At 36.6% G+C, this 144,179-nt stretch overlaps 5 protein-coding genes across 9 annotated transcripts; 3 read left to right on the top strand and 2 right to left on the bottom strand.

Annotated features, from left to right (window-relative positions):
• Positions 1 to 25,658: 25,658 nt before the first annotated feature.
• Positions 25,659 to 31,300, top strand: LOC115439279 (zinc finger protein 271-like). Of its 4 annotated transcripts, none has more exons than XM_030163102.1 (3): positions 25,659 to 25,760; positions 27,415 to 27,695; positions 30,133 to 31,300. In XM_030163102.1, exons 2-3 carry the CDS (start codon positions 27,527 to 27,529, stop codon positions 31,110 to 31,112), a joined length of 1,149 nt encoding a protein of 382 aa, XP_030018962.1. In that variant the 5' UTR covers positions 25,659 to 25,760; positions 27,415 to 27,526; the 3' UTR covers positions 31,113 to 31,300. The 4 variants fall into 4 exon arrangements, with proteins under 4 accessions (XP_030018962.1, XP_030018960.1, XP_030018958.1 ...); XM_030163100.1 differs by having other exon boundaries at positions 25,665 to 25,944; XM_030163098.1 differs by having other exon boundaries at positions 25,665 to 25,936.
• A 14,514-nt stretch (positions 31,301 to 45,814) lies between these two features.
• LOC115439287 (uncharacterized) lies at positions 45,815 to 52,632 on the bottom strand. The gene is made up of 6 exons (XM_030163113.1): positions 52,472 to 52,632; positions 52,270 to 52,358; positions 49,483 to 49,652; positions 48,062 to 48,209; positions 46,021 to 46,093; positions 45,815 to 45,943 (listed from the first exon to the last, which is right to left on the bottom strand). The coding sequence occupies exons 1-6, from the start codon at positions 52,535 to 52,537 to the stop codon at positions 45,827 to 45,829; spliced, it is 663 nt and encodes a 220-aa protein (XP_030018973.1). The 5' UTR covers positions 52,538 to 52,632; the 3' UTR covers positions 45,815 to 45,826.
• A 3,215-nt stretch (positions 52,633 to 55,847) lies between these two features.
• LOC115439281 (transmembrane protein 26-like) lies at positions 55,848 to 63,791 on the top strand. 2 transcript variants are annotated; one of them, XM_030163106.1, is made up of 7 exons: positions 55,848 to 56,169; positions 57,410 to 57,506; positions 57,613 to 57,696; positions 59,074 to 59,109; positions 61,556 to 61,761; positions 61,980 to 62,059; positions 63,249 to 63,791. In XM_030163106.1, the coding sequence occupies exons 1-7, from the start codon at positions 55,982 to 55,984 to the stop codon at positions 63,506 to 63,508; spliced, it is 951 nt and encodes a 316-aa protein (XP_030018966.1). In that variant the 5' UTR covers positions 55,848 to 55,981; the 3' UTR covers positions 63,509 to 63,791. The 2 variants fall into 2 exon arrangements, with proteins under 2 accessions (XP_030018966.1, XP_030018965.1); XM_030163105.1 differs by lacking the exon at positions 59,074 to 59,109 and having other exon boundaries at positions 55,864 to 56,169.
• A 2,050-nt stretch (positions 63,792 to 65,841) lies between these two features.
• LOC115439276 (adhesion G protein-coupled receptor A1-like) lies at positions 65,842 to 93,042 on the top strand. Its single transcript, XM_030163095.1, has 8 exons — positions 65,842 to 65,893; positions 66,156 to 66,448; positions 80,843 to 80,970; positions 81,743 to 81,866; positions 85,858 to 86,009; positions 89,217 to 89,312; positions 90,489 to 92,142; positions 92,565 to 93,042. Exons 2-7 carry the CDS (start codon positions 66,446 to 66,448, stop codon positions 91,930 to 91,932), a joined length of 1,947 nt encoding a protein of 648 aa, XP_030018955.1. The 5' UTR covers positions 65,842 to 65,893; positions 66,156 to 66,445; the 3' UTR covers positions 91,933 to 92,142; positions 92,565 to 93,042.
• Positions 93,043 to 115,825: 22,783 nt separating this feature from the next.
• LOC115439271 (zinc finger protein 518A-like) lies at positions 115,826 to 141,466 on the bottom strand. The gene is made up of 3 exons (XM_030163090.1): positions 141,204 to 141,466; positions 133,940 to 134,020; positions 115,826 to 122,386 (listed from the first exon to the last, which is right to left on the bottom strand). Exon 3 carries the CDS (start codon positions 122,364 to 122,366, stop codon positions 118,407 to 118,409), a length of 3,960 nt encoding a protein of 1,319 aa, XP_030018950.1. The 5' UTR covers positions 122,367 to 122,386; positions 133,940 to 134,020; positions 141,204 to 141,466; the 3' UTR covers positions 115,826 to 118,406.
• Between the last annotated feature and the right edge of the window lie 2,713 nt (positions 141,467 to 144,179).

A 144,179-nucleotide genomic window follows, 5' to 3' on the forward strand; every position in this document is an offset into this window, starting at 1 on the left:
AATTGTGGACAGGTGGATAAACAGTTGCATAAATCTGTGTTTATCTCACAAAGATAATTTACACAACTTTCAAATGCAAACTATGAGATCACAAAAATAATTAGCGCAAAAAATATGACAGAGCACACAATTCTGTTTTCATTCACAAATTTGGATGTGTCTGCCTCATGGCACTACAATTGCCCATGTGGACTAAGGACTAAACTGAGCATGTGCAGAGTGAATTAGGTGAGTCCTAAGTTGTTCCTGATTGGAGCAATAGGAATAGTTACAACTGACCCATGTTACAACTGTCCCCGGTCTCCCCTACACTATTAACACCCAGGTGTGCCTGCAGAATGAAACTGTGAGGGAGACAGGAAGTGCACGAACATGAGTGTGTGTGTGTGGGGGGGTGAATACTTCATAAGACGGGGGGGTCCGTGATTTTCGGAGGAGGGTTAGCGGTCCATCCTTGTTAGAGTGCGCGGTAGCAGTGGATGATTTTCGCCAGTAGGGGTTAGGGGGGTCGGTCGGAGTGGGGGGCATTAGCAGTCCATCCTTGTCAGAGCACATGTTGGGGGGGGGGGGGGGGGGGTTTGCTCCGTGATTATGTGATTGTGTGTGTGTGTGTGTGGGGGGTGATAGCATCATTATCTGAGTAGGAGTGAAAGTGAAACTAACTCGCTTTACTTTTCGTCTGACTCTCCAAACAGCACACACACACACACACACACAGGAGCAGCGAGCAACAGAATCTCCGCGCAGCAAAAAAGTTTATACATCGGCCACATATTGGCTGATGTTGATTAATCGGTGAAACGCTATAATCGGGCTCTGGTTGAAATGCACTTCAACTGGATAAACGAGTGAATGAACAGGCAGAAGTAAAGCTTCACCTCATATTTACTCTACAGCAGGGCTGGTAAACATACGGTCCGTGGTCCAAAACTGACCGTCAAAGAGTCCACTCAGGCCCACGGGAGGAATTACTCAAATACAAAAATTCCACTTAATATATTAATAATCATTCATTTTCTGAACCTGCTTTATCCTCACTAGGGTCACGGGGGTCGCTTGGAGCCTATCCCAGCTACTTACGGGCGAGGCGGGGTTCACCCTGGACATGTCACCAGTTCATCGCAGACTGAACATATGGAGACAAACAATCACACTCACATTCACACCTATGGGTAATTTAGATGAACCAGTTAACCTATCAGAGTTTGTGTTTGGATGGTGGGAGGAGCCAGAGTACCTGGAGAGAACCCACACAGACACGGAGAGAACATGTAAACTCCACACAGAAAGGTCCCACCCCCATGGACTAAAGGTCCCACCCCCATGGACTAAAGGTCCCACCCCCATGGACTAAAGGTCCCACCCCCATGGACTAAAGGTCCCACCCCCATGGACTGGTGTTGGAATCGAACCCAGGACCTTCTGTCTGTGCGGCACCAGTGCTTTCCAAAGTGGGTCAGACCAGTAAAATACTGTTATGATTAGGGCTGTGTATCAGCAAGAATCTGGTGATATGATACAAATCACAATACTAGGATCACGATACGATATATCGCGATATATCACAATACTGTTAAAAAGGCAATTTTTTTTGGTTTCTTTTTTTAAAATGATTATTTCCTTGAAGAATTGAATTACACCAGAAATATGCGCAAATACTAAAGACATTTTTATTTGATCAGAACAGGATATAATACTGTATCACAAAACTTTCCTGTGTTCGAACTTAAATTCTGTTTTACAGACATTACAGATTCAGATCCTGTTCAAATGTTCATATTCTATTAGTTCAGAACTAACATCAGAACATCATATTTGTGCGATCCCAACAAAGGAACTAACATTATTTAATAAAACAGTTTTAAATAATAATAAATAAAATATAAACAAAAAAGAAAAATGAAACTCTGCCATATGTGCATTTGAAGAAACACCTAAAAATACAGATACAGTACTTTTTAATATCGATACAGTGTTGTGAAATGAAATATTGGGCTATATTGCAGAACCGATATTTTCTTACAGCCCTAATTATGATAATCTCGAACAACTTCCTTCCTTCATTCATAATCTTGTAAAGACCCCATAGGTCATTTCCCATATTTATGATGCTGTTTGAATATGTGTCACATTAAGACCTCCAGCAGGGGTGAAATAACTTATTGGACAAACCTTTTATATGAACAACTTGGTCACTGGGGTAATTTACCATTTGTTGTACAGTCTACTCTCGTTAAACCGCCCGCCGTTATACCGCCATTTCCGCTTATCGCCATCCACCAGCCCAGTTCCATGCACAAATAACACTTATACCATTGATTTCCCGACCGTTATACCGCCAGCGTCGCGTCGCGGCACCTCTGAGGTGCGCCGCCGTGGCACCTCCGAGGTGCGGCTCCCAGTGTTGTCTTTTCCATGGAAACCGGGTCGAAATGGCTCTTTGAGTGTTAAAGGTTGCCGATCCCTGCCTTACAACATAACAGAATCAAGATTTATTTAGAAACGCAATTAGAACGGGTTAACGGAGGAAGCATAGACATCATATAGTAAAGACATGCACATTATGGACGCAACCCGTTGTAACGCCATTTTCGCTATACCGCCAATTTGGCCGTGAACGGAAGTTGGCGGTATAACGAGAGTAGACTGTATTTTCTAAAAGATTCAATAAAATGTTATGCACGCTGACAATCTAAAAAGGGGTGGATATGACGCGTGTGTGCGGACGCTCGGAGGAGTGGGACATCAGAAGCTGCATTGGAAACGTGCCAGTGCTGGAAAGTGCGGGGCTAAATTTGGTGGAATTCATTCTCTTTTTTTTTGGATGAAACTTTTTCCCTTTACACATGGATTATTGACTTTTGTCTTTATCTTATTTTCTCCTGCTGATGGTTAATCCACCCGTGTCCTTAAAATGCGTTGTAGCAGGGTCGCTTTGGAAAATGAGTGAACTGTTACAATCTGAACCCGCTTTATCCTCACTAGGGTCGCTGGAGCCTATCCCAGCTACCTATGGGTCATCACAGGACTGACATATAGAAACAAAGAACCAATCACTCTCACATTGACACCGATGGGCAGTTTAGATAAACCTGTTAACCTGTCAGTGCATGTTGGGAGGAGAGAACACGCAAACTCCACACAGAAAGGTCTGGTGTTGGAATCTAACCCAGGATGTTCTTACTACGAGAAACGAGTGCTATCCACTTCACCACCCATCTAAAAATAATGACAACTACAAATTTTTCTGTTTGTTTTATTGTAAAAAAGTTAAATTAAATGAACATGTTTACATCTACAAATTATTCTTTTAAAAAAATGCAAACAACATGAACAACCTGAAAATTCTCAAGAAAAATAAGTGCATTTGTACCAAAATTCTGCCAGTCATTAAATGTTTTGTGAATCTTTGTAGATCCACTGTGATCTGTAAGTTGTAATGAACATGTATAAATGATAAACTGAAGCAGAATATTGTTAAAATTGCACTTATTTTTCTTAAGAATTTTCAGGTTTTTCATGTTATTTGCATTTTTTTTAAAGGAAAGTTTGTGGACATAAATATTTTCATCATGTAATTTTCCTTTTTTCACTCTAAAACATGAAAAGTTTGGAGTTGTCATTATTTACAGGTTATTTTGTTATTTATATTATTTTATGTGACCCATTTGAGATCATATTGTGGCTGAATGGGAAATCTGAGCTACAGTCTGTGTGGAAATACCAACACAATTCCACCTGGAACTCAAAATACTATTAAGTCTGAATGAATTCTCCTAATTCCTCTGACCTCAACAAAGTCATGAGAAGTTCAAAGAAACATCCGATCAAGGCGATGGAACATGATGAGAATGATGTAAACACAACACATTAAGACAAAACTATTTAACAATGATGATGATGATGATGATCTAATGCTTAATATTTGTAAGAGTAGAGGATAAAAAACACACATACAACTCCAAACTCAAAGTTCTGAATCTGTCCCTGAACTGGTTCCATTTTTGTCCCAGTCATAAAATAAAACATCCACTTCTTTATATCTTCAGGATCTGTCATTGTCATTGTCAAAGAAAAACATCCAATGCAGTGAAAGTTCTGGAAATGTTCGGCCGCAGTAATAAAATGTTGACAGAGGACAGGAAACAGGAAGTGCACAGACATGTCCTGTGTCCGTCCGTCTGTCCACACCAACATGAGGATTTGTGGATGTGATCCTGTTGTCATTTCACAGATCTGTGGTGGTGTGTTCTGTATGATCACTGTATCAGGAAGGTCGTATGAAAGCAAACACCTGAATAAATGACCTCCAGCTCAGAGAAGAACCAGGTCATTGCAAAGACAAATGGATCCCCTCTTTATTTTCCATGGGTCAAAGGTCAACATTTGATTCTTTTCTGAGGTTCAAACTTCCCAAACCTACAGCCGAGTGGACGGAGATCATTTAAGTTGGACTCTGTGTTGTACTGGTAGCTGGTTGTTTGTCAACGTTAGCTAACTTCATTACCACGTTAACCCTTTGAAGACGATTGTGTCTCTGGTGACACAATTTTTATTTTGGCATTTTAATGACCGTTACCGTATAGACAAAATTCAAACGAAAACTGAGAATCAGAGCTTTCTATTGGTCTGTAAAACATTAGGGTAGAGACCTGCATTGGCTGAGGGGGAGGGGAGGAAGTGGGCGGAGCATAGAGCAGCAGAGTGCAGTCGGTGAGAGAGACATGGAAATTTTTTATTACTTATAGCAGCAGCAGTGACATTTTGGAGTGTTCTACCAGTGTGATTTTTTTATTGAATGTCACTGTTTCTTTTGCCTACTGGTAGCTGGTTGTTTGTAAACGATAGCTAACTCCATTTCCAAGTTAACCCTTTGAAGACCATTGTGTCTCCGGTGACACATTTTGCATTTTATAGCATTTAAATGACCTTAACTTCTGAACAGTATTGACAAAATTCAAACGAAAACTGAGAATCGGCGCTTTCTATTGGTCTGTAACACATTAGGGTAGAGGCCTGCATTGGCTGAGGGGGAGGGGTGGAAGTGGGCGGAGCATAGAGCAGCAGAGTGCAGTCGGTGAGAGAGAGATGGAAGATTTTTATTACTTTCAGCAGCGTTTTAGCGAGGTTTTAGCTGTGAATTCTTGTAAATAATTGTATATATTAGTGATAGTGATGTTTTGGAGTGTTCTACTAGAGTGTTTTGTGTGTTTTTCATGAATGTCACTGGGGTTTTTTTGCCCTTTTTCACTGTTTTTCAGTTTGTATAGTTCATTGATAGTTATTAGTTCTGCCAAGGAGGTTATGTTTTTGTCGGCGTTGGTTTTTCTGTTTGTCTGTGTGCAAAATAACTCAAAAAGTTATGGACGGATTTGGATGAAAATTTCAGGAAATGTTGATACTGGCCCAAGGAACAAATGATTAAATTTTGGTGGTGATCGGGGGTGGGGGTGGGGCCACTGACCTGCCTTGGCGGAGGTCTGCACTCTACAAGTGCTTCTAGTATTTTAGCTGTAAATACTATATAAATGTATGTTACCTTCACTCATATGCATTATATTAATTTAAGTAGGACTCTGTGCTGTACTGGTAGCTGGTTGTTTGTTAACGTTAGCTAACTTCATTACCAAGTTAACCCTTGGAAGACGATTGTGTCTCCGGTGACACATTTTATGGCATTTAAATGACCACAATATAGCTCTTCAGAAACTGGGGGAAAGTCATGAAAAAGGTGTGAATGATGGACTTTTTTTTTCTGCAAAGCTGATTTTCTGTAATAATCCAAAAAGGTTTTGACAAAAAAAAAAAAAAAAAAAAAAAAACAGAAGATGCTAATATCTTATGAGTGGTGGTCATCCCCAGAGGACACAGACACATAGACCGGTGTGTGTTGGTGTGTTTTAGTGTGTGTTGGTGTGTTTTAGTGTGTGTTGGTGTGTGTGTTGGTGTGTGTTAGTGTGTTTTAGTGTGTGTTGGTGTGTTTTAGTGTGTGTTGGTGTGTGTTGGTGTGTTTTAGTGTGTGTTGGTGTGTGTCTGTCTTGGTGTTTCTTCCTTTCGGGCATCAAGTCTTGTACATAAACGCTGAGTATGTAAATCTAAACCCAGCTCACATCACAATATCACAAGTTTTTATTTGTTATAACACAGTAAACATGGAGCACTGCCACCAGATCCACCGTCCCTGTGATCATATTTGATCTTTTATCCTCAACCGAGTCCAGACGGTGGATGTTTGGGTCTTTAAGGGTTAAATCCCCATGGAAGATAAAGGGCTGTGGTCAGAGCTGTGGAAATGAAGGGAAATAAAAGGAGACGTTGTAGAGAGGCTTCAGAACCGAGGACATGTCAGATCAGTCCCAGTCACTGTGAAGATCGAGTACGTCGACCACGTCTCAAAGGCCGTTGTGTCGGTTCAGGTTGAACACAGGAAGTGTATTTTTAACCCTGAACGCTCAGACTCAAGGCTAAAACTGAGGTTTATGCACAGTGATGAAAAACACAAGTACATTAACCCTTAAAGACCCACAACTATGTCTGTGATCTGTTCAAATCCAGTTTGCGTCACATTTAACCTTTTCTAAGTGATTTATCAGCATTTATACCAATATTATCCCCTGAATTTTGCATATTTCAGTGAAACTCAAGTATTTTCCTATATTTAATTTGATGACCATGTAGATGTTCATAAAAGTTCAGAGTAAATTCAAAGGTTATTAAATAAAAACAGAGAAACCTATTGTTGTACAAAAGTAGGATGGCCATGAAAAGCACTGATTTTTTCATAAACTACTCCTCTGTTTTGTATTAAACTGGATAGTCTATTTTTATATAAAGATATTCATGCAACAAAGATTCACAAATGACCTGTGTGTTATTTTTTTGTTTTGTTTTGTGTCTTTTTTTCTCTTTCTTTTGTTGTGTGAGTAATACTGAAACCCTTCTTTGCTTTTTCAAAAAAAAAAAAAAGAGAAGTGTACTTTGCACCAATGATGTCCTGTGCAATATGTCGTGAGACTGTTTTGAATAAAAATTTGACTTAAAAAAACAAACAAAAAAAAAAGCAGAGAAACCTGAGGAAAAAGTGACTTTTTCAGCAAAACATATCATTAACTGAACATAAACCAAGTGTCAACAAACACTGTCATTGATTCAACTCCATGGGTTTTACTGATGAATCAATGCTGCAGAATGAGGAAAATTACATAAAAAAATTAAAAGAATATTAGAAAAATTATGTAAAAAGAGGAACAAGACAAATGCACAAGATGGAAATGATTCTGAAGATCGAACATGATGCAAAAAAATACATGAAGACCCAAAAAGAGGATTTTATCTTGAAAATCAATTTATTTTTCCTATATTTAATATACTTAAGTTAAGAGTAAACACAAAGGTTATTAAATCAAAACAGAGAAAACTGAAGAAAAAGTGACTTTTTCAGCAAAATTTATCATTGACTGAAATCCACTCTTCCCAGTTGAAAATTGGATTTGGAAATTGTATGATTTTCCTCAAATGATCCCAAAAGAACTATTAAAATGTGGTCTGTGGTCTCTTTTATCACTGTGTGTATTGTAACTATTGCTTTATGCATATTTATGGTACTTGATTAACCTGTTTCTATCTTATAATTTAATCATGCTTTTAGATGTAAAGCACTTTGGGCTTCTTTATGTTGTTGTAAAGTGCTATATAAATAAACTTTGATTTGATTTGGATTTAAAATATTTTTAAAATCTACACTTTTGTACCGTTGCTGTAAACGTTAGACCACTGAGGCTGTTCTGGTCCAAATGGTTTTTGTGAACATTGAATTCGTCTTTAAATAAACCATTTCCAGAATATAATACGTCTCTTTTTCTTCAGACATTTCAGGTTGTTCATGTCATTCATATTTTTTAAAGGATAGTTTGCAGATGTAAATATTTTCATGATGTAATTCTACTTTTTTTCCACTGTCATCCTTTTACTGTTCTGACCGTTTGAGCTCATATTATTCTGAATGTGGAAACTGAACTAAAATAACTTTGGCTACGTTCACACTTCAGCCAAATGTGGCCCATATCCGATTTTTTTGCCCGTACGTGACCTGTATCTGACCTGTTAAAGACAGTTTGAACAGCACTAATCCGACCCAGTCCACTTTCATATGTTGATCCTAAATCCGATACGTATCTGATATTTTGCAAAGCGACTTCAGTCTGAACGGCCTGGTCGCATTTATCCGACCTTCACGTCTTTGTCAGGACCTCTTGTGCATGAGGGTCTCTTCAGGGTCGCATTCAGTTCATACTCAAAACTGATAGAAGTCGCATTTAATGTATAATATAAGCAAGTCCACAAAAAAAAAAAAAAAACATCACCAAAAAATCCGAATTGTGCATTACGACCTGCTGTCTGAACGTAGCCTTAGACACCCCTGGTTTAACGGCTAAACGGCTAACCTGTTAGCTACATGTGCTAACAAGTTTACCTTTGATCTTGGCCTTGTTTCTTCTGCCTCCAACAGGTTCTAAAGTGCGAACTAAACCTGTCAGCGAGTGTTTGTTTGCTAACATTAGCTTCACACGTCTTCATTACGACCTGTTGTGTTTACAGTTTGTTTGACCCTGATATTAGAGTTTCTTCTCATGCGTTTCTACTGCTGTTTGTTCCAGCAAATGTGTTCGTCTGTCCACAAGAGCGAGAGCAGGATATCCTGATGTTTACACACACACACACACACACAAACACACCCACACACTTCTGGCAAAAACACTGTGAGGACACACACTGACATAATGCATTTCCCTCGACTCCCTCGACTCGAATAGACTTGTTGTTTTGGTATAAGTCAGCAACAACCAGCAGCTTTGAGCAAATGTATGTTTCTGTAGCAGCTAACAGCTAATAGCTACATTTAGCAACTAGTTAATAAAGGCAGTAAATAGTTTAACATCTAAATAGACAGATGTTTTATCAGGAGCCAACCCAAGCTAACATGGAGCTAAAACTAGAGTAACGATTGGATTAAGTTGAAAATGCTAACATTGCATCTTACTACAAATTGCTAAGTAAGCTAACAAAGGTAATATTCATTCAGATTTTTATTCAACTGTTTCCTAAAAGAACCTCAGATCAAAGTAGCAACAAACTCATAATAAACCGACTAATAACATACGTACATGCAGCTCACTAATACTCAAACACTTAATTTCAACCCTCCGGTATCCAGGTGAGCATATTATGCACACTTTGCACTTCATGTTATAAATAGTCATATTATTTTTCACAATTCTTTTTAGATCAGAATTCAAAAGTTGTTTATTTTTGCATGAATTTTTAAAAATTCTGATCTATCCACTAAAATCAACACAATGTAAACAATGTAGGGATGTAACGATATGAAAATTTAATATCTCGGTTATTGTGACCAAAATTATCACGGTTATCGTTATTATCGCGGTATTGTTGGAATTGTGCTCAAAATGTTCAAAAAGTACTAATACACACACTGAAATAATTTAACCAAGTTGTATTTTGAAAAAAACAAACAAAAACAATAACAAAAAAAAAAACAAAAACAAATAAAATAATAGGTACAATGTACCTTCTGAGCCTATTTTGTCCATTTTTCAGTACTTTTGATTTTGCGTTTATATACTATATAAAGAAATGTTTACTATACTCATGTTTGGGATTTTTTTTTCAGCACAACTTCATTTATATCAACTGCCTATAATGTTTCACTTTAACCTACTATATCAACACAAAAGGACAAAAAACACAAAAAAAACCCCATAAAATCCAATTTGAAAAATGTATATAATTTATTGCATAAATAACACACGGATGCTTAACCAACCTTTTCAAAGACTTTAAAAGTGAATATTGGTTCCAAATATTAGGTATATACAATTAAATTGTAAAAAAATTAAAACTATACTCAAATATTTGACATAAAAGCAGATCTTTACATAGGCGTTTTTCCCCCTTAAAGTGTGTTAATCAAACACGGTTATCATGATACTTAGAATTTAAACTAATACTAACTGTCTACAATTTTACCGTGCTTTATCGTTATACCAGTAATCGTTAAATCCCTAAAACAATGTTAAATTCCTACACTCGACTCTCACTGTTCGCATCTGAAAACTTCTAATTCTAAAACCAAGTCGTATTCCGGACCCAGCTTTTTTGTCAGTTTTAAGTCTCTGACACACACACACACACACACACACAAATACACAACCTCCAAACCCACAATGCACCTTTCACAAACGCGTAACTGTGACTTATTCTGCCTCAGATCCACTCGGTACCAGCTCCATCTCAACCGTCCACTGTCCTCTAAACCCAGACCATATAAAGACCTCAGAGACCCCCCCCCCCCCCCCCCATTCTATTCACTATGAAAAGCCCACAGACCCGGCGTCCACACGTGCACACATTCAGAACATGGACTGAATAAACAGCATCACTTGAGCCGATTGGCTAAAAATACACAACCTTCCTTTCTCTGTGAGATGCCCTCGCCCTCATAGAGACAAGACGAAAATACCCCCCCACCCCCACCCCCCCATTCCACTGTTTTGTCACTGAAAGCCCTGAAATAAACCCACTCTCAGCACATTAAGTCTGCTCTACTGTCTTTACTACCACACAACAACAACAACAAACACACACGACAAGAAAAAAACACACATTTTAGTACAAAACATGAGATAAATTTAACCTGTTATGCCCTACAGTCGCAATACTGCAACTGAAACAGACCATAATAGCTCCAGATAGTTACCAAATCTTGTTACTACCTCCCACCAATAGATGGTGCAACATGTGCTCCTTCAATCCTAACACAATTTCAGGGCATGTTTCTATTCAAAGTGAAGAAGAAAATCCAGTTTAAAGGTGTGGTCTTGAGCTGGTTTAGTAAGGAAGTAAAGTTGATTTAGTTTCAGTTTAGATATATAAGGACAGATTTGGCTAAAAAGACACTAAAACTTACAGCATTTTACTTTCTACTAATGTTTAAGTTCATTTATTTTAAGGATAAGATGAAAAAAAAAAGAAAACAGAGAAAACGTCCATGTAAATACGCAAAAAGTTAAATTGTACTAAAAGCTACAGAATCCAATATGGCCGCCACCCTGTGACATCACAATATGCAAATTTGATAAGTACATTCATCTACAGTACACTCATAAACTTTGGGTCATATCCAACATTTTTCTCATTTACAGTATGACTTTATCGCTAACCACTTCCAAGATACAGCTTTTTGAAATCTTCATATCAAAATTTAATATTTTTAGAAAAAAATATTCCTAAATCCTAAAGGGTTAATAAGCGCTACCAAACCTTCCCCGTCCTTGTCCGACTGAAAACATTTGTACACAACTGTTTCATAAAAGAACCTAAAAGAGCAGCAAATGATAATAATTTGCTTAATCCACCATATGCTATACTTCTACTGCAGCTAAATGACCAAAATTAGCATTAGCTCAAAAGCTAGAGAGGTTAAACCAGACAAAAAGGAGCTAAAACCAAGTTAAGAGACTTAACGGCATTACGCTTAACTTTGACAAACACATCTGTTTTTAATGAAAAATAATCTGATTAAACTGACATTTCTGCAGCAGCAAATAGACAAATGAAATAACTAGAGGAAGAACCCATTTAACGGCTAAAAACAGACAAATATGACAAATATGAAAGGTTTTCTCTTTAATTATAAGGTTAATTTGACTATTTTGGATACGTGGAGAGCATCAAAACTGATTTATAATGTGGTTCTGATTTATTTTACACATATATGAGAATAAAAATGATTGAAATAACAGTAAATTCAGATTTTTTGTTGAAGAAAAATGCGATAATTTCTAAAGCAAAGACCAACTGCTCAAACATATATGAATGTTTCATAAACATTGGGAAAAGCTAAAACCACAACAACACCTAAACCTTCTGAAAACCAAGAAAAACCACTAAATATAAAGCAAAAGCAGATGGATTATTGGAATATATCTTTTTACTGACAGAAATAGAATGTCAAATAAATGAAGTCTGCAAAACATAATCAGCTAAACCCAGCATATGCTCCATTTCCATAACAGCGAACAGGTAAATCTAGCTAATAAATATCATACAAGTGATAAAACAGCTAAGAAAACACACACATATTTTTTTAGAAGTCTAGGTATAGTTTCAGTAATCTTGCTTCAAGCAGCTATTAACAAAAATAATTAGCTAAACCCAACATACACAACAATGCCATGTCAGCTAACCGCTAACAGACACCTTTAGCAAATAGCTCATGAATATATCGAATGTTTAACATCTAAATAGACAGTTGTGTTTTGTTTATTCAGGCGTCAACACAAGCTAAAACAGAGATACAACTACATTAAATTTTGGATTATGGTGAAAACAGGTTCTCAAATAAATACTACAAACACCTTCTGCTAAAAAATAAACAGCTAAACCCAACACATGCTATATTTCTATAATAGCTAATGTACTACTTTAGCTGAAAAGCATAATAAAGCATTCAACAGCTAAACAGATATTTTTAGAACTGACACTGACAAAAATGAGGCTAAGAGTGACTTTGTTATTTTGGTATAAGTCAGCAACAACCAGCAGCTTTAAGCAAATGTATGTTTCTGTAGCAGCTAACAGCTTGGCTAACAGCCACATTTAGCAGATAGTTAACAAAGGTAGTAAATCATTTAACATCTAAATAGACAGATGTTTTATCAGGAGTCAACACAAGCTAACATGGAGATAAAACTAGAGTAACTATCAGGTTAAATTGAAAATGCTAATATTGCTTCTTGCTACACTTTGCTAACAAGCGAACAAAGGTAATATTCATAATTAAAATAAAGCCTGTCAAAAAAAGATGCAACTTTGCCCAAATATCACAGCTCTATCGTGATTTTGACTAAATCTAAGTAGATAAAAATGAAGTTGCGATGTTATTCCAAACAAAATGTTAGTTTACCAAAGAAGTTAAACCTTTGTTTTGCCTGTTAGTGTAAAAAATCTCTCTGTAAAATGAATAAAATTTGTCCACATACTGAACCAAATAAAGGCTTTAGCAGATTTTTATTCAAGTCTCTCCTAAAAGAACCAACAAACCCATAATAACCCGACTAATAACATACGGACAACACTTGATTTCAACAGTGAAGCTAACCTTCTGGTATCCAGGTGAGCATATTATGCACATTTTGCACTTCATGTTATAAATGTCATGTTATATTGTATGTACAGAATTCAAAAGTTGTTCATTTTTGCGTGATTTTTTAAAATTCTGATTCATCCACTAAAATCGACAAATGTAAACAATGTTAAATTCCTACATTTACACCAATCTGCCAAATGAGTCAAATATGTGCACTGACACATTTTAGCATTTAACATTTGACCTAGAATTAAAAAAAAAAAAATGCAAATTAACCTATGTTGTTGGTGTTAATCATTGACATATGCCAGGATGAAAAAATAAAAAAAATAAGTAATCGATTTTTATTTAGTTTATTGAAAAAAAAAGTTTTTTGTGTTTTTTATAAGTCAAAATATAGTTTGTTTACATTACAAACATGGTGTTTAAAGGGTTAAGTTATTGAGTATTTGGCATTTTTGTTTATGGCTCAAGTTGATAAAATACAAAAAAATGTAAAAAAAAAAAAACAAAACAAAACAAAACAAAACAAACAAAAAAAAAAGCTCAAAATAAACTCTGAAAATGAAAATTGACATCACTACAGTGCTGTGCATATTTCGTGCTGTGTGTGTTCAGAAGGACCTCTATGGGCAGACACCAGAGGGTTAATATTTCATATCAAACTGACGAACTAAACACTCTCTATCCCAAATATTCATCCAGATAATGAGAGCTGAGGTTTGTTCGTATCCTGACCCTGCCGCTGCCTCTTTCACTGCTCCGATAATCCTGCTTTTCATCCCGATGTTAAATATTACGTAAGTCCTGGGTAACGACGTACGTCAAACTGTGCAGAATTCCAACATTCATCCCAAAGTGTCATGAAGTTAAAGCGGTCATTATGAGCGTGGTCGCACTAATAACAGGGCGGCGTCGACTCCGACCCACTGCTCTGAAGAAGACAACAACTGGAAATGTGCTTTTAAGAGTGTGTGTGTGTGTGTGTGTGTGTGTGTGTGTGTGAAATCTATAACACACACCAAACTTATACAACATTAAAATCAGCAACACAATAACAGAGGAGAAAAAACAAAAAACAACAGGAGGATGTTGGTAAAGTAAACCCATAAAGTGTGTGTTTGTATTTTTGTGTGTTTTCTGTGTGAATATAAGGCTGGATAATAATAATGTTTGGTGTCATATCAAAGAACATGGTAATACCTAAGGAATAGATCCCATCATAAGCATTTTTATTTAAATGATATGAACAGAAAAGTTCCAAATGGTGGTAAATAGACGCATTTTTATGTTATGAAAATGTTTAAGTGTATAAAAATACAAACAAACTGAAAACTATATATTTATATAAATTTGTGTCATTTTCTCTTTGTTAAATTGGGAAATTAATATAAAAAAGTATTGTTTACAAACCATTATTGATGTCTATTTTCATTATTGTCATATTTATGATCATGAAAATTGGTGTAATATAGGTTTTTCTTTTTCTTGCTTTTTTCTTTTATCATATAATAATTTAATATCATTAGATTTGTTACATGTTAGTAACAGTTAAAAACCTCAAATCATTCGCCTTCGTTGTGTTCAATAAATATTCAGATTGCTGTCATTTTCTATATTAATAAAAAATGAACAAAACAAGCATTAATTCTAAATAATCTTAGTCTCATTATGTCATTTGTCTTCATATTTCTGCATCTTTTTTTCACTGTTTTAATCTTGTTATGTTCTCATTTTGTTAAAGACCTAAATTAAAACCACAAATGGACTCATTAACTTTCACCAGGACTAAAAATCTACTACAAAAAAACTGTAAGAAAATATTGTTCTGACATTTATCGTGACATCTATTGCAGATCTTTTATCATAACTATTGTAATATCGTGATTACTGATCAGTATTTACACGTTTCCACAGGAACGTGTGAAAAACAAAGTCTTTAATCAAAATGAATGAAACAAGCATTAATTCTAAATAATTTTAGTCTCGTTACATCATTTGTCTTCATATTTTTTGCATCTTTTCTACAGTTTTTATCTTGTTCTGTTTTCATTTTGTTAAAGAAATAAATTAAAACCACAAATGGACTCATTAACTTTCACCAGGACTAAAAATCTACTATAAAAAAACTGTAACGAAATATTGTTTGGACATTTATCGTGACATCTATTGCAGATCTTTTATCATAACTATTATAATTTCGTGATTACTGATCAGTATTTACACGTTTCCACAGGAACGTGTGAAAAACAGTCAAAGTCTTTAATTTTTGGTTTGAAGTGTCGGTGAGAGTCTGGACGTAAACACGTGGAAACCCCTCCTGACTGCATCTGTATCCGTGCGTGTGCATCTCCTCACCTGGGCCATGGTGTTCAGCAGGACTCGGTCCAGATCCTGGTCCAGGTCCAGGTCCAGATCATGGCTTGTGAAACCTGAGGTGTAGTGTTGATTTGGCAGTGGTGGCGGTGGCGGCGGCGTCCTGGTTGTCGACGGCAACGGGTCGGAGGTGATCCTGATTTGACACCTGGAGGACCTCGGCTGCGAACCCACGCGTCCTCTGACGGACCCTCCTGGATTTACCGTCCCCCCCGTTCCCCCCCCTGATCCTCCTCCTTCTGTCCGATGGCGTCACGTCCTTTATCTCCTCTGTGACTGAGGTGGAACGGTTGTGTTTTCGGCGTCGTCCGTGTTGTCTGTTCTCCGGTTCGAGGCTGGTTGTAATCTCACGCCGATCACTGCCTCCTTTTCCTCCTCCTCTTGCTCTGTTCTCTCTCTCTCTCTCTCTCTCAGCTGCTCCCCCTCTTCCTCCCCCTCCTCCCCCTCCTCCTCTAAAACCCTCCCGCTCTTTCCCTCGCCGTAGCATTAGCGTTGGGGAGGGGATCAGAGGGATAGAGCATGTATGTGACCATGTGACCTGACGCTGTAGTAGGATTCCCCACCAGCTGTCGCTCTCATTCCTCCGTCGGCTTCACCCACACCTTCGTACGTCCATTGACGGGTGGTGTTGGTGAACTGTCAATGAATCCGGCAGCAGCTAAAGCACAGACAGGAAATTAAAGTTCAAATCAGAATACTGTTTTTATCAAACATTTACCACATTAACATGGAAAAATGCAGATTAAAGGAACAGTATGTGTTTTTGTTGCTACTTACCGCCCCTTTTTGTGCCACAAAAATCAACATTATGAAAATAACTGAACTGTTTTACAGGGTTTCAGACCTGCACTGTGTTGTCTTTGTAAATTCAATCATTAAAATTAATAATAGAGCCTTTAATTCAACACAACAGGCCATCTAATGTGCAATATTCAGCACATAGATCTGCAAATCTGTACTTCATAGTTATTTAACAGTGATTTTAATTTTTTTGTGGGTGGGATAATGTAAAGGGGTCATTACTGGAACATAAACCCCAACAAAACTGATTAAATTATTGAAAAATCATCAGTGTGGAGAAAAAAGATAACCATTCTAATGATGAAAATAAATAAATTACAAAAAATAAAATTAAAAATTTCATTGGTTTAAAAAAATTCTTCTACTAAAAAATAGCAGATTATTCTACCATGTAGCTGTAGTATTGTTGGTAGCTGTACTGAAACAACAGAGTATCAACACAAACCTGTGTAATAATCATTTTAAATTATACTAGTTTTACAGAATTGTGTTGTGTTTGCTACTGTTTTCATTGACATTTCATTTACATTACCACTACTCAGGCCACAACTGATGGCAAAAATGAATTGCCTAAACCCACCATATGCTACATGTCCTTAGCAGTTAATGCTACATCCACCATTAAGCAGCTAATAAAGACTACATTAGTGACCAGCTCTGAAACCCAAGAAAAACCACGCAAATACAAAGCAAAAGTAGATGGATTATTGGAATATATCTGTTTACTGACACAAATAGAATGTCAATTAAATACTATCATTGAATCCTGCAAAACATAATCGGCTAAAGCCAGAATATGCTACATTTCCATGACAGCTAACAGGTAAATTTAGCTAATATATATAATGAAAGTGATAAAACAGCTAAGAAAACACAGACACATAACAGGAATTTTCATTTTTGTGTGTGGGATAATGTAAGGGGTCATTACTGGAAAATAAACCTCAACAAAACTGATTACAGTACTAAAAAATTACATACATTCTACCATGTAGCTGTAGTGTTGTTGCTAGCTGTACTGACACAACAGAGTATCAACACAAACCTGTGTAATGATCATTTTAAATTATACTAGTTTTACAGAATTGTGTTGGGTTAGCTACTGTTTTTATTTACATTCATTACGTACATTTTTAAACCACAATGGATGCCATTTTTCTTTTTAGCAAAAATGAATTGCCCAAACCTACCATACACTACATGTCGATAGCAGCTAATGCTACATCCACCATTAAACAGCTAATAAAGACTAATTTAGTAACTAGCTCCTGAACTAGAGCTGGTTAGAGTATTTAACAGCTATAGAGTTATTAGCATAGTTTCCTGTCATAAACAGGTGAATCTTATCAAAACTATACCCATCATATGCTACATTTCTATAGCGGCTAACGACTACAAAACAAACTAAACAACACAAATAAAAAGTGGAGTTAACATACAGTGATCTGTTACTTTTTCGATATAATTTCTTAAAAGTAGTTTCCATCCACAAAAACACAAAACCCACCAAATGCTACATTTCTTAAGCAGCTAAGAGCTAGCAGACAAATTTAGCAGTTAGCTCATGAATATAGAAAACACTTAATCCATTTAAAGCTGTAGAGCATGTTTTGCTTTACTTTCATCAGCACTGTTTCCAGTCAATCAAAAAATAATTATCTTAACCAAGCATAAGTCAAAGATCTCCTAACTTTAGCCTCAATATCTTTGCGTATGACACATTTCTGTTGCAGCTAATAGCCTATTACAACCAACAATAAATAACATGCAAATCTATGAACTACCTCACGGACACACTAGAATTTAACAGAAAGATATTCTTATTAAAGTCTTGGTATAACTTCATAAACATTTCTTCCAGCCACAGCAGGCAGATTTTACCAAAAACTAATTAGCCATTTCAGTCATATCTCAGTAGCAGCTAAGAGCTAACATATAAATGCAGCAGCTAGCACAGGAACGTAATTAAGTATTTGACACCAAAACAGATGGGCAAAACATAGAACTAAATCTAAGATGATGTGATCTGTTATTATACTATAATTTCATAAACACTGTCTCCATTTATAAAAAATGTTTATAATTATTTTTAAAAATTACCTATAGCTTAGCCACCATATGCTATGTCTTTGTAGCAGCTAAGAGCTAACATATAAATGCAGCAGCTAGCACTGGAACATAATAAAGGTTTTAACACCTAAAGAGACAGACAAAACAGAACTAAACCTAAGATGATCTGTTATTATTTTGGTATCATTTCATAAACATGTTTATATATATATATATATATATATATATATATATATATATATATATATATATTTTTTTTTTAAATGTAGCTATAGCTTAGTCACCATATGCTAAGTCTCTGTAGCAGCTAAGAGCTAACACACATTTAGCAACTTGCTCCAGAAAGTAGTAAAACCAGATGAAGAGAGACAAAAAAAGAGAAAAAAACTAACAAAAAAAGAGACAAAAAAAACAAGAGTGTATATTGATTTATATTTTAAAACAGGAACTCAAATAGGCTAAATGCTAATATTGTATTGTGCTAGCTACACTTTGATACATGCTCATATTTAAGGTGTGATGGGTGTAAAGGGACAATTTGAGTCTCCGGACGATGTGAGTCAAGCGTGCGTAGAAGCTTTTATCTCTGTCGGCCATCTTTTACGACTTTCTACAGCAGCCTTGCTAGGACAAATGACTCGCTATGGCAAGCTCACAGATCACATCGTTGGCATAAAGCTGCGATTCCCCTCCACCGCTCAGTTTCCCCCAGATTTAGATCAAAACGTTTGTCAGCTGGATAGGCTCTCAGCTGACAAAGAAACCAAAAGTAGGCATTTAAACTGACCCTAAAAATCACCTCTGATCGCTACAAAGACACTCCTTGGAGGTAAAGTCTGTGTACTTTTACATAATATGACTCATACAACAGTGATTTGTCCTAGAGAGGTTGCCATAGCGACTCATAAAAGATGGCCGACAGAGGGCGACTCAAATCGTCCCTTGACAGTGGGTATTTATAGCCTGTATCTGCTGATGCTAACATGTAAAAATTTAAAAAAAAAACAAAAAAAAAACAACACAACTATTAGTATATAAAACAGTTTCCAATAATAACTATAATATTCTTACAGATTTTTCAACTGACAAGTGGCAAAAACTAAAGTGTTGTGGTTTAACTGGACAGAAGGGGAAACACAAGGATACTTCCGAACTAAAACTGAAATGTAACGTAAAAGGTTTTCTGTAAAAGGAGATTAGAGAAGGAACAATGGTCTGGTTCAGGTTTGAATTTGGGAATTATCCAACTTATGTTCACAAATGGATGTTACTCATAAAAACAAAAGCTGTCAGGTGTAGCTGATTTTTTTTTTTTATTTCACTATGTTTTTCAAGAACAATTAAATAAATAGAAAAGTTTGTGCTACCATTCACTAATAAATCCCAAATATTGGTTATCAGTACAAAGGGTTATAGAGTTGAACACACGGCTTCTTTTACCTTCTGGTATCAATGTGAGCATATTATGTACTCTTTGCACTTCATGTCATTAAAGGTCACATTATTTCTCACAGTTTGTTTTAGGTCAGAATTCTGAAGTCATTCATTTTTGCCTGATTTTAAAAATTCTGACCCATCCACTATAATCAGCACATTATATTCCTACATCCTTCGACCAAGTGAGTAAAAAAAAAAAAAAACACATTTAAGCGTTTAACATTTGACCCAGCACAAAAACAATAATGTACACAAACCAATGTTGGTGTTAATCATTGACATATGCCAGGATGAAAAAAAACAAACAAACAACCAATTTCTATATAGTATATTGAAAAAAAAGAATTTTATGGGTGTTTTTTTGCATCGAAAATATGGTTTGTTTCCATCACAACCATGGCATTTAAAGGGTTAAAATACGATGGTTATTGAGTATTTGGTATTTTTGTTTATGGCTCAAGCTGATGAAATACAAAAAATATACTTTTTTTTTTTTTTTTTATAAATTTACTTATGGATTTTTAACAGTAAAACACAGACGTATCATACAGTGTGTGCATTTTTACTGTCCTTCTAAACATAAATCCCCACCCCCAGCTTAGAGATAAACTTAAAAATGTATATATATATATACCAAAAGACATCAGGAATGAATAGGAAGCATGTAGTATTTAAGCATATTCTAGATGTGAAAATATAGCAAAAGCAAAATAAATAAATTAGTAAAAGAACATTAAATTAAAATAAATAAATAAATAAATTACAGAGAAAAACAAAACAGTTTTACAAGTTAAAAACAAACTGTATGAGCAACATTTTGACATCACTATAGCACTGCACAGATTATGTGCTATTGGTGGTTAGAAAGGACAGGATACCGGAAGGTTAAGTGGGTTTTACGAAGAAAATGGTAAAGAAATGAAGTTAACTATAAAAAGTTCTGATTGTTTTCATCACTTTCCATGTTATAGGTAAATACTAAACATGTTAAAACTAAGAAAAAACACTGAATGAGATGGTGTTTCCACCCTTTTGACTGGGACAGGAGTTATAAAAAGTTATTAAAAATAAATATGAAAATTAAATGTTCTAATGTTACATAAGAAAACAGAAAATAGAGCATTTGGAGGTGTTGACCTGTTGTGTATAATATGCTATTTTCTCTGTTTTTATTGAGAATTTTCCAGTAAATTCTAGTAAATTTACAGAATCGACTCTGAAAAAGGTCAAGATTGAAACTTTATCTTCAACAACAGTTACTACATGATGGTCTCATATCCAATAATAACACATTACACACTCGCACATGCAGTGAGACTGAACAACAGACGCGATGCCAGTGACACAGAATAGAAATCAGAGAAAACACACACATTGGAAATGTGTTCGCCATTGTGTTATTGAACAGAAACACACACATGTGAAGCCCACAAACACACACACAGAGTCATTCTATCCTTGAGGAATGAGGAAAAGGACATCCTGTGGTGCTTCCCCTGAGCTGTATAGCTGGAAACTCCCACCCCAGAACAACAGGAACGGCCTCAGAAACCCACTGTTCCCCACTTGACAAATCAGCCTCATTACTTCTGTTTCCACAGTAGTTCACAGCCCACAGACACATGGATTAGTAGAACAAACACACGCCACCATACGCCGATTTATGGCTTTTCTACTGGTGTGTGGCTGCAGGATACTCTGGACCAAACACACGCTCAAACACTGAACTTCCAATGTCTTTAAAGCAGAGTTTTTCTTACACTGAGCTGAAATAATTCTTGGATGCTTAAAGTGTGAAACTGTTGCCAGGATAGAAACGACAGAAGGTGAACGGTGCCATCTGCTGGACATGACGTGAACAGACACAGTAAACAGGCCCTTTCCCACCAAAAGGCCCAGGAACTTTATTACCAGGAACTTATTGGGGTTAAAGAATTCCTGGTAACTGCGTTTCCATCGCACCCGAAAGTTCAGGGTAATTTATTCAAATCAGGTTGATGATGTATGAGGAGCAGGAACAGAACCTGTAGTCCAGTTCATGTCCATTCACAAACTAACCTCTAGTTCAATAAAATGACACAGTACTGAAGTGGACGGGTTGGGTTTAACATTTTACTGGTTGTTGAATCACTGAATCCATCTGGAATACATTTGAAATGAAGTTTACCATCATTACAGATCCTTAATTTGTATTTAAAAATGGTAGAACATGTGTTTTCAACTTCTCATTCCTTAAACTAAATCGCATTAACTTTCAGTGTGATGGATGGTTCTGTTCCATTTCTACTGTTTTACAGATATAGTCCAGGTTCAACCTAAAGTCAGACACATTTACTCAAATACCTGCATTTAATTCAACTGCAGATTACTGATAAAAGTACTTTATACTCATATTTTGACGCCTTGTAAATGAACAGACAGTATTAGGTTAGATGTTTTTGTTTTTTTTTAAATTGAAACAAAACAAAAGGTGCCTTGAGATTAAAAGGGAAATAAACACGTGTGAAAGGTTCAGGCTTTTGGACCAGGGTCTGGTCCAGCTGGTCCAGGACAGCCGGTCTGGACCTCCATGGTCCTGGTCCCTTTTTCACTTTCCTACAGGAAAAGTAATGAAAATGTTAAAATGAATAAAGAACACATGATGACAGATTCCTACCAGTGTGATGTGACATGTGACCTGTCTGACCTGGGCCGTTGTAAACAGTAGACGATGGACGAGGACACAAACGAGCCACAGGTTCAGAAAAAGAGGCGAGTCCGTCCGGTCCATTTCAGGTGGAAGTCACAAACATACAGAATAAATCAGTGTTCAGCTCACGGCGACAACATGAATACATTCAGTTCTGTGATTTAGGTTTAGTGTCAGACTGTTGACCAGTTAGCATTAGCATTAGCATTAGGTTAACTGGACTTCACTTTTGTCTAAACAGCTGATGTTCCGCTGACTACTGTTACAGCATGGAATGAACTAAACAGTGAATATTTCTGTCATATTCAGACCATTGGTTTGTTCGACAGTCGGATCCACTGCGACCGTTGTGCTCCTTTAGTTTCTTTTAATCCTGCATACATTTCTTGGGCTTTTCTCGTATTTCTTTAGGCGTGTCTTATATTTGGCTCCGACAGCTTTTACTCGAACTTCACTCGTTTTGTGTCAGCGATTCAAAGTTCGCCTGAATTTCCTCGTCATCCGTCCACCTGTAGCTTCTCTTTCGGTCCATTTTCCGAATTATCAAAATACAAAGCTTGTGGAAATTAAACGAGTTAAATATTGGCGGTGAACTGTTAAAAACTCCACTTCCTGGTTGGGGAGGGGCAGGACCTCGCCTCACCTATCAGGCCACACCCAACCATTTAAGAGGAAGGATCAGGCCCAGACCATCCTCTTTTCCCTTTGTTTGACCAGGAGCATGTGGCCTGAAGAACAGACAAAGACTTAAATGCACAGACTGGATGGATGCACACCTGAGTGAGTTATATTTTGTGTTATTGTTAGTTGAATATCGTTGACTATGTTTGGAATTGTTTTGGTAATACAGTTATTGTTTCCCTTTGTTTAAGATTCAAAATCATCTTATCCATGTCATCACCTGTTCTATTCCACCTGTAAATAATCTGCCTGAAGAGAAAATAAAGCATTAAACAGAATCCCTGACCAGTTATCATATCTGACCGTATGCCAATGCAGAAGTTTGAATTATTCCAACACAAATCAGCCCTTCAACATCAGCCTTCATAGTTTTTACAGTGAACAGAAAGTGGAAATGCTGCTGGTCTAGTCCACCACTCAGCCTTCTCCTGCAGAAAGTTCCTGGTAATCTGGAAAGTACTACCTCTGTACCAGGAACTTCTTCGGGGTAAATTCGGGGCCGGGGGAGCGTCAGTTACCTGGGTAATTTTCGGTGGAAACGCACCAGGAACTTTGAAAGTTCAGGGTAATACAGAAAGTTCCTGCAAAAGTTCCTGCGGTGGGAAAAGGCCTAATGAATTCATCTGTTACGTGATCAAATGTTCACTTTCACCATTTGGAGTCAATTATTTACTACACGCAGCATATTTTCAGTATTTAAAGCATAAAGAACTTTATCATTTTATTTATTTACTATTATTTCAGTTATGTTGACTGACGCGCTCACATGTATTATGAGTTTTCTGGTATTACTAAGTTATGGAAGTGTATTTATGTATTTATGGGAAGCAGATTCAACTTATAATTGACTTATTTGACAGTGTATGTATTAAGACTGGGAAATATGATCAAATAAGTCACCATGACAGAAGTTTTCTTGTCTGTAGTGTAGATTTTAATAGGTACCACCTAAATGTCAAAACACATTTTCTGATTTTTTTTTTTTTTTTTTTTTACAGTTATTTGTGGTTTTAAATTATTAAAAATTAAATTGCCGCAACAGACAGAAATAACATATACATAAAGAAAAAATAACAATAACATAACAAGACAAATAATTTACTTTATGTTTATTTTGTGCATTTTCTTTACTTTTGATTTAGTTTTGTATGAAAACTGTAAAAGATACAAGACTACAAAAAGATGCAACAAGATGATTAATTTATGATTCATGATGAATCACATGATTTAACAGACTTCAAATGAAATTAAGCACACAAAATCAGTGAAATGAGTTGAACCACTGTAACAAACCCTACAGACAAAAGAAAAATCCATTAATATAAAACTAAATAGCAGTAATAATAAAAACTACTAATCTCAAAGAAAAATGATGCTATAATATTAAAATATAATTCATGTATAATATAAATTTCTATTATTATTATCATGGTTTTACATTATGTAAATGTGTTAGCAGTTTAGCTAGCAGATAGCATTAACTAGCTGAAAAATCAATAATTAATATTAAAGCAGAATTTGTTGTAAAACATTTTCGTCACAGCTACAGGATCTGCTGAAGGTGACATAGGATCAACTGGTGAATAAACTGATAAGAACTCTAACATTCAAAAAAGTTTTTTTTTTTCTTTTCTTATAGTTTTTAAAATTCCCAGCCAACAAATGCAGCAGACATGAGACATTTATTTCTACAAATAAATTTAATACAGATGAGATTATGACTTTATTTTTTAAAATACTGTGACTAATTTTAGACTTTATTTTAACAATATTGTGACTTTTTTTCTTGATAATAATAATTATGGTTTTATCATATAAATGTGTTAGCATGTTAGATAGCATTAGCTAGCTACAAAATCAATATTCAATATTACAGTGGAATATATATTATGTAACATTTATGTCACAACCAGTAGAGGTGCTGAAGGATGGTTAGGATCAGATCAGATTAGATTAGGGCTCTTTTTTTGTCATATTGTAACTGTTTTTCTTTAAAATACTGATTATGGAATTCTAATCGTGCGTCTTAATGTGTTAGCCGTTAGCTAGCATCCTCGATTAGCTAGCATTGTTAATTAAGGATAAACTGGGTAAAAGACAAACTCAGTGAAGATTTGAACCCGCATGTGTTTGTTGACAAAGGATGGAAAACATATCTTATTGTGCTTAGTTCGTATTTGTGTTACTTACCAATTTTGAAGACAGAATTAGAACTGGACAGGCGGCTAATGCTAACTGGGCCAAACTCCGGGAAAGTTTTTGGCCATTTTAGGACGCCATTAAAGCTAACAGTCTCAACATGACAGCAGTTATTTACAGTTTGACTGTGTATTAAAGTAGTTAAGGGTGTTTTGTTTTTTTACCTTCAGGGTTGTGGAGGACAGTCATGTACCGGGTGTGAACAGTAGGAGGCGGTAAAGTTCCCTCTCGGTGACCCACCGGCGGTAGAAGAAGAGCTGGTCCATCTGCTATGAGCTAGCTGGTGTTTTTAGCATCATGACATCCTGACGAGGAGGTTGACGGTCTGATCTGGGCTCGGTACGAGTGGCACCTGTTCCAGAACCAACTGTAACAGATCCATAAACCGGTCCTGAGTCAGTGTGTGTTCGTCAGAGGTTAGTTTTACCCGCAGCTGCTCCGGACATGGATCCAACTCCTATGCTAATGCTAACAGTCAGATGCTAATGCGGAAAAAACAGAAGGACTGAGTGAAGGTGAGGAGGTAAAAGAGTGGTTTTATTCAACATCTATCAGTCATAGTTGGTTCACATTTAGGCATGTTTGCTGTTTTTAATTTTAAATTTATTTTTCGAGAAGTTAAACTCATATTTCCTTGTGGAGTCGAACAGTAAAAGTAAACTCCGGGAAAGTTTTGTCAGTTTAAAGTTATTATTAAAGGTGAATGTGAACAGAACAGACTTTGTTATAGAACATTTATGTTCCAGTAAAACAGTAGATCTGCTGAAGGTGGATTATGACCAGACTCAGGATTAAACTGGAAGAAAGAATAACATTAACAAATGATATTTTTATAGAGTTGTTAAAATCACCATCTGATCCAATGTTATGTTATTTATTAATTCATACAAATTAGTTTAACACAGATGAGATTATGGCTTCATTCTTCTAATGTTGTCATTATTTTCTGGAAAGATTTGTTCAATATTATGACTGTCTAAATACCTGATATGACGCCTCAGTTTTCAGTTACTCTGCATGTTATTAAAACTTGTCTTTGTTTGAGTCATTAAATCCTAAACTTTCCAGACTTTTTTGTTTTATTTTTTTGGTCACATTTATTCATTTAACATCTAAGCATCTCATCCTAATAGTCCTAGTTATGGCATTAGGCTGCTTTTGTTTGGTCTGTACTGAGCTGTATTATAAATACAGTTCATTTGAATAATTTGTACGTACAATATCTCAAAAATAAAGCCTTGAGAATCAGATCAGAATCTAAATTACTCCAGTGTTATGTACTTGTAATGTACAGACTGATGTTAAACAACAACTGTGATCAATATTGGATAAAAAATATTTAAATGATAAGTTTTTATAAATTCAAATATGTTGTGACACAGGGACAGCAGTTTGTACCTTTGTTCAGTATCAGAATAAAAGACTTTACTGAAACTAAAACACTACAAATATGTTAATAAACTTTTATTTACATACATATTAAAACTGCAGTGATACATACAGATAATAGCAGAGCATATTTGACTCATAATTGGATTGTGCATAACCTTTCTGCATCCTTGTACTATTGAATAATTTGTTTCTACAGATTCAGACTTAAAATATCACTGATACAAGCAAGCAAAAGTATTATTGTAAAAGTTAATTGTGCATTTAAATCTTTTAATCCTTTTTATGTTTCATTTTGTATTGATTAGTAGGCTCGAAACTTCTGATACTGAAATCTTGCAAACAGTTCCATAAAATAGATTTCTTAAGCTAAAAAATGAGCTTATTTGAGAATAGAGAGGTGAAACTTTAGTGTTTGACACTGATGTTCACTTTGGCTTGATCTGGCCTTTGTAGTATTTGTTGCCTAGAAGCAGTATATATTAAGTTTTTTTTTTTTTATTATTTATTTGTGTGTTAAATTCAACTTTTATTTCAATTCTCTTAGAAATGTTTTCATTTATTTCTCCAGATTTCTAACCTTTAATGTTGATTTTCTTCCCAGGATGCTGTGTTCGTGGTCCTGGTCTGAGTGAGGTGGACTCTGAAGGCAGACCTGGAACCGTGAGGACGCCGTCATCGTTGGACTTAGTTGTGTGGTGGAAAAGGCCTTCATCATGACCAGGACGGTGCAGATGGATCTGCTGAAGGCGCTGGTCACAGAGTGTTTGTCAGCAGCCGCCGAGGAAATTATCAGGATTGTCCAGAGGACGATAGAGGATCATGAGGAGGATGAGTTCTGTCCACAGTGGACGGAGGACAGACGCCTCAGACAGATGGACGTCGGTAAGACACATAGGAAAGGTCAAAAATCTGATTTCCTCTGACAAAATAATCAACTTTTAGAACATTTAGCCATTATTCACTCATTACCTCGGCCAAAGAGGTTCTGTTTTTGCCGGAGTTTGTTTGTCTGTCTGTCTGTGTGTGTGTCCGTATGCAAGATAACTCAAAAAGTTATGGACGGATTTGGATGAAAATTTCAGGAAATGTTGACACTGGCACAAGGAACAAACAAATAAATTTTAGTGTTATTATTGACCTTATTAGTTAATGGTTAAATATTTAGAGAAACATTAATACAAGATAAAAAACTGAACCTAGAACTAGTTCTGTGAACGTTTCCTCTGCATTTAACCTTATTAATCACCATTTAATAATAATAATACATTTTATTTATAGGCGCCTTTCTTTGCACTCAAGGACACCATACGGTAAAACAGGAGAGTGTAAAACAAACAATAAAACAGAGTGAAAAATAAAAGGCAGGTTTAACAATTGGATAAAGCAATTGTGTTCACAAAGAGAAAGTGGTCCTAAACAGATGGGTTTTGAATTTGGATTTGAAAAGAGGAAGTGAAGTGATATTTCTGAGCTCCGGTGGAAAGGACTTCCAGAGTTTACTCTAATATTATCCTCTGCAATTTGGATTTTTCAGTTTAAATCATATTTTCTCCTATATTTAATTCACTGATCATGTAGGTGTTCAGTAAAGCTCAGATTAAATTCAAAGGTTATTATTTTAAAACAGAGAAAACTGAAGAAAGTTTTGTTTCAGTAAAATCTATCATTAACTGAACAAAAACAAACATCTACAGCCACTGTCATTTGCCGTGACATGTAAAAATAAATTTCTTTTCACATTTAACTTTTTCAAAGTAATTTATCAGCATTTATCATGTCATCATTTTTAGATATTTTCCTTTTGTTTAACTAAAATATCAGGAGAGAGAGAGAGAGAGAGAGAGAGAGAGAGAGAGAGAGAGAGAGAGAGAGAAAAACAGACCAGACTTAAAAAAAAAAACAAAAAAAAAAACTGTAATGTATGGTGAAGGTACAAAAATACGTTTAAGTGTTTAAGTTTTTAAGGTTACATCAAGTTTATGACCAGAGTTTATAAAGTCAAGGGTTATTACATTAAAACACAGAAAGCTCCAGAAAAGGTAACTTTTTCACCTCTGTAAATGTCTTTAAATGTGTCACAACCCTGTAATCATATCATTTATAAAGGAAATACTGCAACCTGCAGACCTCACCAGAAATAAAAAAAAAAAAAAAAGAAAAAACAGTTCATTAAAGTAATTTTATATCACAGTCCACAGGTGATGTTTAATATAAATACAGTTTCTGACTCGTTGCTTCCACCTCGTGGCTGGATCAGGAACTACAATAACACGAGTATTTATGTCTAATTTTACTCAAACATCAATATTTTCTTAAAGTTTAATGGGAGAGTTTTCTTCCTCAGTGAGATGTGAAGAAAGTAGTTGGTTAGATGCGGTTTAAAATTATTATTTACAGTCAGAGCAGGAAAAATATTTTAGAAATTTAGAGGAAGAACATTTAAAATCATTGTCATGGATTAAAAAAAATAATAATAATGTTGAGAAATAAAGTGAAAACCATCTTTGAGGTATTTTGGAAACAAAGGTAACAATTTAAACCAAACTAAGCAAAGTACTGATATTTATCCATAATATAAAACCATATTCTGATGCAATACAACGAACAAAAGGATCGTCTTAGTTTTAGAATGTGGACTTATCTGTGCTCTCCTAAAGTTAACCTCCTCAGACCCAGAGCTATGGGTTTACTGTCCATGTTTGGGGACAAGAGTTTCACAGCTTTATGCAAAAAAAAAACCCTCAAAACAAACTGTCCACTGCAAAGGACATTCCATAAAAAAATGCATCTGAATAAACTGTTGCATCATGATGTTTCCAATATCAGCAATTATTTAATTAAAAAAAGCCCAAACTTGTACTTCCCTGGGTCTCAGGAGGTTAGATATCCTCTTAATGAAACCTTTTTTTTTTTTTTTTTTTTAATTCAAAAAGCATTTCAACTTTAGGCTAATTTTGAGTAAAAAAAAATCAAACTAAAACAAATCTAAATACTTTTTTTCATAATTTCGGCATGAAAGGGTTATTATACTCAGATATTTGACAGATCCATGTGGAAATTCTTTCCCCAAACAGGATTTCCCGACTCAGTCATGTGGGATACGCTAATTTTATGGTGGTTTTATGAACATTGGCAGTAGTTGAAACTATATTCTGACATTAGTCCTTATTGTTTTGTATCTTAGACCCCTGTTAGAAAAGAAACACCTGAATCCAACATGTCCACATACTTTTGTCCATGTCGTGTAAATCAAAGTAAAACTCTGATGTCAGTTTTTTTCCGATCTAAACTTCGTCCTTTGCTTTTTGTCCGCTCACAGATGTGAAAACGCCGTCTGATGAACAGACGGACGACGCTACCTCAGAGTCTAAACCACACCGCATCGAACTGGACTCCGATACCGAAAACTCTGACGTGGCCCAGGACCTCGATGAACCTCTGAACGTCCTCAAACCGTTCTCGTGTCCCATTTGTCGCAGTGGGTTTTCGTCCAAAAAGGCGATGGCACGACACGTGAAGAAGCATCCGGAGGGCGTGGCTTCGTCTTACCAGTGTCAGCTCTGCGACCAGCGTTTCTGCGACAGGTCGGAGTTCATCGTCCACGCCAGGATCCACGAGGAAATCGAACCGCGACAGAGTGAAGACGGTGGACAAAGCTTCAACCAGAGGAACGGTTCGGGTTTGGAACTCGCAGTAGAGGAAACGGAAAAGGAAGACGATGGCGAAGGTGGTCAGTCTGAGATAAAAATCCTTCCACTTCCAGTTCCGTCGTATAATCAGACGGACTTTGAGCAGGAGTCTCTTCAGCCGCTGTGTCTGTTCCACATCCAGAGAGTCTCCAACGGCGATAAAGACGCTCAGACTCTCCTCGATGTGGACCAGATAAAAACTGAACCGCCTGAACCGGAACCCGCCTTCGAACGTCAGCAGAACTCGGGTCCCTTCGCGGCCGAGGACGCCGGAGCCGAAGCGAACGTCCTGATGGGAAAATCCACCGAGCTCATCCTTCAGGTGGAGGTGGGCACGTCACAGAAACCCTACAAATGCCCCTACTGCTCCAAGTGTTTCTCCCTGACCAAGACTCTAATACGACACATGAAGATCCACTCCGAGGACAAGTTCTACCGGTGCCGGCTTTGCGGACGGAGGTTCTGTCAGAAGTCGGACCTGGTCAATCACACCAGGGTTCACACCGGGGAGAAACCCTACCGTTGTCAGGAGTGTCACAAGGCCTTCGCACAGAAGGGAAACCTGGTGGTTCACATGAGGACGCACACGGCCGAGAAACCCTACCCCTGACCCGGATCACAAAACCAGAAAAAGACCAGAACTGGGAGTAATCGGAGAAGTCTAAAAATCAGATCTGATGCGTTTACGTAGACCACTTCAGGGACGTCACAGTCATTTTAGTTCAGGTTCCACTATCACATTTGATCTGAAGTCAAATACCTTCATAATAACCTAAAAATAATGACAACTACACATTTTTCTCTTTGTTTTAGTTCAATAAAAAAACATGAAATTATGAAAATATTTACAACAAGTGGTTCCAGGCACAACAAACCCCGCCCCTCGCACGTATTGTATCTTATTTTGTCATCAATCCAACTGATGTCATCATGTCTATGCGTGTGCTGATGTCATCATATCAATTGCCTCCATATATGGGACAAGTTTGAAGTAAATTGAAATAAAATTGATGTTTTTATAGATGTAAAATTTTGCCAATTATAAGAAAATGAGAGAAAAATAAGATGAAAAAAATTCCAAAAAATTGTAACTTTGACCTATTTTTCCCAAAATGTAATCACATCTATTCTGGGTTATTGACAATCTATAAACCCAATTTGGTGTGAATTCAACTAATAGTTTTGCTGCTAAAGTGTAAATAAACAAACATACAAACTGAACCAAAGACAATACCCCTTGCCTCCCCTTCAGGGGCGGGGTAATAATAAACTATCTTTGAACAAAAAAGATGTGAATAACTTGAAAAAACTGAAATTTCATTTAAAAATAAGTGCAATTTTAATAATGGATTAGATTTATGTAGCGCTTTTCTATGAACGCATACTCAAAGTGCGTACAGAGGATCCATTATTCATTCACTCTCACATTCTCCCTCTGGTGGTGGTAAACTACATTTGTAGCCACAGCTGTCCTGGGGCAGACTGACAGAAGCGTGGCTGCAAGTCAAGACCGGAGGCAAGGAGGGTGAAGTGTCTTGCCCAAGGACACAACAGCACAACAACACAATTTTAACAAAATTATACCTCAACGTATCATTTTTACATGTACATTACACACAATAGCGGCTTTTCCATTGGACATCTGCGCAAAACTTTACTGATATTTATTAAATGTTGAAAAAACAGAAGTGCAAATGTGGGTTATTCCATTAAAGCACAAATGCGATGATTTGTTTATTTATCGCGAGATGACACTAGAAGTCATTCCATAAACATGGAGACGAACATAAATATGGTGTTGATTTACAGATCTATTCATTATTATTATATATTACCCCTCTATCTTGTACTAAATTAAAAAATGATTCAGTTTCCTGGTGTGTCCACACAGACCGCCACATGTTTCTTTTAAAACTCTTCTTCTCTTGTTGTAACGTCTGTCATCATCTGTTTTTTTTTATTTAGGTGACTCTAGTTGTGGAAAAAGGTCTTTCCATTGCAGTTTTGCGTGATATACCATTTGCGGTACACCTGAAAAACCACCTCCTGCCAGTGCAAAAACTTCGAACGGAATACGAAAGTTTTGGCGAAATTCTCATTTTCCATAGGGTAAATGTCTATGTGCAAGTCATAGTCACACAATTTGAGGGTCAATGGAAAAGCAACTACTGAGACACAGACAGAAAATCATTAAAATTTTGGAATTCAGAACTAAAATAAGAACTTTTTGTCTCATCTTATTATGAACAGAACTTCCAGATCACAGTGGATCTGAATACTCACATTTAGTAACAGCAAGGATGTCTTTAATTTTTCTTAACATATTTCAGGTTCATGTTTGTTCAGGTTTTTTCACATTTTCTTGTTAAAGGACAGTTTATAAATGTAAATATTTTCATGCTGTAATTGGACTTTCTCACATTAAACCAAAGGAAACATTTGGAGTTATCATTATTTACAGGTTATTCTGATCACATTGGTCTGAATGTGGAACTTTTTCGTTCAAATTTTGGCCTGATTGGAACTTTTGGTGGCTGGTTTGAACCCCTGGGCCGTGTGTTTGACACCCCTACACTAAAAAAACACCATAACTGAAAAACACTGGTTTAGACGTTTCAGTGTATTATGGGATGTTTTTCAGAAATTCAAACTTCTGGTCTTGACTTGTTAAATATGATGACATTTTCTCCACATGTTCAGATGTAACAGAATTAAATAAATCTGATTAACCTGTAAACATGCATGAAGACATGGGAGTATCAGGGACAGATCCAGGTGTGGTAATCAGATTACTCATAATCAGATTATACCGTTTACATGATCAATAATCTGAAAACTATTGAAAGTCTTTTAATGTTTTCATTCATTTGCTGCTTCCATGGACTGTCAGTAAAGCACAGAAACAGTTTGAACCAGATTCTTAAAGTCTGTTTAAAGGTTATTGGAGTTCAGCTGACGGACCTGAGCTCTGTCTGGGAGAAACACATGGTCCAGAAAACCAGAGGAATTCTACATCAGACTGGACACGTTTTCCTCGACTTTTCTCTCATGCCCTCTGGGCGGCGCTACTATGCACCCCTGAGGAAAACCAACAGATATTCCTACTCATTTATTCCCTCAGTTATCAGGATGCTAAACGCTGGGAAGTGACTGAAGCTGATTTGTTATTTATTATTATTATTATTATCTCTGCCAAGGAACGGCAGAGGTTATGTTTTCACTGGGGTTTGTCTGTTTGTATGTTTGTCTGTTAGCAAGATAACACAAAAAGTTGTGGACGGATTTGGATGAAATTTTCAGGAAATTGTTGATACTGACACAAGGAACAATGATTAAATTTTGGTGGTAATCTGGGGGGGGGGGGGGGTCTTCCTTGGCAAAGTTCTGCACTCTCCGAGTGCTTTTCTAGTTGGATTAGTTTTGCTTTTCTCAATTTTTGTTCAGTTTTTTTGGTTTGTTTGTCTGTTAGCAAGTAGGGATGTAACGATTACTGGTATAACGATAAACCGTGGTAAAATTGCCAACGGTTAGTATTACTGTTTAAATTCTAATTATCATGATAAACGTGTTTGATTACCACACTTTTCCGGAGAAAACGCCTGTGTAAAGATCTGCTTTTATGTCACATATTTGGGTATAGTTTTAATTACAATTTCAATTTTATACACCTAATATTTGGAACCACTTTCACTTTTAAAATCTTTGAAAAGGTTCGTTAAGGATCTTTGTGTTATTTATGCAATAAATTATATACATTTTTCAAATCGGATTTTATATATTTTTGTTTTTATAGTAGGTTAAAGTGAAAGAATAATAGACAGATGATATAAATGAAGTTGTGCTGAAAAAAAAAAGACCAAACATGGGTATAGTAAACATTTGTTTATATAGTATAAAAAGGCAAAATCAAAAGGACTGAAAAACGGCCAAAATAGGCTCAGACCACTAAGGGTTAATATTTGAACAGAAGGTACATTGTGCCAATTATTTATTTATTTTTTTCCCCCAAAATACAACTTGGTTAAATCATTTCAGTGTGTGTATTAGTACTTTTTGAACATTTTGAGCACAATTTCAACAATACTGCGATGATAATAATAACCGTGATAATTTTGGTCACAGTAACCGTGATATGAAATTTTCATATCGTTAAATCCCTGTTAGCAAGATAACTCAAAAAGTTATGGAAGGATTTTGATGAAATTTTCAGGAAATATTAATACTGGTACAGGGAACAAATGATTAAATTTTGGTGGTGATCAGGGTGGGGGTGGGGGGGTGGAGGTCTGTGCTCTCTGAGTGCTTTTCCAGTTGTGTTTTTATTCTTTTTCAGCATCTTATGCTGTGTTTACACTACGTAGAACCGACTCAACTCAGCTTGACTCCACTCAGGTACCAGGTCCTATTCCTGCAGACCGTTTCCACTACAGGATTCTACCGACTTTGCAGTACCTGGTCGTCATAGTGATGCGGCACGTTACTTCCGTGTCGTCTGCTCAGAGGTGCTGATAAACTCGCTCGTTGCGTGTTGTCTTGTCAAGCTCATGCTGAATTTTTACGTGGGCCACCAAAGACTGGACCTCCTGGACCAACCATGGAGTAGTTCTGAGCTGTCATCATGTGGATTAACCTACCGACATATTTACTGTCAACTTCTGCATCTGTTTTTTGTAAAACGGCGGGTCACAGAGACAACGCTGACCACACGTCACGTTTTAGTATCCAGTCCCCAGTCTTGGAACCTCTGCAGAGGTGATACCAAAAAACTAGTACCAGGTACCAGATTCAAGGTCCTTTTTGTAATGGAAACGCAAAAAGGTCAAGTCGAGTCGTGTTGAGCCAGTACCATGTAGTGGAAACCAAGGTAGTTATCATTAACGAAAACTAACAAAATGATGTAAACAAGAATTGAAAAAACATTTTGGTTACCTGAAATAAATAAAAACTATAATTAAAAGAAAAAAACGATAACTAACTGAAACTGTATTGTGTGTTTACAAAACTAAAACGGATAAAAATTATGGATAAAATTCCCTTTGTTTTCGTCTTTGTCTATGTTGGATTGATTTGAAATCAATTTATTTCGCTCTAGCAATTTTAGCTAGCGGCACCATACGTCACTTGTGGTTTCCAGTTGTCTTCTCATCCCCACTCTACCTGGAAACATGGAGACTAAAGTTGGGAGAAAGCGGCAGAGTCCTGTCTGGGATTTATTTGAATACAATGGAGAAGAAGAGAAAAGATATGAAAAAAAAAACTAAAACTAAGCATTTAGAAAAAAAAAAAGAAAACTAATAAAAACTAGCAAACCTGCTCTAAAACAAATTAAAACTAACTGAATCAGAAAAAAAGTCTAAACTAAATAAAACTAAACTATAATGAAAAATCCAAAACTATTCGAACCTTGGTGGAACTGTGGCATTAGTCTTTTCACTGTTGAACTTCTGCAGTTCTGTGAGTACTGACAGGTGCATGTGTACGTGTCTGTCATATGAGGCTACTAGGAATGTTTTACATTTGTTTGTTTGTTCTCTAATTGTTCGGACGTTCCATAAGGCAGGGTAACTGTGAACTGAATGACCCTTCAGGGATGAATAAAGTAATAAAGTAGTCTGAATCTGAAAACTCCAGATATGTCAGATGGTTTCCATCCGCAGTAAAAATACGATCATGTAAACGACATAATCTGAGTCTGAGATGATCATCAGAGGGTGGGGGTGCTTCTGCCTCCAGCCTCCTGTTCTGGTTTTATCTGTTTTCTCTTGTTGAATTATCAGGATATTTAAGAACGTCTTTTGTTTTACTGTTGATCTGTCATTTCCACATTAAACCCAGTGAAACCAAACTCCTGTGTCATTGGGTTGAATTTAACACCGTTGTCTCAACAGAACTCACACATGATGGCGTTAGTTTTATTTATTACCTCCGGAAAGTCACAGGTTATGTTTTCATCAGGGTTTGTCTGTTTGTCTGTGTGCAAGATAACTCAGAAAGTTATGGACAGATTTGGATGAAATGTTCAGGAAATGTTGATACTGGCACAAGGAACAAATGATTAAATTTTGGTGGTGGTGGTGGTGGTGGGGGGGGTCTGCCTTTAGATTTTTTTTCCTCAATTTTTGTTCATTTTATGGATTTTGATCATCAGTAGATTTGTTATTTTATTAATTATTTTGTTCATTCTCTTTGATTTTGTTGATTTTTTTTTTTCATTCATTTTCTAGATTGTTTTGTCATTTTGTTAATTTTGTTTGGTCATTTTCTTAATTATAGTTGTTTTTTTCTGTTTATGAATAGAATTTACACGTGTTATTTGTATTTATTATTATTATTATTATTATTATTATTAGTATTATTATTATTATGTATTTATTTATGTCCACTGTCTGAGGATGCCACTGTTTTAATGCACAGACAATGAAGACCAAACATGATTTTTTCAGATTAAAATCACATTTACATCCACATGCGTCACAAATTATTTTGTTTGTCTTGAAATTTTTTTTTTTCTTAATTTTGTTGATTATTGCATTAGTTTTTTTGGGTTTTTTTTAGTTTCTGCTGATTTTGTGGATTTTTTTTTTTTTCCATTTTGTTTTTCTTAATTTTTTCTTTCAGTTTCTTGATTATTTTGTCTATTATTGTTCATAATATTAATTATTTGGAATATTTTCATGTGTTTCTGATCATTACTTTTTTTTGCCATTTTCATAATTTCATTCATTTTCTTGATTATTGTTTTTTCCTCAATTTTTGTTCATTTTATGGATTTTGTTCATTCGTAGATGTTACTTTATTGTTTATTTTGTCTATAGTTGTTCATTATGTTGATATTTCTGCTCATTTCATTGACTGTTAGTTTTTTCTCCGTTTATGTTAATTTTGTGGTTTTGTTTATTCTCTTTGATGTTACATTTTTTTAGCCTGAGTTTCTTGATTATTTTGTCTGTTTTTGTTCACGTTGTCAATCAGTTCACTTATTTTTGTTTATCAGTTATTTAAATTTTGTTCATTTCGACGATTGTAGATGTTTTTCACAGTTTGTTAGTTTTGTTTGTTTTATTAATTTTTGTACATTTATTGATGGTTGATTTTGAAATTTTTGATTTATTTTTTGGCCCAGTTTCTTAATCATTTTGATCTTTCTTATTCATTTTGTAGATCATTTCATTTTTGTTTGTTTTATAGATAAAGTCATTCATTTTTTTTTAAATTTTGTTTATTTTGTCCATTTTTTTATTTTGTTGATTATTTAATGCTTTAATTTATTTCACTTTAATTCAATCATCAATCTTAAACTTTCTTCTTCTATTTATTTTATATTATGGTTTTATTTTTTTATGTCTTATGAAATCAGTCTTTATTTTGGAAGTCTTGTTCTATTTTCTGAGTATAAACATCTCCGTCTCTAACGCCTCTTACATGGTTCATTATCTGTCCACTCGTTATCTGGTTTTACTGTAAACCTCCGTCCACATTCATTAGGTTGATTTTCCTACAGAATCCACCGAGCGACGCCTCAGGACGCTGACGTCAGTGTGATGTTTCAGACTCTTCAGACCGCCGCCTTCGGACCATTTAATTGGACGTCTGTTTTACAGTTTCACAGCAGGAAATGGAAGGAGGCCGAGCCGATGACTGATGTCACCGACGCCGTTTACAGACACGAACTCCGGGTTTATGGTCCTGACTTTTTTTTTGTTGCCTTTGTTTTTGGGTTTGTCTTTTCGTGTGGTGATGTTATTATAACGTCTGTGGTGAGAAAAGAAAAGAACCAGTTTAATTTCATGACTCAGAGGTCGACGACGGTTTCTGACGAAGAAGAAAAATCTAAGTTTAACTGAATAAAATATAAGGATGGATTTTATTGAATTATCCATCATTTGACAATAATCAGACGTGGTTAGTTTTCATTATTACACATGGTTCAGTCTGTCCCACGTCTACTTTGACTACGTCAGCTGTTTCTGGAATGTCATAAAAACCGTGTGTCCAAAAGTATGTGGACATGTTGAATTCAGGTGTTTCTTTTCTAACAGGGGTCTGGAATACAAAACAATAATAACAAATGTTATAATATAGTTTTATATTGTTATTTATTGGTTTATTTCAGTCTTCCCTCTCCAGTACATTTTAAATTTATTTTATTATTACTAGTGTACATGGCAATTGCTATTTTGTCTTGATCATCTGTATTTATTAATGTATTTGCTCAGATATTAGTTCCTTGTACACAAAAAAATGTTAAATTTTTTTCTTCTGCTCAAAACAAATGAATGAATGAGACACAGTCCACAGATCCATCCACCCCATAGCTCCAACAACCACTCCATGAAACGAAAATTTAGAATACAAATTTCACTAATTAAATAATTAATTTGTACACTCAGACTAAACAGGAGTAGGCTGAAGCTTTCTGCTTATTTTGCCGACCCTTTATATATTATCTTACAGCACATCCTCAACTTTAACAAACACAACCTATTCACACCAACAATGAAAACAATATAAATGCTGAAATAAATATTAAATGTTGCAGGCAAACCTAAGACTTAAAGTTCATGTATTTATTAAGAGTCATATTTATAAATGTTTTAAGGTAAGAGAGGATAAATATCACTGTATTGGTTAGTTTGGTTTAAACTGTTATCTTTGCTTCCAAAATGACTCAGAGATGGTTTTTTTTATCCATGACTATGATTTTAAATGTTCTTCCTCTAAATTTCTCAAATATTTTTCCTGCTCTGACTTTAAATACTAATTTTCTTCCACAACTAACCATCGACTGTCATCACATCTGAGTGAGGAAGAAAAATCTACCATTAAACTGTAAGGAAATATTAATGTTTCTAAACTATATGGACATAAATATTGGGAAACATCATGTCTACAGCTGTAAGATGTCCTGTTCATGAGGATCTGAGGGAAAAACATTAATATTTCCTTAAAGTTTAAGTAAGATGTGAAGAAAGTAGATTGATTAGCTGAGGTAGAAAATTATTATTTACAGTCCGAACAGGAAAAATATAGAAATTTAGAGGAAGAACATTTAAAATCAGTCATGGATAAAAATAATAATAATAATGTTGAGAGAAATTAAGTAAAAACCATTTTACTTAATAACAATATAATAATTTAAACCAAACTAACCAATGTAATGATATCTATCCCATAATATAAAACTATATTATAACATTAGTCATTATTGTTTTATATGCCAGACCCCTGTTAGAAAAGAAACACCTAAATTCAACGTGTCCACATACTTTTGTCCGTATATATAAACATTAAAATTTTCAAGGGTTTGTTGATTATTTTGTCCATTTTGTGGATTATTTTGTCTATTTTTATAAATTTTTGGGATTATTTTGTTGATTATTTTGGTCTTTTTTGTTCATTTTGTTGATTATTTTCTTCATTTTGTGGAATATTTTGTCTATTTTTGGTCATTATTTTGTTGATTATTTTCTTCATTGTGATTATTATTGTGATTATTATTGTTGTCTTCTTTACTCATTTACTCATTGAACACCCAGAATCCCTAACGCATCATCTCAGATCCATCCTCCAGGACTAGAAATGAAGAAAATTAAGAAACTAACCAGTGCAATAATATTTAGATTAGATTCAGATTAGATTAGGTTCAGTTAGTGTACAGTACACTTTCACCACACACTAAAATTCAACTCTGCTTTTAAACCATCTCTAGAACATGCAGGAACACACCACACCCTTACCATAGCAGGCGCCCGGGGAGCAAGTGGGGGGTTAAGCGCCTTGCTCAAGGGCACATAAGCCAACAACTTTTGCTGTCAGTCCGTGTAATCGAACCAGCGACCCTTCGGTCACCAGTCGACTCTCCAGCTTGTATTTATCCCATAATATAAAACTATTCTGACATTAGTCATTATTGTTTTGTATCCCAGACCCCTGTTCGAAAAGAAACACCTGAACTCAACGTGTCCACATACTTTTGGACATATAGTTTATAAACATAAAAATTTTCATGGATTTGTTGATTATTTTGTTCATTTTTTTTTTGTCTTTTTCTTCCTTTTGTTGATTATTTGGTCCTTCTTTGTTTATCTTGTTGATTATTTTGTTGATTATTTTCTTAATTTTAATTATTTTGTCTATTTTTTTTTTTCATTTTTTGGATAATTTTGTTGATTATTTTGTTGATTGTTTTATTCATTTTGTTGATTATTTTGTCTATTTTTGTTCATTTTTTGGATTATTTTGTTGATTATTTTGTTCATTTTGTTGATTATTTTCTTAATTTTAATTATTTTGTCTATTTTTGTTCATTTTTTGGATTATTTTGTTCATTATTTTTTTCATTTTGTTGTCACTTTTGTCCATATCGTGTAAATGATGGGGAAATGTAGTAACAGGACGTTATTGTAGTTTCTCTGTTGGCCACCAGAGGGCAGACTATTGCGTTTATCACTAAAAACCTGACTGAATATGTTACAGAACAGGGACAACAACTTTAAAATATTATGTTTTGATCTCATTTCTGCTGTTCTTTGTTTTGTTTTGGGGTTTTTTTTTTATCAGTTTTTATAAATAATCTCATAAATTTACAACAGGAATAAAAATCTGAGCTGATGTTTCTGAATTCAACCTGTATCTGTTTTCATATTTTGTCAGTTTGTCGTTACTGGGAAGATTCTACACACGAACAAACACTTATAGATAAATATTTCATCTCTGCGTAAAAAAGTGAAACACAAAAAGGCATTTTTGCCATGAACCGATCCACACATGCAGCGTTTGAGCATCAACGACACGTTCACGTCTTCGAAAACTCTCCTGTAAAGAGTCTTTTCCTGTTTTATTTTACTGTGAACGTTTGTTTCAGTGTAAAATATTTACTTACATTTCAACGAACGCAAAACTGCATGAGTTTCATAAAAAAAATAACAAAAAAACAAAAAAAAAACATACAGCCACTGTTTTGTCGGATTGTTCTGGTATAAAAGCTCCTTGAATAAAACATGTAGTGATGATTATTAATATGATGGAGACGTGGACTGGGTCTGAGTCTAAATCCACATGGACTAAAATAAGAACCAGGACAGAAGAACATGGAACTATTTATTATTTAACATCTGTCGAATGTTCCTGCTGTTAAAGAATCGGAAAAACTGAAAATCTGCTAAAGCTTATGAGGACCATTCGGTTCATTTCGTCTTACTTTGTACATTTTTTGGTTTTATTGATTCATTTTGAGTCTTTTTCCTTCAGTTTCTTGGCTATTTTGTCGACTTACATTCATGTTGTTGATTATTTTGGGAGTTTTTTCTGCATTTTTGTTAATTTTTCAGATTATTTTATTACTTTTTGTCAAATTTTTGTTCATTTAGTTGTTTGTTTAATTCATTTTTTGGTTATTTTGGAAATTATTTCAGCATTTTTTCTTAATTTTAGTGATTATTTTGTCCTTTTTTGGTAATTTTGCTGATTATTTTAATATTTTTGTCCATTGTTCATCATCTCATTCCTTTTTATGGTTATTTTTTTTTTTTTTTTTTTTTTTTTTTTTACTTTTTCTTAATTTTGTTGATAATTTGGTTCATTTTTTTTAAATTTTGTTGAATGTTGTGGGTTTAGTTTCTTGATTATTTTGTTGACTTACATTCATGTTGTTGATTATTTTGGGGGTTTTTTTATCTGCATTTTTGTAAATTTTTTGGATTATTTTATTACTTTTTGTCAATTTTTGTTCATTTCGTTGTTCATTTCATTCATTTTTGGTTATTTTGGAAATCATTTGATCATTTTTTTGTTCATTTTGCTAATTATTTTAATATTTTTGTCCATTGTTGTTCATCATTTCATTCCTTTTAAGTTATTTTGTTTTTATTTTTTTTTAGTTATTCTTAACTTTGTTGAGTATTTTGTTCATTTTGGATCAGTTTCTTGAATACTTTGTCGACTTATGTTCATGTTGTTGATTATCTTGATCTTTTTTTTCTCAGTGTTTGTTAATTTTGTTGATTATTTTGATATTTTTGTCCGTTGTTGTTCACCATCTCATTCCTTTTTTGGCTATTTTGTTATTTATTTTTGTTTTTCTAAGTTTTTCTTAATTTTGTTAATTATTTTGTTCATTGTTGTTGATTTTTCATCTTTTTGTTCATTTTCGTGATTATTTTGTCGACTTATATTCACGTTGTTGAATATCTTGATCTTTTTTTCTCAGTTTTTGTTAATTTTGTTGCTAATTTTGCTGATTATTTGTTCATTCTCTTTGATTTCGTCGGCTCATCGTGGTTACTTTAACACAGTACTCTGCATACGTCACCTGTTTTGTGTCTTGAACACTGTAAGAATCAGAGTTGGCTTTATAAGATCATAGATTATTTACAGATGTTCAGGTTCCATCTGGAATTCATGCATTTATGTCTGAATTATTAATGTGTTCACGTTCTGGTCTGAACATGTCAAACCTCCAGGGTTCAGTCGGTACATGTTCACTGTGTCTCATAAGATTATTCCAAAACCCAACATGGATGAAATATGTTCAGAATACCATTGACAGAACTGAAAAATATCTGATGTAACTAAAGAAAGACTCAAAAACAAACAGTACAGTTAAAGTTCTGGAACGTTTGTGTTCAAGGTTCAAATAGAAAACGTATATGATGATTTTGTGGAAAATAAACAGCAATAATTTCTTGTGTTAAAAGTCAGAGATCAACCAATATGGTTTTTTTCAGGGCTGATACCGATTATTAGTACTCAAAGAGGCCGATAACTGATATTTGGAGCTGATATTCATTTGTAGTAAAAGTGAAAATATTGGCGTCAGAATTTTGTACAATACGAACTCCAACACTTAACTTTGTTTAAACTTTTAATGCCTTTAAGTCAGGGGTGTCAAACTCATTTTGGTTCAGTTCCATATTTAGCCCAATTTGATCTCAAGTGGGCCAGACCAGTAAAATAATGACTAAATAACCTATAAATAATGACAAATCCAAGTTTTTCTTTTTGTTTTAGTACAAAAAAACCCCAATTAAATTATGAAAATATTTACACTTTACAAAAAAGATGTGAATAACCTGAAAAAACTGAAATTTCATTTGAAAAATTTGTGTAATTTTAACAAAATTATACCTCGACTTATTATTTATACATGTACATTACACACAGTGTTCCGTAAACATTTGGTAACAGGCAGAATATTGTTAAAATTTTGGAGTTTGGAACTAAAATTTGAACAATTTCAACAATATTCCATCTCTTATTATTAACAACTACAGATCACAGTGGATCCATAAAGGCACAAAACATTTAGTAACAGGCAGAATATTGTTAAAATTGCACATTTCAGGTTGTTCATCTTTGTTTTTATTTATGTATTTATTTGCATTTTATTGTGAAAGAATAGTTTTGTAAATGTAAATATTTTCACAGTGTAATCTTATTTTTTTCAAATAAATTTTTTCGACATAATTTTTCATAAAGAAAATTAATGGTTGTCATTAGTTATGGGTTATTGTGTTGTTATTTTGACTGTAGGTCACATTGGTCTGTATGTGGAACTTGAACCAAAATGATTTTGATAACCTGGACTGTTCAGGTTCATTTTTGTACTTTCATCCTGCAGGGCTGGAATGGAACCTTTGGCGGGGGGGCCAGATTTGGCCCCCGAGACGTGTGTTTGACACCTGTGATTTAAGCATATGTTTATTAAACAGCTTTTCAGATTTGCTAAATGTTAAAGTTTTGTTTTTTTTTTTTTTTTTTAAATCTTGGACAATAGAAATCTTTGTTTAAAAAAGAACCGCGTGTGCACCCACCCCCCAGGATTATTTCACTGTCACACCTTGGCATTCGCTCTTAGTCACAATCTAAACCAGTAAGTTTGCAAAGATTCAAGAGGTAGGGAAAAGATAAAAGAACGTTAAGTTTCACTTCCACTTTTGCAGACCTAGAGGCGCAGCTGCATTAGAGCCAAAATAAACCAGTTTGAAACTGATCTCTTATTGGCTGTCGGATTAGAGGAAAAAAGCCTGGTGCCGATTTGTGTCAAAATGCCAAATATCTGCGCTGATAGTCCAATAGTTTTCTTCTCCACTACAGTAGAACTTCGAAGTCAGTGTTTAACGTGTTCCATGACTGAGCTCGTTTTGCGATTTTACTCATTTTACAAATCAGTTTTCCCCATTGAAATGAACTGAAATATAATTAATCCATTCCAGCTCCAAAAAAACCAACCAAAAATCTAATCTTTAAAGGCTTTTAAAACAGAAAAAGTGCAGTTACAAAGAAAATAGCAATTATAAAATTAGTATTATTTTATTTTTGTCGATTTTTGTCACTTTGTTGACGATCATTTTGTTCACTTTTGTTGATTATTTTGTTCATTCTCTTCGATTTTGTTGAATCTTCTTGGTTCAGTTTTATTATTTTGCTGACATATTCATACTGTTGATTATTTAGATTTTTTTTTTCCATCTGTTTTTTTTTTTTAACTTTTATATCAATTTTTGTCTTTTTGTCAATGATCATCTCATTCACTTTTGTTGATTTTGTTAATTATTTTGTCAAATTTTCTTAATTTTGTTATTTTCTTAATTTTGTTTCATTTTGTTGAATCTTTTTGGTTCAATTTCTTGATTATTTTGTTGACTTATATTCATACTGTTGATTATTATTGTTTTTTTTTTTTTTTTTTTACAATTTCTGTTTTTTTATTGTTCTGTTTTTGTCAATTTTTGTCACTTTGTCGATGATCATTTCATTCACTTTTGTTAATTTTGTGAATTATTGTCAATTTTTCTGAATTTTGTTGATTATTTTGTTCATTTTGTTGAATCTTTTTGGTTCAATTTCTTGATGATTTTGTTGACTTATAGTCATACTGTTGATTATTATTGTTTTGTTTGTTTTTTACCATTTCTATTGTTTTTATTGTTTTATTTTTGTCAATTTTTGTCACTTTGTCCATAATCATTTCATTCACTTTTGTTGATTTTCTTAATTATTTTGAACATTTTCTTTAATTTTGTTGATTATTTTGTTAATTGTGATGATTTCCTGGTTAATTTGTTTCATTTCTACTAAATCAATTATCATTCTCATTCAATTTTCATCTTCTTACTTTTTTTTTTTTTCATTTTCATCAACCGGAGGACAAAATGCCAGATCTTGTGAAGTCAAGTTTTGATCGACAATACTGTGTTTATTTTATTAGTATATTTATTTTAATTTCCGTGTACATGTCTGTATTGGTAACACATCCCACATTTGTGTCGATACAGTGCCCCCCCCCCCCCCCCCCCCCCCAGTGGACAGTAAGGGAATGACAGGTCAGAGCTCACAGTGTCTGTCCAGTTGTCTTGGTGACCAGTCGTGGTGAAGGTGGGCGGGGATTCCCTCCTCCAATGGGGTGAGAGGATGCTGACGCCCAAACACCTCCAGCGTCCTCTGGACAAACAGAACAGATGTCAGATGTCGTTCAGACACAAACATTCGACCATGTGACCAGTCGCCGTCGTCCTCACCTCGGCAGTCGTCAGGTTCTCTTCTCTGTCTGAGGTGAACAGCAGCTCATAGAGTCTGTGTTTCTGAAACAAACTGAACCGACAGAACCCAGCGTTAGACGACTAGAAGACGCTCAGCATTCAAACTGAGAGCAGAGGCGTCAAAACCATTATAGTTCAGGTTCCACATTCAGACCAATATGATCTAAAGTGGGTCAGAACCAGTCAAATAACAGAATAACCTAGAAATAATGTAAAATCTAAACTTTTCTCATGTTTTGATGTGAAAAAAGTCAAATTACATTATGAAAATGTTTACATCTACAAACTATCCATTAATAAATGTGAATAATATGAACAACCTGACATTTATAAGGAAAAATAAGTGTAATTTTAACAATATTCTGCCTCAGTTTATCATTTCCACATGTGCATTATAACGTACAGATCACAGTGGATCTACAAATACACCAAACATTTAGTAACAGACAGAATATTGGTACAAATACACTTGTTTTTCTGAAGACATTTCATATTGTTCATATTTGTTGAGGTTATTTATATTTTTAGTGAAAGGACAACCCTTCAGTATCCTGCCCATAGAGGTCCTTCTAACCACCAAAAGCACATAATCTGCACAGGGCTGCAATAAGGTCAAAAATATTTGCCATGCAGTTTTTTTCAACTTTTTTACAATTGTTTGTATTTCATCATGTATCTTTTTTTTTCCAATATCCTACATAAAAATCAGATTACTTGTGTTTTGTTTTTTTTTTTATCCTGTCATATGTCAATGATTAACATCTACAAAGGTTAATATACATCATTATTATTTTTGGTGCTAGGTCAAATGTTAAATGCTTAAATGTGTCAGTGTGTATTTTGTACTCACTTGGTAGAAGGGTGTTAGTGTAGTGTAGTTAGTGTTCAGAATAACTTACCATCCATAAGTTTTACCCTCCATTTTGCTTCCTCATTTCTATGTATTACAATGTTTCTTTTATCTATTTGTTTACTTCTTTGTATTTCATGCATTATCTGTTTTATCCTCTGCTGTACAGTGTCCTTGGGTGTCCTGAAAGGTGCTTATAAATAAAATGTATTATTATTATTGTTGTTATTATTATTATTATTATTATTATTATTATGAATTTAACACTGTTTATAATGTGCTGATTTTAGTGGATGGATCAGAATTTAAAAATAATGCAAAAATCCAATCCAATCCACTTTATTTAAATAGCACATTTAGAAAAACATAAGGTTGCTAAAGTGCTGTTCAATACAAAAAGAGATAAAAAACAAAAATACACTAGAAGACAGAAGCAAGATCACACAATTCTCCCGCTGGGTTAAACCTCAAGGAACAAAAGTGACCTTTAAGATTTAAAAGTTTCCAGAGAAGAACCCGTTTTGACATGGGTGTGGAACTTATTCCACAATTTAGTTGGCAGCACTGAGAAAGCTCGTTCACCTCTTTTTTGCCTTGTTTTAGGAACGACAAAGATAAGCTGATCTGCAGACGTCAGTGCCCAGGAGGGAGCAGACCACTCTAAGAGGTCAGAGATGTACTGAGGTGCTGAACCATTTAGGGACTTAAAAATAAAAAGCTAAATTTGAAATGTATCCTAAAATCAACAGGATGCCAGTGAAGAGAAGCCAGAATGGGCGTGATGAATAACTTTAGAATTCTGACCTAAAACTGTTGGGTTTTCAGCCTAAACCACCACAAAACCATGATTTTCTGAGATGTTTTCCGAGCGTTTCAACATGTGACACCAGTTGGTCCATGGGGCTACAGGTGGTCTGAGGACCAGGGTCTGTTCCCACTCTGACTGGAACACGTGCCCTGCATTTGAACCTGGGTCTGTTGTTTGTGTGTAGATCTCACCATGTGGACGCACACAGTTTTATGGCAGCTTATCTCTGAGGCATGCTGGGCCCACATGGACCCGCTGCCTCAGATCTTCATTTACAGCACGCAGGTTTGTCTTAATGACTCACGGTAAACCGTACTTTAAATAATCGGATTTGCTTCAACCACGTCAAGGCGCGCCGTTACCTGTTTTCGATGTGACCGATGAGCGCCATGGCTTCGTCTGTGCTCAGAAGTGGAGAGGCGTTTTCCATTTCAGTAGAGGAGCGGTGGCAGGCGGCGGCTAAGGCCTTCGTAAACTCCAACATGTTCTCCACCAAAGCCATCTGTTTATCTGGAATATGGAGATGAGACACGATGGAGCTGAGACCTATTTAAAGGAATCACCTCCATTAGAGAACACATTTGGTCACATCTTCCTTTAACCATAAAAGGACAACCATTAGAACAGCCCTAAATGTATTTATGAGTTTTTTTTGCAATAACAGTGTCAGAAAATACCTTTTTTCCCCAATTCTTTTGCACATTTTTTCAGGAACAACTTTACTTTCAATATCTATCCATTAATTATCATTATTATATGTAATAAATGTTTAAAACAGTGTGTTAAAGCAAAAAAGAAAAAAAAAAAAAGACTTGCATTTTTTAATCATATTTATTATAAAATAACTGTAAATGGTCACAATGAAACTTTATAAGTTTATAGAAATAACCTTTCAACTATTTCCCATGTGTTCATACATGTGACTTGTTCTAGATCATTGTGTGTCCATGTTCTTCTTCTTCTTTTTGGTTCTTTGGTGTCATTTTTATCCTGTGTGATAGTCTACGCTCACTTCCTGTCTAGTTGTAGACAGAGCCCCTCATTTCACTGACAAAAACATCCATCATCTGATTCAAATACACACACTGCATCTGTGTATGCCCTGGAGTGATGATAATAATAATAATAATAATAATAAAAATTGCACTTATAAAGCACTTTTCATTCAACAAAATCTCAAAGTGCTACGTAGAAAAGTCCAACAATAAAAAATATATAGCTCTGCGTATAGATTTACATATATAAAAATATACATACATTTATATAATATTTACAGCTAAAATACAACCATCAATGAACTATACAAATTGCAAAAATACAGATAAAAACATAAAAAAACATGAAAAAAATGGCAAAACTCCACTAAAACACAGCAAAACACACTTGTAGAATAGTCCAAAACAGCAATATCACTATTATATACAATTATTTACAAAACTTCACCATAAAAAAACACAGCTAAAACCTCACTAAAATACAGTTAAAAGTAATAACCTGTTTGTTTTGCCCTGCTCCGGTTACTTTATGCTCTGCCCACTTCCACCCCTCCCCTCAGCCAATGTAATGGCCTCTACCCTAATGTGTTACAGAGCAATTGAAACCTCCGATTCTCAGCTTTCAGATGCCATTTAAATATCCTCCACAGCACAAACGGTTAATGAGCTATTGAATGAATGTGAATGTAAACATGTGGCATCGGTGACACAACCATCTTGCATGGACCAGGTGTAACACACAATAACTTCCCCTGGGATTAATAAAGTCTTCTGATTCTGATTCTCACCTCTGATGTTGTCCAGCAGCATGTGAAGTACAGCCATGATGAAGGACGTCTGTGTGGGACTGAAGTCGGCGTCTTTGGCCCAGCAGAAACCACAGACATAGTAATCCAACAGAGCAGCTTCTTTCATGCACACCTGATGGTTCCAGAAGCCCAGAACCTGATTCAGCTCCCTACACACAACACAACATGACACAACAAACATCTGGGTATGAAGTGCCCTCGGTGCAGTATTTTCTACTTACACTTCACTCACAGCTGTAAGGATGAACATTATGAGCAAAAAATGGAGACACTGAGCTGAAATTTTGTTACTTCTTTGTATTTTGACCCATATGGTGCATTATTTAGTCCAACAAAATAACAGATACATAAGGGCTACAGCGCCTGCCAACAGCCTGTTGTACAATCTATGCATGTGTAGGATCAGATGCAGGCTGGGAAGTGGGCGTTGAGCGGCAACAAGTTTAAACACTGCTGAAATTTACACCTCCTTCCACCAAGTGTGTTCCAAACTAATGTCACAGGGGAACATTTAAAGAAAATACAAGTCACGACAAAAACAGCCACAGGGGTTTTTCTTTTTCTTTCTGTTTCTAACACAGCTAGCAGATTACCAGTGACAGATATGACTGTACATGCACAGTGACATGAATCCTCCATACTGCTGTGAAGCACTTTACTTTACGTTAATGAGTAATGACGAGTGATTCTGTGCAGGATGTAACTGAGATGGAAAGCGCTGCCGGTATTTATTTGTCACAGAATTGCACAAAATGGAAGTTTTCCCAGACATGATTGTTCATGTTGTGATTCTTTTTTTTTTTTTTTTTTTACTTATGTAATGCATGATATGTGCATCTTTATATTAAGTCAAAAGACAGTATAGCAAATGTGACCTATCATACATGACGTTATTTTAATTTCTCCAGCAGTTACTTTGTGCAGTATGGTTTTTCATTCTAATTGTATCATAAATACAAAATATGTAGATCAGCTAAAATTTGCTTAGAGGTCTTATTTCTGTCTTTGTGCATAAAAAAATCAATATAAGTGAATCCCCAAAGGAACTTTGTGTTGGTAAATGCAAGTTATGCAAATTTACAGGATTTCAGTTCTGTTCAACATGTTGATGCTCATATGAACTATGTTTTCAGCTCAAAAATGTCCGGTTTCATCACAATTAATGCTAGATTTTCATGTCACAAATGGCCAAGTTCTATTTTAACTGAATTTACCTGAAAAACAAATATTCTATTCTTTTAGATTCCCCAGTTTTTCTTACCAGATTCTATACTACATATCACATGTTTTATTTTTACAGGTTGCAATATGGAGTATGGTGCTTATGTTACGCCAAAACATACATGAAGAATGCCACACGTCACTTTTTAAATCAACAGTTTTGTAATAATAAGCATTTTTATAAAGAAATAAGAATTCTATATTGTTAGTTACTCTTTAGTCTGATGATAAACTATACAATAAATAATTCTGATCCTAGTTTTTGCACAGGGATCATTAGTGTAAATGGTGACATAGCTGCCGAGCATCAGTATGATGGGATCCACAACAACCATGTCACATCCGTCCACTGACACATTTAGTGTTTTTGTGTCAGCTGGTATTGTTTTAGATCCACAATACTAACATTTATGAAGAAGAGCAGAATTAGCAATAGTAAGTCTATAAGTTTATTCCTAATAAAGTACTGGGACTGACCAGAGCATCATGGGTAATGTCACGTCTGTCCACCAGCAAAAGTTTTCACATACACGTGCTATTCCAAATCCAATATTTAAGAAAATACAGCTTCCACTGTCAAAGAATATCAGTAGTCTGTGCACAAATGGATTAGCATTATTTACACACTTCTATGCATTCCTTACAACTTTTTTTTTTTTTTTTGGACAAAAATGGCCACTCACTTGACCCCCTAAGGAAATTTTAGCCGAGATACAATCCATTTTTGTACTAACCCGAAACTGAGTTTCCTCATGCCAGTAAACTGGATTAGAGAAAAAACTAAATTAAAGCACCAGGTGACATTTTAACATATAAAACAGAATCTCACACTCTTTCTGGCACTGAGTACACCATCAAATATTTTACAAATTATAACTCCTACAGGTTTCAGCAGGATCTCTGCATCACGTTTTGGCAAAATTCAAGTATTCATATTACATTTCATAATATATTTCATCCATACTTTATATAAATTCTTCTTCTATCACCTGCTGTATCTTTAGACAGCCAGTTTAGCTAACTGGTTAAGCTAATTTTATACAGAGACTATTAGTTAGAGTGCTTTTTCCTCATTAATGAGCCTTATGAGAATATTGTGTTAATTATATTGATGAGGGATACATAAATTTATAATACATTAATAAAACTGGAAACTAAAGTATTTTTTTCATAAATACCAGTAGTTTCAGTTCCCCGCTCATTTCACTTCCTCATGACGAGATTCTGTTGCGACATCTCGCGAGACTTCATTCCTGATACAGACAAAACACCATGCTTTCATACCTGCCCGTCTTAAAATGTAATTTCAGTATCAGAAAATTCGGAATATATGTGACTCGTGTAAAATGAGTACATTTTTAAGTGTCAGCTCAATTCTGTAAATCACGTTCGTGTCTCCCGTTAGAGTGGGCGGAGCTTTGTAAACCACGTGACGGAAACAGGAAGTCGCTCTCCACTGAACCGTTGTTTTTATTTTTATTTATTGTTTTATTTTTGCCTCCTTAGACTTTAACCAAACTTTAACCTTATCTGAGCTCTACTTACGACTGAATCTCGTCCGCAGTTTTCTTCAACAGGACTTTAATCTGTTCGAGCGGGACAGGTTCCCACTGGAGGAAAACAACGACCTCTGGCTTTTAAACAGAGTTTAAAAACAAACAAAAAAAACATCACAGAAGCGTAAAAAAAACAGCAGATACAACCAAAACACTGTCACCAAAAAAACCCGTTACTACCGAGTCATTACCGGTGGTTTACTGTCGTCTACTTTTGGCCTTTCTTTCCTCTCACGGCGTCTCCCTCCGCCAGACATATTGACGCTCCGGGTGTTACCATGACAACGCCGACACCGCAGGAATCCATAGCAACTCTCTATGAATAGAATAGAATAGGAGTAAGACTACCTTGAATTATTACTTAATATTCAACAAATGAATGCAACATATACTAAAAACTAAAATAAAACAATAAAATGAAAATGAAAATGATTAAATATTAAAGGAAATTATAAATATGTGCACTATGTCACTTACTAATTACATATTAACTATTTCAGCTCAAAAAAATAATGTAATTGAGTACTAAAATGGCTTTAATACTCCCACTGACGAATAAAGACAATTTCCGAGAAGTAAAATACACAACTTTAGATAATATAAACTCGTTGATTTTTAATTCTCCACATAATCTGATAAGATTTGACCAGTAAATAAAGCTTAATGATACTCACATGACTGAGAAATTCCATCTGTAATGAATAATACACATTAATTTGCTGTTTATTTAATGCTCTTGATTCATGATGCAGCAAGATGATGCTTGATGTGATATAAATTTGTTGAAAATTAATTAACATGTGTTCAAATTATTACACGAAAGATAAATAATTTTATGTTGGGTATTTTTCTTCAGTTTTCTCTGTTTCCAATATAATAACCCTTACCTTTAATCTGAGCTTTATGAACATCTACACAATCAGTGAATTAAATACAGGAAAATACTTGACTTTCACTGAAAAAAAGAGCAAAATACAGAAAATAATATTATAATAAATGGTAATTTATCACTTAAGAAAAGTAAAATATAGGGGAAAACTCATTTGGGAACTGAGACAAAGTATCACTGGGTCTTTATGGGTTAATAAACCGTTTTGCTCCACATTTGGGTCAAAGTGTAAATGAGCTGTAGTTAATAAAAGTTTTGTTAAATGTATTTTTTGCCTTTAAAGCAGTGATATTTTGCTTTTTTAAATGGAATTCTTCATTTTCCCACATTTCCCTGTGGTCTCCATAAACTGTAAATGCTCTGCTTGGCTCTGAATTCTTCATTCATTCAACTCCACAGGTCCATCTTCACCCCTATTTCTGAGTAATACACCAGAAAGGTGGTTTGGAGCGCTGGCCCTTTAAATGCACATGAGCCACTTCAGGCCCCGCCCCCTCCAGGTTATTGGCTGTGCTGCTCTGTCCCGTTCAACCAACAACTGAACATTCGAGGTAATTATGTCGTACTCGGAGAAATGTTGGTCTGAAGTCTGGACCTTATATGTGCGAATGTCGGGATGGAACTAGTTATAAAACGTAACAAATTAAGCAGGAATTCAAACAGGTTGTAGAAATCCACTGGATTAATATAATGATAAATGAATCTAAAGATAGTTTTGCAGCAGTTGGAGGGTTCAAACTCAAACTGTATGAACTATTAGGGTCCAAATACACAAAGAAATGAAGCACAGACTAAGAAAAATGGGTTTACAGAAATATGAGCCCTTTAGATAAAGAAAGAAATAATCTGTAATGGATTACAGTTTGGAAGTGACTTGCACAACATTGGTTGCTACTGGATACACATTGACTTTTGTAAAACCATGATTTGCTTGAGCTTTGAATCAGTCCTGGTTCAGATCAAATCAGGTGGTTTTCTCCTGATATTTTTATGTACAACTGTGTTAAAGCACTGATATTTTGCTTTTTTTAAATGGAATTCTTCATTTTCCCACATTTCCCTGTGGTCTCCATAATCTGTAAATGCTCTGCTTGGGTCTGAATTCTTCCTTCATTCAACTCCACAGGTCCATCTTCAACTCTATTTCAGAGTAATGACACCAGAAAGGTGGTTTGGAGCGCTGGCCCTTTAAATGCACATGAGCCACTTCAGGCCCCGCCCCCTCCAGGTTATTGGCTGTGCTGCTCTGTCCCGTTCAACCAACAACTGAACATTTGAGGTAATGGGCTCCAAGTTTGGACATATTTTCAGTCTGGACTACAACCACTGCTGCTGACAAACAATTATGGAGAAATACTGGAGAAATGTTGGTCTGAAGTCTGGACCTGATATGAGTGAATGTCGGGATGGAACTAGTTATAAAACGTAATAAATTAAGCAGGAATTCAAACAGGTTGTAGAAATCCACTGGATTTTTGCCCAAATGAATATAAATATAGTTTTGCAGCAGCTGGAGGGTTCAAATTCAAACTGTCTGAACTACTAGGGTCCAAATACACAAATAACTGAACCACAGACTCAGAAAAGTGGGTTTACAGAAATGTGAGCCCTTTAAATAAATAAAAAATAAATAATCTGGAATGGATTACAGTTTGGAAGTGACTTGCACAACACTGGCTGCTACTGCAGGGGTGTCAGACTCATTTTAGTTCAGGGGCCATATCCTCCCAATATGATGTGAAGTGGGCCGGACCAGTAAATTAATAACATAATAATATATCAATAATGCCAACTCCAAACATTTCAATGTGTTTTATAGTGAATAAAGTAAAATTACAGTATGGAAACATTTACATCTATAAAGTGTCCTTTTAAAAATGTGAATAACACGAAAACAACCATGAAAAAACACCTGAAACTTATCAAGAACAATAAGTGCAATTTTAACTATATCATGCCTCTGCCTATCATTTGTAAGTGTGCATTACAACTTACAGATCACAATGGATCTGCAAAATACACCAAATATTTTAGTAACTGGCAGAATATCGGTAAAATGACACTTACTTCTCTTAGGACATTTCTAATTTTTCATATTTTTTGGTGAAAGGCTAGTTTGTAAATTTACACAATTTCATGTAATTTAACTTTTTCTTTTTTTTACACTAAAACCGAGGAAAAATTTGGAAATGTCAATATTTGTAGGTTTTTATGATAGTATTTTACTGATTGGACCCACTTCAGACTAAAGTAGGGCTTTATATGCCCCCTAAAGGCAAAGGATTTACTAATAAGTTAATATCTTGAGTGTAATTTTTGCATTTCACCAATTCATCCCAGGGGCCAGATTGGACCCTTTGGTGGGCCGGTTTTGGCCCCTGGGCCGCGTGTTTGACACCTGTGTGCTACTGGATACACACTGACTTTTGTAAAACTATGATTTGCTTGAGCTTTGAGTCAGTCCTGGTTCAGGTCACATCAGGTGGTTTTGTGTCGTTTAATGTGTGGGATGGTTTTCGTTCCACTGAAGAATGCCATGATGCCCGTCTGCTGCATGTCTCTGCCTGTAAAACACTGTTTTCTCATGAAGGTTCACAGCCTCAGCGTAGTCGTCTGGCTGGTTTGTGGAGGCGTGTCCTGCCCCGGCTCCGTTTTTTTCCCCCTGGTTTCTGAAACAACAACCTCCTCCTTCAGACCCTCCACACACACTAGAAGTCCTGTGTCCCTGAAGGCAGCACGGGCCTCTGGGACGCCGTCCTCAGCCTCAGCTTCAGCTTCAGCTTCAGCTTCAGCCTCGCTCCTCAAAGGCATCATGTTCTTCAAGTTCATCTGCGCCGTGGTGACCAGGTTGCTGTTCATCCTGGTGTCGCTCATCGGGGTCTGGAGGGTGGTCCGGGTCAAGGAGAACGGACTGTACTGGTGTCTGACCATCCTGTACCTGCCCCTGGTGGTGGAGATGATCCTGACCCTGAGGAGACGACGAGGACACGACTGCAAATGGTACAGTTTATACGAACGGGACACAAACATGTTAGAGGAGAAAAGAGTAGAGTAGAAAGGAGCAGAGTAGAGTAGAAAAGAGTAGAGTAGAAAAGAGTAGAAAAGAACAGAGTAGAGTAGAAAAGAGTAGAGTAGAAAAGAGTAGAGTAGAAAAAAGTAGAGTAGAAAAGAACAGAGTAGAGTAGAAAAGAGTAGAGTAGAAAAGAGTAGAGTAGAAAAGAGTAGAAAAGAACAGAGTAGAGTAGAAAAGAGTAGAGTAGAAAAGAGTAGAAAAGAACAGAGTAGAGTAGAAAAGAACAGAGTAGAATAGAGTAGAAAAGGCTGCAAATGGTACAGTTTATACGAACGGGACACAAACATGTTAGAGGAGGAAAGAGTAGAGTAGAAAGGAGCAGAGTAGAGTAGAAAAGAGTAGAGTAGAAAAGAGTAGAGTAGAAAGGAGTAGAGTAGAAAGGAGCAGAGTAGAGTAGAAAAGAGTAGAGTAGAAAAGAAAAGAGTAGAAAAGAACAGAGTAGAGTAGAAAAGAACAGAGTAGAAAAGAGTAGAGTAGAAAAGAACAGAGTAGAGTAGAAAAGAGTAGAGTAGAAAAGAACAGAATAGAGTAGAAAAGAACAGAGTAGAAAAGAGTAGAGTAGAAAAGAACAGAATAGAGTAGAAAAGAACAGAGTAGAAAAGAGTAGAGTAGAAAAGAACAGAGTAGAGTAGAAAAGACTGCAAATGGTACAGTCTATACTAACAGAACACAAACATATTAGAGTCGAAAAGAGTAGAGTAAAAAAGAGTAGAGTAGAACAGAGAAGAGTAGAGTAGAAAAGACTGCAAATGGTACACACTACACCAACCGGGCACAAACAGTAGAATAGAATAGAATAGAATAGAATAGAATAGAATAATATAGACCAGAATACAATAGAATAACAATATTAATAAAAACACCAATACTTCAGAAAACAAGAGTAAATATAAAATTACAAAAAATAAAAATATGATAAGAAAATAGAAAACACAATTTTACCAAAGCTAAGAATAAAACTAAGTAAAATAATATGAATGTTCACAGTGTTAACAGTCTGTATATCTCAGGTCTGTACACAAATAATGCATTTATATTTGGATAAATATTGAGTAAATATTACATTACTTTTGCGAAACAGTGGATTACTGCACACCTTCTTGCACATATTTGGAGGTGCCTGTGTGAGGGTTCATGGAACTGAAGGTCCATCTGATTTCCCTGCAGGTTTTCTCCGGCCATCTTCCTCTTCCTCATCAGTATCATCCCATCTCTGTGGATTCTGGAACTTCACCACCAGGAGAATAAAGGAGCCAACCCCAGAGTACACAGCACTTTTATATTTAGCCTTTAAATGATCTGACATCTGCACACAAAACACTCAGCTCTACTTATTCTTTTTTTTTATTTTATTTTTTTTTTTATTTTAGTGTGTGAAACTGGATTCGACAGAAACTTTTACGAGACTTTTCAGATTCTGGAACAACTCGGCCAATAATACTGAACAGATCCGGGTAAGTTTTAACCCATGAACACCCAGAGCAGCTCCACAATGAGGTTTTTCTCTTCATGTAACCTTTCTGAAGTCATTTATTTTAATACTATCATCTGTATTTTGCATTTTTTCAGTGGAAATCATATCTTTTCCTGTATTTAATTCACAGATCAAGTACATTTTGATTAAAGCTCAGATTAAAGTTGAGGATTGTTAGATCAAAAACAGAGAAAACTGAAGAAAAAGTCACGTTTTCAGTCCAATCTCTCATGAACTGAACACAAACCCAGTGTGTCCATCCACTGTCACTGATCCAACTCCATGGGTTTTACTGGGGAATCAATGTTGTAGAAGATGACGGTGTTTCCATGGTAACTATGGAGCCTCTGATCGTCTAAATGGGTTACATATCTTGTACATTTTTTTAATTAATTTTGTTCATTTTTATTCATTTTATTTATTATTTTATTTGTTTTTGTTAATTTTGTTACTTAATTTGTTTATCTTTCTACATTTTCTTGCCTGTTTTATTATTTTTCTCTTCAGTTTTGATCAATTTGTGGCTTATTTTGTCAGTATTACTCATTATTTTATAAATTTATTATTCATTTTTGTTCATTTTGTTGCTTATTTTGTTCTTTTTAACTCCATTTTTTCCACCTCCTTTATTATTTTGTAAAGTTTTTATTCATTTTCTTTATTATTTTATATTCATAAACCCAGTGTGTCCATCCACTGTCATTGATCCAACTCCATGGGTTTCACTGGTGAATCAATGTAGTAGAAGATGACGGTGTTTCCATGGTAACTACAGAGCCTCTGATCGTCCAAATGGCTTACATATCTTGTACATTTTTTTATTAATTTTGTTCATTTTTATTCATTTTATTTATTATTTTATTTGTTTTTGTTAATTTTGTTACTTATTCTGTTTATTTTTCAACATTTTGTTGCCTATTTTATTATTTTTATCTTCAGTTTTGTTCCATTTGTAGCTTATTTTGTCAATATTACTCATTACTTCTGTTAATTTATTATTTATTTTTGATCATTTTATTGATCTCATTGATTGTTTTGGGGTTTTTTTGTTGCTTATTTGATTCTTTTTCACTTCATTTCAGTAAATTTCTTATTAAATTGCTTATTTTTTAAAGTTATTTATTATTTTGTAATTTCTACATAATTTTTTTTCATTGTATTTATTGTTTAATATATATATGTATAAACCCAGTGTGTCCATCCACTGTCACTGATCCAACTCCATGGGTTTTACTGGTGAATCAATGTTGTAGAAGATGACGGTGTTTCCACGGTAACTACGGAGCCTCTGAATGTTCAAATGGGTCATATCTTATACATTTTTTATTAATTTTGTTCATTTTTTGGGTCTTTACAGGTTCAGGACGTAAATACTAAAAATCCCATTCATATGGTCAGTAACTCCTGTTGTGAGTTCAGATTATTTGAACGTATGCTCGTTTCTGTTTGACTGACTGCTCCTGTCTTCTGTCCTGTTGCCGTTCCGTGGCCTCACTTGTCTAGACGGAGGCCTCTTTCCTCCGTTAACGCTGGTTCACCTCAAAGGATCCGTTGTAAGGCTGCGGGTGTTTGTTTTTTTTCCCCATATAACCCAAACGCATTCACAGAGACGGCCGCCTTTAATGAAACGGCCCACCCTCAATAAAAACAATTACAAGCCCGACATAAAACGGCTTTTATTTACTGGTATGTGTGTCTGAAACAGGCTCTATATTCAACCCTATTTTCACTAAAAGGCGACAGTTGTTGTTTTTTACTCCGTTCACCTATTTAAAGATATAATTTGTGAGATTAAAGTCAGTGTAAAGTCACGTTTATAACCTGTTACATATGTTAGAAATGAATGTCAACTGTGTTTAATAAATACTGATGTTTCTCACTTTGGAAACAGTGACTCCATATTTAACACTAGAACATGATGAAAACTACAGGAAAAGAACAACACTAGCTACTGTCTGAAACCTGCTGTAATACTTGTAAGGTTCATCGTTAGTTGTTTTTCTTGGGAAGAAAAAGAAGTCGCATTAAATGTGGTGATGGAATTGTTAAGTTTATATCAGGCACTAGTCGCTTTTCCATTGGACATCTGCGCAAAACTTTACCGATATTTACTAAATGTCGAAAAAAAAGTGCGTAATGTCGTTTTTTCCATTAAAGCACAAATGCGATGATTTGTTTATTTATTATCGCGAGACGACATGTGAAGTCATTCCATAAACATGGCAACAAACGTAAATATGGTGTTGATTTACATACATTATATTCATTATTATTATTATATATTACCCCTCTATCTCGTACTAAATTAAAAATTATTTGGTTTCCTGGTGTGTCCACACATACCGCGACATGTTTCTGTTAAAACTCTTCTTCTTTGCTTGTTGTAATGTCCGTCAACATCCTTTTTTTTGTTCATGTGACTCTAGTTGTGGAAAAAGGTCTTTCCATTGTAGTTTTGCTTGATATACCAATCGCGCTACACCACTAGGCAAAAAAAACCCTCTTGCCGGCATAAAAACTTTTAATCGAAAAACAAGAGTTTAAATTGTCATTTTTCCATTGGGTAAATTTCAACTTTCAACTTCATTTATCCTTAGGAAAGGAAATTCTGTGTGCAGCAGGGGGTATTTTTATTTGCAAGTTATTTTTGCACAATTTGAGGGTCAATGGAAAAGCGACTAGTGACTCAGAATTTTCCAGAGCAGTAACATGCAGTCTTCTTATGCATTTGTTTTTACCTCCGCCAGGAGGTGATGTGATCACTTTGCTTTGTGTGTGTGTGTGCGTGTTTGTTTGTTTGTTTGTCAGCAAGATAACTCAAAAAGTTATGGAGGAATTTTCATGAAATTTTCAGGACATGTTGATACTGGCACAAGGAAGAAATTATTAAATTTTGGTGGTGATCGGGGGGGGGGGGGGCACGGGGGCCCACAGGGCCATAACTTTGAGTTATCTTGCTAACAAACAAACAAACAAACAAACATGCATGCATGCACACACACAAAGCAAAGCGATCACAATACCTCCTGGCGGAGGTAAAAAGCTCCTTTGTAGGTAGTTTCATATAAATGTATATTTTGTGAGGTTATTGTTTACCAGAGATGGCAAAGTACACACATCTTTTAGGTGAAGTACTGATATTTGTGTATAAAAATAATAATACTACTGATCCCGGACGAGCCCCCATTTTATGTTATAACATGGTCTATGGCAGGGATGTCCAACGCTGGTCCTCGATGGCCGCTATCCTGCATGTTTTAGATGTTTCCCTCTTCCAGTCCACCTGACGGTCGTTGTCAGGCTTCTGCACAGCTGGATGACAGGCTGATCATTTGAATCAGGTGTGTTGGAAGAGGGCTACATCTAAAACATGCAGGACACCGGCCCTTGAGGACCAGGACTGGACACCCCTGGTCTATGGGAAACCCTGGTGTAGCATAAAAATATAGACTCCCATCACATCCAGCTCCCATTAAACACCAGTTAGATCAGTTTTGCAGCTACATCTGTAATGCTGTTACTTCTGTGGATAATCGCTGATCTACATATGCTAATGTCCTGGCTTGAACTTTGGACTGATGTTCGGAAATTACACTATGAAGCAGAAACAAACTACTTAAATACCCCTCTGAAATGCTTTAGAAATGAAGTAATGATCCTGTTTTCAAAATGTAAGGAGTGGACAGTTCATTCCTCAGTGTTCAAACCTAAGGAGTAAAAAGCTAACGGTAACATAACTCCTACAGTAGAGTACGTTCCCCATATGACACTAATACCTTCACTTGTGATCCCACCGTTCAGAGTACACCAGTGTTTCCTCTGTGTCTTCACTGGTCCAGGGTGTACCTTCACTGTCCCTGGTCTGTGCCAACGACTGGATCCTGGCTCTGCACCAGATCCTACTGATCCTACTGATCCTGGGGAAGTGGCTCCTTCCGGCCTCGGGGGTCCTGACCAGGAACCAGCTCTCCCAGTTACTGCTCATCTTCGTGGGGACGGCGGCCGACATTCTGGAGTTCACCTCGGAAACGCTGTCGGACATCAAGTGAGTACGAACACAAGGAGAAAAAGAACTGCATTACCATGTTATACACTAGTGATCCAAAAATCTGGATGGTTTTGCTTCCAATCCGTTTTTTTTTTAATTAGTTTTGCCGATACTGATCCAATACCGAACTGAAACCAACTTTTTACAATAAAATTTTGATTTAAATGTGAAGCAGTGGTGTTAAATGTGGACAAACTGATGTTTGTGTGGAACAGGGACAGTAGTCCGTCCATGGTCTACATCATCCTGGCCGTGTGGACCTGGAGTATGCTTCAGTTTCCACTGCACTTCTCAGGTACAGTACAACAGTCTATGTTTACCACGAAGGGAAGAGGAGGGTGGGAATGTGTCAACGGATGGACGATGGAAAGACTCTGGATTTGAAGAATAGACATAAAAAGAAAAGTTCTCGCCAAATTTCATGCTAAAACCTGCAACAAAATGAAACCCACCAAACAAAAAAAACAAGTGGTTCCACACACAACAAACTCCGCCCCTCACACATATCGTAGCTTATTTTGTCATCGATCCTGCTGATGTCATCATGTCTATGCATGTGCTGATGTCAGAATATCAACTGCCTCTATATATGTGACAAGTCTGAAGTGAATTGAACCAAAATTGATGTTTTTATGTTTTTTGCCCATTATAAGTGAATGGGGAAAAAAAAGATTTTAAAAAATTCATTAAAATTTTAACTTTGACCTACTTTTACAAAAATGTAATCACATCTATTCTTTGTCACTGATAATCTATACCCAATCTGGTATGAATTCAACCAATAGTTTTGCTGCTAAAGTGTAAACAATCAAACAAACAAACAAGTGGTTCCACACACAACAAGCCCCGCCCCTTCACACATATTGTATCTTATTTTGTCATCGATCCAGCTGATGTCATCATGTCTATGCATGTGCTGATGTCAACATATAAATTGCCTCTATATATGTGACAAGTTTGAAGTAAAATGAAACAAAATTAATGTTTTTACAGACATTTGAAATTTCACCCATTATAAGTAAATGGGAGAAGAAAAAAATGTAAAAATAAAAAAAATTAAAAAAGAACTTTGACCTACTTTCCCCAAAATGTAATGAAATCTATTCTGGGTCACTGGCAATCTATAAACCAAATGTGGTATGAAATAGTTTTTCTGCTACAGACATGTGAAATTTTGCTGATTATAAGTAAATGGGGAAAAAAAAGATTTTAAAAAATTCATAAAAATTTGAACTTTGACCTACTTTTCCCAAAATGTAATCAGATCTGCTCTGGGTCACTGGTAATCTATAAACCCAGTTTGGTCTGATTTCAACCAATAGTTTTGCTGCTAAAGTGTAAACAAACAACCAAACTGAACCAAAAACAGTACCCCTGTCCTTCTCTTCGGGGGCGGGGGGGGGGATAATCATTTAGAATCATGTCCATAAGTGTCTGTGGAGGACCTTGCTGACGGTCACCCATGTGTCCGGTCATCCATGCAGTGATGGAGGCGTCCTCAGATGACCTGTCCGAACCCGCCTCCTCCCCGTCCGTCCTGTCCAACCTGCGGGCGGACATCTGGAGCACGGCGGAGGCTCTGTTCATCCAGGACGGGCCCTTCCTGCTGGTGCGACTCACCGTCATGATCTACTTCAACGTGGTCCACCAGATGCTCATCTTCTTCGCCATTAAGAACTTCCTGGTGGTCATTCTGAACATCTACCGGCTGTCGGTCCTCATCTGCGACACCAAGGCCTCCTGATGTGAACATCTGCCCTGGGGGTGCAGGGGTCACTGAGGGAGGGGCCACTGCACCATCAGGTCCAGGTTTTCTGGAAAACAGACGTTCATTCAATCACACAGACTTTGAAACAAAAAATATGAAACACCAACACTATGTGGACAAAAGTATGTGGACACGTTGAATCCAGGTGTTTCTTTTCTAACAGGGGTCCAGGATACAAAATAATAATGACTAATGTCAGAACAGAGTTTCAACTCCTGTCAATGTTCATAAAACTGAAATAAAATCAGTGTACCTCACATGTCTGAGTCAGGAAGTCCTCTGTTTGGGGAAAGAATCTCCACATGCACTGTAAAAACAAAAACCCATAAAAAAAAAAACAAAAAAAAAACCCCAGTATTATTCTGGCAGCAGGGGTGCCGAAAAATACTGTTACATAATGGAAAATAACCATCTCATAAAAATATGGTAATTTTCCGTAATTAAAATACAGTTTTTTGCCCTAACTTTACATGAGATTTTGCTTCTTTTTTTTTTTTTTTTTTTTACTTTTTAATGTTTAATAAAGAATATTTTCATGTATTAAAACAATCAAATTACCTGTAAATATATATATACATAATTTTCAATGAGACTAAATTGTATAATCCACTGATAAAAACTGTATTTGGACAGTTTGTCAGTGCTTATACATGTTATACATTCACAAAAATACATTTATTCAACAGTTTTGTTGTGAAACCTCCTGTAATTACACAAGATATTTGTCAATTAACAAACAAGTCTGGTTCAACTGACAGAACTAATACTTCTGTTACCGTTAACTGTCAGTAATTTTATCTGGTTTTAATTTTTTTTTACAGTATTAAACTTTAAATTAACAGTTTAAATTTCATAAATAGAAGAGAAATATTTGTGAAATTATGATACATTTGCAAATGTACAGGGTGGGGAAGCAAAATTTACAATATTTTGAGGCAGGGATTGAAAGACAGTGTATGACCAATTAGTTTATTGAAAGTCATGAGAATTTATTTGCCACAAGAAAATGTCCATAATAGAAAATGTTTTTCTTCTATGTGTCCTCCTTCTTTCTCAATAACTGCCTTCACACGCTTCCTGAAACTTGCGCAAGTGTTCCTCAAATATTGGGGTGACAACTTCTCCCATTCTTCTTTAATAGTATCTTCCAGACTTTCTGGTAATAGTTTTGCTCATAGTCATTCTCTTCTTTCCATTATAAACAGTCTTTATGGACACTCCAACTATTTTTGAAATCTCCTTTGGTGTGACGAGTGCATTCAGCAAATCACACACTCTTTGACGTTTGCTTTCCTGATTACTCATATGGGCAAAAGTTTGTGAAAAGGTATGGATAATAGTGTTAGGTATGATTATGACATCAGTATATGTTTGGTTTCAAAACAACTGACGTAGTGCCTGCTGAGAAAAAAACAAAAAAATGTTCATTGTAAATTTGGCTTCCCCACCCTGTATTTTAACTGTATTTTTCTATGAAAAAAAAAAAAAAACTTTTAAAAATGGAAATTTTTATTGTTATTCACAGTTACAGTTTTTTCATGTTATTTTACATTTGACGTGTAAAAATCACCTTTTTTTCAAATTACCATATTTTTATGAGATGGTTATTTTCCATTATTTTCCAATATTTTTTGGCACCCCTGCTGCTTGAATATTACTGTTGTTTTTTTGTTGTTGTTGTTTTTTTTTTTTTTTACAGTGTATTAGAAAAAACCCCGAAATGACATGTTCATAGGATTGGTTCAAGTCAACATATAGTTTTTCAGAAATAAACTTTCTATTCGGTCATTTCCATTGTGTAACACATAATGCATCAATATTTTAAAAATGAACCTTTTGTTTTGGTTTGGTTTTTTGTTTTTGTTAATGGAGAAAGTTGGTAGTTGTAGTTGGGTTTGTTTGTTTTTTTTTTTGTTTTTGTATATATGTAAAAAAAAAAAAAAAAAAAAAAATCATTTTCAATTGATTTCTCATATGATACAGTATTTTTATTGCTCAATTCCTGTGAAACTTCAAATAAACAAAGGTTGGGAAAAAAAAAAAGAAAAAAAAAAATCTTCGACAGCGTGTGCTTTGTTTTGGAACTATTGAGGCTTGACACGAACCACGTGATCACCGTAGTGACGTGACGCAACTCTCTCTCTCTCTCTCTCTGCTCCTCGGGTTAAACCCCACCCCCATCCCTATCCCCGCCTCCGCTGCCTCACGTGCCTCATGCGCGCCCCGTTCTCCCCGCCCCTCTCTGCGTGCGTACGTAACATGCGGCACATCCCTGCGCGCAAATGGAGCGCAGCCACTCAGCGCGCTGACCTGGATCGGATCGGACCGGATCGGAACGGGTCTGAGAGGAGCCCGTCACAGGTAAGTCAGCTGCGCGTGCTCCTCATCACACATCACACTCATTTATTCTGGGTTTGGCGGACGCGCGCACGGACACGCGCATCCGCCTCCATCCACACACGCGCAATTCAGCTCATTTCAGCCTTTCTGTCATTTCTGGTGTTAATTAAACCCAACTAGTGTCATCAGTGCGTAAAAATGTCAGAAACGTGACCATCCTCATCCTCCTCCTCATCTTCATCCTCCTCCTCCTCATCCTCCCACTCTCATGTGTCAGACCCAGACCTGTCACCAGACCCACTGATCCGGCTCCGGGCCACATGATCCGGCTTTTGTCCTCCCTGTCCTGGTCCTCAGTCATGGAGCCGGTACCGGGTGGAGGCCGTGGAGGATGGGGGAGGATGCAGGGGATGGAGCAACCGTGGAGCCGGAGCCCCACCGGCCTGTAGACCAGGAGCGCACCCGGAAAAGAGACGCGCAAAGCGGATACGGATCCAAGCTTGTACCGCTACATGGACCCGGAGGACGAAGGGTTCCGAAGATCACGACTGAAGAGAAACTGCACCAAGGCTCATGGTAAGACACTTCTACCGAGTTCTGCCGGAGGAAAACAGCGGATATGAGCTGCAGTCACATTTTTATGGGTTAAGGTCACCAGAAGATGCCTTTCAGACTTTAAAATATATAAATATATAGTAAAAAAACAAAAAACAAAACAAAACCTTGAGGTTTCCCACTTAACCCATACAGACCCAGCGCTACTTTTGTGACAGTTCCAAGATTAATTTTTCTCTCTATATAAGTGATTTATCACCATTTATTATAAAATTATCCTCTATATTTTGCATTTTTCACTGGAAATCATGTACTTTCCTGTATTTAATTTCCTATATTTGATTTAGACGTTCATAAAAACTCAGAATTCATTCAAAGGTTTTTATAAAGGTTAATGTCTCTATAAGCTGCCTTTCAGAACCCAAATGTACCAAAAAAAAAAACCTTGAGATTCTCCACTTAACCCATACAGACCCAGTGCTACTTTTGTGTCAGTTCCCAGATTAATTTCTCTCTATATAAGTGATTTATCACCATTTATTATAAAATGATCCTCTATATTTTGCATTTTTCACTGGAAATTGTACTTTCCTATATTTAATTTCTTATATTTGATTTAGATGTTCATTAAAACTCAGAATTCATTGAAAGGTTATTGTATCAAAACAGAAAAAATATAAGAACTAGAAAAGCACTCGGAGAGCGCAGACCCCCACCCCCACCCCATCACCACCAAAATGTAATCATTTCTTCCTTGTGCCAGTATCAACATTTCCTGAAAATGTCATGAAAATCCGTCCAGAGCTTTTTGAGTTATCTTGCTAACAAACAAACAAACAAACAAACAAACAAACAAACAAACAAACAAACAAACAAACAAACCCTGGCAAAAACATAACCTTCTTGGTGGAAATAAAAATACTGTGATAATAATGATAACCGTGATAATTTTGGTCACAATAACCGTGATATGAAGTTTTCATATGGTTACATCCCTGTTCACAAATCAAAATATCGATCCTTTTGATACTTCAGTCATTTGAGGTAGCGTAGATCAGAAACAGCTAAACTACTGCGAATTTGTCGAAATGATGCGCGATTTTTTTTTTGGAACTACTTCTTCTTCCGCCTGGGTAAGTGTGTACTGCGTCACGCTTCTCAGTCAGATAACTCTGACTCAGTCTGTGAAAAAACAAAAACAAAGGCAGAACAGAACAGGACTCGTGTGTGGAACTCTTTTAGCTCCAAACCGCCGAGTAGACGATTAATATGAAAGTCTTCATTTTTATAAGAGTTCTTATTAATTAAACAGTAATTACTCTCATGTCTTGTATTCTTTATAAAGTCATGATTTGAAATACACTACTTTTAAAAAAATGTTTTTCTGATATTAAGTATGTTTGTACAAAGTATCGGTATCGGACCGGTATCGTCGATATCAGCCTGAATTTTACTCGGTATCGGATCAGAAAAGAAATCCGTGGTATCGAACATGACTAATAATAACACAAAATGATGACACTACCGAAATGTAAATGTAAAAACTAAACACTCTCATAGACTATGTTTCCACCTCTGATGAAGACACTCACAATGATAGTGATGTCATCAGTGACATCATCAACCAGATGATTAAAGGGGCGGTTCCCCCAAAGTAACAAATGTGAGATGGAGACGCCATGAATCCATGTTTTGTCCTCTGTTCTGTCTCTGCATCTGCAGTTTTAGTCACGAAAACACAAAAAAAATCACACAAAAGCACTTAAACTGTTATAATTAGATATCACGTGTTATCGTATGGAGCTGCTGTTATTATGTTGGCTTTGGGAAACGGTTTTAGGGCCGCAGGGTCCAGTGAAGACCTGATTATTGTGATTATAACCTGTGTGATTTGGGATTTTAGTCGACTCGAGCAGATTATAGATGAAGTCAGGGATTCAAACCTGCACAAAATGCTAAAATTCATTGGTGCTGCATGTTTTCATCAGTATCTAGTTGTGTTCAGTGCTGCTGGTTCCCAATATTCACCAAAAAAACAGAGATTGTGTTGATTTTTGTCTATTTCTGCCATAAAATCACATAAAATCTCCATATATCTGCAGTTTTTGTGACTATCCAACTGCTCAGGCTGGAATTATTATTGTAATTTGACAAACTTGAAGCCAAGCTCAGGAAAATATATTAAATTAATGCAATTAATTTTGTAAAATTGCAAAATTGAGATTATTCTGGTGACTATTTGAAGTCTGTTCAGAATGCAGCCTGTTTTTCTCTTGTAAAATAGTAACTGTGAACGTGTCTCTTCGGTCACAGGTGGTGTATAATTTTAGCAAAGGTAGAATTTTTAAGTTCACGGAGCCAGAAAACATTTCATGAAAACTGTATAATTGTCCTTAATTATACTAGGAAAAAACCTAATTAGATTTTTACGGCACAAAAACACTGATTTTACGTCTGAAAAGTGTTAAACTTATTTAATTTTCTGTCTTATTACACCTGAACGCATCATGTTGTCACTCAAAAAACAAGCGCATGATTAAAGTTCAACTCTATTGGGATAAATATCATTGCATTGGTTAGTTTGGTTGAAAGTGTTTTCTTTGTTTCCAAAATGCCTCAGAGATGGTTCCGACTGTTTTTTTATATGTATTATTATTTTTTGCCTTCTTGAATTTGCATTTCTATATAATTTTGTGCAAAGAAGTCATTAGTAGCAATCAGGAAGCTTGTACCATTTCCATATTTGGAATGAAAATAAATAAATAAATAAATAAATAAATATTATAAGAAAATGAACAAAAATAAAAGCTAAATCCATATGTATGCTTTGGTTTTGCATCTTTTACTGCATTTTCCAGCTCCAGTGAACCTTGTGCTTCCTTCAGTTTCCACTTAAACCTCAGAATCGTCCTCTGACCTTTACTGTGATAATCCTCGATAACCCACTTCCTGTTTTACACAAACACCTCAGGCTTTTTTTTTTTTTTTTTTGCATCTTTTCCATATGTGAGCGTTTGTTAGACTGTAATGTGCCAAAGCAGTCACTGGAAGAACAGAACACCACTGGGTTCCATTCCATAACAACACATATAAACTATGTGGACAAAAGTATGTGGACACGTTGACTTCAGGTGTTTCTTTTCTAGCAGGGGTCTGGGATACACTGTAAAAAAAAATCTGTAATTTAACAGAATTTTTACCGTTTATTTTATAGATTTTTCCTGTATTTTTAAGATACAGGAAAATATTGATGAAATGACAAAAACAGACTGTGATTTTACATGTCAAATGTAAAATAACATGAAAAAACTGTAACTGTGAATAACCAGAAAATTTATATTTTTTTAAAGAATTTTTTTCTTTTTTCACAGAAAAATACAGTTATAATACATTTGCAAATGTATCGTAATTTCACAAATACTTCTTTTCTATTTGTGAGGTTAAACTGTTAATTTAAAGTTTAATAGTGTAAAAAAATAAATAAATAAAAATAATAAATAAATAAATAAATAAATAAAACGAGATAAAATTACTGAAAATTAACCATAACAGAAGTATTTGTTCTGTCAGTTGAACCAGACTTGTTTGTTAATTGACAAATATCTTGTGTAATTACAGGAGGTTTCACAACAAAACTGTTGAATAAAAGTATTTTTGTGAATGTATAACATGTATAAGCACTGATAAACTGTCCAAATACAGTTTTTATCAGTGGATTGGACAACTGAGTCTCACTGAAAATTATTTACATATATATTTATAGGTAATTTGATTGTTTTAATACATGAAAATATTCTTTATTAAACATTAAAAAGTAAAAAAAATAAAATAAAAATCTCATGTAAAGTTAGGGCAAAAAAATTTATTTTAATTATGGAAAATTACTGTATTTTTATGAGATGGTTATTTTCTGTTATTTAACAGTATTTTTTCGGCACCCCTGCTGCCGGAATAATAACGTTTTTGGTTGTTTTTTTTTACAGTGTACAAAACAATAATGACTGATGTCAGAATATAGTTTTATATTATGGGATAAATATCATTGCATTGCTTAGTTTGGTTTAAATTGTTATCTTTGCTTCCAAAATGGCTCATGGATGATTTTTTAAAACTAATTTCCCATTATATTTTAAGGAAATATTGATGTTTTTACCTCGACTCATGAACAGGATATCTTACAGTTATAGCCATGATGTGTCCCAATAGTTTTGTCTATATCGTTCATTTACTCAAAGCTAAAACGCTAGCTAACATTAGCTAGTTTAGCGCATCCTCGCTAGCAAAGAATGAAAAAAAAAGTCTGAAAACAATCTTATTAGTGCTTTTTTTTAATGATTAAAATGTTTTTTTTTTTTAACAATTTACAATATTTATTCTGTGACAAAATATACACTATATGGACAAAAGTATGTGGACATGTTGAATTCTATTAGGGTTAGAGTTAGTTTTGATAACATAACCTTTGAATTTACTCTGAGCTTTAATGAATATCAGCATGATCAGTGAATTAAATATAAGAAAATACATGATTTACACTGAAAAACTCCAAATAAAGAGGATAAAATTACAAAAAATGGGGATAAAACACTTAAGACAGGTTAAATATAGTAGAATTGGGAACTGCTGCTGAAGTAGTCCTGGGTCTTTATGAGTTAAATAAAGATATTAAAGAGAGAAACAAGGAATAATTTAATGTCAATCTAGTGAAAAATGTATAAATACTTCAATCATTTATCAAAGCCTTCCCGTCTGGAGCTAAAACTGTCCCAGAGGAAACACTGCAGTGAATAATGAAGGCGGCGAAAAGCCGTAAAACACTGATATTTGGTCTTTGATGCTGGTTTTTCCCTGTAAAACCGTGGGCAGTGAATGCACCGCGGCCTGCACTGGGATGTGTGCTGCTGTAGTTTTTCATCTGAACGGATCTGCGAAGGATTTAAATCAGTCACGCTGGGTCTAATAGATGGGTTTGTTCAGCCGAGCGAGAGCAGAGAGAGAGAGAGAGAGAGAGAGAGAGAGAGAGAGAGAGAGAGAAGAGAGAGAGACGAAGAGGAAGATGACGATGAAGATGAAGATGTGACAGCGTCTCCAAAATACAAAGCCTGAGAACACAGAGGAAAGGAGAGTTGACGCTGTCGTAAAGACGGAGACCACTTAGCTCCTGATCGGTGAATCTGAGGCCGGAGTTCTGCAGATATTCTGGGGGGGGGGTGGAGGGGGTCGGGGGGGTCAAGTCTTCACACTGAGGTTATAATAGTTTTGGATTTTTTATTGTAGTTTAGTTTTATTTAGTTTGGGGGGTGGGGTGGGGGGGGACATCAGGTCTTCACACTGAGGTTATAATAGAGGGTCTGCAGGTGATGTCAGCGCTGGTGGAAGTCACTGTGGCTCCGCCCACTGAGAGGAAGAAAGAGGAAGATGAGTGACAGCGATGGCTTCAGTACTGTCTAAACTGAAGAACAATATTTCAAAATCATCAAAAATGGGGCAGAGCTGTTGTGAGACTGATTGTCTTTTCAGGTTCTTAAAGCAGTGGGAGCTATCGTTTACAGACACTGAAAGACAAAGAACACAGAAGGACATGGATCCACAAATCCAGGAAACCAAACCCAGATCTGTGGGTCCTGTTTGGGGTCAGCTAACATTCACTGATGCTGTATTTTTGGGTCCAATCAGACCTGAAATGACCGATTGTTCTGGCTAACGGTCCTTCTTAGTGCAGCTCTTGGTTTCATGATCAGATCTTTCATGGTTTTTGTCTCATTTTGTGATTGTGAACCTTGTGCTCCTACATGATTAGTAAACTAACTGAAACTGAGGCTAACCTAGTTAGCTTACGGCCGACAGAACATAAGCTATTATCGTCTGTCGTCCGTTACAAAACTTTCAATCGTCTTTTTCTCCCAAACTCCAGTTCTGATTGACTTCAAACTTGGTATACAGCTTCTGTATGATGATGGCAACACAAGGGATTAAAATTATTTGGATCCAGATCTGATTCTGGATTTGGTGCGACTTTAATAATGTTCCCATTTTAACAGATAGGAAGTGGATGGATGCAATAAATCAGTATCAATGATATCAAGTGTGAATTGGAATTTTTTACAGATCTGATTGGAATATGAGCAAAACATGGACTATTTCTGTAATAGAATAAATACACAGAACTGGGGGAGAATAAATGGATCTGGACACATTTCCCAAAGCTTTTCATTTGGCCGGTAAGATACAGGGCCACTGGTCTGATTTTTATTCAAATACGGAGGAACTGGAGAATAAAACTATGACAGAGTATTAGGACCACAGAAGAAAAGAAAAACACTGGTCACTACCAGAATAAAGTCATAAAATATGGAGATAAAACCTGTAATTTTATGAGAATAAAGTCGAATACAAAAAGAATCACAATGTTATGAGAATAAAGTCGTAGTTATAAAAAAACTCAATTTAACAAAAATGTCATTCGATTATGAGATTAAAGTCGTCATATTCTGACAGTAAAACCATAATATTATCAGAATAATGTGTTCATTTAAACCAGGTGGTGTAAATCTGCTAATTTCCCAGAATCCAGTGGGGCCCTGCTGGTCCACAGCAGTAGTATCTGTGTTGGATAAAGGACTGGATCTGAACTAGACTCAGTAAATCTGCTCAGTCCCAGTAGATCATGTGTATATTCACTGGGGTCAGTCCACGCTGGACTGGAAATGACCTTTGGATCAGCTGGTTCTGGTCCTAGTTTTGGAGCCTTTGGATCAGCTGGTTCTGGTCCTAGTTTTGGACCCTTTGGATCAGCTGGTTCTGGGCCCTAGTTTTGGAGCCTTTGGATCAGCTGGTTCTGGTCCTAGTTTTGGAGCCTTTGGATCAGCTGGTTCTGGGCCCTAGTTTTGGAGCCTTTGGATCAGCTGGTTCTGGGCCCTAGTTTTGGAGCCTTTGGATCAGCTGGTTCTGGGCCCTAGTTTTGGAGCCTTTGGATCAGCTGGTTCTGGTCCTAGTTTTGGACCCTTTGGATCAGCTGGTTCTGGGCCCTAGTTTTGGATCCTTTGGATCAGCTGGTTCTGGTCCTAGTTTTGGACCCTGGTTGTCAGTCCTGATGAAACCATGTATATTAGTTTCAGGTCCAAATAGCGCTGACCCCCTCCCCCCTGGATCAGGTCTGGATCCTCCATGTGAGTCCACATGTCAGTGTTCATGGACCACTTGTTCTTTGGTAGCTCGTACAGATCCATGTCCAGTCCAACTGTCCTTCATTTAATTTCAGATTTCCCATGGTCCTTTGCTCTGGCTGTGTTTACTGCTATACTCCGTCATGTTGAGCAGGTTGGTTTAAGACAGTCTGACTGACTGAGAGGGGCGTGGCCTGGGGGGTGGGGGGCGTATGTGCAGACCCTCTATAGTTTTGGATTTTTCGTTCTAGTTTAGTTTTATTTAGTTTGACTTTTTTTCTCTGATTCAGTTAGTTTGAATTTGTTTTGACAGCAGGTTTGTTAGTTTTTATTTGTTTTCTTTTTTCTAAATGCATGTCTTATTTTAGAGCGGGGGGGTAGGAGCAGCATTATGGCCTGTCTTTGGGTCAGTTTTAGCTGTTGGCTTTTTGGTTGGATTCTGGATTTGGGGCTCTTCTGGGACACTTATGACTATGTTTTGGAAGTCCACATTTCTAGTTTTGGGTGGACGTTGGCCTTCTTTTGGCCTGTCTTTGGGTCAGTTTTGGATACTTTTTGGCTGGATTGTGTGGATTTGAGGCTTTTCTGGGACAATTATGGCTGTTTTGGAAGTCCCCAATTCCTTCTGGGTGAAAGTTGGCTCCCTAATGGTTTGAGTTTGGCTGGCCTAATTTGGGCCATTTAGGGCCCATACATCCACCCAGAACTATGACAAAATGGAAAACCAGTTTTGGGCCGAATTTGAGCCATAATGATTTTGCTATCTGGGTAGTTTTAGTTTAGTTTTAGTTTAGTTTTAGTTTAGTTTTAGTTTAGTTTTAGTTCAGTCGTGTCTTTTCTCTTCTTCTCTGTCGTCGTATTCAAATAAATCCCAGACAGGACTCTGCTGCTTTCTCCCAACTTTAGTCTCCATGTTTCCAGGTAGAGTTTGGACCAGAAGACGACTGGAAACCACAAGTGAACACAAGTGACGAACTGTTAAGTGTCGTATGGTGCCGCTAGCTAAAATTGCTTAAGCGAAATAAATCACTTTCATATCATTCCGACATTGACAAAGATGAAAATGAAGGGAATTTTATCCACAATTTTTATGTTTCAGTTTTGTAAACACACAGTACAGTTTCAGTTGTTTATTGTTTTTTTAATTTAATTGTAGTTTTTATTTATTTCAGTGAACAAAAAGGTTTTTTCAGTTCTAGTTTTCGTCATTTTGTTAGTTTTCGTTAACGGTAATAACCTCGGTCCAGTCCGGCTCACCAAAGGGTCTGATCTGGTCCTTGGAATGAATGTGTGAAATGCAAAACGTTAAGGGTTAATAAGAGGATGATGGCTGATTTTTGTCAGTTTATAGAAAGTAAAAACCAAAACAGTTGTCTAAATGTAAGGAATCTCAAGAAACGCAGCAAAAACAAATGTGTGGCTTTTCTCTGGTCTCAGGGAGGTGTTTCCTGTGAATTCCACAGATTCATGGACAATATGCGTCTGCTCCAGGTTTCTGCTGTTAAAGGTAGTTTTTCCTTCCACTGTCACCAGTCACCAGTGTTTGCTCCTGGAGGATTCTGTTGGGTTTCTGTAAATGGGCTTAGAGTCTGGTTTGGACCAACTCTATATATAAAGTGTCAGGAGGTAAGTTTTTTGTTGCGATCTGGCGCTATATAAAAAAAATTTGATTGATTGAGTGATTTAATTGGTTTTCCCCTGTAAGTCGCTTTGGAAAAAAGCGTCTGCCAAATGCATAAACATAAACATAAACATGATAAACGTGTGTTTGTTGCAGTTGTGTTTAATTCCAGGGCAGATGAATGCTGCTGCAGCGTCCATCAGAGGAAAGGCTCTTGTCTGAATGCATCGGTGTCTGAGGTCAGATTGTGTGGATGGTTGATCTGATTTCATGTTTCTGAGGCTGTGAAATCCCTGTTTCCATGTTTTACATGTTTAATGATGTGCACCGAGTTATTTTAAGACTGTGATGTCAGAGCAGTTCAGCAAGCACTACCACTACAGAGAGGAGGAGGAGGAGGAAGAGGAGGAGGAGGTAAAGGAGGAGGAGGAGGAAGAAGAGGAGGAGGAGGAGGAAGAGGAGAAGGAGGAGGAAGAAGAGGAGGAGGAGGAGGAGGAAGAGGAGAAGGAGGAGGAAGAGGAGGAGGAGGTGAAGGAGGAGGAGGAGGAAGAAGAGGAGGAGGAGGTGAAGGAGGAGGAGGAGGAAGAAGAGGAGGAGGAGGAGGAGGAGGAAGAGGAGAAGGAGGAGGTGAAGGAGGAGGAGGAGGAGGAAGAGGAGAAGGAGAAGGAGGAGGAAGAGGAGGAGGAGGAGGAAAAGGAGGAGGAGGAGGGGGAAGAAGAGGAGGAGGAAGAGGAGGAGGAAGAAGAGGAAGAGGAGGAGGAAGAAGAGGAGAAGGAGGAGGAAGAGGAGGAGGAGGAAGAAGAGGAGGAGGAAGAGGAGGAAGAGGAAGAAGAGGAAGAGGAGGAGGAAGAAGAGGAAGAGGAGGAGGAGGAGCAGGAGCACAGACTGAGGTCTGCTCCTCAGACTGTTTCCACTCTGGTGTTTGTCCAGAAGGTTCAGTCGTTCCTGTTTTCAGTCGTTCCTGTTTTCAGTCGTTCCTGTTTTCAGTCGTTCCTGTTTTCAGTCGTTCCTGTTTTCAGTCGTTCTTGTTTTCAGTCGTTCCTGTTTTCAGTCGTTCCTGTTTTCAGTCGTTCCTGTTTTCAGTCGTTCTTGTTTTCAGTCGTTCCTGTTTTCAGTCGTTCATACAGACCCTCATGTCCTGAACCAGTGCAGTTAGTTTTGAACAGATTCTTTATAGTTCTGTTAAATTGTCTTAAATATGTGCGTATCAGATGTGATACTGCAGGTAAATACGGTACTTTATACAAACACCCAATGTATCAAATGTGATACAAAAATATATCATAAACAAAATGACATGACAAAAGTTTGGATTTTGTTTAAAGGTCTGATAAATGTCTCAGCTCCAAAAATTCTCATTTTTATTACATCTGCCAGGAGGGACTGGGATCACTGTGTGTGTTTGTGTGTTTGTTTGTGTGTTTGTGTGTGTGTTTGTTTGTGTGTGTTTGTTTGTGTGTTTGTTTGTGTGTTTGTTTGTGTGTGTGTTTGTTTGTGTGTGTTTGTTTGTGTGTGTGTTTGTGTGTTTGTTTGTGTGTTTGTTTGTGTGTGTGTGTGTGTTTGTGTGTGTGTTTGTTTGTTTGTGTGTTTGTTTGTGTGTGTTTGTTTGTGTGTGTTTGTTTGTGTGTGTTTGTGTTTGTTTGTGTGTTTGTTTGTGTGTGTGTTTGTGTTTGTTTGTGTGTGTTTGTTAGCAGGATAACTAAAAAAGTTATGGATGGATTTTCATGAGAATTTCAGGAAGTGCTGATACTGGCACAAGGAAGAAATGATTAAATTTTGGTGGTGGTGGGGGGGGGCAGGTCTGTCCTGGTGGAGGTGGGGGGGGCAGGTCTGTCCTGGTGGAGGTGGTGGGGGGGGGCAGGTCTGTCCTGGTGGTGGTGGGGGGCAGGTCTGTCCTGGTGGGGGGGGGGGGCAGGTCTGTCCTGGTGGAGGTGGTGGGGGGGGGCAGGTCTGTCCTGGTGGGGGTGGGGGGGCAGGTCTGTCCTGGTGGAGGTGGGGGGGCGGGTCTGTCCTGGGGGTGGTGGGGGGGCAGGTCTATCCTGGTGGGGGGGGGGCAGGTCTGTCCTGGTGGAGGTGGGGGGGCAGGTCTATCCTGGTGGTGGGGGGGCAGGTCTGTCCTGGTGGTGGTGGGGGGGGCAGGTCTGTCCTGGTGGAGGTGGGGGGGCAGGTCTGTCCTGGTGGTGATGGGGGGGGGCAGGTCTGTCCTGGTGGTGGTGGGGGGGCAGGTCTGTCCTGGTGGTGGGGGGGGGGGCAGGTCTATCCTGGTGGTGGGGGGGCAGGTCTGTCCTGGTGGTGGTGGGGGGGGCAGGTCTGTCCTGGTGGAGGTGGGGGGGCAGGTCTGTCCTGGTGGAGGTGGTGGGGGGGCAGGTCTGTCCTGGTGGTGGGGGGGGGCAGGTCTGTCCTGGTGGAGGTCTGCTGCCTCTGGGCTCTTCTTCTGTTGCCCGTTCTTACTGGATCAAAGGCTGACTTCAGTCACTTGCTGGCAGATCTTCATGTGATCGACTTCCTTCCACAGTTGAACCCAGTTCCACGTCTGAACGCTCTGTGGGCGGGGCTTATTTCAACTGGAGGTCTGAGTGTAAAATGACCAGTGATCAGATGGTGTTGGCGAATACGTTAAAGGTCAATGTGGACGTCACACCAGACTCCAGAAGAACTGGGGTGACATACGACACTATTTGGTGCGATCACTTTCCTCACCTCATCTTGCTCAGCCTTGAACCTCCGTGTAACCCTTCCACTCTTTTTTCTTCATTCTTTCTTCACACATGCTGGTCTGTCCCTCCTCAGTTTGTTTGTTTGTTTTGTGTTTTCTCAGTCGACGTTACCGTCCACAAACAAACGCAGGTAAAGCAGTTCTTCTGTCTTTCTTGGTTAACTGGTAGATTTTAGGTCATTTTCATTTTGTTGCGTCTTTTACATCGTTGTAAACTTGTTTCTATCTCGTTGCGTTGTTTATTACGTGTTGTTTTTGTCGTGTTACGTCACGTTGGTTTTTGCGTCTTTTACTGTATTTTCATCTTTTTCATCTTGTAGGTTACTTTTGTCGTCTTATGTTGTTTTCGTTTTATTACGTTGCTTTAGTTTTCATCTTGTTGCAACTTTTCTGTCATTTTTGTTGCTCCGTCTTTTCTGTTGCTTTCATCTTTTTGCAGAATTTTCCATATTTTGCATTGTGTTGTATCTTTATTATTATTTTTATCGTGCTTTCATTTCATTTCCTGTTACAGACTTTTTGTCTTTTATGTTGTTTTATTCTTATATTTTCATCTTGTTGCAACTTGTTACTTTGTTTTTTTCATCTTGTTACATATTTTAATTATTTTGTGTCTTGTTGCATGTGTTTTTTGTTGTTTTGATCATGTTGCATGGTTTCCATCTGGTTTCTTTTGTCTGAATTGTCTTTTCCATCCAGTCGTTTGTTTCACACCTTGTATTTGTTGTTTTTTCTCATATTTCTGCGTCCTCTTCAGTATTGCGTCCATTCTTCTGCGCTCAGTCCTTCCAGTGGCTGGTCTCGGTGTCTGTTTCGGACTCTTGATGCCATGTCAGAACATTTCATTAATGCGCTCGTACCGGGGCATGCTGGGTAATTGTGCAGGGCTTCGGAAACAGGCAGCACATTCCAGCGTCCAGCAGCGATTCTCCAGGCTTCATGTGGTCATGGAGAGCGAAAAAAAAAAAAAAAAAAAAAAAAAAACAGTCTGAAGACGGCTGGGTTAATGTCCGACATACAGAACACTGACGAAGCAGGGTGGACGTGATGCGTTCAGGGTCACAGATGACCAGGTTTATTTAAGATACGAGAAAATAGGGCTGGTGGTAAAACAATAACGGTAACGATTAGGACGGAATTTTTCTGTTTATGATCATTTAATTACACTGATTATTACAGTAGGATTTTATATTTAGAAATAAAATCCTAATGTAATAATAAACTACGACTATCAGTGTTGTCCCTTTAGAACTGTTATCCTCGGATTATTAATGTCAGATGATTAGATTTTTTAATCAGATCAGATTAATTAATTAGATTAATCAGGAGGATGGATTCATCTGCATTAATGTATCAATTTTGACAGACCTAATGTGTGTATATTTACACACACACATACATATATACACACACACATATATGCATACATATATACACATACACATAAACATGTACACATACATATATACACTTACACACACACATACATATATATATATATATATATATATACACATACGCATATATACACATACATACACACACACATATATACATACACACATACTGTATATACACATACACACACATATATACATACATACAATCATATATACACATACATATATACATACATACAAACACACACACACATATATACATAGATACACACATACATATACACATATATACACATACACACACATATACATACATACATATATACACATACACACACATATATACATACACACGGGCGTGATTTGTCAAAAAACAGAGGGGGGGTGTTATGTTTTTTTTGTCTGTTATGTAGGTGGGGGTGTGGTCCATAACTAACGCTGGTGTGAAACTTCACATACGTTCAACGTCCAGCTCCAGGTTCTATTCCTCTATTATTCAGCAGATTTTACATGAAATTTTCACAACTTCTAACCTGTATCTACTGGACCCCCCCTCCCCAAATGCTGGGCCCCATTAATTTGTCATGTTTACCCCCCCCCCACCCCAGTGCATGGGGACGTTTGTGAATTCTGAGTCTGTTGACAGTTCAGTTCAGGTGAACGTTGGTGTCAGTGATGCAGGATACAGGTGGAAGAAAACTGACAACCTGATGGGATTTACATCGGTTGGTTGCCCCCCCCCCTCCCCCTCCCCCTCCCCCTCCCCCTCCCCCTGAGGATGAAATTCAGTGAGCAGAAGTAGGGATGTAAAAACCAGACCACACACACACATACACACTTATATATATGTACCTTTTCCAAACCTCCACCGAAAAAAAAAAAAAAACCCCACTGTAAATCTACATTTAACTGCAGAAAATGTACAATTATTGTCATTTCACTCATGATAGTGTTTGTTTCAGTGACTCTGGTTTGTACAGATTGTGTTTTATATGACTGGAAAATAAAAATATACCTGTCTGACATCATCCTTCATATTTTCGGGTCAGTTTCTCGGTCCAATCGAAGCTGTAATCCTTTTTGTTGCTGCTTTCATGGTTTTATTTTAAATTCTTGGTGTGTCCATGTGGCAGTGAATGCATCGTCTCTATAATCCGGTTCACATTTGAATACACCCTGCCCTGTGTGTGTTGTCTTCAACTTGAGTCCAAGCCAGAGAGGAGTTTCAGGGCAAACTTGTCCTTTATGAAAGCGAACAATGTAGGCAGAAAAATGTGCAAATCAGGAGTGAGTTGGTGGAGATCAGTACAGCACCATCTGGACAGTTTTGTAAGAACTTTGGCAACATTTAACCAGTTTTAAACCGTTTGTGTTGGTTTTTTTCATCTACTAAAAACTGTTTTTTTTTTTTTTTTAATGATGCACGCCTGTGGGTTCTTCAAATGCCTCTGGCTTTGCTCGTCGGTCTCATTCGTCAGCTCGTTCTCAGACATGTATCCCGACTTTCTGCAGGATCTGAAGCGTGTCCTGTCTTTCCCGCCGTATCCCGGGGATTACCTGCATCCGGTGGTTTACGCCTGCACCGCCGTCATGCTGCTCTGTCTGCTCGTGTCCATCATGACCTACATCGTCCATCACAGGTGAGAACCGCCGACCGTCTGGAACCAAACCTACGACCTGTTAGAAAGGATTATACTGTATGTACTACGGTATTCAGGAATTAATCCAACTGAAGCCGACACATGAACGTTAAAAAATGTATTAACAAAATTAAATTAAATGTAAAAATTAAATGTATTTACAAATGTATGTTAAAGATTCATCCTTCAAATAGTAACTCAGTCTGTTAATATAATCAACCTCAGCTGATAGTTTACATTATCGCTCTGTTAGCTTAGATCTGAAAAGTAACAATAAAAATAATCACTAGCACTAACGGAAATTAAACAAAAAAGCAACAATATTGGTGAGACTGAACAAAATATGGAATAACTTGAACAAGAATGAATCAAATAAGCAATAAAACAGCAAAAAAACTTTCCCAAAAATAACCAATAACACAAACGAATTAATGAATTACATGAATAAAACTGGCAAAATAACCAATCAAATTAACAAAATGATCAATAACACAAACAAAAATGAATCAAATTAAGACAATAAGTGGCACAGGACCAATCATATACTGTAAAAATCAACCAATAAGAGACCTCCACCAGATCATCTACCAAACAGGAATGTATTTTCATACATGTGTTGAAAACATCACAAAAACTGCTTTTTCTCGCTGGGTTAGAAACAGAGTTGGTTTGAACTATTAGTAAAGTTGCCTCCCCTACAATGACAATAGTACTCCTATGAATATTGTAATATTTACTGTGGTTGTAACTGAACGCTCCTCACTGTTCGCAGTGTGATCCGGATCAGCAGGAACGGGTGGCACATGCTCCTAAACTTCCTGTTCCACACTGGGCTGACGTTCGGCGTTTTCGCTGGAGGAATCAACCAGATCAACCTGCCTTTTGTTTGTCAGATTGTGAGTATTTTCACTCGTCAGAGCTGAGACTTGAACCCTTAAAGACACAAACATCCACCGCTGACCCAAAGCACCTGGTGGTCGAAAATATTTAATAACTGCTGATCCATTAATCTGATCAATACGTTGAAATAAACTGGTGTAAAATACAGTTCTTCATCTTTTCATGGTCATGAAAAGTTACGTTAGTTTTAGCTTTAAACGGTGGTGGTGGTGGTGGTGGTGGTGGGGGGGGGTTGTTGTAAAATAATAATCTAATAGCCTATAAATAATGACAACTTCAAAATTTTTCTGTTTGTTTTAGTACAAAAAATAACATTTCCCTTACAGACCCAAACATCCACAGATGACCTGAACCATCTACTGATCTAAACTGTTTCATAGCTGTTCATCCACTCATCCTGTCAGTACGTGTCAATATTTGGTGTAAAATAGGTCTTCGTCTTTTCATGGTCATCAGATATGACCCATATGGACGTTCAGAGGCGCCGTAGTTACCATGGAAACACTGTCATCTTCTACAACATTGAAGCATACAGTGTTAGGTGACCCGGAGATCTGAGCATACACTGACATGTGATCAAATGGCGTTGAATGACACGTGAAAGGATGAAAATACGTATATATAATGGATTAGATTTCTATAGTGCTTTACTATGAACGCATACTCAAAGTGCGTACAGATGATCTATTATTCATTCGCTCTCACATCCTCCCTCTAGTGGTGGTAAACTACATCTGTATCCACAGCTGTCCTGGGGGGGGCGCAGACTGACAGAAGTGTGGTTGAATATCCACGCCTACCTCCGACCACCAGCGAACATTCACACACATTCATCCACCAGTGTGAGCAGCAGCACTGGAGGCAAGGAGGGGGAAGGACACACCAGCACATGGACAGAGAGGGATTTGAACCGCCAACCCTTCGGTTATTTGACGACCCACTCTACCATCTGAGCCATGGCCGCCCCAAACATCTAGGACGGCAAATACCATAAGAACTGGTGTGACACACAATGTGATTTAATGAGATCAGCCTCAGAAAACCCTGAATTAAAAATGTGGAAAACACGAAATTAAAATAATTCTTCTCATTGGCACTAAATCCACCCTATCTAAAATAAACAACTTTTCCATTCATATTGACAGTTCCCCAGTTCCTCCCTCCCCCCAGGTTAAAAGTCTGGGTGTCATCCTTGATAACACACTCTCATTCCAATCTCATATTAATAACATCACCTGTTTAGCCTAATTCCACCTACACAATATCTCCCGTCTCCGTCCATCCCTCTCCCCCAACACTACTGCAGTTCTGCTCCGTCGCCTGGTCACAACCCACCTAGATCACTGCAACGCCCTTTTATTTGGTTTACCGGACAAACCTCTTCACAAACTGCAACTGGTTCAAAACTTTGCCGTACGTATCATCACCAGAACCCCTTCCATGAGTCACATGACACCTGTCCTGCAACAGCTCCACTGGCTTCCATCATATATAAAATTCTACTTCTTACCTTCAAGCCCATAAACCACCTGGACCCTCAGGACCTCAGGAACCTCCTCCACATAAACATTCCCACCCGCAGTCTCAGGTCATCTTCATCTGTCCAGCTCACCCTCCCACCTGCCCGCTTGACCACCATGGGGTCCAGAGCTTTCAGCCGCTCAGCCCCCCCGCCTCTGGAATGCCCCCCCCAGAACACATAAAAACTCTGACTATTACCACCTTCAAATCCCAGCGTAAGACTTATTTATTCAGACAGGCCGACTCTATTCCATAATTTCACTTTTATCTACTGCCATTTTATGTACCTATGTGTTTTATATATAATATGTGTAATTTTAATTGTGTTATATTTATTTTTAACAACTTTGTACGGTGACCTTGAGTGTCCTGAAAGGCGCCTGTAAATAAAATGGATTATTATTATTATTACTAAAGATCGTCATTAGATACAGGAGTGGTTCCAGCCTTTTTCGGCTCCTGACCACATTTTAACATCACAAATTTCTTGGGGCCCCAGACATTCAAAACAGAGACATTTTTCTCTCAGACGTGTCTTAGCGGGTCCAGGCGGGCGAAGAAATCTTTCCATCATTCTCTGTTCGGTCCAGTTTTCTGACTGCGACTGTTCAGGCAGGTTGAGGTATAGTAACGCATGTGGTCACATGATCAGGTCAATCTAGATATCCTGCATTTTATTTGAACTTTATTTTTATTAGGAAAAGTGTGGTGTTTTTTTTATAATGACATATACAGGGTGGGGAAGCAAAATTTACAATGAACATTTAGTTGTTTTTTCTCAGCAGGCACTACGTCAGTTGTTTTGAACCCAAACATATACTGATGTCATAATCATACCTAACACTATTATCCATACCTTTTCACAAACTTTTGCCTATATGAGTAATCAGGAAAGCAAACGTCAAAGAGTGTGTGATTTGCTGAATGCACTCGTCACACCAAAGGAGATTTCAAAAATAGTTGGAGTGTCCATAAAGACTGTTTATAATGGAAAGAAGAGAATGACTATGAGCAAAACTATTATGAGAAAGTCTGGAAGATACTATTAAAGAAGAATGGGAGAAGCTGTCACCACAATATTTGAGGAACACTTGCACAAGTTTCAGGAAGCGTGTGAAGGCAGTTATTGAGAAAGAAGGAGGACACATAGAATAAAAACATTTTCTATTATGGACATTTTCTTGTGGCAAATAAATTCTCATGACTTTCAATAAACTAATTGGTCATACACTGTCTTTCAACCCCTGCCTCAAAATATTGTACATTTTGCTTCCCCACCCTGTATATTGAATCATTAAAAGATATTTTTTGTTCTTAATTTTTAAAAAAACATTCTATCAATTACTAGAATTCCAGGCGACTCCACGGTTGAAAACCACTGATCCAGTGTGTGTTTAGTCCATTCTGCTCGGTTTCATTACAGGGACACTAATGGTAATGTAGCCGATGACAGTGAGTTTTATGATGCACAAACAGTTACTAGAAATATGCTAATGGTTTTAATCCAAAGTGAAAGCGCTGCAGGACAGAGCGCATCCACAGCTCCATCCGACCTCAACGTTTCCACAGTTACTGATTTCCACCCGATAAGCGTCCGCCTGCGTGACGTCCCACGGTTCAGTGGACGTCACCCACTCCTGACTCCTGTCCAGTCCACTTCATGTCTGCGTTGGTTTATTAGCACATTAGCTCTGTATTTAATATAACATTAGCATGGTTCAGTTAGCGACACGATGCGAAAATAATGAAGCAAAACATATGTGATAAGTTTAGAGACCAGGCCCCGATGAGACAAATGTGTAAGGACTAAATAAATAAACAATAGGATTGATCAAAAACAGATATTTTTATCTCCACAGACTGACTTCACATGACTGGATGTCTGATCCGACTGATGTGAAAATGAAAACGTTTGGAGGATGAAGAGGAGGTGATTTAGTTATAGTTGATGAAATAATCACTAAAAAAGGAAGAGAATTTCTTTAAAAGATTTAAATGAAAAAAAAATTACCCACTAAGTGGCAAAAAATGAACAAAATATTGAACAACATGAACAAAACTGACCAAAATAACTGACAGAATTAACAAAACATTAAAATGGATCCAGTAATGAATGAAAATTTAAAACCGAATATAATCATGAACTAAAATGAACTAAAAAATTCAACAAAATAATCAACAAAAAAAAAATAAAAAATGGTGGAGAGCTGTTCGCTGTACTCACACGTTGAACACCTGGTCGCCATAGTTACATGTTGAACACCTGGTCACCGTAGAAACATGCTGAACATCTATTTGCTGTACTCACACGATGAAGACCTGGTTGCTATAGTTACATGATGAACACCTGGTTGTTATAGAGATGTGTTGAACACCTGGTCACCGTAGTTACATGTTGAACAGCTGGTTGCTGTAGTAACCTGCTGTCCACCTGAGCTGAACGGTTGCCTCTGTTGTGTTTTCCAGGTGGGCATCGTGCTCCACTACGCGTCTCTGTCCACCATGTTGTGGTTGATGTTTACGGCCAGAAACATCTGTAAAGACGTGTCCAAAGACCCTCTGAGGACCAAGGAGCGCAAGGGCCCGGCCCAGACCCGGTCCAAACCCACCATCCTCAGGTAGGTGGACTCCAGTCCCAGACCCGGTCCAAACCCACCATCCTCAGGTAGGTGGACCCCAGTCCCAGACCCGGTCCAAACCCACCATCCTCAGGTAGGTGGACCCCAGTCCCAGACCCGGTCCAAACCCACCATCCTCAGGTAGGTGGACCCCAGTCCCAGACCCGGTCCAAACCCACCATCCTCAGGTAGGTGGACTCCAGTCCCAGACCCGGTCCAAACCCACCATCCTCAGGTAGGTGGACCCCAGTCCCAGACCCGGTCCAAACCCACCATCCTCAGGTAGGTGGACTCCAGTCTGCGCTTACACAACATGCTCCACAAGGTGGAGACGGAGCCCTTCAATAATTAATCCACTGCACGTAAATAAATCATAACTTCTTCGCTGAATTTTGTCAACAAGCAGTATCCTACCGTACAAGAACATCATCTGAGGTGGAGCTGTTGACCAGTCAGCTCCAAAGGTTTTAAAGGAGTCACCTGGTGACAAGACCAGACCGACGTGGACGGGTGTTAGACATAAACATGGGCTATAAACAGGGATGGGAATCGAAAACTGGTTCTTTTTGAGAACCGGATCCCAGTAGCTCGATTCCTTGGAATCGTTTGCCTGCTTAACGATTCCGTTTCTCGATTCTGCCTTCGTTGCACATCCGCGATGACATCACGTATACACTGCATTGTTTTGGTCAGAATGTAGACAACATGGTGTTGATGCAGAAACAGTCCACACAGACCACACCAGGTCCACATAGACCACACCAGGTCCACACAGACCACACAGACCACACCAGGTCCAAACAGACCACACCAGGTCCAAACAGACCACACCAGGTCCACACAGACCACACCAGGTCCACACAGACCACACCAGGTCTAAACAGACCACACCAGGTCCAGACAGACCACACAGACCACACCAGGTCCACACAGACCACACCAGGTCCACACAGACCACACCAGGTCCAAACAGACCACACCAGGTCCAGACAGACCACACAGACCACACCAGGTCTAAACAGACCACACAGACCACACCAGGTCCACACAGACCACACCAGGTCCAAACAGACCACACCAGGTCCAGACAGACCACACAGACCACACCAGGTCTAAACAGACCACACAGACCACACCAGGTCCACACAGACCACACCAGGTCCAAACAGACCACACCAGGTCCAAACAGACCACACCAGGTCCACATAGACCACACCAGGTCCAAACAGACCACACCAGGTCCACACAGACCACACCAGGTCCAGACAGACCACACCAGGTCCAGACAGACCACACCAGGTCCACATAGACCACACCAGGTCCACACAGACCACACCAGGTCCACATAGACCACACCAGGTCCAAACAGACCACACCAGGTCCAGACAGACCACACCAGGTCCAGACAGACCACACCAGGTCCACATAGACCACACCAGGTCCAGACAGACCACACCAGGTCCAGACAGACCACACCAGGTCTAAACAGACCACACCAGGTCTAAACAGACCACACCAGGTCTAAACAGACCACACCAGGTCCACATAGACCACACCAGGTCCAGACAGACCACACCAGGTCCAGACAGACCACACAGACCACACCAGGTCCACACAGACCACACCAGGTCCAAACAGACCACACCAGGTCCAAACAGACCACACCAGGTCCACATAGACCACACCAGGTCCAAACAGACCACACCAGGTCCACATAGACCACACCAGGTCCAGACAGACCACACCAGGTCCAGACAGACCACACAGACCACACCAGGTCCACACAGACCACACCAGGTCCAAACAGACCACACCAGGTCCAAACAGACCACACCAGGTCCACATAGACCACACCAGGTCCAGACAGACCACACAGACCACACCAGGTCCAAACAGACCACACCAGGTCCAGACAGACCACACCAGGTCTAAACAGACCACACCAGGTCTAAACAGACCACACCAGGTCCAAACAGACCACACCAGGTCCAAACAGACCACACCAGGTCCACATAGACCACACCAGGTCCAAACAGACCACACCAGGTCCACACAGACCACACCAGGTCCAAACAGACCACACCAGGTCCAAACAGACCACACCAGGTCCACATAGACCACACCAGGTCCACATAGACCACACCAGGTCCAGACAGACCACACCAGGTCCAAACAGACCACACCAGGTCCACACAGACCACACCAGGTCCACACAGACCACACCAGGTCCACACAGACCACACCAGGTCCACATAGACCACACCAGGTCCAAACAGACCACACCAGGTCCACATAGACCACACCAGGTCCAAACAGACCACACCAGGTCCAGACAGACCACACAGACCACACCAGGTCCAAACAGACCACACCAGGTCCAGACAGACCACACCAGGTCCAAACAGACCACACCAGGTCCAGACAGACCACACAGACCACACCAGGTCTAAACAGACCACACAGACCACACCAGGTCCACACAGACCACACCAGGTCCAGACAGACCACACCAGGTCCAAACAGACCACACCAGGTCCAAACAGACCACACCAGGTCCAAACAGACCACACCAGGTCCAGACAGACCACACCAGGTCCAGACAGACCACACCAGGTCCAGCTGAACTCTGTCAAAGCTTCCATTTCTTCTAAAGGTGGAATCCCTCCAGTCTGTTCAAACATTCGTCCACATGTGACTCATTTACAGGAATGTCACATATTTGATTCGATGCTTAGCGTTGCTTGTGAATCTAGCGGCACAGTGAACACCAGACCGTTATCCGGGCCGGTTCTGGTTTGGGCAACACATGTCCTGCCTCCTCAAATAAAAGTGTCCAAAGGTAGGGGAAAGGAAATGAGGTGCACAACAACAGGAGACAGAGGAATTAGTAAAGTGTCTTAAGTACAGTGACCCCCCCCACCACCACCACCATCTGTTCGTATTATTTGTACATACTGTATATGTTCTATTTTCTGTGCAGATGGAAATATAAAAGACAGTTAATGTAAACACACCCGTTTGTACTCTTTTATTCCCTCACCCAGTGAGAATCGATAAGGAATCGGATCGATAAGCAAAATCAATAATGGAATCGGAGTTGTTATATTCTTATTTATAGTCATACTTCTACATATGTGCTCCAATACAAATATCACAAACATCCAATTTTTGTTGAATTTTTCATTCTTTTTTTGTCTTTCTTTGCAGGTTCTACATCGTTAGTGATGGAATCCCTCTCATTATCGTTGGCGTCACTGCAGCCTTTGGTCTGGATAACTACGGCAGCAGGGACGACGCTTTGTAGTGAGTACACGTTTATTCGCAAAGTTTGATTTTGTAAGTTATTTTCATCCAACATGACATCATGAATTGCGTACAGATAACACACCGCTTTTAACTGGAGTGTTATATGTACACATTATAAGCTTTCCGTGTGTATGTTCACACACGATTAGCATGATTAGCGGTTAGCAGTTACAGATATGTAAACCGGAGATCTTGGTGTACATTGACACGCGATCAAATGGCGTTGAATAACACGCAAAAGGATGAAAATGCGAACATATACCACGCCAAATACAATACGAACTGGCGTGACATACAATGTGATTTCATGACATCAGTCTGTTTCATCAAAATCTTGGATCTTGGTCCAATTTTACTGCAGGATTTTAACGTATAATCCTGATAAAATAGGGTTAAAAATGGTTGGCCTCCTTCTGAAACATTTTTGGGGCACGTCAACAGTTTTATTTGACGTTTAAAGTGGAAAATCTCGCCTTTCCCACATTGTGAATCTAACCTGTTATGAAGCTTTTTAATCCAACCTTGAACTTCAGTATTTTTTCTGAACTTTTACTCTTAAATCCAGAGAGAAATATTCCAGACCAAAAGTGTTTTTAGTCATAACATTAAATCCTGTTTTACAGACATTACAGTTTCAGATCCTGTTCAAATGTTCATATTCTATTCGTTCAGAACTAACATCAGAACATTATTTTAGTTCAATCCCAAGAAAGGAACCAACATTATTTAATAAGTGTTCAATAATAATAAATAGAATATAAACAAAAAAAAACAAAACGGAACCTCCATAAAATCTACATTTGAATAAACACCTGAATATCTTGATACAGTATGTTTTAATATCGATGCAGTATTGTGAAATGAAATATCATGATATACTGCAGAAGCGATATTTTCTTACACCCTTATAAATCACTTCAGAAAAAAGTTAAAAATAGAGAAAAAATAATTTAGGAACTGCCATAAGTAGTCCTGGGTCTTTATGGGTTCATGTTTTGGCTTCAGAAAAGTCAAATATATGATGTGTTTTAGCATCTGCTGCCTAGTAACGGTCGCTATAGCAGCTGTTTGTGGGAGGGGCTTAATCTAGGCGTCAGGTGATCTTTTTCCTGTGTTTCTGTTGGGCTGTTTGTTTTTTTCTCTGTTGACGCTCTCATGTTTCATCTCCTGCAGCTGCTGGATGGCGTGGGAGCCCAGCCTGGGGGGTTTCTACGCCCCCATGTCCCTCCTGGTCTTAGTCATGTCCGTGTACTTCCTGTGCACGTACATCCAGCTCAAACGCCACCCGGAGCGTAAGTACGAGCTGCGAGTGCTGAGCGAGGAGCAGCAGCAGTTGTCCTCCGGCGACTCCCATCACCCCGGCCACGCCGACGGAGGAGGAGCCGCCGGAGCCGCCGGCGACTCGCTGCCGTTCGCCACGGGCATATCTGTGTTGGCCAACGAGCACTCGTTTAAGTCCCAGCTCCGGGCCACGGCGTTCACCCTGTTCCTGTTCCTGTCCACGTGGGCGCTGGGGGCGCTGGCGGTGTCGCTGGGCCACTTCCTGGACATGATCTTCAGCTGCTTGTACGGGGCGTTTTGCGTCACGCTAGGACTCTTCCTCCTCATTCAACACTGCGCCAAACGCGACGACGTCTGGCATCGCTGGTGGGCCTGTTGTCCGTCCAAGTCCAAGACGGAGGACGGGAACGCCGCGGCTCAGAGACAGGACGTCCATCAGCCTCACTGCCGCCTCAACTCACCGTGTTCGGGAAAACAGCCGCTCCTGTCGCCGCACCTCCTCCAGACCTCCTACCACAAGATGACTCCGCCTTCCCAGAGCCCCACGCCCAATCACACGGGTCCGTGTTGCGTGGCGGTGATGAGTCCCGTCATCGCGGCCCCTTTGTCGCCTCACGCCGACCCGGTGTCGTCGCCGCGTCCTCAGTCTCTTCCCGATGAGCTCCCTCGTCCCGTCCTGCCTCTCCAGAGCTGCCTTACGGACAGAACCAAGTCCCGCTCCTTCAACCGGCCTCGGCCCTGCCTCCAGGACTACCGCGCCCACATGACCTCCACCAGCATGGACGGGAGCGTCCACAGTTCCCACCTGGAGGGCTCGCCGCTGACCTCCAACAGCCCCCACCCTGACCTCCAGCTGCCCTGCCCCAGCCCCCTGTTGGACAAACAGCTGGCGTCCTGCAACAGCCTCCAGCGCCAGACCTCCTGCCACAGCGTGCAGGACTCAATGACTTCCTGCCACAGCCACGCCCACAATATGCACGACAGCATCACTTCCTGTCACAGCCTCCTCCTCCCTTCCCACGGGATGCACCCCTGCCAGTGGCACGTCTACAGCTCGGTGGACCACGCCTGCTGCGACAAACCGGACCCGTACGCCGCGCAGTACCAGCAGGACTCGGACATGTACAGCGTCACGTCAAAGACGGCCGACAAAGACAGGGACTCGGAGGCGGAGTCTAAAGGGTTTCCCAGGAACACTCTGCCTCGGCAACACGCCACCATGAGCCGCCGCGCCGCCATCGGCCGGAACCGGAGCTTGCAGGAGGACGGCTTGTTCGGCTCGGACGCCACGGGAAACATCCGGACTGGACCGTGGAAAAACGAAACCACTGTATAGTTTGAATATCCTTCAACCTGCCCGACCCACGACCGGTCCAGTCACTGATTCACCCTGTAAGTGTTTGGGCCTCCACGCCTTCGGTTCGACCTGAAAACATACGTTCAGACCTCGTAGACGTTGAACCGGGTTCGTTAAAACTACTGTATTTATGTGGAAACGATTCACGTCCACACCAGCGCTGATGTTACAACACTCTTCACTTTTTCAGTTTAACCCTGTAAAGCCTGAACCACTGAATCATTGACAGAAAATTCCAGTTCTTTGAAATTGGAGCCTTTATTTTTTTCAAATATCAGTTTCAATTTTGTATCATATTTGATACATTGGGTCTTAATTCTCAAATATTATTATTTTTGAACAAACAAAAACAGAATATAACACAAACATGTCTAACAAATTGTTAATTCCTTTTCTAAATGGTCCCAGTTCTTCCTCCTTCCTCATTAATGTCAGTCTTGTAGTGTCACTGGAAAAGCCTCTGGTGAATGAACTCCTCCCCCTGGTGGATTATCTGTGTATTGCATGTATCTAATTGTATACATCAGGTTTTTCAAGAACAAAAATATCACACTGATCATGTAGAGGGCTTCAAAACTCATGTATCAGATATGATACGTTTGGCGTTACAGGGTTAACAGGCAACAAACAGTATCATTAATCCATTTCCTACAAACAGAATAATATAAATACATTAGCTAAACGTACCATCTTAGAACCAGGGCTGCACAAGTAATCCAATTACAATCATAACATCAGCCTGTGTGGTTTTATATTTACAAAAAAACTGTAATTTAAAGGTCAGATTCAGGAGGATTCACACTGGTCTAACAGTAGAAATCTGTATTTTATGATGATATTGTGGATTTAGTGTCACCGATACAAGCTTTTCTATTTTTTTTATGCTATTTTAAGTTATTATAAGGTTGACTTAATGGAATTTATTGCTTTATTAGAAAAGAAAAGAGCTCATAAATCAACAGAAATATAAAAAAATTGAGCTAAAGTTTTAGCCAAAAGAGCTAATTATCATCTACTGTCCCTGGTTTAACTGAACAGAGACAATCTAGAAAAGAAAGAAAACATCACAAATAATACAAATTATTAATAAAACAATGGAAATAAATACAGTTAAATAAAATACAATGTAAGAGATACTATTTTTGTACTAAATAGATGAATAAAAATGTAGAAACCAGTGAATTTCCTTTGATAATTATGCACGTCGACATCAATCAAAGTCACAGTATTGGACACAAAAATCATTTTTCTCCTAATTTGAAAGAATTTTCTACATTTTTTGCACTACTAACATTTGCACCTCACGAAATAATTCCAACAGAGCCATAAGTAACAACATGAATCAAGTAAATCAGAGTAAAATCAGTTGTAAAATAGTGAAAAAAAAAATTCTAACTTGTAAAACAAGGAGTAAAAAGTATGAGTTTTGTAAAATAGGAATGGAAGAATAACTGACATTAGATGAAAAAAAAATGACAAAAAGGAAATATTCATAACATAAGGTGTAACACAGACATAATAATCAGAAAATATAGAAAGAAAAAATGATAAAAATGTACACAAATGGTCCAATGGGACATTAAGGGTTAACGTTAAATGAACTAGTTTTAAAGAACTAATTTTTACTTGGAACCAAATGCATGTGTTCGACCTCAGTTCAAGCAAACATCGTCTACTTTTTGTGTTTATCATGGGGTTAAAACTCCATTAATCCAAAAACAGGTTAAATATAAATACATATAACATTAGAATTAGCCTCTGTTGATGTCAAAGGTTCATAATGTGAGCCCACATGGACCCGGTTTAACGTGGACGTGGTCTGAGGAAAACCAACGCCCCCTTTAGGACGACAGTATCGTATTTAACCTGAGGACACTGAATCTGTTTTTCTAAATAATACCGATGCCAAACACGTTTCTCTGTGCAGTTTAAAGTTGCAATCAGTCACTTCGGACTCAGTGACGGATCGGGTCCAGATGGATCGGGTCCAGATGGAGTCCAGCTGGATTCATCTGGTCCCAACAAAAACCACCAGCCATGTCAGCTGTTTCCCTGAGTTAAAAAGGATCTTATTGGTGGTTTTAATGTTGTTCCTATTTTGTGTTCAAAGTCGCCCTGAGAGACACATCATCGATCATTCTGTGACGAAATATAAAGTATGTGGACAAAAGTATGTGGACACGTTGGATTCAGGTGTTTGTTTTCTAACAGGGGTCTGGGATACAAAACAGTAATGATGATTGTCAGAGTATAGTTTTATTTTGGGATAAATATCATTAGTTAGTTTGGTTTAAATTGTTATTTTTGTTTCTAAAATGCCTCAGAGATGGTTTGGATTTAATTTCTCTCAACATTTATTTATTTATTTATTTGTTTGTTTACCCATGACTCTAATTTTAAATGTTCTACCTCTAAATTTCTATAATATTTTTCCTGCTTTGACTGTAAATAATACTTTTCTACCACATCTAACTGTCTACTTTTATCACATCTGACTGAGGAAGAAAAATCCACCATTAAACTTTAAGGAAATATTGATGTTTTTATCTTAAATCCTCATGAGCAGGAAATCTGACAGCTGTAGACATGATGTGTCCCAATATTTATGTCCATATGGTTTATAAACATCAATATTTCTAAGAAGCTAAATAACATTAGCTTGTTTAGCACCCCTTGCTAGCAAACAAAGATGGCTGGATTTTTAATTTTTATGTTAATGTTAACTTGACGTTAGGTGTTTGTGAGTCATTTGATGCTGAATAAATATTGTAAATGGTTCAAAATAAAACACTAATAAGATTGCTTTTAGACATTTTTTTCATTCTTAGCTAGCAAGGGTGTGCTAAACTTAGAGTCTGTTTTTGACCAACTCGATATGTAAAGCGTCATGAGATAAATTTTGCAATGATTTGGCACTATATAAATAAAATTTGATGTGATTTAAACTAGCTAATGTTAGCTAGCATCTCAGCTTTGAGTAAATGAAAGATGCTAGCTAACATTAGCTAGTTTAGCACACCCTTGCTAGCTAAGAATGAAAAAAATGTCTGAAAGCAATCTTATTACTGTTTTTTTTTTAAACTATTTACAAAATTTATTTAGCATCAAATGACACACAAACACCTAACGTCAAGTTAACATTAGTAACATTAAAAAAAAAAAATTAAAAATCCAGCCATCTTTGTTTGCTAGCAATGAGTGCTAAACAAGCTAACATTATTTAGCTTCTTAGAAATAGTGATGTTTATAAACCATATGGACCAAAATATTAGGATTAGGATAAGATTTGAGATGAAACCATCAATATTTCTAAGAAGCTAAATAACGTTAGCTTGTTTAGCACCCGTTGCTAGCAAACAAAGATGGCTAGATTTTCATTTTAAAATGTTAATAATGTAAACATGACGTTTGGTGTTTGTGTGTCAATTGATGCTGAATAAATATTGTAAACTGTTAAAAAAATGAAACACTGATAAAATTGTTTTCAAACATTTTTTTTCATTCTTAGCTAGCAAGGGTGTGCTAAACGAGCTAATGTTGGCTAGCATTTTAGCTTTGAGTAAATGAAACACGCTAGCTATCATTAGTTTAGCACACCCTTGCTAGCTAAGAATGAAAAAAAATGTCTGAAAGCAATCTTATTACTGTTTTTATTTGTTTGTTTGTTTTTAATGATTTACAGTATTTATTCAGCATCAAATGACTCACAAACACCTAACATCAAGTTAACATTATTAACATAAAAAAAAAAATCCTGCCATCTTTGTTTGCTAGCAATGGGTGCTAAACACGCTAACGTTATTTAGCTTCTTAGAAATATTGATGTTTATAAACCATATGGACAAAAATATTAGGATAAGATTTGAGATAAAAACATCAATATTTCCTTAAGGTTTAATGGGAAATGAGTCCAAACCATCTCTGAGGCATTTTGGAAACAACGATAACAATTTAAACCAAACTAACAAATGCGATGATATTTATCCCAAAATCAAATCAAATCAAAGTTTGTTTCTATAGTACTTTACAACAACGTAACAAAGCCCAAAGTGCTTTACACCTAAAAGCGTGATTAAATTATAAAATAAAAAAACAGGTTAATCCCAATATTATTACATATTAATTATTAATATTAATCGCATACTATAAAACTCTATTCTGTCATTAGTCCTTATTGTTTTGTATCCTAGCCCCCTGTTAGAAAACAAACACCTGACTTTAGCGTGTCCACATACTTTTGTCCATATCGTGTACTTTGAAACATTGTAAATAAGTGGTCGGAGCGTGCAGGTCGAAGCGGGCCGGTGCGTCCTAAAGTGATCCTGAGCGTCTGGTTCAGGCTTTTGTTCTGAAATGCACTGAGCTTCAGCCTCGGCCGTCCAATCCCTGCTGTTTCCCTGTGCCATTTCTTCCAGGCTTTTTGCACTTTGCTTTGCTGCACTTAGTACCAAACCAAAATAGGAGACGCACTCCTCGGAGTCTTGGAAAAAAAAACAAAACAAAACAAAAAAAAAAAAACACCCCCCCTCCACCACCACCACCACCGTAAAAAGGGCACGGTGGGTAGTTCAAGGAGCCTGGGAGAAAAGCAGGCGGCGCAGAATTATGCAAAGAGGCAGTAGAATAATCTCACTGATTGCACCTTTAACTCCATGACGACGAACCCTTTGAAAAAACATCTATATTTGTTAATGTTTTTATCTTTACCAGTTGCTCGACACTATCATTTTACTATGAGTGGTGACACATGTGATGACACTTTGGAGTCGGTGTGAGCATGTGTGTGTTTACGTGTGAACAGTGCATGAGTAGGTACATTCAGCCGTGGTGTGTTTGTGTTAAATGTGTTTATTATTCTGATCCCACACCGTTTAAATCAGGGGTCTCAAACATGCGGCCCGGGGGCCAAATGTGGCCCGCTAAAGGCTCCAAACCGGCCCCTGGGATGAATTTGAGTTCCACCGTCAAGGCTGTGGAACTCATTTTAGTTCAGGTTCCACGTACAGACCGATATGATGTCAAGTCAAATAATAACATAATAACCGACAAAAGAAATGACTCCATATTTTGTTCTGGGTTTGATGTGGAAAAAAAATATTACATTATGCCGATAAACTTCAAATTTTTGTCTGTTTTAGTGCAAAAAAATAACATTAAATTATGAAAATACTTACATTTACAAACTATCCTGTAACAATAAAATGTGAATAACCTGAAAAAATCTGAACAACCTGAAATGTCTAAAGAAAATTCAGCACAATTTGAACTCTTTTCTGCCTGTATGACTTTTTCCCCCTAATCTCAAAGAATTTTCCAAGGTTTTTGCCTTACTAACATTAACTTACAACATTAATCATGTACATCAGAGTAAAATCAGCTGTAAAATAGTGGGAAAAAAATTGTAACTTGTAAAATAAGGAGTAAAAAGTATGAGTTTTGTATAATAGGCCTGGAAGAATAATGGACGTTAGATTAAAAAAATGACAAAAAGGAAATATTCATAAAATAAGGTGTAACACTGTTTTAGTGCAAAAATATCATTAAATTATGAAAATACTTACTTTTACAAACTATCCTGTAACAATAAAATGATAATAACCTGAACAAATATGAACAACCTGAAATGTCTAAAGAAAATTCAGCCCAATTTGAACTCTTTTCTGCCTGTATGACTTTTTTCCCCCTAATTTGAAAGAATTTTCCAAGGTTTTTGCCTTACTAACATTAACTTACAACATTAATCACATAAATCAGAGTAAAATCAGCTGTAAAATAGTGGAAAAAAATTCTAACTTGTAAAATAAGGAGTAAAAAGTATGACCACCTGAAATATCTAAAGTGTTCAGTGTCTTTGTAGATCTGATCCAGAATGCACATGTAGAAATAAGTTGAGGCAGAATATTGTTAAAATTACACTGATTTTTCTTAAGAAATTTCAGTTTTTTAAGTTTATTCAGATCTTTTTTGTTTGAATAGTTTATAAAAGTAAGTTTTTTCATTATTTAATGGGATTTTTTGCACTAAAAAACAGACGAAAATGTGCAGTTGTCATTATTTATCGGTTCTTCTGTTCTTATTTCACTGTCCGGTCCACTGCAGATCAGATCAGGCTGAGTGTGGAACCTGAAAGAACATAAGTCTGAGAGCCCTGGTTTAAGGAGATCTTAATACAGATTCATTTATGAAGATAAGTATTTTCTAATGACACTTTATGTATGCTGCCAAAATGAGTCATAAACAGACTCTTCTGTGACAAATATTGCACTATTCTGTACTATAGTGACCCCTCACCCGCTGGGATGATGATGATGATGATGATGATGAAGAGTCCAAATCGTGCGTCGGAGCACAAACCTTGTATCGTGCCAAAATGATGTGCCAGTTTTCACTGTGATGCCAAACGACCCGCCGCTCCTTTCAGAGATCACACAGTTTGTAGCATCGTACAAACTCGAACTCAGGTTTTAATCGATCATCAGCAGCTCGCCAGTCGTTTCCCGAAGCTTCGTACGTGTTCGTCAGGAGGTGTTTCATAAAGCAGCGACCAGCGGAACTGGAAAAATAGTTCCAACGTCCCTGTACGACAGCGTCATGTTCTATTAGAATCAACTAACAGCTGAATGTGTGAGGGTGTTCTGGTTCTGTTCTGTTCTAGTCCTGGTTCTGTTCTGTTCCAGTCCTGGTTCTGTTCTATGTTCTAGTCCTGGTTCTGTTCTGTTCTAGTCCTGGTTCTGTTCTGTTCCAGTCCTGGTTCTGTTCTATGTTCTAGTCCTGGTTCTGTTCTGTTCTAGTCCTGGTTCTGTTCTGTTCTAGTCCTGGTTCTGTTCTATGTTCCAGTCCTGGTTTTGTTCTGTTCCAGTCCTGGTTCTGTTCTGTGTTCCAGTCCTGGTTCTGTTCTGTTCCAGTCCTGGTTCTGTTCTGTTCCAGTCCTGGTTCTGTTCTATGTTCCAGTCCTGGTTCTGTTCTATGTTCCAGTCCTGGTTTTGTTCTGTTCCAGTCCTGGTTCTGTTCTATGTTCCAGTCCTGGTTCTGTTCTATGTTCCAGTCCTGGTTTTGTTCTGTTCCAGTCCTGGTTCTGTTCTATGTTCCAGTCCTGGTTCTGTTCTGTTCCAGTCCTGGTTCTGTTCTGTGTTCCAGTCCTGGTTCTGTTCTGTTCCAGTCCTGGTTCTGTTCTATGTTCCAGTCCTGGTTCTGTTCTGTGTTCCAGTCCTGGTTCTGTTCTATGTTCCAGTCCTGGTTCTGTTCTGTTCCAGTCCTGGTTCTGTTCTGTTCCAGTCCTGGTTCTGTTCTGAGTTCCAGTCCTGGTTCTGTTCTATGTTCTAGTCCTGGTTCTGTTCTGTTCCAGTCCTGGTTCTGTTCTGTGTTCCAGTCCTGGTTCTGTTCTGTGTTCTAGTCCTGGTTCTGTTCTGACTTCCAGTCCTGGTTCTGTTCTGAGTTCCAGTCCTGGTTCTGTTCTGTGTTCCAGTCCTGGTTCTGTTCTGTTCCAGTCCTGGTTCTGTTCTATGTTCCAGTCCTGGTTCTGTTCTATGTTCTAGTCCTGGTTCTGTTCTGTTCCAGTCCTGGTTCTGTTCTATGTTCCAGTCCTGGTTTTGTTCTGAGTTCCAGTCCTGGTTCTGTTCTGAGTTCCAGTCCTGGTTCTGTTCTGTGTTCTAGTCCTGGTTCTGTTCTGTTCCAGTCCTGGTTCTGTTCTGTGTTCCAGTCCTGGTTCTGTTCTATGTTCCAGTCCTGGTTTTGTTCTGAGTTCCAGTCCTGGTTCTGTTCTATGTTCCACTCCTGGTTCTGTTCTATGTTCCAGTCCTGGTTCTGTTCTGAGTTCCAGTCCTGGTTCTGTTCTGTGTTCTAGTCCTGGTTCTGTTCTGTTCCAGTCCTGGTTCTGTTCTGTCCCAGTCCTGGTTCTGTTCTGTGTTCCAGTCCTGGTTCTGGATGCAGATCAATCTAACTATAGAAGTGGGCGGGACTTTCACTGGAGGAGAACTCAACTCATCCAATCACAGTCCATATCTGACTTCTATCAGTGACCAATAGGAACTAGACTGATATCTGGAACCATGTACATGTTCTAAACCATCAGAATATGGATGAGTAGAAGGAAAGACAAATTTTTAATAATTCAAAAATTCGCCAAAAATTCAAAAATCTAAATTTCTCAAAACTGCCAACAGTCTTTGTAGACTTTGTGTCAAGGAAGATGCATAGAAAATTTAAAATGAATCCAACCAGTAGTTTTGGAGAAGACTGTCGAAATCTCAAAAATGTTGACCTTGTGTTTGACCCTTTAAGGTCGTCCAAGGTCAAAGGTCATGAACCCAAATGAAAGTCCATATATGACTTCTATCAGTGATCAACAGGAACTATGTTGATATTGTTACGATATTAAAACCATCAAAATACGGAGCATTATCAGAAAATGCTGATTTTTTCCATTTCAAAAATTTGTCAAAAATTCAAAATCGAAATTTCTCAAAACTGTGAACTAACTTTTTCGACATTCTCTCAAAGAAGATACATTTAAAATTTTCAATTCATTCAACCAATAGTTTCGTCAGAGCAGATGTTTGAAGAAGTTCTTAACGAAGACGAAGGACATGGTGCTTTCATCGTAACTCAGGGTCGATCAGAAGGTGAAATCAAAAGATCTTCGTTGTCATGAACAGATCCAGTCCCTCAGTTCTTAGTATGTGTCCGTCTTTGCGCTGGTCCTGGTCCTGGTTCTGGTTCTGGTTCTGGTTCCTCCTTTATGAAACACCCTTCAGGTCCATTTTCAGCCCATTTGAAACCACACAGACAAAAGTCGTACAAACTCCGCCCACATCCGTCTACGTTTTTCTTCCCGTTAGCGTTCGATCCGTTCTGTAGATTCAACACAGACGTCGGAAAGTGGACGCGGGGGAAACAGAGCTCGGTCGTCACGGCGATCGACGGGCTCCGACGCCGGCGTAGGGTTTTTGTGTCATGTTCCATTTCCTGCTGCTTGTGTGGACTTCCTGGACGGGGTGGGGATGGACGAAGCCCACCCAGTAAAGACCAAGGACTGGAAGAACTGGAGCACTGTGTCGTCTGCACTACAATAAACATGTACTGTGACCTTCTGGACCAGCTGGTCTTCTTTCTGAACACCACTGAACACCTCTGCTTTAAGACTTAAACCAGCTTACAGTCTATGTCTATTTAGTTACTTTCTGTATTTTACACTTTAGTTAAAACCAGTTCAACACTTTTAACCCTTAAAAACACAAACGTCCACTGGAGACCCAAACCATCTACTGATCTAAACAGTTTAATACCTGCTGATCCATTAATTCTATCAATCCATGTCAATAATTGGTGTAAAATACAGTTCTTCATCTTTTCATGGTCATCAGATATGACCCATTTGGACGTTCAGAGGCTCCGTAGTTGCCATGGAAACACTTTCATCTTCTACAACATTGATTCACCAGTAAAACCCATGGAGTCGGATCAATGACAGTGGATGACACACTGGGTTTATATATATTAAACAATAAACAAAATTAACAACAATGGCTAAAAACTTAACAAAATAATAAAGAAGGTGGGAAAAAAATGAGCAAAAAACAGAGTTAAAAAGAACAAAATAAGCAACAAAATGAACAAAAAAGTCAAAGTGATCAACAAAATGAACAAAATTAATAATAAATCAACCAATAATTAAGTTAGAAACACAACGGGGGAAAAAAGAATAAGAAATTACAATCTAGCAAACAACTTGAAAAATTAGCCAAAAAATTACTAAAATGAAGAAAAATTTATAAAATAAGCAACAAAATGAACAAAAATGAATAATAAATCAACAAAGTAATGAGTGATATTGACAAAATAAGCCACAAATTGAACAAAACTGAAGAGAAAAATAACAAAATAGGAAAGAAAATATAGAAAAATAAATAAAATAAGTAATAAAATTAACAAAAGCAAATAAAATAATAAATAAAATGAATAAAAATGAACAAAATTAATAAAAATTTGTATACTTGAAATACTGTCAGTGTTTCAGCGTAACAGACCAATGGACATGTCCAAGTATATGTCCAGCAAATATCCTGTACCATAGAAATGTTCAAATGTCAGAATTACTGCAGGTGTTGCGTTTTAACGAGTCCAGAATTAACCCTTTATTCATTATTTCAGTGGGTCACTTTCTGTCTTTAACCCTCTGGTATCCGGGTGCGCTTTTTATGCACACTTTGCACTTCATGTTAAAAAACTTCAGATTATTTTTCATGATTTAAATAAAGTTAGAATTCAAAAGCTGATCATTTGTGCATGATCTTTAAAATTCTGTCCAGTAACTCAAATGTGCACAATGTAAACAAAAGAAAATGACCAGACTAGCATCTGCCTGCCAAGTGTGCATAAAACGCACTAGTTCTTCCATTAGAACCTCTGTTTCTGATCCAAAGTCATTAAGGCAGAAATCCTGCTTTCACTGATATCTGGGCTTCATTTAAGAGGGGAGGGTCTACATGAATTTATTAACGTTGTTAATGATGCTGTTCATCGTTGGCATATGCCAGGCTGCAGAAATCTAATAATATGTGATCCAATTTTTATGTAGTATTTTGGAAAAAAAAACAAAAAAAAAAAACAACATATTTTGTGTTTTTTGCATCAAATAATGTAGTGACATCATGATGAAAAGAGATCGTTTAAATCAGGGGTGTCAAACATGCGGCCCGGGGGCCAAATGCGGCCCCCAAAGGGTCCAGTTCGGCCCCTGGGACGTTTTTGCCATGTGCAAAAATCCCAGTCTTGAATTGAATTAAGCAAAAAATATTTAGCTTGAATTAAGGAAAAAATCTTGAATTAAGCCAAAAAAAAAAAAAAAAACTTAAATTAAGTAGAAAAAAACCTTCAATTAAGTAGAAAAAAATCTTCAATTAAGCAAAAAAAAAAAAAAAAAAAATTCTTCAGCTAAGTAAAAAAATCTTGAATTAAGCCACAAAAAAATCTAGAATTAACAATTTAATTTTTTTTCTTTGTTTTAGTGCAAAAAATATTAAATTATGAAAATACTGACATTTACCAACTATCCTGTAACAATAAAATGTGAATAACCTGAACAAATATGAACAACCTGAAATGTCTAAAGAAAATTCAGCACAATTTGAACTCTTTTCTTCCTGTTCCTCAGTGTTTAGTGTCTTCGTAGATCTGATCCAGAATGCACATGTAGAAATGATAAGCTGAGGAATAATATTGTTAAAACTGCACTAAATTTTCTTATGTTTTTTAATTTAAATTTCAGTTTTTGTTTTTGTTTTTTTTGGGGGGGTGGGGGTGGAGGGGTAGTTTATAAAAGTAAATATTTTCATAATTTAATGTTTTGTTTTGTTTTTTTTTACACTAAAACAAAGACACAAATTGGGAGTTGTCATTATTTATTGGTTATTCTGTTCTTATTTTTCTGGTCCGGCCCACTGCAGATTCAAATTTAGCGGAATATGGAACTGAACTAAAAAGAGTTTGACTGCCCTGGTTTAAAGGGTTAAAAAAAATCTAAAATGAACGATTATTTGATCTGTATGATTAGGGCTGACCTGGATTTACAAAAATAAAATCAAATTAGAGCAGAAAAATAAATCAATATATAATATTTAATAGTTTGATTTATAGGTGTGCCTTTTACGCACACTTGGTGACAGATGCTCGTATTTTTGAACATTTGACCAAACGCCAAAAATAATCATGCAAATTAACCGATGTTCGAGTTAATCACTGACATATGCCAGGATGAAAAAATCCAATAATATGTGATTCACTTTTTATGGAGTATATTGAAAAAAATTATTTTTTTTGAGTTTTTTGCATCTAAAAAAATGGTTTGTTTACATTACAAACACAGCATTTAACGGGTTAAAAAATGTCACAATTATTGAGTATTTGGTATTTTTATTTACAGCTCAAGTTGATGAAATAGAAAAAAGTGTAAAAGAATTCAAAACAAACTGTATGAGTGCCTTTTTGGTACTCTTGGTGGACGGGATACTGGAGGGCTACTATTAATCCACAGCTTCAGTTTGACAGAGTTCCATTTGACCCACAATCCTTTGCTCTCCACCCTCTGGACACGTTCTATGGTCCATAAGTGCAGACAAACACAGACAGTATCTTTGTTTACTGGAGGAACTATCAGCCCTGGAACACAACAGCACTCGTTATTTATTTACAACGGACGACTCCGGAAACTCCAGCGGATCCGACACGGGTTAAATATAGACCCAGAATGCATTGCACTGGGACCGAGACTATTTACTCCTGGAAACAAATGCACAGACAGCAGCTTTTAACTCCATGAGTGTTCTAGTCCACCAGGTCAGGTCTGGTCCTGCTTTAGAACCGCTGTTTGTGACTAAAATGTAAATGTTTTCCATCTGATCCGAACTGAACACACGTCCTCCTGTCATTTACATCTGACAGTAAATACTGATTCAGTGTTTACATGGAGCTCACACTGGTATTCTGAATATGAACGGCTGTGATCTGACGACGCTGCTCTGGTTTTAGATGAACTGGATGAACTGGATGAACTGGGCTGCATCGTGTGGTCAGAAGGGGGCGCTGCAGGCTGCGTTAACCCTTTCATGCATACTGGTCACAACAGCGGACAGCTCTTCTACAGCTGTTCTCTTGTATATTCATGCGTTTTGTTTTGTTTTTATTTTTTATTTTTTTACACATATCTTTATTAAAGTTTTAAGACACTACATATCTTTTCTGACATGAATTGGTGACATTGTGTGGATCTTTCCTGAGCATAAACCCCCAGAATCATAAGCCCTCCCCATAGTTTTCACACAGTTTATCAGTAAATACATGTTTCTGTGCGTCAAAAATTAAACGTGTGGTGTCCAGCTGAGTCGACATTTTTGCAACTTCATGAAAAATAGGTTCATAAGAATTTTTCAAATCATTATTATTTATTTATTATTTTTTAAATTTTTTAATTATTTTTATTTTATTTATTTTTTATTTTTCTGAAGAAAATTTTCAATCACATTGTTTTTTCATGCCTAAAGACGAATAAAAACACTCAGGAAAAAATTTTGATTCAGGTTCTAATAATTTGTGCATGAAAGGGTTAAACATGGATTTAATGAATGGGACTAGAAAGTTGAAGACCCGGCTTCCATTTCTGATCGAAGTAGCTTTTTTTTTTTCTCTCTCTTTTGTTTTCTAAATATTTTCACACTACTGCATCTATCGAACATGTAGCTCCGCCCACCTCCTCCAGGGCAAAGAACACCAGAAAACAACAGAGTTTTTACAACAATCCTGTTCTACAGTACAGACCAGGGCTGTCAGACTCATTTCAGTTCAGTTCTATATTCAGCTAAATTTGATCTGCAGTGGGCCCAACCACTGAAATAATAACAGAATAATATATAAATAATGTCAACTCCAAACTTTCCTCTGTTTTAGAGCGAAAAGAGTAAATTTACATGGTGAAAAGGTTTCCATCTACAAACTATCCTTTCAAAAGCTGTGAAGAACATGAACAAACTGAAAAAATAAATGGAATTTTAACACTATTCTGCCTCAGTTTATCATTTACATTCATGTACATTAGAACGTACAGATCACAGTGGATCTACAAACACACAGAACATTTAATAACAGGTGGAATATTGTTAAAATTGTACTTACTTCTCTTCAGACATTTCAGGTTGTTCATATTTGGTCAGGTTATTCACATTTTTGGAGAAATTATACTTTTTTTGTGTAAATATATGAAAATATTTACATTTACAAAGAGAAACATTTGGAGTTGTCATTATTTCTCTGTTTTTATGACAGTATTTGACTGCTCCTGCCCACTGGAGATTGAACTGGTCTGAATGTGGAACCTGAGCTAAAAGGATTGTTCATTTCTTAGTGTAATTTTTCACAAATTCATCCCAAAGGTCAGACCGGACCCTATGACGGGCCAGTGTTGAGCCGCATTCTGTAATAAATTCCCGTTATGTAATAAAAGTTCAAAATGTAATAAGAATGTCACGTCATCTTGTAATAAAGCCGCATTATGTAATAAACTGACGCATTTTGTAATAAACTACCTCAGTGCATTATGTAGTAAATTTTTTCGCATTACGTATTAAGTTATTACAATTTAAGAAATTTATTACAAAATGCACTTGACACATTTAGTCATTTAGACACGTGTTTGGCACTGATTAGTGTGTGTTTATCGGCAAAATACATTTTAGTTACAAGTTAGCCACCAAAGGCGTGTGACGGTTCAGCTGTTTTTTAATATCCAGAAATGTTGTTTACATTGTTAAAGACACTTTCCTGAGTTTTTTTTTTTTTTCAACTGGCATAGACACCTTATATTGATCAAAATATTTTAATTTGTCTTAAAAAGGTTCTGTTTAGAAATAAAGCCATTTATTGTTCAACATCAGCATTTTCTACTTTGTGTGTGCATGTTGGAGTGTGTGCACTAACTGTGAATGTAGTGGGAACAGGTAGGCTACACTGGCTTACAAAAAAAAATGTTTTTTGCAAGTTGTGTAGGTTTTTTCAACTGAATTCGGACCACCGCTAAATCAAAAAATGACATCTGTTTTTCTCAATCAGGTCAGGTTTTTTTTGCTAATTTGATTTTGAAAAATTTGATCTTCTCACAAAACTGATTACATTTTTGTGACTTTATCAGTTGATTTTTTATATAGTTCTCACCCAAAATAGGTTTTAAGAGAAAAAAAAATCATTTTCTAACAGGATGTATTTATTAAGTGTTACAAACTGTAGCAGAATACGTCAGGCTTATTTTTGCAAGATCTTCTAGTCGAAGCCATTTCATTCACCTGTAATATTAAAAAAAACATTAATGATAAATTGGCAAAAGTCAAATCTTCAGAACTCGTTTACTGCAAGAAATATGAAAGAATTTTGTATCATATGATGTGAAAATGCCCATAAATGTAAGCAAAAATGTTCAAAAGCCAATATGTAGCATAGTTCAGAAAGTTGACCTGATTGAGCAAAATTACTGTGATTTTTGGATTCAGCACACCAAAATTATCCTAAATCAGCTCCAAAAACTTAAACAATACATTTGTTGTTGACCAGTGTTATCATTAGCACTACGACAACTACTAATCTGCAGGGCTCCTTCAGTTAAAGAGAGGAAAAAAAATCTACTTGTGTCGTTATTACGTAATGAACCATGTTATTACATTTTCCTGAAAATAAAAATGTGTCAAGTGCATTTTGTAATAAATTTCTCAAATTGTAATAACCTACTACATAATGTAAAAAAATTTACTACATAATGCGTTGACGTAGTTTATTACAAAATGTGTCGGTTTATTACATAATGTGGCTTTATTACCAGATGACGTGACATTCTTATTACATTTTGAACTTTTATTACATAATGGGAATTTATTACAGAATGCGGCTCAACAGGGACACGTTTGACACCTGTGGTACATACTGACACTAATTTGTCCTTTCTTCCATCATTTGCCACAGTACTGTGGTAGCAAAATGCACAAAATAATGAACTGAAGTATACGTCATATATGACCACAGTACTGTGGCAACAAGAGGAGAATGAGTAAAAAAAAAAAAAAGAAGAGGCGAATGAGGTCATGTGACAGTACCCCTGACTGGCTCTAGTCCTAATGCTAACATCTGATTGGTTCTGTGGCTATAGACAAATCCATATGTTGTGCCCAGTACTGTGGCAGCAGACATTGCCTAAACAATTATGTCATACTCAGAGAAATGTTGGTCTGAAGTCTGGACCTTATATGTGCAAATGTCGTGATGTAACTAGTTATAAAACGTAACAAATGAAGCAGGAATTCAAACAGGTTGTAGAAATCCACTGGATTTTTTTTCCAAATGAATCTAAAGACAGTTTAGCAGCAGCTGGAGGGTTCAAATTCAAACTGTAGGAACTATTAGGATCCAAATACACAAAGAAATGAAGCACAGACTAAGAAAAGTGGGTTTAAATAAATATGAACCCTTTAAACCTTCAGCGCTGAATTTACCCAAAGAGTCGAAGGCTAAATGTGCATCACAGACGCAAATATCATCAAGAACATATGTGAAATAATTTTGTGAATTAAATCAGTAAAAAAGTGTTTTCTGGAAGGTGTTATAAATCTTGACCTACATGTGAATACGCGACAAAATAAAAATTAAACGAGTAAAAGATACAAATGAACCTATATGAACGCATAAAGGATGAAAGAGTCGACAAAAACATGGAACTGATGGTTTAAGTCATCATGTCTTTTGGTTGATTTGGGTCTTGAACATGTTTGGGAACCACTGCATCAGTCAGATGTTTCGGGGTACCCCAGGGCTCAGCGTTAGGACCTGACATTATTTCAAAAGTAAAGAGATTAAAGATGATCTTGTTAAATGTCATGAAGACCCACAACCCTGGTCCTGGTCTTCAGATCTCCTCTCCTAAACCCTACCCCTCCTGGGTTCTTCTCCGTCCGTCCTCATCGCATACCCGTCCTCCGTGGCGTCGGCGCTGAGGTGGACGGCGTCCCCTCCCCCACCCCCACGGGCCGCTGGCCTGCACCGCTTCAGCAGAAGTCAGAAAAATCAGGCAGACGTCCCTGATGTGAACATGACCTATTTGTGAAGTCCTACACAGGCCTGCAGTCCTGGCCCACTTCCTGCTGCACCTGCCCACCGCACATGGACGTGCACCAGTCACATGACCACGTTCATCCACAGCACCGCCACGGGACGGAGCGTCTGTACGCCGCACAGCCTCCAAACGCCGTTTAGAACGATTTCATTTAAGGTTCATGACAAAGGGAAACACCGATTTATTCACACGACGGATGTTTACGTCAGATTCTGCAACGTCTGGATCCATCTGCGTCAAATCACAGAAGGTTCTAGTTCAGTCTGTGGTTGATTTTCCTGATTATTATTGATCTGAACACAAAAATACACACATTTGTTCAGTTTTAGCTGCTTTTGTTTGTCACATTTACCCTGAATTTTAATGTAAGAAGACTTGAATTATGGGATTTTGAAGAGAATCAGACAAATTATCATTTTATTTCTTGGGGAATCGTTGAAAATGCTAGTTTTTATTATATTAGTGATTGGAAATGATTCAGATTGTTTGTTCTGAGCTGATAGTGTGTGTTTCTGGAATAATCATTTATCTGTAGTTTTTCTTGTTCTTGTGTGGGAGGTGTTGGTTTGATCTATTTTAATGATAAACTGCTGCTTTTTTTTAAATCAAAATTAAATTATTATGAGACATTTTCCACATTCCTGTTAATATTAATATTAATTTTCATGTATTTGCATGAACTGTTACTGTTATTTTCATGTTCTTTTATAGGAGGTGTTTTTTTTTTTTATACTAAAATGTTGCTTGAATTGACAAAATTATGACAAATTCTGAATATTCTGGTTAATATTAATGTTAGTTTGTTGAATATTGTGGTTCTAATCTGTTATTTATCAAATCACAGAAGGTTCTAGTTCAGTCTGTGGTTGATTTTCCTGATTATTATTGATCTGAACACAAAAATACACACGTTTGTTCAGTTTTAGCTGCTTTTGTTCGTCACATTTACCCTGAATTTTAATGTAAGAAGACTTGAATTATGGGATTTTGAAGAGAATCAGACAAATTATCATTTCATTACTTGGGGAATTGTTGAAAATGCTAGCTGTTTTAAAATTTAATTATTATTATTTTAGTGATTGAAAAAGATTCAGATTGTTTGTTCTGAGCTGATAGTGTGTGTTTCTGGAATAATCATTTATCTGTAGCTTTGTTATTGTTTCACTGTTTTCTTGTTCTTGTGTGGGAGGTGTTTGTTTTAATGATAAAATGCTGCTTTTTTTTTTTTTTTAATCAAAATTAAATTATTATGAGACATTATCAATAATCCTGTTAACATTAATGTTAATTTTCATGTATTTGTATGAACGGTTACTGTTATTTACATGTTCTTTTATAGGAGGTGGGGTTTTTATACTAAAATGCTGCTTGAATTAACAAAATTATGACAAACTCTGAATATTCTGGTTAATATTAATGTTAGTCTGTTGAATTTTGTGGTTCTAATCTGTTATTTCACATGTGAACTTTCACCTCCTAAGGTTCAGTTAATAACATGATGTAATATTTAGTCTTTTTGTGTTAAAATATCTCTTAAAGTGGAATGTTTTAAGTCTCATCTTTAGACCCACTTTTATTCTCTGGCTTTTAACACGTGGTCCTTTGTGTTTTTTATTTATTTATTATTTTATATTACCACTTTTAACTATTTGATTGTATTGTTTTATGTGTAGCACTGTTGTAGTTTTATGTACTTATTGTTTTTACTTCATTTCTTTTAATTGTTTTTATGATGTGTAGCTGTTTGGAAATGTTTAAAACTGTTTTATAAATAAAGTAGATTAGAGTGTAGTTCAGGTTGTAAATGTGCTATAATGTGGTGCTGTGCTGCCCCCTAGTGGATACATTTACCATCACAGCTTCATTCCTGGATCAGATGGAGAAAATGTAACTTATTAAAACTTACTTTAGTTCAGGGGAATATGATCTCCAGTGGGACGGACCAGTAAAGTATAATAATAATAATAATAATAATAATAATAATAATAATAATAATAATAATAATAATAATAATGTCAACTCCAGTTTTTCTGTCTTCATTATAGTGCGCGAAAGTAAAATTACATCATTAGTGCAATTTTAACAATATTTTATCTCAGATTCTCATTTACACATGTACATTAAATACACAAAACATTTCATAACAGGCAGAATATTGTTAAAATTGTACTTAATTTTCTTTAGACATGTCAGGTTGTTCATATTTGTTCAGGTTATTCACATTTTTTGTTAAAAGGATAGTTTGTAAATGTCGATATTTTCATGTAATTTCACTGTTTTACACTAAAACAAAGAGAATAACCTGTATTTGTCAGTATTTGTAGGTTATTATGATTGTATTTTTAAAAACACAAAGTAATCTTGTCAGTATATGATCAGTAACTTCAACATTATGTAATTATTTTAACCTTTGTCACTGTTTCATGATCAAATCTTTGCCTGTTTTTTTTTTGTGTGAAAGTAACGGATTCATATTTACTTGTATTTAATTCAAACATGGCTTCCAATTTTTCAGTTTTTTTTTTTCTTTCTTGTAAACCCATTAGTTTTTCCATTTTTGTTTTTGGAAATTTTGACTGAAAATCAAAGGCTGTGACTTGGAGACTGAATTGACCATATATCAACTTTTTTTCCTAATACTGATGCTTCTTTTTTAAATAAAGTTTTCATGTCAGATTTGACTCGAAACATCAATGAATGATGATTTTTTTAAGCAAAATGACCACAGAATTTTATCATATGTAAATTAAACTGCCATGCTGTGTATTTTTTTTTTTTTAAATCATTTTAATAAAATAACCTTAGACGGAGCTGTAGTAACTGAGTCTTAAACACAGTATAAAAACATTAGCATGGTTTGCATTGTTCAGTCATATTTGAATAATGGAAAAAAAACAAAACAAAACAAAACAAAACAAAAAAACACACATTCACTTCCACGGCTCCATCATCATGTTCTACAATCATCAACCCACAGAGGAGATCCAAGTCCAACCCGTTGAGAAGAAAGAAAAAGTCAAATGTAACATTGAAGTAAATGTATTTACAGTATCACACGCTTTGCAGATGATGTGAGTGTTTTTTACAGTAAACCAAAGGTGCAGCAAACTGTGAAAGTGAACATGAAAACAAACACACGGGTTTTATTTAGGGTTTGTGCTGAATCTGAAAAGGAGACAGAATGGAAAACAAACCGGAAAGTAAATATTAAATCACTTTTAATATCAACAAAGAAAAAAAACTTTACAAAAAAGGTACACGAGTCTATTCAGGAACAGTTAAAGTAAATGTGTTGTAAATATTTACCAACACTGTTCATGTTCACTACGGTTGGAAATTCTACTTTAACAGTTTCTAAAGACACTTACTACAGTAAACTAACATGAATAAACATTTACTGTTAAGAACCATAAATGATACTTCACTTTAAAAACAGATTAAGTGTCCCTAAATCAACCAACTTCAATCAAAATACCTTTAATTTAGAAAATATTTGCTAATAAAGTTTATCTTCATTTTTAAAAACTATTCACACCATTCATTTAAACTTTATCAATAATGAAATATGATTGAATCAACTAGAACAACAAAGTGACACTTAATATTGAACAGATCAAATTTTTTTTTTTGGTAAAATGATTAAATGTAGAGCTTCTGTTTGTCAAAAACCTAAAAATCCAGGTGTTAATTTTAATATTTAGTGATTCCAATTAAATATGTGACAAATATTTCACAAATCTCAGTCTATTTTTTAGCAAAATGAGTTTGGTTGAATTAAATATTTAAGTTTAAATACATTTCATTAGTCTCTGATTTTTAAATAAACAAATATTTTTCAACTTTAAATCCAATGATATAATATTACATCATTTTTAAAGTAACAGATTTTTAAAGTAAAGGTTTATGTATTAACCAGTTTTTATAAATATTAATAAATCTTGATAGACATGTTAATGAACACATCACTAAGTACGGAAGAGAATTAGGGCCGCTGGAAAAAAATAAATAATAAGGTCCCATATATTTTTTTATTATTCTGAGAAAAAAAGTCAGAAACTTGACTTTAATCTTAGAATTCTGGCTTTTTTCTCAGAATTCTGACTGTTTTAAATATTTTTTTATTATTATTTTCCTGAGATTCAAGTCAGATTCTGAGGGAAAAAAAAGTCTGAATTCTGACGTTAATCTCAGAATTCTGACTTTAATCCTGGAATTCTGATTTTTTTTCTCACAATTTGACTTTTTCTCAGAATTCTGGCTTTTTAATTAATTAATTTATTTAAAATTATTATTTTTCTGAGATTAAAGTCAGAATTCTGACTTTAATCTCTGAATTCTGACTTTTTTCTCGGAATTCCGACTTATTTCTTAGAATAATTTAAAAATATAGGCTTATTGGACCTTAATTGTTTTTTTTTTCTGTGGCCCTAATCCTCTTCTGTCACTAAATCCAGTGTTTGTTGCACTTTTTAAGGGATTAACAGCATCTTTATAAAATATTAAATACATAAATACTGAAGTTAACATGAACACCTTTAGTAAATGATGACAACACATTAGTTCACTGTTAATTAACCATATAGTTGTATTAACTAATATTAATCAGTGTACCTTTATTATAAAGTCTTATCCTGACTAATATATTATAAAAAGTACATTTATTGGCATGGAAATATTGATCCTGGGTTTTTCATTCCTGGGTTTTTGATCCATTTTGTTGAACAGCAAATCCACAAAAGTCCAGAAGGTGATTCGATATTCACACCAAAAGAATGTTTGTTTTTTTTTCGATAAATGTGAGATTTGTGGGGTGATCCAGCCAACCCCATCCCAACAGAAAACAAACCCAGCCTTTTCTACGCAGTGTTAGCAGCAGTAACAGGTTGAACCAACAGGAAACACATTGTTCTATAACAAAGAGGTGTCAGAGTCTGAGCGGCTCAAAGGAAAACACTTCCTACAGGGAGACGTTAAAGGCCCAGCATCAGGTTCTAAAGTCCAGATTTACACCATGTGGACAAAAGTACGTGGACATGTTGAATTCAGCTGTTTGTTTTCTAAAAGGCATCTGGGATACAAAACAATAATGACTAATGTCAGAATATAGTTTTATATTCTGGGATAAATATTTCTGCATTGGTTAGTTTGGTTTAATTATCTTTGCTTCTAAAATGTTTCACAGATGGTCTGGACTTAAATTCTCTCAACGCTGATTTAGCTTAGGGTTTTTTTTTTATCCGTGACTATGATTTTACATGTTTGAACCTCTAAATTTCTAAAATATTTTTCCTGCTCTGACTGTAAATAATAATTTTCTACCACAACTAACCATCTACTTTCATCACATCTGACTGAGGAAGAAAAATCTACCATTAAACTTTAAGGAAATATTGATGTTTTTATCTCAGATCCTCATGAACAGGACATCTGACAGCTGTAGACATGATGTGTCCCAATATTTATGTCCATATAGTTTACAAATATCAATATTTCTAAGAAGCTAAATAACGTTAGCTTGTTTAGAATCCATTGCTAGCAAACAAAGATGGCTGGATTTTTATTTTTTAATGTTAATAATGTTAACTTGATGTTAGGTGTTTGTGAGTCATTTGATGCTGAATAAATATTGTAAATTGTTTAAAAAATAAAACACTGACAAGATTGCTTTCAGACATTTTTTTCATTCTTTGCTAGCAAGGGTGTGTTAAACTAGCTAATGTTAGCTAGGGTCTTAGCTTTGAGTAAATGAAGTATATAGACAAAAATATTGGGACACATCATGGCTAAAGCTGCCGGTTCATGCTGATTTGACATAAAAGCATCAATATTTCCTTAAAGTTTAATGGGAAATGAAGTCAAAACCATCCAATCAAATGTCTGAAAGCAATCGTATTAGTTTTTTGTTTTTTAAATGATTTACAATATTTATTCAGCATCAAATGACATACAAACACCTAATGTCAACTTAACATTAACACTGAAAAACAAAAATCCAACCATCTTTGTTTGCTAGCAAAAAGTGCTAAACAAGCTAACATTATTTAGCTTCTTAAAAATATTGATGTTTATAAACTAAACGGACATAAATATTGGGACACATCATGTCTACAGCTGTCAGATGTCCTGTTCATGAGGATCTGAGTTAAAAAAACATCAATATTCCCTTAAAGTTTAATGATAGATTTTTCTTCCTCAGTCAGATGTGAAGAAAGTAGATGGTTAGATGTGGTAGAAAATTATTATTTACAGTCAGAGCAGGAAAAATATTATAGAAATTTAGAGGTTCGAACATGTAAAATCACAGTCATGGATAAAAAACAGAACAAAAAAAAAAACAAAAACAAAATCAATGTTGTGAGAAATTCAGTCAAACCATCTCTGAGGCATTTTAGAAGCAAAGATAACAATTTAAACCAAACTAACCAATGCAATGATATTTATCTCATAATATAAAACTATATTCTAACATTAATCATTATTGTTTTGTATCCCAGACCCCTATTAGAAAAGAAACACCTGAACTCAACGTGTCCACATACTTTTGTCCATATCGTTTACGTCATGAGTTGATGAAAAACCACGATCACGTATAATTTATCGCACTTGAAAAATACTTGTGTTTCAGGAAACGTTTTCTGATTTTCAGCGTTTGATCAACACTTCTCTGGGGTTATTTCCATCTGTACAGTAACAGTTATTTTATTTTCATACAATAAGACCCATGTCTAAATCAGAACTTTCACTTCTCCATTTTGTGTGTTTGATTAACTTTTACATATTAGATCTTCTAGAATCAAAAAGTAAAACACAAAAGCTTCAGTATTCTGCTGTCGGCTACAGAGCAACATATAGTTTACACATTTTCAGTGTTTTATTGTTGTATATTACAGCAAAAAAAAAAAAAAAAAAAAACTTATTTGGATTTAGTGTTTTTGCGCATAAGAAATTCAGCTGGTTTTGGAACATTCTGGGAACCCCTGAACCTGAATTAGCTCCGTTTCACATGATCAGGTGATTTGTTGTTACTTGTTAGTGCATGTAATTCCTTTTTTCTTGACATTGGAATGGAAGTGGGTTTCAGTCGATGTTGGTATTGACATCAAGATTCAAACCAGTTCCATCAACATTTTCTACTTAGTTTGATGTTTAGTTACACATTTATTTAATTACTTTGACTTAAATGTTACCAAATGTTTCTCCTTTCTTTTTTTTACTGGAACTGGATCTGTGTATTGTGATTTTGCATCCTGAATTTTTTTTTTTTTTTTTTTAAGAGGACCTCGGGAAGACTAGCCTGGCATTTGTGCATGGGCTAATGGGGATCCTCAATAAGAATAAACAAGGTTAAAGAAAGTATAAACCATAAACCGTTATCTAGTTTCTAATGAAGTGACAGATGAATAATGCATTTTTAAGACAAATGGTGATGGTATTGATTTATTAATCGACTATCGGCTTTTTCCTGCTCCAAACTCTGCTAAATCTTACCTAACTTTGATATGTAGAATTAAAAAACATCTGACAAAAGTGACAGTTGGCTTAAGTTTATGTACATTTACATAATAACTTTAGAAATATTACACTGGAATGAATGTGAAAAGTGGACGTACTCTAATGTGCAGACAGTGTTTTCAAACATTCCTTCCGAGTTTGTCTTAAAAACTGAAACCGACTCACACTTATGACTTAATTTTTCTTTCTTTTTTTAATTTTCGTGTTTATGCTAGGGGCATTTTCCTTGTAGACCAGTGTTATCCACCACTAATGTCTGCATTTCAACCCAAAAATGTTCCAAAGTCAAGTTTCCTATGGGCATCAGATGTTTCACAGATGACACTTCACTCTATAACAGTGAAGTTATGGAATATTTTTACCAGTTAATATTTATATAAGCTCATTGTGCTCTAAACACAAATGCGCAAAGTGTTTCTTTTTTTTCATAAATATTTTGTTGCATCTCTTTATGTTGTACTTTGTAGACGGTTCATGTATTTATTTGCTAAATGCTGTCGGTTGGGTTTCAGTGGCAGTTTTAATTGATCAGTTGTTTGGTTGATAAACACTTGTGACTTCATTTTTTGCCTTTGCTGATGCTAATTTGTGAAAGCTTCATATTTATGCTTGGAGTGATTTCCTTGTATACCAGTGTTATCCACCACTAACGTCTGCATTTCAACCCAAAAATGTTCCAAAGCCACGTTTTCCATGAGCACCAGATGTTTTACACATGACACTTTACAGAATATTTTTACCAATAAAAATGTATATAAGCTAATTGCTGTACTCTAAACACTAATGCACAATGTTTTTGTTTTTTTTTCATGAATATTTTGTCGTATCTCTTTATGTTATACTTTGTAGACAGTTCATGTATTTATTTGCCAAAAGCTGTTTGTTCAGTTTCACTGACAATTAGTTTCAATTGACCAATTGTTTGGTCGATAAAATGTCAGAAAATGGAGAGAATGTTTTTCAAATACCATGTTAACATCCTCAAATGTCTCATATTTACTCTTACTTCAAGTTTATTGTCAAATATGAGAAAAGAAGCCAGAAAATAATCCAAAAAGCTGGAATTTGAGACTTCTTCTCAAACAGACCATCATAATATCTGTTGATTGATGTAATAATCAATTAATCGTTGCAGTTCTAACATATTTATTACTTGTTCGTTTTAAGAAGCTTTGGTTTTTGATTCTAGAAGTTCGTATCTATGTATATTGCTTCAGTTTGGCTTAAATTACAAACCCATGAGTACAGATTATAAAACCCAGCTTTATATATTTATTTTTTTTGTTGAAACCAGCAGATCTAAAAATCATAACTGGTGGTAAAGTTGGTGAATATGACCAATCTGTTGTTATACCGACTACTGGAATATGACATTATTTCACTGGACTCAAACCTGATGCCTGGAAACCAACAAAAACAGAAATTGATCACCGTTTTCTTACATCATGACAAAATTGTTACATTGAACGTGACTTAAGAGAGGAGTTGACTGAATTTGGAGACTGCATAGGATGTACAGTGGGCTGAGCTGTGTTTCTCAAGTACTAACAGAGCGACAGTAAGCATCGCTATTTGATTTTCTTCTTTTCTGCAAAAAGTGTTGTTAGAAAACCATCCGTTCACTCTGACAACGTGAAAAATCTCAGCTTTCATTCTGACAGACGTATGCTACAGGTTGACGAAATCCTGGAGAGAAAACTGTAAACTAATCCTGACAGTGAAAGAAGTGACAAAACAAATCCCATTTAATTAAAACATCATACAAAAGAAGGAAATTATTTGGACCGGAACATGATTCCATCACAAAACAATTGAATTCGTCTACCAGCTCTAAGTTAGACTATACAAAAAGAACCTCCTGTCCTCTTGTGCAGGATAATAAAAGATAAAAAAGTCCCTTAAGATAGGCCTGTTTTTATATTTTTGAGCAAAAATGACAAACCAGATTTATATGAAATTACCTGAGTAATTTAATCCACCTCTGCATAAAACCTCTGTTGATTTTGTCCATCATTTCGTAGTTCGTGCTCTTACCACAACTCCTAATTACAGTGTACCATTTTCACAGTTCAATTTGACCTGTCCATGCATGATGTTAAAAATCATGCCTGCAGTACATAATTTACTAGGATACGCACCTATGAAAAGATAAACTATGATTTACTTAAGAATATTATTTACAGGAAACAAAAATCCAACAATCTTATAGTGGAAGGTCCTTTAAAAATATACAACATTAACCATTTGTTGCACCTCAAATGGACAGAATATCGACCCATTCGAAGGTGATGGAAAATGTTCAGATCAGTTTATTCCAGTCTCTAGTTGCCTCCATGAGATGCCGCTGACCGTGGCCGATCCAGTCTTCTTGGCTGTTAAAAAGCCGACCGCAAAACCAGCAGTCAAACATCACAGACTCCTGCCTCGAGCCCGCTAGAGTTTTCACTACCTCGTACTTCTTTCTGCTCTTTTTCCTCAGTTTTAGTTTGAGAAGGAATCGCTCTCGGACAGAACTCTGAACCGGCCGAGGTCTGGGGTCGTCGCTCTCAGATACCGCTCCTTTGGTCGGGGAGTTCGTCCCCAAAGCACCGAGCTCAGAGAGCGCTTGGACTGTTTTTTCGGACAGAGATACTTTACTGACTGCACCTCTGTACCGGTTTACTGCCTTCATGATATTAGCCACTTCCGGAATGTCAGCATCTGGATGATTGAGCACCACTACCGGCTGGTATCGACGAGGGCATTTAATCTGTTGCAGAGAACTGAACGGGGAGAGTCTCAGTGTCCTTTCAACATCTTTGGCTACAGGCTTCCACAACACAACCGACTCTTTTTCGGTCAGAACTCGATTTGAGAGTCTTCTAGCTTTGTGCACAGGCGGTGGAAGCTCGTCGAATAGTTGTTTCCTTCGCCTTTTCCTTTGGCTTGGAGGCCGAATTGGCCTTGGGGCTAAGATGGGTTTCTCTGCTTCACATGACTGTACCTTTACATTCATGGGAGACCGTGAAGACTCCGTGACATCTTTCTGTGCAATTTTAATAAATTTCTTTATGCTGCTGGAAATGTTTGCATTTGTTTTGTTTGGAGATACCAGAAAACACTGGGTCTGAGGTCTGGTGGCCAGAAACAAAGGCTGGTTGCTAGCAACAGGGGCACCACTTGAAAGAAGGCCACCAGTAGGAGTGACTATTTTAAATATGACTTTGTTCCCTGTAGTTTCATTGGACTGACTAGACTGAGCCACAGTTTTTGCTTCTTGGTTATTTAAGAGTATGCCTGATTTGGGCGGGGAAATATACCGGAGTAAGAACGCTTGGCGACCGCTCTGCAGAGGATTTGGTTTCTCTGTGGAGCCAACGGGCATTGCTAGAACTGGCCTGGAGTTCAAAGGGAGTTGTGTACTTGCAAGCCTAAGTCCAGGAGCACTGGGAGCCTGAACAAATGGGACTGACCTCTGGACTAAGTAGCAAGTTGGTTGAGCTTTTGCAGTTTTGTCAGTAGGGGTACTATTTGGTGTGCTTGAAAGGAGTACAGGACCCTTAAACCCTGTGCTGTTGATAAGGTAGCGATTTGAGGAAGTGCTAACGCCTTGTGGAACAGCAGACAGAATTGTTGCACCCTTTTCAGGAATGCCTGCCTTTGGTGCTGAAACACCAACCCTCCTGTTCTGCGTAAGCACTACACCAGTTGGATTACTGGATCTTTCCTGCGCTGGCTTCATGTAGGAGACATTGATCTGAGGATTTACAGAATTCGTTATCAGTTTGAAACCTGGGGAGGCCTTGACCTGCACTGGCATGGCAAACCGATTCTCAGCAGTTCTCAGAAGGACCGGCTGCTTTCCCTCTGGCAACTGAAGGATTCGTACGGTTGTTTTAGTTTGTTTTGACGAATCACTGCTTGCACTTGAAGTTGCTAGTTTTTCTTTAGTGAGTTGTTGGCTAATGATCGTTTCTGAATGTTCTTCCACAAAACTGCCCAATGAAGCTGAACTACCCTTATTCTCTGCTGGTGTTTTGGATATAGGAATGCTCTCCTCTTCAATTTTGATAATATTAAAGTCTTGCAGCACTGACTCTGGGTTTTCATCCTCAGTGGGTGGATCATCAATGTTAGCTATGCATTCATCTACTTCAACGTCTCCATCATGGCCACATCGACTCACATTGGGAGATGTTTCTTCTCCGTTACAGCTATAGGAATATGGTTCTGGAGATTCTGCTAAAGTCAAACTAAACTGCGATGACTCATAAATACTTTCTTTATCTGCTGAGAGGTCGGACATATTGTCGAAAGCCTGGCTAGTGTTTGGTGAGGTGCTGAGTATTTCCTTGGAATAATTGTGAAACGTAAACACTTCTTGATTTGGTGAGTTTTGTGTACAGTTCTCCGAGGATGACTCCGATAGAGAAACTGGATTTGTCAATAGTGTTTTTAAGTTGTGGTTGTTTTTATGCCTGGACTCCCTTTCGGTCTTTTCTGGAGTAGTGTTACAAGAAGACTTCCCTCTATGTTTGTTCATTAAACTACTGTTTGCTACCGTTTCTGACAATGACATTCCATCTGCTGCCCCACAATTTTCAATATCAGTTTCAGAAACCGTCTCTTGTGCAGCTTTTGATTGTAAAGCTAAATCAGTGGCCTTGCATGTAGAAGGAACTGAGTTATCGGACGTTTTTCTTGACTGAATTTGGTGACATGTATTGATGTCTTGGTCAAACTCATTTGTCATGGGATATACTGTATCTGCACAAGCTGAAGACCTATTTAATAAAGGACTAGTTGGCTCCCTAACATCACCTTCATGAGGTGACAAATCAAAGCTGCAAACAGCAGTTTCCTCCTCTTCAACTTTTACTTTTACAGCCAAAATTTCATCTTGATCTGTCGGTATGCAAGACCCACCTCTTGGTGAAACTGCAAAGCAATGTAATGAACCCCTACCATTAGAACATTCTCCATTGTCAATAGTGTCTTTACTTTTCTCTGATGATGAAGAACCAACATCTTCAACCAAAGAATGATTCTGAGGAGATGAGTCTTGCTTTGTTGCTGGTATTACTTTGAGGACTAAGTGTTTCTTGCCATCAACCATCTTGAAACCCATTACTTTGGTTGTACAGTTAGGGGGAAGGGAGATTTTGTTCTTGACCATCAGAACTTTCAGACCATTAGGAGTGGTGTGAGCGGCGGCTTCAGAGTTTGCAGAACTGTCACATTCTTGCAACATCTCAAGTGTGGACTGTTCTATGCTATGAGCACCTTTGTTGGAGTTTTTATTGTCCTTTTTTGCTCCAGTTCCATCAAGTAACTGGTGGATCTCCTCTGATGGCACATCTGATTTGAACAACCTGCCGTTTTGGTTTGGTAAACCCCCAGAAAGACTGTTCAGTTTTGATATCCTCTGAGGTTCCTGGGACTCTCCTGGGCTCTTCTTAAGCAGAAGTTTTAAGCTTGCTGATGAATGAACTGGAGTCCCGCTGTCCTCTACTGCCTTAAATGCGTTCTTTCTTTCAGATTTTTCTTTATGAACAGCTGCCACGTGTTTTTTCAGATACTCGCTTCTTGCTGAACCATAGCCACAATCCTGACAAGTGTAGGGGAACAAACCAGAGTGGGCTTTCATATGCTTCTGGTGATCCTCTTCATTCAAGCTAATATGTTTGCATTTCGAACACTTCCACGGACTCTCATTGTGGTGATGGATGTGCTGGACGAAGGTTCCAGCGTCAACAGTCGTAAACTCGCACCAGTCGCAGTCAAACTGTCCGTTTACACTGTGACATAGGATGTAGTGTCGCGTAAGAAGAAGCAGCGAGTACTGAGCGTCATCATTGCAAAGCTCGCAGGTAACCAGAGTATTCCTGTGCTCGATCCGATGGCGCTGAAGAACCGGGAACTCGTTTGTGACGAAACCGCACAAATCACAAGGGTACGTTGGAAGAGTTCCTTTGTGAGCTGCTCGGAAGTGTTTGAGGAGGTCATTGGGGCTATACGTGGAATCATCTTTACACACCGAACACCCAAAGCTCAGGATCTTTCCAGAGAAAACAGCCCCCTGTTGAATTTTACAGTGGGCTTTGTTTAGAGTTTGTTTTTCCTTCTTGGTGGAATTTGCGTGGTCCACTAGCAACGGCCCATCGTTCACCTCTCTGAAATGTCTATACACGAAGTCTTTTACCTTTTCTCTTTCATCATCTATCACTGATTTGTTGCAATTTTTGGCAGAATCTTGAGGTATTGTCAGGTCTTCTTCCATAGTTGTAGGTCTGGAGAAATCTGGAAGAGAACAGACCAGACATTTTAATTAATGGAGCCAGAAACATCACTAACATTACATCCACCAATTATGAGCAACTACACACAATAGAGGTAATATAAAAATATTTTTAATTAGAAAAGCAATCAGAGAGTGCAGACCTCTGCCAAGGCAGATAAGCACCCCCCCACCCCCCAATCACCACCGAAATGTAATCATTTGTTCCTTGTGCCAGTATCAACATTTCCTGAAATTTTCATCCAAATCCGTCCATAAGTTTTTGAGTTATCTTGCACATGGACAGACCAACAAACAAACAGACAAACCAACAAACACACCACCCAACACCGGCAAAAACATAACCTCCTTGGCAGAGGTAATTACACTTACTGGGGTCAAATGCATACATTAGAATGAGTTAGATGTTTTTTTTTTTTTTGTTTTTTTTTTTTACAGTAACTCCAGAATTATGAAGGAAAGTAAGGTCATAATAAATCTGTGAAAACTCAAAATATAAGTGGGGAAATGAAAAAAATCTACTGATACTTGCATTATTTTATTACATCATGATTTGAAGTTATCAGCTGCTTGGAGCAAAAAGACTGTGTAGACTTAGTATGGAAATTTACAAACATTTTGACCAGCTTCAGACATGATTTTAACATGAGAACCATAAGAAAATTAAGTAATTTAGTATATATAAGTATATATATATGGAATTAATTCAAACTAGGAAAGCACTCTGAGAGTGCAGACCTTCACCAAGGGAGATCTGTGCCCCCCCAGTCACCACCAAAATTTAATCATTTGTTCCTTGTGCCAGTATCGAAATTTCATGAAAATCCGTCCATAACTTTTTGAGTTATCTTGCTAACAAACCAACAAACAAACAAACCCTGGCAAAAACATAACCTCCTTGGTGGAAGTAATGAAAATAATGTAGTATTTTTATGAGATTAAAGTCATAATATTTCGAGAATAAAGCCATAATTTATAGAGGTAATAATGAAAAATACATGAATCAAAAATATCAAGATACTTCCTCTGGAGACATTTCTTTCCCAAAAGAAATTCAGAAAACAAACTGTTTGCTTCTTGCATTATATTAACTGTGACTGTGATAATGACTGAGAAGATATGGAATATTTCTGAATAATATTTTGTTTTTGGTTCATGCAGTCAGAAAATAGCCCATAATCCAGGTCTATTCATTCATACTTCTAAAAAATTCTCTTCAGTGTTTTTTTTTTGTAACCTGACAAGTCTCTTTTTCTTGCAGGTAAAATTTCATGATGACAATTTCCATTTCATAACTTTTCTAAGTTTCTATGTTCCTACGGACCTGTGTTTATCAATAGACCAGTTGTTCATCTGTTTTTCCCTTGTTTCAGTTTCACAAAATGTCAAGAGGTCAGAATTCATTAATAACATCAGGCTTCACGTGTTGAATTTCTGATGTGGGAAAATAATGGCTCAAAATACATAAACTGCTCTCATTTATATATTTTCTATAGTTAGATTTGATGTTCAGCTCCAAATTTTTCATTCATCCATTTGTCTTCAGGTGTTTTTTCACCTAAAAGTTCAAGTTGATTTTGCTCAAAGCTTATTTCCCTGTGGACTAAAACATCCTCCAATCATCATTTACATATATTGAGTCTCTCTTGAAACTCTAATACAATTTTAACTTCGTTATCAGATTCCCTTCTTTGTTCCAGTATTCTTTCCTGAATACCCTCCCCCACTGCATGCTAACTTTCCCAACCCCCCCTACTATGTGTGTAAATTTTCTTGCAAGGTAACAAAAGGTGACCGATTGTTAAAACCTGGGGCTCATCGCCCAATCCAAAGGTCCTTTGAGGAGACTGGAGGTGTCACTTGCAAATGCAATTCACCCTATAAAAGGTGGATCTTGTGAGAAGCTCTTTGTCTTTTTCTTCACAATCGCCGCTCATGTGCAGAACTGACCTTTCTTTGCAAAGAAATAAAATCTTGTTGGCCGGCAGAAGTCTCCATTTCATTATTCACCAGCAGCAGAGCAAAATTTCCTTAACAAAACTGACTGGTTTATGGGCAGGCATGACTGTTTCACTGTTGCATGAACATATAAAACACTCCGAATCTCATGTAGCTAGAGAACTCCAAATCCACTACTCATCTCTAATCATCCTTTAAAACCCCAGTATCGCCCATATGGTCACTAATTCTAGCTCATGGAAAGAGTTCAAATGGAAAATTGTCACAAGATTTGTCAGGACACCAGAGTTTATTTCAAAAATGAACCTCGTGAACTCCAAAACCTGTTGGTGAAATTGTGGGGCTCACTTAGGGAACCAGACCCACATATTCTGAACGTGTCCTAAGATCAGACCTTTCTGGGATGATATAGTTGTCGCTGTGAACACAGTTTTCAACCGAACATTTTCTAAAGAATCAAAGTTTGCTATTTTAGGTGTAATCCCAGAAAGTTTAGCGCACAGGTGTCAAACATGCAGCCCGGCCAAAGGTTCCAATCCGGCCCCTGGGATGAATTTGCAAAGTACAAGTTAGGGCATCAAACTCAAAAATAATATAATAACCTATAAATAATGACAACACCATTTTTTTCTCTTTGATTGAGTGCAAAAAACATTAACTTATGAAAATGTTTACATTAACAAATGATCCTTTAACAATAAAATGTGAATAACCTGAATAAATATCAACAACCTGAAATGTCTAAAGAAAATTCAGGGTAATTTTAACAATATTTTGCGCCTTTGTAGATCTGATCTGTAATGCACATGTATATAAATATAAATGATAAGTCGAGGCAGAATATTGATAAGATTGTACTTACATTTCTTTAACTTTTTTTTTTGTCCAGGTTATTCACATCCTTTCTGTTTGGATAGTTTGTAAACGTAAATACTGGCATAACTGAATGTCATTTTTATGCACGACAACAATTTGGAATTGTCATTAATTATTAGCTATCATGCTATTATTTTACTAGTCCGGCCCACTTCAGATTAAATTGGGCTGAATGTGGCCCCCGGAAGAAAATGAGTTTGACACCCCTGGTTTAGAGGGAAATAACTAAAAATACCTTTTGCGAATTTTACTAACGGCAGCCATTAAATGCATCACTATCAAGTGGTTGAAACCTGAACCTCCCACATACAGGGTGTATAAAAAAAAAAAAAAAAAAAAAAAAACACATTTTGAAAAATTACCCCCAGTTCCGCACTTGATAATTTTTGGAATTTTCTTTTCTGGACGTCAGTAGGTAGGGATTGGTGGATATTTGTCCAAGTTTACAGACCCAGGTTTTCATGTACGAGTGAGCAGGGGCAAATTGCGCAATCCAAGTTAAAATTGGCTTGCGCAAGTAAAGTGAAGTAGCGGTGGGGTTAACCCTAACCCTAACTTGGCCTGTCCTCAGTGACATTTTCAGGCCTAAACAAGTTGAATTAACTTTGAAAGGCAGGAACAGCTGCCATGGGTAAAGAAATGAAACTGACATGGTGGCCAAAGTGTTAATACTGTAACCTGGCAATTTGGTGGAAAACAAGATGGACGGCCATTGCCCCCTCCCATGACCTTTGATTGGATTTAAATCCCACCGCTACTTCGCACAAACCAGTTGTAACTTGGATTGCGCAATTTACCCCTGCTCACTCATACATGAAAACCTGGGTCTGTAAATTTGGACAAATATCCACCAATCCCCTACCTACTGATGTCCAGAAAAGAACATTCCAAAAATTATCAAATTCAGAACTGGGGGTAATTTTTCCAAATGTGTATTTTTTTTTTTTTTATACACCCTGTATAACATTAGGATTGAGAAACTGAGGGAAATCTATCAGATGAAGCAAATTACTTATGTACTTAGAATTCAGGGAGCGATATTTGCAAAGAGATGGAGTCCCATGATTAACCTTTTAATGCAATAAGCGTTCAGAAGTGGTCATCTACATGTATGTTTTTTGTTTTTTTGTCTCTTTATAGCAGTGGTTTCCAACCTTTTTAAACTCGTGACTCCATTTTAACATCACAAATTTCTGGTGACCCCAGACATTCAAAACAGAGACTTTTTTTTTTGCTAAAATTAATTTGTTTTTGATCATGTAATAGTTTGCTATACAATGTTGCAAATAAACATTAATTTTAGACGACATTTAAACTATATAATATACGTAATTATGGACAGAGGCAGTAAATCCAGGTGTAGATTACTGCACAAAGTGAGAATTTTATTTTCTTTGGTCAGGATATGTACAGTCAGTCCAGCTGTGATTTACAAGGCCGACAATAAATACTGAAAAATTCAAACTATGAATTATGAAAGAGCTGCAGCATCTGAAACCGACCACAATGAACATTTGACAGATAAACAGAAGCACAGTGCTGCAGTTTCAACTTCAGTTTGTCATGTCTTTTATGTATTGTGATTGTCTTTCTCAAATCACCATATATTTTTTTATAATTTTTAAAAAAAATTATTTTTATTGATTACTAGATATTTCAGGTGACCAGATTTGAATTCCAGGCGACCCCAAGGTTGAAAAACACTGCTTTATAGTGTCATTCATGTTTCATTTGTGACTAACTGGAATCAATATCTACTGCAGACGTCCATATTTTTTCATATATGCCATATGGGGATGTCTGACTACATATGCTTAAGTATGTAAAATGCCTTGTATATTTGTATGAGCAAAACTAAATACATATTAAGTTTAAAAAAAACAAAAAAACAGTATCTGTCGACCTCTAATTTTGTTGTTTTATTTCAGAAGCTCGTGTTCCAACCACAAGGCCGAGCGCTGGTGTAAAAATGCGGACAGGAATGTCATGTACAAGGTTTTAAAATCTGAACAAGGCGACATTAATGAGTGCGGATACTGGGGTATGTGCTACCTTTCAGAACCTGTATTTTTAGACAGACAGTTCATCTCCAGTTTCTAGGATACCATCAGCTTCTACATGAGTGTATTCATCAGTCTGTGGAGTTTGACAAAGCCAGTGTATGAAAGCTGTTATGAAGTTACTGATTATGTTGAAGGCACAGAAAAGTAGTGCAGTGGTCATGTGACTTCACAGCAGTCAGTTCATAACCCAGTTCAGTCCAGAAACCAGAGGCACTATAATGTTCTCATATAGAGACGTTCATCTACAGGACTCACATATGGAACCAACTCTGATACTACATTAACATCATAAAAAGGAAATAAAAATATGAATAAGATGAATAAGATGCATAGGAAGGGGGAGGAGCTAAAAAAGAAGACGGATGAAGAGGAGGAAGGGGAAGAAAATGAAGAAGATGAAGATGACAAAGTCAGAGACAACGATGTTGAAGACAACAAAGGAAGAGATGAAAATGAGGAAGGCAACAAAGACAATGATGAAGACGATGGAGAAAGATGAAGATGAAGAAGAGAAAAGCAAAGACAAAGATGATGAAGATAAAGACAAAGAAAAAGAAGATGAAGAGAATAAAGGGAGGATGAAAATGAGGAAGGCAACAAAGACAATAACGTGGAAGACAATGGAGAAAGATGAAGAGGATGAAGAGAAAGAAGAGAAAAACAAAGAAAGAAACAGAAGGTGAAGAGGATGAAGACAAAGGAAGAGATAAAAATGAGGAAGGCAACAAAGACAATGATGAAGACGATGGAGAAAGACGAAGAGAAAGAAGAGAAAAACAAAGACAAAGATGATGAAGACAAAGGAAAAGATGAAAATGGAGAAGGCAACAAAGACAATGACAAAGAACATAATAGAGAAAGATGAAGAGGGTGAAGATGAAGAAAAGAAAATGATGAAGACGACAAAGACGAAGGTAAAGAAGACAAAGGAAAAAAAAAAGAAGACAAAGAAAAAGATGAAGACAGTGACAAAGATGACAATGGGGAAAGACAAAGAAGATGAAGAAGAGGAGTAAGAAAACAAAGACGAAGATAAAGACAAAAAAGAATGATGAAGACGAAGAGTAAGAAGACAGACGACGAAGTCATCAGAGATGAAAATGGAGAAAGCAAAAAAGACAATGATGAAGACGATGGAGAAAGACAAAGACGAAAAAGAAGAAAAGAAAGATACAGAAGATGATGAAGATGACAAAGGTAAAGAAGACCAAGAAAAAGGTGAAGACAAAGACAATGAAGATGAAAAAACAAAGACAAAGAACACAAAGAACGGAGATGAGGAAGACGACAGAGACAAAGACAATGACGGTAAAGAAAGAAAAGGAAAAAGATGAAGACGAAGATGAAAAACTAAGACAGATACTGAAATAGACAAAGAAAACAGACGATGAAGAAGACGATGAAGAAGAAAACAAAGTTATAGAAGATGAAGATGACGAAGACGACAAAGGTAATGAAGACAAAGGAAAAGAGACAATGAGGAAGAAGATGAAAAAACGAAGGCAAAGAAGAGGAGGATGACAAAGACGACAAAGGTAAAGACAAAGAAAAGGAAAAAAATGATGAAGATGAGGACGAAGAAAATGAAAAAAACAAAGATACTGAAATAGACAAAGAAAACGAACAAAGACAAAGAAGACAAAGGAGAAGAAAAAATGAGGATAAAGAGGATGAAAATGACAAAGAAAAAGAAGATGAAGGAAACGAAAGACAAAACAAAGAATAAAAATACTTTTACTTTTTTGTTGAAAACTCAGTTCAGGTCCAATTATTTTTTTAATCTAATGTTGGTTTTTGGTCCAAAGACATAAAGGAGCATCAGGTCTTCACCGATGGGAGAAGGTTGGATATTTAAGAGAACAGTCACAATAAGATTAAATAAACTAAAAGTAGGTGAATAAAGTCATATTAATCTGCTAAAAAAGGTCATTTTACCAAATAAAATCAGGTGTTTTTAAAGCAACGTCACAAGAATGACACCACAATGACAAAAACACTCAGAACTTTTCTCCTATATGACTTTTTTTTTTTTTTTTTAAACCTGCCACCACTATATGACACTTATCATGTACAGTCCAATAATAGTATTTTAACCATAAATTAAACTGTAAACTGCTGAAATGGTTTGTTGGACTTTCTTGCAGAGAATGAAAAGGCGGCGTCATGGAAACCAGCGTCATCCGTTTTACACTGATGTGATGATGCTGTAATTTTGACCAAACACTAATATGAATTTACTGGTTTGGAAATGAAGCTGTATTTGGTGCTTTTTTGTCTAAAATGTAGGCGTTTCCATAAAATAATCAGTAAATCTGTGATCACACTTATTCCTGATTCTGCTCACTTGAACCATAATGATTTAACTTTTTTAACGTACCCTAACCCAATAACTGTAATAACCTGCAATAATCTGTTTACACTTCAGTCATTTCTCCTTTATTTATTTCTCCTTTATTTATTTACTTCATTTATTTATTTATTTATTATTATTATTTGCACTTTTTTTCTCTATATTTAAAAGTTCTTATGTGATTTGTTAACATTTATTATGAAATACTTCTCTGTATTTTGCATTTTTCAGTGAAAATCTGCAGTTTTCCTACATTTAATTCACTGATCACGTAGATGTTCATAAAAGCACAGATTCAACTTGAAGGTTATTATATAAAGAACAAAGAAAACTAAAGAAAAAGTGACTTTTTCAGTCAAATCTATCATCAACTCAATGTAACACTTCATTGATTTATTTTAATAAATTTTGTGCTCATTTTTTCCGCATTATTTATTATTTTGTAGTTGTTGTTTTTTTTTGGTTTTTGTTCATTTTATTTATTAATATATCTTAAAAAAAAAAAAAAAAAAAAAAAACATCCATCTACTGTCACTGATCCAACTCTATGAGTTTTACTGGTGAATCAAATCACTTTTTTTTTTTTTTAATTTTGTTGCTTCTTTTATCCTTTTTTAAATTTATTTTAATAAATTTTGTCCTCATTTTTTTCCCACATTATTTATTATTTTACAGTTCTTTTTTTTTTATTTTATTGATTAATATATGTAAAAAACAAGTGTGTCCATCCACTGTCATTGATCCAATTCCACAGGTTTTACTGGTCAATCAATGTTGTAGAAGATGACGGTGTTTCCATGGTAACTACAGAGCCTCTGAACATCCAAATGGGTCATATCTGAAGACCACGAAAAAAAAAAAATTTATTTTATTTTTTTTTATTTGTTTCTTCAAATCTATTCAGTTTGTGGCTTATTTTGTTCATGTTACTTTCTATTTTGTCGATTTTATTTTTCATTCTTGATTTTTTTTTCCCATTTTGTTGCTTATTTTATCCTTTTTTAAATTTATTTTAGTAAATTTTGTGCTTACTTTTTCCACATTATTTATTATTTTGCAAGTTTTTTATTTATTATTAATTTTATTTATTAATATATGTAAAAAAACAAGTGTGTCCATCCATTGTCACTGATCCAACTCCATGGGTTTTACTGGTGAATCAACATTGTAGAAGATGATGCTGTTTCCATGGTAACTACGGAGCTTCTGAACGTCCAAATGGGTCATATCTGATGACCATGAAAAGATGAAGAACTGTATTTTACACCAATTATTTACATGGATTGATAGGATTAATGGATCAACAGGTATTAAACAGTTTAGATCAGTAGATGGTTCTGGTCATTGGTGGATGTTTGGGTCTTTAAGGGTTAAAGGTGTGTGTGCTCTGTTTTCTGTTTTGTATATATTTCTTCTATTTAAATGTGTGTTTCTTCAAATGCTCATTTCATTTCACTATCAGCCCTGTGGATAATAATTTCGTTCATCATCCAATGTTGAATGACAATAAAGAAACTTGAATCTTGAATCAAAATAAGTTGCATTTGCATCTGTAAAAATTAAACTGTCTTTTCTAAACCTTTTGACCTGATTTGACAACTGAGATTTGAGATTTAAATAACACTTCCTGGTTTGTCATGACTGTAGAACCCTGATATTATGATAAATATTCACATTAACCAACATGAACCTGACACACCGCTCATATTTTCCGCCTCATCTCCGAGTTCTCACAGTAAACTGAAGCATTCCACTGCTGTCAAACCACAACACAGATATTCTGCAGCGGCATCCAGTCAAAACACAAACACACCGACCCAGCGGAAAACCGACCAATCACAATCCACCGAGCCCCTCCTCTCCCTCACATGCAAATCACATCTTACTCTCTCATGCAAAGTTGTCGACATGAGGCACACAAAGCCGGCATTTCCTCCTCCTCCTCCTCCTCGTTCATGCTACAGTGGAATCTGCCTCTGGCGAACAGTGACATTACTTTAACGGTGACCTCTGACCTCTCTACTCTTGTGACTCATGTCACCGCCTGATATGATTCAAACATGTCAGAATGTATGTATACGACGGGAAACGACAGGACGGATAATATTTAAAGTATAGGAGACGGGATGATACGTCTGGTTTGTACAAATAGAAAAGATATACACATAATAATAATAATAATAATAATAATAATAATAATAATAATAATAATAATAATAATAATAATATAGGGTTTGTACACATTTTTCAAGGTGAAATTCAAGCACTTCAGGGTAATTCTCACCTTATTGCTGGGGTAAAATACATAAATACATATATTCATGATTATTTTTTCACTTTTTATCACAGTAATCACTTTTCCATTGACCCTCAAATTGCGCAAATATAACTTGTGCATAAAAATTTACATAATGGAAAAACATCAATTTCGCTAAAAGTCTCATTTTTCGATAAAAGGTTTTTGTGCTGGCAAGAGGTGGTTTTTCAGGCGTAGTGCAAATGGTATATCACGTGAAACTACAACGGAAAGACCTTTTTTCACAACTAGTCAGGTGAATTAAAAAAATAGATGACGTACGTTACAACAAGCGAAGAAGAAGAAGAAGCATATCGCGGTATGTGTGGACACATCAGGAAACCCAATCACTTTTTAATTTAATACGAGATAGAGGGGTAATATATAATAATAATGAATATATCTGTAAATCAACACCATATTTACGTTTGTTGCCATGTTTATGGAATGACTTCTCGTGTCACTTTGCAATAATAAACAAACAAATCATTGCATTTGTGATTTAATGGAAAAACTGACATTATGCACTTCTGTTTTTTCAACATTTAGTAAATATCGGTAAAGTTTTGTGCAGATGTCCAATGGAAAAACGACTAATGATGTACATTGTATTATGCTGCAAGCATCTAAAATTATGTTTCATAGGTGCAAAAAGTTTAGAAATTAAAGGAGAATGCAAAGTTTTAGCCAAAGGTCAAATTCAAGCACTTTGCCAGTATTTTTTAGGGTCATTCTCACCTTATTGCTGGAGTAAAATCCATATCCACAGGAATACATACACTCATGATTATTTTTCCACTTTTTAATCACAAAGATGTACATTGTTTTATGTAATAAACATCTAAAATCATGTTTCATAAGCGCAAAAAGTTTAGAAATTAAAGGACGACACAAAGTTTGATCCAAAAAAAAAAGGGAAGCCACTTGACGTTCTTCAGACACACTCGCACCGAGAAAAAGATTCAGATAAAAATGTACCTGGAGTCGACCTGAGAACACCTGGAATTTACTTTTTTGACATAAAGTTTTATTTTTGTAAAATGATCACCTCTGTGTAAGTAGCTTTGGCTATAATTGAAAGCACTTAAATTGAAATTCAAGCACTTTACAGAGTTTGACAACAACATTGTAATTCAAGCATTTTCAAGGATTTCAAGCACCCGTATGATCCTTGTAATAATAATAATAATAATAATAATAATAATAATAATAATAATAATAATAATAAGTACACATTTTTCAAGGCCAAATTCTAGCTCTTGAAAACACTTAAACGGAAATTCAAGCACTTTACAGAGCTTGAAAACACAACATTGTAATTCAAGCATTTTTAAGGATTTCAAGCACCCGTATGATCCCTATAATAATAATAATAATAATAATAATATGTTTTCATGTTGTTGATTACTGATACAAAACCAGTTGGATTTAGCGCTTTAGTGATACCGTCAGGACAAACCCATCATAATAAGACATGGCTTCATTTCTGGTTTGGTCCATTGTAATTTTTATTCATCACAATTATTTGTTGTTATTATTACATTGTTACTGTAAATACATTAACCCTTTAACAACATAGGCCTTTTGGAGTGACTTCCTAGTGAAGTTTTTCCTCCACATTTAGCCCTTAGGGGTCTGAGCCTATTTTGGCCATTTTTCAGTACTTTTGATTTTACCTTTATATACTATAAAAAGAAATGTTTACTATACCCATGTTTGGTATCTTTTTTTTATTAGCATAACTTCATCTATCTCATCTGCCTATTATTTTTTCATTTTAACCTACTATATCAACACAAAAGGTCAAAAAACACACAAAAAATATTAAATCCGATTTGAAAAATGTATATAATTTATTGCATAAATACCACAAAGATGCTTAACAAACCTTTTTAAAGACTTTAAAAGTGACTATTGGTTCCAATATTAGGTATATAAAATTAATTGTAATAAATTAAAACTATACTCAAATATTTGACATAAAAGCAGATCTTTTACATATGCTTCTTACCTGTAGAAAAGGAAAAAACTCATCAATGCATGTTTTCTCTGAAGACTCGGACTGAGGAACTTGAAGAGGCCACCTCAAGACCTGGAAGAAAAAGACAAAACAAAACACACTTTTAATGTGTAATTTTGTGTGAGCACCTCTTGAACAAAAGGTAAAAATAAACTCTTTATTCATTACAGAGCTTTGAATTAACCTCCAATCAAGAATCAAAAACTTTTATTAATCCCAGGGGAAATTATTATTGTGTTACAGCTGCAAGTATCATAAAAGGTAGCAGGAAAAACATACATATTTAAACTTTAAGGAAATATTTCATGTTTTTATGTCAGATCATCATGAACAGGACATCTGACAGCTGTAGACATGATGTGTCCCAACATTTATGTCCATATAGTTTATAAACATCAATATTTCCTTAAACTTTAATGGGAGATTTTTCTTGATGAAAGCAGATGGTTAGTCGTGGTAAAAAATTATTATTTAAAGTCAGAGTAAGAAAAATATTTTAGAAATTTAGAGGTTGAACATTTAAAATCAGAGTTGTGGATAAAAAACTATCAAAAAACTAAGATTATAAAGTGAAGATAACAATTTAAACCAAATTAACAAAGGCCTGGAAAAGCATCTCCAGGAGGGAACTCCACGTTTGGTGGCACACAATCCTCATACTTATAATAATTGTAGTTTGTCCAATTACTTTTGAGCCTCAAGGAGACAACAAAAACAAATGACAGACACCACAGTTAACCTGTAAAGACCCAAACATCCACCAGCAACCAGAACCATCTACTGATCAAAACTGTTTAAGACCTGTTGATCCATTAATCCTATCAATACATGCCAATAATTGATGTAAAATACAGTTATTCATCTTTTCATGGTCATCACATATGACCCATTTGGATGTTCAGAGGCTCCGTAGTTACCATGGAAACACAGTCATCTTCTACAACAATGATTCACCAGTAAAACCCATGGAGTCGGATCAATGACAGTGGATGGACTCACTAGGTTTGTATCTTGAGTTATTGATATATTTGACTGAAAAAGTCACTTTTTCTTGAGTTTTCTGTTGTATCATAAAATACCCCTCAAGTTTAACCTGAGCTTTAATGAATATCTATATGATCAGTACATTAAATATTGGAAAATACCTGATTTTCACTGGAAAAATGAAAAATACAGAGGATTGTTTCATAAAAAATGGTGACAAATCACTTAAGAAATATTAAATATAGAGAAAACAAATCATTTGGGAACTAACAAAAGTACCTCTGGGTCTTTATAGGTTAAAATGACGATAATTCCTGCAGAATGAATGCAATATTTTAGTTAAACTCCCTGAATTAAAGCTGAAAGTCCACATGTTAATCACATGTGGATTGGTTCATTTCAGCTCCACTGTAGTGAACAGAGGAAAAACTATAAAATATGTGTGGGTCCAAATTAGAGGCAGACCAATATATCGGCCGGCTGATATATTGACTTTTTTCCAATACTGGCCTTATTTTTTTTTCTTTTTTTGAAAGCCGATATCTGATCAGAAGTAAAAATGTTATAAGATATTTGAGACACCTGTGTGGGCAGCACTAGAAGTTCAATAAATGTTAAAAAAAAAAAAAGTACTATGTGTATTAATCATTTCATTTATATCACTGCATAAAAATCTTAATTATTTGAGTGTTTCAATGGAATTTTTGGTCAATGTGCTTTTAAAAAATAAATGAATGAATAAATAAATAAATAAAAAATTGGCCTTAAACATTGGCCTCAAAAATGCCTGCAAATTTATAAAAATCTGCATCGACCTTAGAAAAACAAATATCAGTCAATCTCTAGTCCAAATATTAATGGACTTGACTGTGTACAGACTGAAACCTGGTGTAAATGCAGTTAATATCATCTTATCTGAATAAAACAGACACAAACATTATGTGCAAAGGTAGATCTGACAAAATACTGAATGCTTTAGTTTGTAGAAGCTGTTTCATCCTGACACTTTTGTTTTTAATGCTGCATATATTTCTCATATATCTTGTCATGGTGTGTTCAAAGTACAAAACACATAAAAATATGAATTTCTTCATGTATAATGAAGGTTTCATTACTACAGGGTTGGTTCAGCCTCAAGATACTGATACAAAACATGACGCTTTTTGCTAAAAACACCAACAAACATACAGAATTTTTGCAAAAATGGAACATTAAATAACACAGAAATTAAAACAAAAACATACATTTGAACATTAAAGTCTATTCAATGGAAGATACTCTTTGAATTATTATAAAGTTAAAATAACCCGTGGTCAGAGGTGAGTGCACACTTCAGCTGAAATAATTAATCCATTCCACTTAAATTAATGGAGAAACAGTTTGGTAAAGAGTTAATTTGAAGTTTTAAGAAAGTCTAAATTCACAGATTTCTTTTAATGCAGCTTATATCTTATAACTTTTATTCTGATTGTATCTTTTAGTCTTTTATACTTGTGCTCTGACAGACCTCTGCATAATAATCCCATGTCCCTGAATGTGTACAAATGTAAAAAAAAAAACAACCTTATTATTACTTATTGTAATGATTCAGCCTGTTAAAATGTGAATATTTTCTGTTTTCTTTCCTTCTACATGACATTAAACTGAAATTCTCTAACCTGGTAAGGAAAGAAACATTTGAGGAAACACTTTTCACCACCTTCTGACAAAACAAATCAATAAGAAAACTAACGGACTAAAAGACACTGAAAATAATAAGTTAGTCTCAGCCCCAGGCCTGTAACAGTTCTTACATAATCACAGTGTTGCAATAATTGACATAATAGTCTCTTCACTTTTATATTAAAACAGTGGTGAAATAACTATAAATAACATTTTGGCATTATTTATTCATTATTTTAGTGTCATTCATCTTCTGCAATGGCTTTAATTTTTTATTTCTGTTGAATTTTTTTTATATCATGAAAGGGTTTACGAATTTGTGTCAATATTTTTACACATTTCAACATTTTCTACTAATAAACATGTCTTTTTCTTCCTCTAAACTGTCCATAATTCAAATATTATTAGATTTAAAGTACAGTTGGTGCAGAACATAAAGTAGGCTAATGTTTCAACTGCAATTAACTGATGGACTTCTAACGGCTGGAACTGTTAATTTACTGCAGAATAAAACATTAGAGCTATGTTATAGCATAATGGCACATGCATACTTCAGCATCAGAATACTTCATTAATCCCAGAGGAAAATTATTGGCTGTTAAAGTCGCTCCATTCAAGTCGAATAAAAAGTAGCAGAAAAGAAATGATCAATACAGCAAAAAAAGAAAAACAAATAAATAAACATGCATTCACCAAATATATTAAAATACTCTAGTAAGACACTAAATGAGAACAGCAATTTGTACAATATATACTAGACAATATATTATCACTATATAATACACCTGCACTGCAAAACTCTAAATCTTATCAATTGTGTTTTTGTCATTTCTAGTCGAAATATCTCATCACACTTAAAACAAGACAGAATCACCTACAGAGTAACTTTTCAGTGAGATATAAGAACTGATTTTTAGACGATAGATCTGGAAAATCTGATTTCAAGAAAATCTTACCAAGAGAATTTTCACGTTTCTTTGGTAGATTTTTTTTGCTTTAATTAAACAAAAAAAAATCTTGTATTAAGCAAAAAAAAAAAAATGTGCCAATGAAACAAGTGAAAATGATCTTGCTAAGATTTTCCAGATCTATTGTCTAAAAATATGTTCTTATATTTCACTGAAAAGTTCCTCTTTAGGTGATTCTGTCTTACTTTAAGTGTGAGGAGATATTTGAACTAGAAATGAAAAAAAAAAAAAAACACTTGGTAAGATTTAGAGTTTTGCAGTGAGGTCTTTGTCTTCTTCTAAACTGTGCATAATTATTACATTTAAAGTACAGTTAGTGCAGAATATAAAATATTTCAACTGTAATTAACTGATGCACTTCTAACAGCTGGAAATGTAGATATACTGCAGAATAAAACATTAGAACTATGTAGGGTCAGATCCAGATCCAGCAGTGACCTGTTCAATAGTGTCTGTGTTTAAACTAAAGAACTGGTCTCCAGGTTTAATCCATGTATGAACAGGTCTATGTACTCTCACATCACACATGTTACACAGATAGATTTGACTGAAAAAGTCACTTTTTCTGCAGTTTTCTCTGCTTATGACAGAATAATCTTCAACTTTAATCTGAACTTTCATGTACATCTACAGGATCTGTGAGTTAATTCCAGAAGAATACTTGATTTATACTGATAAAATACAAAATACAGAGGATAACATTATAAATAAAGGGTGATAAATAACATAAGAAAGGTTAGATAGAAAATTTCATTTGGGAACGGACATAAAAGAAGCGCTGGGTCTTTATGGGTTAACATCCTTGACTGTTAATATCTTCAATGTGCAATGCGGACATTTTGTTTCTGTTTTTATATTTTAACTTGTTTAATTTATCTATTTTTATTTGATTTTAATTTTTTTTAATGCTTTTATTCATTTTTATTGTGCTTGTCTTGTCTTCTGTACAGCACTTTGGTCCACTGTGGTTGTTTTGCATTACATTACATTTAGGCATTTGGCAGACGCTTTTTTACAAAGCGACTTACAGGGGAAAAACTAAAATTAAAATAAATAAATACAAAATAAAATAAAATTCAAGAATAGATTAAAGACATAAAGCAGCTGTACAATTACAAACAGTGTCGTACAGAAGATTAAAAAGCAAAACTACAGACTAAAAATACAAGAATAGATTAAGAAGACATAAAAACAGCTGTACAATTAAAACAGTGAAATAAAAATACCAAGTAAAACAACAGAATAACCATAATAATACATTTAAAATGGAACGTTTGAAAGTGCTAGGACAGGACAGTTTAAAAGTGTTTTATAAATAAAGTTGGATTGGATTAGATCTTCAGTGTAATTTTTGTATTTCACTAATTCATCCCGCAGGCTGGATTGGACCCTTTGTTGGGCTGGTTTTGGCATGTTTGAGACCCCTGATCTAGTCTGATAAAATACATACATTACCGTTCTATGAGCAGGAGGTAAACTCTTCCAAACATGTCACCCTGCACTAATAACAGACTTTGCATGAAGAACAGGGTTTTTCCATGTCTGATATTGAAGCAAACAGACCCTGCAGGGACATGCAACAGGGTCGTTTTTGCCTTTAAATGTGCAACTGCAGTCTTAACCACATCGACGGCTCATTACACATTTATAGAACTAATAGGAGTTCTGCTATTATGAGCCTGCAGCTTCATATGTCTGTCAGCTGTCAACACAGTGGGTCACACAGGGAGCCATGTTGGAGGAAAAATGGCTGCCATGCTTTTATGACTTTATCAGCTTCAGCTACTTCACTTCATTGTCAACTGGGATGGTTCATACTGGAGTAGGTGGTGGTGGGGGGTGTAGTTGGGATTTGCAGCATCAGATCAAGTTAAAGTGTGCAGGGGGATGAGGATGCAAAGGTGGAGTTGGGCTGAATAAATGTAAAGTGTAAGGATGTGGACACCTGGGCAGCACACAGGTAGGAGCTGTGGGCCCAGATGGGACACACACAAATGAAGCTGAGAGATGAGAGGAAAAGTTGCACCGGGTCCAAACTGCAACTCCTGCATCACTAAAACAGCTCTAGATCTTTATGTTTTACGTTCAGTTAATGATAGATTTGACTGAAAAAGTCACTTTTTCTGCAGTTTTCTCTGCTTTTGAAAGAATAATCTTCAACTTTAAACTGAACTTTTAAGAACATCTACAGGATCTGTGAGTTAATTCCAGAAAAATACTTGAGTTATACAGATAAAACACAAAATACAGAGGATAACATTATAAATAAAGGGTGATAAATCACATAAGAAAGGTTAGATAGAGAGAAAATTTCATTTGGGAACTGACATAAACGAAGGGCTGGGTCTTTATGGTTAACATCCTTGATTGTTAATATCTTCAATGTGCAATGTGGATATTTTGTTTCGGTTTTTATATTTTAGCTTGTTTTATTTATCTATTTTTATTTTATTTTATTATTTTTAATGCTTTTATTCATTTTTATTGTGCTTTTAGTCTTCTGTACAGCACTTTGGTCCACTGTGGTTTTTTTTAAAGTGCTTTATAAATAAAGTTGGATTGGATAATGTGTAGTGTAATTTTTGTATTTCACAGACCGGATTGGACCCTTTGGCAGGCCAGTTTTGGTATGTTTGAGACCCCTGGTGTAGTCTGATGAAACACATACATGAGCAGGAGGTAAACTCTTCCAAACATGTCACCCTGCACTAATAACAGACTTTGCATGAAGAACAGGGTTTTTCCATGTCTGATATTGAAGCAAACAGACCCTGCAGGGACATGCAACAGGGTCGTTTTTGCCTTTAAATGTGCAACTGCAGTCTTAACCACATCGATGGCTCATTACACATTTATAGAACTAATAGGAGTTCTGCTATTATGAGCCTGCAGCTTCATATGTCTGTCAGCTGTCAACACAGTGGGTCACATAGGGAGCCATGTTGGAGGAAAAATGGCTGCCATGCTTTTATGACTTTATCAGCTTCAGCTACTTCACTTCATTGTCAACTGGGATGGTTCATACTGGAGTAGGTGGTGGAGGAGGGGAGGTGGGGGGGTAGTAGTTGGGATTTGCAGCATCAGGTTAAGTTAAAGTGTGCAGGGGGTGAGGATGCAAAGGTGGAGTTGGGCTGAATAAATGTAAAGTGTAAGGATGTGGACACCTGGGCAGCACACAGGTAGGAGCTGTGGGCCCAGATGGGACACACACGAATGAAGCTGAGAGATGAGAGGAAAAGTTGCACCGGGTCCAAACTGCAACTCCTGCAAGTCCGAGCCGGGACGTGGATCTCCCCCCAACCCGAACCCCAGAACCACGAGCCCGGGTGCGGACACCGCGACACGACGCCTTAATTGAATTTGTTGTTACTTTTTCCCCCAGAGTGTGGGCTCCATGGCGTTTAGTTAAGTTTAGGAAACGCGACTGACGCTGCATCAGTGTGGAACTGACCCGTTTTGAGAGGAAAACAAAAAGCTGAGCATGTTATTGAAGGCGTCGTGGGGTTTTTAAAAACACTTCCATCACGTTAATGCCGTAAACTGTTGTGGACTTTTAATAAGCAGTTATTTCACACCAAAATAAAGCCCCCCCACACCCACGCGAAGATATTCAAAGTTCCGGTAAATGACTAATTTCTTACCGTGAACTCGATGGAAGTTCAGGCGGCGTCCCGTTAACGTCCGACATGATAAAAAGCAGGTAAAGCCGTCCACAGCGCCCAGCTCCAACATTTGCCTTCCTCTGCTCCTCTCGGTGGAACCACAGCGACGGCGGCCATGACAGTCCATCCGGGTACTTGGCTGCTCTTGACACTCATGTCGAAGCGGATGAATATGTATAGTCTCTCAAACACCAAACTAGTGCCGAGTTGAGCATTATTTCCAACAAAACGGCTCTAAAATACAACTTTTCACTCAACTACGGCTGGTTTATGATACCCGGGGCACGTTTATGGGGAGCGCGTGGGTGTTAACGCAGCAGCGCTACGTCATTGTTGAGCACGAAGAAGAAGCAGAAGCACAGTAGTAGTAGAAGAAGAAGAAGAGGTGCCATGGCGGATATACGCCATTTCCTATTGACTGCGATACATGTTTGACTAGTTGATATTCCTTTGTTTGTATCGGCTGTTTTTACATACATACCCCCCATTTTAGAGGCTTAACAGTTAGAAAGCAATGTGTGAGAGTGTGTCTGCGTCTGCCCTGTCTTTTAATCACACAATCCACAACCTACTCCCACACCCTGTAACACACACACACACACACACACACACACACACACACACACACACACACACACACACACTCAGACCTACAGTAATGGAGGATGAGGCTCAGCAGACACTGTTAGCTTATCAACATTACATCAGATCCACTGGCTTTGTTTCACACCAGCTCAGGTTTTACAGCACATCATCGATACTAAAGGTGTTGTGTGTGTTTAACACATTTATACACACTGACACTATGTTTATTTAGGCTTTAAAGACATTTCACCTACATCTGTGAGTGTTCAGTCAAAACAATGACGAGGTTTAAAGGTTCAATGAGTAAGATTTAAGGGAATTTAACACTCCGCTTTAGAGCTGCAAAAATAAACTGATTACTTGTAAACTATTAAATTAATTGAGAAATACTTTGATAGTCGGGTTAAGTAATGTTTTTAAAAGTGTAAACAGTTCTCATGAGGGTTTTTTCACAGCGTAGGGGCGCCAGTTTGCTGGGGGGTCCAGGGGCACCCTCCCCCGGAAAATTTTTACATTTATAACTCTCTGAAATACTATTTCCTGCATTTTGAGGGGCAAATTTTGAGGAGCCAAGTTTTTGTCTTTGTTACAACATGATTAAAAGCAAAAACTGTTTTTTTTTGTTTTTTTTTTTTCAATTTGTGAACAGTAATTATTGATGGGAATTACTCCATACTCTGGGTGGGCGTCAGACAATACCAAGGCACACAAAGGGGTGTTGACTATATTGTTCTCATTTCCTGTCTGCAGCACTGTGCACTAAGACAAAAGAATATATTTTTTCAAATTCAAATCTCTTATTCATTACACTGGACGATCACACACACACACACACACACACACACACACACACACACACACACACACACACACACACACAAAAACACTGCTACACTGGTTGAAAGACAGTGTCGCAGGTCAAATCTCAGCGTCGGGGGCCCCGGCGTTCAATGACGCTAGCGAGAACCCTGGTAAATATCTTGCATACACTACAACTACTAATGATAATAATCAATAAATAAAATTCTATAAAATAAGGTAAATCCCATAAAAACACAAGCCTAAACAATATGTAGATTTGTTTAGAACCAACCAAAGATGAAAACAGGATTATTTTTATGTGCAGTTATTGATAACTTTGCTGAAAAAGTCACTTTTTCTTCAGTTTTCTTTGTTTCTGATAGAATAACCCTCACATTTAATCTGAGCATTTATAAACGTCTACATGATCAGTGAATTAAATACAAGAAAATACATGATTTTCACTGAAAGTGTAAATGTCTTATATACACATAGGCAGGTATCTGGAAAACAGACATTGTCTCTGATTCGGATTATTTCTGAAAACTCTAACCGAAGTGTGATTTTGTAAAACAGTTTCTGTGCCTGCGTGTGTTCAGCGTGAAACAGAATTTTAGTTTCTGAACGTCACAGTATTCAACAGAACAGTAATGGAGGATGAGGCTCAGCAGACACTGTTAGCTTATCAACATTATATCAGATCCACTGACTTTGTTTCACACCAGCTCAGGTTTTACAGCACATCATCGATACTAAAGGTGTTGTGTGTGTTTAACACATTTATACACACTGACACTGTATTTATTTAGGCTTTAAAGACATTTCACCTACATCTGTGAGTGTTCAGTCAAAACAATGACAAGGTTTAAAGGTTCAGTGTGTCAGATTTAGATCAGGTCTGTCAAACTCATTTTAGTTCAGTTCCACATTCAGTGAAATCTGATCTCCAGTGGGCCGGACCAGTAAAATAATAACAGTGGAAAAAAGTCAAATTATATTATAATCAGGTTTACATCTACAAAGTTTCCTTGAAAATCTAAATAACATGAACAACTTGAATTGTCATAAGAAAAACAAGTGCAATTTTAACATTTTAACAATATTCTGCCTCATTTTTATCAGTTTATCATCTACACATGTGCATTACAGTCGCACAAAACATTTAATAACAGGCAGAATGTTGGTAAAATTGCATTTACTTTTCTTAAGACATTTCTGTTTGTTCATATTTGTTCAGGTTATTCACATTTTTTTCTTATAATTTACTTTTTTACACAAAAAACAAGGAAAATTTGGGGTTGTCGTGATTTATAGGTTATTATGATAATATTTTACTGGTCCACCTATTTTAGTCTATCATTTCCCTTTTTTATTCTGCTGTACGACACTGTTTTTAATTGTACAGCTGCTTTATGTCTTTAATCTATTCTTGTATTTTATTCTTTATTTGGGTTTTCCCCTGTAAGTCGCTTTGGAAAAAAGCATCTGCCAAATGCATAAATGTAAATGTAAACTCAACTCACTTTGTCACCGTTTAATTGAGTGTTTTATTTTGATGATGTTGAACTC

This window comes from Sphaeramia orbicularis, chromosome 19, assembly GCF_902148855.1.
Source record: "Sphaeramia orbicularis chromosome 19, fSphaOr1.1, whole genome shotgun sequence".
Taxonomy (NCBI): Eukaryota; Metazoa; Chordata; class Actinopteri; order Kurtiformes; family Apogonidae; genus Sphaeramia; species Sphaeramia orbicularis.

What these genes read in the sequence shown, in the direction of transcription:
- LOC115439287 (XM_030163113.1), bottom strand. Translation starts at nt 52,537, where the DNA reads ATGTCTGGCGGAGGGAGACGCCGTGAGAGGAAAGAAAGGCCAAAAGTA. An exon ending in TAGACGACAGTAAACCACCG is followed by an intron (nt 52,359 to 52,471) that starts GTAATGACTCGG and finishes TCTGTTTAAAAG; the next exon opens with CCAGAGGTCGTTGTTTTCCT. An exon ending in GCTGCTGGACAACATCAGAG is followed by an intron (nt 48,210 to 49,482) that starts GTGAGAATCAGA and finishes TCCATATTCCAG; the next exon opens with ATAAACAGATGGCTTTGGTG.
- LOC115439279 (XM_030163102.1), top strand. Translation starts at nt 27,527, where the DNA reads ATGACCAGGACGGTGCAGATGGATCTGCTGAAGGCGCTGGTCACAGAG. An exon ending in CCTCAGACAGATGGACGTCG is followed by an intron (nt 27,696 to 30,132) that starts GTAAGACACATA and finishes GTCCGCTCACAG; the next exon opens with ATGTGAAAACGCCGTCTGAT.
- LOC115439281 (XM_030163106.1), top strand. Translation starts at nt 55,982, where the DNA reads ATGTTCTTCAAGTTCATCTGCGCCGTGGTGACCAGGTTGCTGTTCATC. An exon ending in ATAAAGGAGCCAACCCCAGA is followed by an intron (nt 57,507 to 57,612) that starts GTACACAGCACT and finishes TTTTTATTTTAG; the next exon opens with TGTGTGAAACTGGATTCGAC. An exon ending in ATAATACTGAACAGATCCGG is followed by an intron (nt 57,697 to 59,073) that starts GTAAGTTTTAAC and finishes GGGTCTTTACAG; the next exon opens with GTTCAGGACGTAAATACTAA.
- LOC115439271 (XM_030163090.1), bottom strand. Translation starts at nt 122,366, where the DNA reads ATGGAAGAAGACCTGACAATACCTCAAGATTCTGCCAAAAATTGCAAC.
- LOC115439276 (XM_030163095.1), top strand. An exon ending in TCCAAACCCACCATCCTCAG is followed by an intron (nt 86,010 to 89,216) that starts GTAGGTGGACTC and finishes CTTTCTTTGCAG; the next exon opens with GTTCTACATCGTTAGTGATG. An exon ending in AGCAGGGACGACGCTTTGTA is followed by an intron (nt 89,313 to 90,488) that starts GTGAGTACACGT and finishes CATCTCCTGCAG; the next exon opens with CTGCTGGATGGCGTGGGAGC.